Here is a 143,288-nt window from a genome sequence, read left to right on the forward strand (position 1 = left end):
AACAAAAACAAAAAACCCACAAAAACCCATGATGGCCACGTAAAAAAAGCATGGAAGCATTTTATGTGCGTCATCCCGTGCCCCAGACTGGCACATCTCAGTGCCGAAAGGACTCCCCCTCAGAGTGAGTTCCTCCACACAGAAAAGGAAGAGCAGGAAGACCCTGAGGGCCTCCAGCCCTTGTCACTGCCAAAGACCCCACAGTCTTGACTAACATAGACTCCCATTGCCAGGACCCACACCATGTGCCCCCTCAGAGCTGGACCCCTGCTCATCCCCCAGAGATGCTACCATTGTGCCCTTCCGCAGACCCAGGGCTGCCACCATGCACATGCCCAGCCATCTTGCTGTCTTGCTGCTGTGCACCTGCCTTGGACCTTGCACCCCCATCTGCCTGCTAGACCCAGGAGTCCTGCATGCCCACCAGACCTGGCACACCTCCCCCCCCAGTCCCAGTGCTGCTGTGCACCTGCCCCAGCAAATGGCCTCACTGAAGCCAGTCTGTCAAGTTTGGAAGAAGTGATTTTTTCTTCAAGTGTGCAGACACCCACACCAACAAGGCTACAAGGTACACAAAAATTCAGGAAGACATGTTACCACCAAAGGAACACAATACATTTCCATTAACTGAGCCCAAAGAAATGGAGATCTATGAATTACATGACAAAGAATTCAAAATAATAGTATTTTTAAAAAATTTTATTTATTTATTTGATGGGGTGGGGAGAACATGAGTGGGGGGGGCAGAGAGAGAGGGAGATGCAGACTCCCTGCTAAGCAGGGAGTCCGATGCAGGGCTCAATCCCAGGACCTGGAGATCATGACCTGAGCTGAAGGCAAATGCTTAACTGACTGAGCCACCCAGGCATCCTGAGATAGAAATCATTAAAACAAACAAACAACCCCAAAACTTTGGAGCTGAAGAAGACAACGACTGAAGAATTCACCAGAGAGCTCCCACAGCAGATCTGATCAAGCAGAAGAAAGAATCGGTGAAGTCTAAGACAAGCCATTTGAAATGATCTAGTCAGAGCTGCAAAGACAAAACAGAATGAAGAAGAGTGAAGAAAGCCTATGGGATTTATGGAGCACCATCAAAGTCACCAGGACACTAGTGTCCTCCTCATCCACGGTTTCAGTTACCTGTGGCCAACAGTCTGGAAGCAGATGATCCTTCTTCTGAAGTGTCATCAGCAAGTCAATAGTAGCCTCACGCTAGGTCACAGGGCCTGTGTCATTCACCTCACTTTATCTCACCACGTAGGCATTTTATCATCTCACGTCATTACAAGAAGAGACGTGAATATCGATGATAAGATTTTGAGAGAAAGAACCCATTCACATAACTTTTATTGCAGTATATTGTAATAATTGTTCTATTTATTAGCTCTTGTTATCAATCTGTTATTGTGCTTAATCTAGAAATTAAACTTTATCGTAGGTACGTATATATAGGAAAAAACATAGCATATGTGGGATTTGGTACTATCTGTGGTTCAGGAATCCACTGAGAGTCTTGTAATGGATCCCCTGTGGATAAGGGGAGACTACTATATATGCATTATGAGAGTCTGAGAAGGAGGAGAGAAAGGAGTGGAAAGCTTATTTAAAGAAATAATGGTCCCTTGTTCCCAAATCTGGGGAATAAAATAGACAACTAGACATCCAGATTCATGAAGCCCAAAGGATGCCAAATAGGTTGAAGACAAAGAGGTCTACACCAAGACACATTATTATTAAATTGTCAAAAGTCGAAGATAAGGAATTTTGAGAGCAGTAAGAGAAAAATGACATGTTGCGTATAAGGAACCCCTCAGAAGACTATAGGCAAATTTCTCAGCAGAAACCTCACAGGCCAGGATGATATATATAAAAGGAGTAGGATGATATATATAAAAGTATGGAAAGGAAACATCTGCCACACAAGAATACTATATCTCACAAAACTATTCTTTAACAATGAAGGGCAGACAAAGTCTTTGCCAGAGAAGCAAAAAATTGAGGGATTTCGTCACCATGAGATCTGCTTTACAAAACATGCTTCAAGAGGTTACTCAAACTGAAATGAAAACACTCTAAACAGCACAACACGAAAGCACAGCGAAGCATAACTCTCACTGGCAAAGGTAAGTATGCAGACAAGTACAGAATACTGGAACGCTGTAATGGTGGTGTGTGAATTATTTTCAACCCAAATATAAAAGTTAAGAGACAAAATATTAAGAATAGCTGTAGCCACAGCAGTCTGATTTGCTCCTGGCTCACTATGATGGCCGGCCTGGGTGCTGCTGGCTGCATCAGAACCTGCCCCACCTTCTCAGCCGCCTCTTCCAGCAACACCTGCATAGCTGAAGCAAATTCCCCTCCTTCCCCGGATCTCGTTTAGTCCCTGGGTGTTTTCCAGAAGCAGATCTTAATTTGCTTCCTCTTCAGGTGTTTGGGGGAGGATTGGTCACAATCAGCCAGCCCATCATCACTGGAAGCAGAACCCTTGTCCTGTCTCTGTGTTTTTAGTGTATGTTCCTGGAGATTTCCTCAAACACAGCCCGTAGGTTAGACACTTGAGTCCATTCTGTGACGCAGTTGGTCCCTGAGTTTTATAATTTATTTCTTTTAAAAATTGTATTTTAAATTCCTTACAACTCTTACGTGTCCTGGCATTCCTACTGGCAGTCTATTCTTGCTTGATGGATGCAATATTGTCCTGCATGTTTCTGAAGGATCTATTAGGTTCACTTTTTTTTTCAGGTTTTGCCAATTTCTGCATTAGCAGCTTTCTACCTGGGGCTGATTATTCTAGTCCTGCCATCGGCACTTGCGCCTTACACGTGAGGTGCTCGGAGGCCAGAGGGACAGTACAGTGAGGTCTCTCTCTTTGTGGCTGACGTGGGATTTCTCTGCAGCCCAGTGGCTGCTGACTCTGCCGTCTTCCTTCTTCTCCCTGCGGTCTACAGGGTAGTCTGAGCTTCAGCTCTGAGGGTCACTGTCTCTTGGTCCTGCAGAGCAACTTCGGGCAGAGACCAAACTCTGCACAGATGAAAAAAGCCCACAGATAAAATGAGCGTTCAATGTGTTAATGAGGAGAGTGTTTCTGTATCATGACTGCGTCCGTGTTTATGTTTTAATTCTGTATTACTTCTCTCTCCGGGCTAAATCTTTCTCCCTTCAGGTGGGATTCTAGGAACACAGTCCTGGCGAGCAGATGCAATAAGTCAGTGACGTTTCACACAGCCGGCTGCAGGTGCGCAGTCCCCTGGATGCATGTGCGTCCTGGACCGAGGGGCGCGTGCGAACTGAACACATGGCAGAGGAAAGACAGAAGGGCATCCCAGCACAGCTAACTCCAGAGCTCCATGCGCGGCCGTCTGCCTACAGCCCCCAGAGCCCTGCAAGCAAACACCCATCTTCTCCTCGGGCATTTTCCACCGAGAGCAGAAGATGAGCGCATCTGCTCAGTGTATCGTGAATGCTACGGTTACTATTATGCCATAATTAAGTGAGGAAGGGAGACCTGGAGTAGTTGTCACAAAATCTAAGGTCGCAACATTTCGGCACTCAGTGAGTCACTGTCCTCCGCGAATAAACCACCCAAGGCAGAAGACTGCATGGGGGTTTCACCAGAACTATTTCCCGCGGTGTTGAACGCAGGCTTCTAGAAACAGAAAGGACCTAGGTTATTGTCTGAGGTTTTCTACTTCTGACCGCAGTGTTTCCTGACACACTGCTTGGGGGTTCCATTCCCAGCGGACTCACCAAATACAACTGAGGGCCAATCCTAGGTCTTTCAAAGCATCTTTGCATGCGTAAGGCACACGGAAGAGCTCACAAATGGTAATGAGGAATTCTGGCTGTTGAATACAGTAACAGTGGCGTATGTGGGGTGCCTGAGGTGGATGTTAGAATCCCCATTTTGCAGATGGGCACCCTGGGGTTGGGAAAGTGCAAGTGACTCCGTCACATTCACAGTCGCAGCGAATAGCCAGGGCAGGGCAGTGTGGCCCAAGCCAGGCCGTCAGTCATCACGCCAGCCTGCACGGCTGCATGTAGGATTCTGCCGCTGTTCTGGCCCGAAGCTGGGTCCTGCGGGCGGGTGCTCAGGGAGGAGGGGGCCGTGGAGGGACGTTCCCTGGCCTCCCTCATGCAGAGCTGGGTGCCGTACAGAGTGCTGACCCTGACCCTCCTTTTGTGCACATCTTCCTCTCATGTGACACATTGCCCAAGACCCCCTCCACACTGCCACGCGTGTCCCCCCCCAAAGGGCTCTCTCTCCCTCTCAACAACTGCCTCCCTCCCCCAGCACCTACTGTCTCGACAGGAGTGGACTGAACCTCCCCAGAAGGGTGGCCACATGCTCACAGGGCATCTGCCCGCAGGTGCACCCCGCTGAACCACAGCAGGTGTGGACAGCGGGATGTGGGGAAGCAGAGGCCCTGGAGGTGCTCTGCATGTGCTCCACTCTGGAACTACAGCTTCTCTCACAGTCCACATCTGCCCGCCACGGCGGCCTGGTCCAAGGCACCGTAGGCCCCTTCCTCTAAGTCGGCTCGTGAGCCGGGCCAACCAGGCCACCCTGGAAGAGACATGGGCTCCTTGCATAGTCTGCTGAGATGTTTGGGAATAGAGACCCTCGTCTGCGGATCAGGTTGTACTACGTTGTTCTGGAGAGCATTCTAGTTAGAAGTAAATGTCCCCACTTCCTACTGAGGATGCCTCTGCCCTTCTTTGCAGCATGGCCCGGTTCCCTCCCTGTGTGGCAGGGGCTCCTCATGAGAATCTGTGCTTGTCTCTTCCGAGGCTGTCTGTCTTTCAGTCGCTAAATCGTGCCGTATGGGAGCCGCTTGCCCGTGTGACCATGAAACCCTGTACTTGTGAGTCATAAATAAATTCCCATCACAAACCTTCAAGTCTATCTAAGGTCACACGGCTATTCCTTCTCTAGTCACACCAGTGAACCCATCCGATCAGTGCCGGAAATCCAGGAATGCTTGCTCACGTGTGGGGCGCTGTCTGTGCCGCCTAGAGGTTCAAGTCTGGTGAGGGAAACAAGGTGTTTTGGGGTAACTACTACAGGAAGGGACAGAGTGGGGCCGCGTTCATGATGTTCACGGCAGCTTAGAGGAATGGCTCTGCTCTGTGCAAACCCCTGTTGGCTCCATTTCTGCACCTGCGGGGGCCAGAATCACAGGCCCTGGGGAGCTGAGGACGAGGAGGAGACCAGGGCCTGGGAGGAGGGGGTCGGCCCCAGCGTCCAGTGTGCAGTGTTCAGAGCTGACCGAGGCGGAAACTTGCTCCCCAGAAGAGCCCAGCGAGAACATGGGTCATGGCAGCAAAACCAAACAGCGGTGGTGCTCAGAGGGGCAGGGAGGCACCTGCGTGGTTCCAGTTCCGGGAATGGAGGAAGGGACAGGGAGGACGGGGATGGTGAGCAAGACTGGCAAAGGGAGTCACGGCTGTAGCCAAATAGGCCAGGTTTCTGGGCAAAACTGATTCCAGAAGGAAGTGAAGACAGAGGCTGGGGCCGAGGCTGCAGCCAAGCCGGACTCAGATGCCCGAGCATCCCCTCACCCCACTGGCCGCGGTGCCAGGTCTGGGCCCGGCCCCAGGACTGCTTGTACAAATGCTTTCATTTGTGCTGCTTGGATTGAGAAGGAATCATGTACATAAGGCAAAGTAAATGGCCTATAACAGACACAGGGGAATGCGGGAGGGGCCGCGGGGCCACTGACCTCCTCAGAAGGGAGTTCTGCAGTACATTTGAAGGTGTTCGCACAAAGTGGTGGGAGGGAATCCATCAAGCCCCTCCAGCCCCAACCCCAGCTCACCTTCCACCCTCCCTCCCTGCTGCTGGTGCCAGTCATGGCTCAGTAGGGCCCATCCTTGCTCCCTGACATCGCTCTGCCCTTGTTAGGAACCAGTTCTGAGACTGAACATGAAGTCATAGGCCACTGACAGGGGCTGCGGAAGGCCGCCGGGCATGGCCTGGGCGTCAAGGAAGGCCCCAACATGCAGCGGGGCCTGAGCCGAGCTCCTAGGGCGAGGTTGGTGGGACTGAGGAGGACTTTCTAGGCAGAGGTAAGACCTGGGTTAGGAATGGACGGGGCTTGGCCAGGGCCTGGCAAGTGGGCCACTTGGCCCGACACTGACCTGTGCACCTCCTGCTTCCATGCACCGGGCCGGAACGTGCAGAAACTCGTGAAGGGTCAGATCCCAGAAGCCCAGAGCTTACCCTCTATGCAGAGTCACAACCCACGCAACCACGTAAAGCAGCATGCAGAAACTCTAATGCTGGCGCTTGGCCACACTTCGAAGGATGGGTGAGATTGGGAAACTGAGTGTGTGTGTGGTGCAGGGCAAGGGGGGTAAGCTGGCACTTCCCGGCTTTTCCTCCCATTTTGTTAAGTGTCGCTAGAACTACTGACTACTTGCTCCTCTTCTGAACCATCCCATGATCTCAGACACCCGGGCGAGGGCGGGCTGTGTGTGGAGGACGGAACGTTCTCTTCCTACCCGCCTCCAGAGACCCTCTCTGCTTAGTAGACAAGGTGAGACGCCACAGTTTCGGGTGGAGTTAACCTTCGTCCTGGGGGATGCTTCCTGGGGACTAGACGGGGCCAGACCTCTTGTCTCATAAAAGCCATATGTGAACAACAGGTTAAGACCACAGTACAAACCTGTGTCCCTAGGGTTTTTGGGCTTCTGGGTTCAAACATCCCCCAGCACGCCTGTCCCAACAGGTAGAAACAACAAGCCCTCTGTGGACTAACACACTTCCTCTCCCAGGAGAGCTTAGTGTTTAACTCCAGTCTAACTCAAACTCACACCACCTACCACGAAACAAAATGCCTTTGCTCCTTCTACCTTATTAAGTGAGCATGGATGAGTCAGTCAACCTTGGAGCCTGTGTCTTGAACTGAAATACAATTAAAAGGTGAGGATAATCCCGCCCTTTTGATTTCACAACATTGATATGATGACCCAATGAAGTGTGTGTGCATGAACACTACCTCACCGTGGGAAATGCAGAGAATAACGAAATCTTCAGCAAGTTCATCTGTCCCAACTTCAGATGACCCATTTTGTGAGTGTCTGTCACTGCCCCCCCCATCAGGCCATACACAGAAAGCAAGCACTGTGCCCCAAACATTAACATCTCCGGCCCAGACATTTTCACTGCCGCATTCTACTGAACATTTAATGAATTAAATCCAATTCTGCATAATCTCTGCCAGGACACAGGAAAGGAGGGAACACCTCTCAATTCATGTCATGAAAGTAGTATTTCACGGGCTGGTATCATCCTGATACCAAAATCAGACAAAGACAGTACAAACAAAACAAAAAACGAAACCCCCCCAAAGCCCTGTAGACCTCATAAATGCAAATGCAAAAATTCATAACAAAATAGCACATAGAATTCAGCTTCTATAAAAAGAATTCTATAGCAGGACCAGGTTTTTTTCCTGACCCTCTTTCTACCCCTTGGTATTTATACCACTTATTTTTGACACATTTTCTCTTCTGATTATTTATCATTTTGTTACATATTGTCTTGTTCGTGTCTCATCTCCCCGCAAATACTGCAGTATCTTTGAGAACACAGCCCATATCATATGTAGTATTTCCTTTGTATACGTACCAAAAAAAAAAATAAGCATTTGGTTTTATACCCCTTAACAAATAACATCATGCTCAAGATCAAAATAGGGACTTTACCGGTGTTCAATGAACGGTCTTGTTTCTTGGGGGGAAGAAGGGGGAGAATATCAAGAAGAGCCACATTCACCTGCATGTAAGCAAACACACTAGGATACGGGGATCTCAGGACTGAAAGAATCCTAATTTCAAACAGATCTAAAATAACCTGCATCTTCTTTCAGTAAAGGTTATATAACCAGAGCTGGACCCCCAGGACATGCTAACGTCTTCCGGGAGAAGTGATGTTATTCTTCTCTGAGCAAAGTTGTCTCAGTCCAACTGAATTTTATCAGAGAGCAACATGTTAAGTCTGGTTAGTTCTTTATGTGGAAAGCTACTTGTCTTCCACTTTGCCATGTGAAACAAGGTATAGCAAACACATTCCCAGTGAGTGAAATGTGACATCCCCATAATGGGATTTCCTCTCTGCTGACAGCACACGGAACACAGCACGGGGTCGTGGAAAATGCACAGATGCTGGACTTCTAGCCCGCATCTAGAAAGAATGATGCTACTCACTAGCACCAGCACCTTGGGCAGATTACTTTGCATCTCTGGGGTACACGTTCCTTATCAGTAAAATAGAAGGGTGGTAGTTCACATTCCAATGTTATTGTAGGGAGAGGAGATTCTGTAATTCGAAGTAGTAAAGAAACGCTATTTATAATTTATAAACTTCTATTTATAAATCTATAATTTAATAATTATTATAATATAAATTAATATAATATAAATTAATAATTATTATAATAAAAATATTATTACATGAAAGCACTTTGGATGGCTGGAGGGTCCTGTGTAATAGGACAGATGACAGCCTGAGAACAGGGTCGCCCGGTTTGCACACGCCCCTGCTTGTGTTTCCTCTCTCGCTGTGTCTCTCTCGGTCAAATAAATAAATAAATAAAATATTTAAAATAATAATAATAAAAATTATTCTGTACACAGCCACAGCACCCCCACACTCCCAGACTGCACGCTCAGTCTTTCCCGTCTGAGAAAGCTCTCCCCTCTCCCTACCCTCACTCCGTGGTCCTGCCATTTCTTTTCCTGTGGTGGCCTTCACAGCCAAACTTCTTGAAACGACTCTTTGTAGTGGAGACCTTCAGCTCTGGCCATGGACGCAGCAGTTGGGTGCTTGTCTCTACGGAGTAGAGCCCATCCACGCAGTTCACACACTTATGGTAACTGTCTGCATGAAAGATAAAACCAGTGACCGAAAGAATCACATACTTAGAAATTTCAAATAGAGGAAGGAAAGATGTGCACATTAAGATATAATTTACAGGCATACAATTAGGCCATATTTTGAAAATTTCTTTTTTTAATTTTTATTATTATTATTTTAAATATTTTATGTATTTATTTGACAGAGAGAGACACAGCGAGAGAGGGAACACAAGCAGGGGGAGTGGGAGAGGGAGAAGCAGGCTTCCCACCAAGCAAGGAGCCCCATGCGGGGCTCCATCCCAGAACCCTGGGATCATGACCTGAGCCGAAGGCTGACGCTTAACGACTGAGCCACCCAGGCGCCCCTAAGCCATATTTTCTAAATATGTTCCAAACTGAGCCTTTAAACAGTGAATTCTATGTGCATATATATGGAATTATTAGCTTGTTTTACTCTTTTTTATCACGTTGCTTTGAATGCTTTGGAAAAGCAAAGGACCCCAAGAACTGTGTGAAAATCAAGGAATAAGCTGCTGTTGTTGCGCCCTCACTCAGCTCAAAAATTCACCAGTGAAAAGAGGTTACGACCATGGTGAGTCATAGATTTAAATGTTGCACCTAGAATGAGCAAAAATAAACCAGGATAGAGGACGTCAGAGAAAACTGCACAGAGTAGGGGAAATATTATTTCACAAAACTTTAAAAAATTGTGGCAGGATATACATAACATAAAATCTACCTTTTTAACCATTTTGAAGTGGCATTAAGCACATTGACAATGTTGTGCTACCATCACGAATATTTCACGAAACTCCCGCCATGCACGCGCACACGCACACACATGTGTGTGTGCGTGTGTGCGTGTGTGGTGGGCTCTAATATAAAATGTATTTCTTACTTCGGGTCATGGTTTTTTCAAAAAGTATGAAAACCCTGCATTAGCTCTCTCTTCACATATGCAAAATGATAGAAATTTCACTAACTCTGAGACTCCAGTGGAGCCTGCGGCATAGAGAAATCCTCTAAAGATGAGGAGATGATTCTGAAGAAGAGGATAAATTCAGATATTTGACATAATGAAAAATTTGAAATGCATATTTGTCTTTGTGGGTGTTCCGCATTTGTTCATACAACAAATGCATGGGGACCGTACTCAGAGAGTGAGACCCCCAGAGTCGGGGGGAGGTCGGGAAGTGTTGTCCTGTGTCACTGAGGGTGGGAACGATGGGCAGAAAGTGGCTGAATTGCCTTCCGCGGTGGCAGCTGCAGCTGTGGTGCCCGTCTTTGTGTCACCAGGAGACTCCAGTGTTTCACAGAGTGGATTAAGGAAACAGTGTGTCCTACGTCTAATCAGAGTGACTAAAATATATCCAGAGGAAAACACCCTTGTGATAATGCCAATGTATGGAAAATTATAATTCCCTCAAGTCTGGTATGTGGTATCTAAGGTTATAAAGTTGTCAAAACAAACAAAGCAACGGAAATAGCCATCCCCATGGAATGGGGGGGGGGGGAGTACAAATGATAAGAACTCCAAATCAACTGGATTCACTGTAGTGAACAGTGTTAAAAATAAAGGCAGCTCGTAAGAATTGACAGAAGCCTATAGGAGGCTGGTGGGTGAGTTAGCAGAGTTGGGATGACTTCGGTTCAGCACACATTCACTAATACCAGTCACTGTGGAAAATGATGAGGATACAAATTGTAAGATCTAGTTCCTGCCTTTGCAAAGTTTATAATGAGCAGAAGGGAAAGAACACCACATAACCGGGGTTTCTATGCCTTGCAGTAGGAGCTGGTGTTACGGGTGCACCCTGCATGGGGCTGGAGCTTGAAGGGCGACTCGATCTAGCCGGCAACAATGGGTTGGAGGTGGGTATTCAGGGAAGGCTTCCCGGAGGAGGTCTGAGCCTCCGCGTTCCGTGTTGGAAAGAACAGATGACTACTTGCTGGAAGAGGGGAGAGATGTCTAGAAGGGGAAACACACAGAGGTTCGGGCAGCTTGGTGTGCTCAGGGAGACTGGCTGGTTTGTAATCAGGGAGGGGAGATTTCAAGCCCCATCAGGTGGTTGTGGTTAACATTTAAAGATGGAGCCTGGGTTATTTGGGTTCTCCCTTCTTTGCAAGCTCTTCGCTGCCGATGAGCGGCAGGAGGTACACATCCTTGATGACTGGGTGGGGGTGTCCATTTCACAAAATAATGAGGCAGAGAGTCTTCATTAGGGAAGTTGTGGGGGGAGGAGCCCGCATCTCAGGAGACTTGTGGGAGCGCAGCCCAGGGCAGCCGGCACTGCTCCTGCTCAGTCTTGGGGGGGGGGCCTGGAGCAGGGGGTTGTGGAAGCAGGGAGGGACTGCCTGGGAGAAACAGGAGGGAAGCTGGTGGTTGCCATGCACACTCCAGGCTCAGGACACAGGCAGCGCTGTCTAGACAGTGGCTTTCTCACCCCTGGGAGGGATGCCTCTCATTTCTTACGAAGTTGAGTGTCCACAGATGTTGGGTTAAAAAGAAATGTCCAGTGTGCCAGGTCTCTCAAGTTAATTTAAAAAGGTGCTTATTAAGTCCAGTCCTCTGCCTGAAACATCCAAGTTGGGAAATGGCACCAAAATGTCTGTCTCATCAATTCACCCTTCTTTCTATGAGGGCTGCAGTCCGGCAATGGGGATGCAATCTCTTCCCAGGCCTAGAGGCAGCTAGGCACTGTGGAGGTCAGCCATCCCGCAAGAGAGCTGCTAGAAATCGTGTGAAGTTAGCTGCAGTTCCGGGCGGTATCCTCCACCCTGACGGAGTTCCTTTCAAAGGGAACACAGATCCAACCACAGAAGCCTTGAAGGACCAGCCTGGGTCTTCACTGTGGGTTTTCACAAAGGAGCTAGCCTGAGGGCATAACAAAGCACACCGCACAGAAGTTTCTCAGAAACTTTCTGGAGATAGGCAACAGGGGTCCTGGGCGAGACCCTTGCAGGCCCTCAGGCATGTGACTGTCTGCTTGTGCTCTCTCTCTCTCTGTCAGATAAATAAATAATATATTTTAAAAAAATAAAAAATAATTTTTTAATTGATCTTATCTTTCTAAGCAGAGATGCCGTAAAAATATGTTTTATGTAATAATCTCGTTCCAGAATTCCGAACTGCCGTAAGCCCTGCACCTCCCTTGCAGGCCCTCAGGCACGTGACTCTCCCCCTCCTACTCCCTGCCCTGAGGCCTCTGACCCTGGGCCAGCGGCTGCCAGCATCCCACCCACTCGCCCAGCCTGGGGGGGGGGGGTCTCGCCCAGGACCCCTGTTCCTCTAGCCAGAAGGCTGTGGCACAGCCTAGAAGCAGTCCTCTCTCACTGCTTTTGAGCAGAACATGCTCGTGGGATATGGAAGAGGACTTCAAACCCTCCATCTCATCACTACATTTTTATTATCTTGGGGGGATTTAAAACACATCCAGAAGTGGGGAGGAGTTTTAGGAGCCCCCATGCAAGGTGTCCATCCTGCAGCTCTCCACTCACTAGCCTGTCCCGTTATTGTTTACATATTCCTGCTGGCCACCGCCCTTTTCGATGATTTGGAAGGAAATCCTAGACATACTATCATGTCATTCATCAATACTTCAGTATGTATCTCTAAAAATAGATCTCCATTTTCAAGAGTTCCAAATTCACAGACAAGTTGCAACCACTTACATATTCTACACCTAGACTTACCAAGTAAGATTTTGTCATATTCTCATTCTGTGTGCGTGTGCGTGCACGACTTTCACTAAACCATCTGAGAGAAACTTGCAGATATCTTCACCTGTCACCCCTAAATACTTCAGTTTATAGCTCCTGTGACCAGAGAGATTCTCTCTCTCTCTTTTTTCTTTTTTTAGAGAGAGGGTGCACACAAGCATGTGAGAGTGGGGGGTGTGCAGAGGGAGAGAATCCCAAGCAGGCTCCATTGCTCAGTGCGGAGCCCCAACACAGGGCTTGATCTCACGACCCTAAGATCATGACCTGAACCAAAATCAAGAGTGGGGTGCTTACTGAATGAGCCACCCAGGTGCCCCCAAAGAGATTCTCTTACACAGCCATAAAACAAGTTTATGAATAAATCCAGTTCAGGAAACAACGTTGATTATAAGACTGGGATAGGGTCCATACTAGAGTTCTGACCATGTCCATCATAGCAAATGTCACTCTGATCGAGCACCTGGCATAGGGTCACACACCACACTCACTTGTCATATCTCCTCTGTTGCCTTTAACTTGGAAAAAATTTCCTCAACCTTTCACTGTCGTTTATGACCTTGATATTTTTGAGGATTATGGGCCCGCTGTTTTGTCTATGTCTTCACTTTACATTTGTGATTGTTCCCTCTTGTTAGTTCGTGCACTTTGGGCAGGAACGCCACATAGCTGAGGTCATGTCACCTGATGTCAGTAGGCCACCATTATTGGGGATGCCAATGTTCAACACTTGATTCAGATGGGGTCCTTATAAGTATCCACCGTAAAAACACCCTGTCCCCCCTTGAAATCACTTAAGCATAAGCAATTAATGAGCTGTGAAAGGATAACACAACCTGTTCCTCAATAACCTTCCCCCGATGCCTTTAGCCTTCATGGATGACTCCTGCCCGGATCCCATGACCTCTGCCACGTGGTGATGTGTTAAATAATTCCTTTTCAATTTGTTAGTCAGCATTCTGTAAAGAAAAGCTTTCCCCTTTCCTTCCTCATCTCTAGTATTTTTTTACTTACCCATTTATTTGCATTTCTTAGTATGAACTCATGCATTCTTTTTTACCCCCCAACGTATTCTGATGTATTACTGTCATTATTCCTTTCGATACTCCCACCTAATTTGACTAAGCTCATTCCTTATTGTATTTCTATTTGGGTGGCTTTTTTGGGGACAGAGATCCACCAGAGCTTAACACCTTTTTTGAGTCCCCTCTTGCCTCATAATAAAATCTCCACTCACTGTCAAATCCAAATATCCTAAGTGGCTCACAAGACCCCTGGGGTTCTTCCTTGCTTGCCCCTCTAGGCTCCTGTGCCCTCCACCCACCTCACCGACTTGTCTTTTTGCTTTGTCACGCTCCAATACTTCTGTTTTGACGTGTACTGGCTTCCCCCTCCCTGCCAGGATCCTTTTTTTTTTTTTTTAATTTAACAGAGAGGGACACAATGAGAGTGAACACAAGCAGGGGGAGTGGGAGAGGGACAGGCAGGCTTCCCGCTGAGCAGGGAGCCCGACGTGGGGCTCAATCCCAGGACCCTGGAATCATGACCTGAGCCGAAGGCAGACGTTCAACGACTGAGCCACCCAGGCACCACCCCTGCCAGGATCCTTATCAGCAGCCTCTCCACTCTTGTCTCCTCAGCCTTGGCTTATGTATCACTTTCTCAGATTCTCCCTGCAAGCTGGCTCTGGCCCCTCCTGGATTTGTTACCACCACCACCACCCCTCCCCCGCCCCGGCAGGTCTGTGCACACACCCTAGGAAACTCATCCCTCGCTATCCCCTACTGTCTGTCCACTTGTCTCTGGAGCTGTGTTCCCCTGTGCTGTCTCCCCAGCACTTAGCACAGCCCCGGAGAGGGGAGCAGGTACCCGGTGAGGACCTGTTTAATGAATAAGTGAATAGTTCTAAACCGTTAGGAATAAAGCTTGAGCAGTGTGGTTAAGCCACAAAAGAGCTTGCTAACATAGAGGTAATTTTCAGTGATGATCTACACAATGGAGAAAAAGTGTTCATTTTTTACAGAAAATGCTGGGAGAATAAAAGAAAATGTTCTCAGATACTAGCTGAAATTTAGGCCTTTACTAAGAGAAAAATATGTTCGTTTTTTTCATTGGGTAATTCAACTGACATTAAGGAGGTACTATGCACAGCACTCCCCCCCCACACACACACCCAGCCACATACCACAGACCATTTCTGCCCTGTGCAACTGACCACTGTCGGGGCTGACCGGCACGTCCATGGCAAATTCGAGCAGCGTCCATTGAGCTATGAATAGAGCACTATGACGACCCAGAAAGGAAACCAACCATCGAATAGGAAAAGATTTAAATGGTAGACTTTGAGCGGAACCTTGAAAATGAAGCCTGATTTTACCAGAAGTGGAAGAGAGAAAGGACAGTCCAGGCAGAGGGCAGAGAACAGATGGAGGGCACGAAAGAACCCAAGTGCTCAGAAGTGAAAAGAGGCTCCAGGCTCAACTTTGCAAGCAGCAGACTTCTGGGAGCCCATGCTCCTCCTTCTGCTCTGTTCTTTAAAAGGACTGTCGGGGGCGCCTGGGTGGCTCCGTCGGCTGAGGTCATGATCCCGGGGTCCTGGGATTGAGTCCACAGGGAGCCCCCCCCATTGAGCTCCTTGCTCAGCAGGGAGCCTGCTTCTCCCTCTGTCTGCCGCTCCCTCTGCTTGTGCTAGCTCTCTGACAGATAAATAAGTAAAATCTTTTTAAAAGGGCTGTCACTCAGTGGTACCATCCTACAGTGTAAAGCCCGTACTTTATTCATGACTACACCCAGTGATTCCCCAGGTGTCTTAAGAAATGTTTGTCAAGTGGATGTGATGAAGGTCAGGTGTCTAAACCTAGGGCAGGAAAAGAGATGTAAGGAAGGAGCTGCATCGAGGACCAATTTGTGAAGGGCCTTCTGGTCCATAAAACACAACCTCACCCTCCAGGGCCAACAATCAGAGGGACATGGTGAGGAGGCCTTTTAAGGAAATGTGTGCTGGCACAATGAGTGGTGGGGTGAACAGATGTGGAACAGACCAGCCACCATGCTATAATCAGGAGAGAGGAAACAGCAAGCAAAACCATCCTAAGGGGGAGGAACAAACGATTTTTTGGGTAGAATAGGTAGAACTTGTAACTGCATGACATGGGACTTGAGGGGGACGTGGATTGGAGAAATTTATACTAAAATTTTTTTTAGGGGCGCCCGGGTGGCTCAGTTGGTTAAGTGTCTGCCTTCAGCTCAGGTCATGCTCTCTGGGTCCTGGGATTGAGTCCCACATCAGGCTCCCTGTTCAGTGGGGAGTCTGCTTCTCCCTCTGCCTGCTACTCCCCCTGCTTGTGCTCTCTCTCAAATAAATAAATAAAATATTTTAAAAAAATAAAATGTTTTTTTAAAATTGATCTTATCTTTCTAAGCAGAGATACCATAAAAATGTGTTTTATGTAATAACCTCACATTCCAAGGTGAAAATGGATTATTTCTTTTGAAACACAGGTAAACACACACACACACACAAAGGGGAACAAAAAAAAAGTTTTTCTTTTATTTTGTAAATTTTATTTTATTCGTATTTTAATTCCAGCATAGGTAACATACAGTGTAATATTAGTTTCAGGTGTACAATGTAGTGATTCAACACTTTCATCCATCACCCAGTGCTCATCACAAGTGCTCTCCTTCATCCCCATCACCCATTTCCCCCATCCCCCACCACCTCCCTGCTGGTGACCAGCAGTGTGTTTTCTAGAGTGAAGAGTCCATTTCTTGGTTTGTCTTTTTTCTCTTTGCTTTGTTTCTTAAATTCCATATATAAGTGAAATCATATGGTATTTGTCTTTCTCTGACTTATTTCACTTGGCATAGTATCCTTTAGCTCCATCCCTGTTGTTGCAAATGGCAAGATTTCAATCTTTTTGATGGCTGAGTAATATTCCATTGTATATACACCACATCTTTATCTATCCGTCAGTAGACACTTAGGCTCACTCCATAGTTTGGTTATTGTGGACATTGCTGCTATAAACATTGGGGTGCCAGTGTCCCTTCAGATCACTATGTTTGTATCCTTTGGGATAAATACCTAGTAGTGCAATTGCTGGGTCGTATGGTAGCTCTATTTTTAACTTTTTGAGGAACCTCCATACTGTTTTCCAGAGTGGATGTACGAACTTGCATTCCCACCAACAGTGCATGAGGGTTCCCCTTTCTCCACAACCTCGCCAACACCTGTTGTTTTTTGTGTTGCTGATTTTAGCCATTCTGACAGGTGTGAGTGATACCTACAAAGAGCCAGTTTTGATTGAGGAAGGATTACACAATGTGAGTACAAAACAGGAGATGTCATTTCAGTATAAAGTATTCCCATATCGCTTAGGTTACTGGCCTTTTCTGTAATTTAGGAACTTATCTGTGTATCAAAATGTCTGCCTGAGTGTAGATATAGGCAAAAACGAAGAAAGTCTAACCACCAACTTTGGTGGTCTTTCCAAGGTGGTCCATCTCACTGGGCTAGGAGTGATTTCAGCAGTGGAGAGGAGGGGACTGGGTCCAGATTACAAGTGCAGGGACCCATACTGGCTGAACCTGACAAGAGCTTCCCACATGGCCCACCAGTCCTCTCTGGAAGTGAGCTTTAAATGCTAGAAGTCCGTGCTTTCCATACTACAGGAAATTTCACTCTTAGGTGTCTCTTATTTTTAAAGTCATTGCTATGAATATCATTATTTAACCTGTAAGCTTCTTAGAGCTAGGATGTGACATCGTATCACAATGCAAGAGGCACCCAACACGGACGGCAATCAATACACGGAAGTGGAAAACGCAGACTTGCCAGCATTTGACCCCGTCAGTAGGACCCAGGAGAGCCACAGGTGCAGGGATGGGTCTGGGCACAGCGACCCAAAAAAGACTTTCTAAAGGGTGTTAACGCCTACCACTGGGACCAATTCAAATGTATGTCTATATAATCAATACTCAGTAGGAGCAGACGTACAGGAAACCAGGCAGCAAGCTTCAAGGAGGTGGACAGATCTTCGGCGTCCCCTGAGACCACGGCGACCACGGAGAAGAGAGCTGACCCCAAAGCCGCCTGCCCTGGGCGCGCCCGGGGGCCTCTCCTGGGCCTGACCTCTGCCGTGGCCCAGGGCCGCTCGGGGACGGGGGTGTCTCTGCCCCGGTGGAAGGGGTCCCGAGGACGGAGAGCAAGGGTCTGGAGTGTGTGTCGCTGTCCAGGGGTGAAGAAAGCGTGCGCGGGACGGGGCGGGGTTGCGTGCGCGCCCGCGCCAATCACGGGGTGAGGGGAGGGCTGGGGTCGCGGTCCAGAGGAGGGGGGAGGGCAGGGGTCTGGGGAGTGTGTCGCGGTCCCAGGGTTGGGGGGGCTGGGGTCGCGGTCCCGGGGGTGGAAGGCAGGGGTCTGGGGAGTGTGTCTCTGTCCCAGGGTGAGGGGGGCGGGGATCGCGGTCCCAGGGGTGGGGGGCAGGGGTCTGGGGAGTGTGTGTCGCGGTCCCAGGGTGAGGGGGGAGGGATCGCGGTCCCAGGGGTGGAGGGCAGGGGTCTGGGGAGTGTGTCGCGGTCCCAGAGTTGGGGGGGCTGGGGTCGCGGTCCCGGGGATGGAAGGCAGGGGTCTGGGGAGTGTGTCTCTGTCCCAGGGTGAAGGGGGGCTGGGGTCTTGGTCCCAGGGGTGGGGGGCAGGGGTCTGGGGAGTGTGTGTCGCGGTCCTAGGGTAAGGGGGGCGGGATCGCGGTCCTGGGGGTGGGGGGCAGGGGTCTGGGGAGTGTGTCGCGGTCCCAGGGTGAAGGGGGCTGGGGTCGCAGTCCCGGGAGTGGAAGGCAGGAGTCTGGGGAGTGTGTGTCGCGGTCCCAGGGTGAGGGGGGCGGGGATCGCGGTCCCAGAGGTGGGGGGCAGGGGTGTGTGTATCGCTGTCCCGAGGTGAAGGAGGCGGAGGATACGGTCCCTGGGGCCGGGGAGAGGGGGGCGGGGTGCGGCGGCGGCTGGCAGGCGGCAATCTGGAGGCCGGGAAGGGGTGGCCCTACGCTGGGGCCGGGCCGCCTGCTCAGGTCGCAGCGGGGGCGGTGGGGACTACGGGGCAGGGCCGGAAAGCGTGCGCGGGACGGGGCGGGGTTGCGTGCGCGTCCGCGCCAATCACAAGCGCCGCCGGGAGGGGCGCGCGCACGTAAAGGCCGGGAAGCAGAGGGGCGGGCCGGGCTTCGCGCGCAGCCAATCGGGGCGCCACGCCGCCATGACGTGAGGCTCTCCCGGGCTCAGAGCGCCAGTCGGCAGGCCGGGCCGGTGAGTACGCGGGCGCGCGGGCGCGCGGGCGCGCCAGGCGGGACTTCCGCCGAGCCCCGGAAGCGGGAGCTGTGTGTTCTCATGCGAACGGGAAGGAGCGTTGGGGCGCCGGAGTCGCGAGGTTGAGACATTTTCGGGCCCGAAACGGGAAGGAGCCGCCGCCGCCCGCCGCCAGCCCGTGCCGCGCCGCCCCCGCCGCTCGTCCGGGCCGGCCGCGCCCTCCCCGCCCCTCCCTCTCGGCCCGTCCGCGTGTGGCGCGGTCGCCGGGCACCGGGGCTGCGGCGGCCGGCGGCCGGGCGGCGGCGGCGCTGCTGACAGGTGAGCGCCGCGGGCGACGGGCGGGCCCCTCGGTCCCCTCCGCTCCCTGCTCCGTGCTGGGCCGCCGCCTCGGACCCGCGCCGCGCCCGCCTGTCACGGGCCGCCATCTTCCCGGAGGACGCGGCGGGCGGAGTGCGGGCCGGACCGGGCCGGGCGGTGGGAAGGGCCGCGGTGGCGGGGCCGCGCCGGGCTGTAGGGCCCGAGTGAGTGGCAGGGCCCGAGTGCGGGGCGGGCCGGGCGGCACCGGGGGGCCGGGCGGGGGCAGGGCCGGGGTCTGGGGCCGGGCCGCGCCGCCGTCCGGCCCGCACTGCGGAGGCCTCGCCCTGCCCTCCGCCCCGGGCCCGGGCCCGCCGGCCGGCGGAGCGGGGAGGGGACGGGGTCATTGGACCAGGAAGTGGGGATCCTGTTGCTACGGGTGTGTCTGGGGAGCTCCCGTTCTCCTCTCGGTAGGCTGGAGCAGAGGCGGGTTCTGAAGGAATTAGAAAAAAAAATCAAATCTAAGGATGCCTTGTGTTCGAAATAGGACCAGGATCCACGGTGGTGAAAAGGACAGGTCAGCAGTCTCCTACCACCTGCGTCTCAGTCGTGTCCAATCAGAACGTAAACTTAGATTTCAGCGCAGTTTTGTACTGCATCTTGATTTCTCCTTGTTTTTTATGTGAGATGGCCTTTAATTTTGGATGAGATGCAACGAGAAAATGATACGTAGGGTGGTTCTTAAGCGTTCGAGACCCTCTTCCTGGCTGCAGTGTAATTTGTCCTAATCTTAAGTGGAAGTTTGAAGTTTTGGATGACTGAGGAAACAGAAGGATTTTCCTGCAGGGAAGTTAGTTGGTAAGTGTGAAGGTTTTTTAAAAGGATAATGCCAGCTTGAGGACGAATATTGTAAGTATACAAGTTATTTTTCCTTTTGAAAGTTTTTTTTCCTCTTGTAATATTTAGCTGGTCTCTTGAGTGTGTTAAGAATTTGAAACGCACTTGAAATAGGTGCTAAGTTGTCGTTTGCCAAAGGGGGGAGGGGAAGAGTGATGTTCCCTTCTCTGTGGTGCACTGCCTGTGCAATGTGCAATTTCCATACTTCCCCCACCTGCGTGGCTCCCTCTAATTTACAGTCGGGGTAATTTACAGAAGTTGAAATGGTTGCGGCTTTTCAACTTTCCTCTGTATTTAGTGTACGGAGAGGCAGTTTTATACTCAAGCTGTGAGTGATCTCTTGACTCAAGTTTGCTTGTGCTGCTAAAGGCATCAGATTATAGCAAGTTTATTATTCAACCATAAAGTTGATTTGTGTACTTCCCTTTGAAACTTGCCTTTGGTTAGAAATAAATTTCATTCTGTATTTTGACCCGTTAATGTGAGTTGATTTGTTTACATGAAAGAATGGTGTGGCTTCTTCCTGATCAGAAAGGACTTACCCTCCTGGTGCTTCACTTTCTTCATCTCTAAGAGGGGTTAGTAATGTCAGCCTCATAGGGCTGTCCTAACCAAGTCGATGCTGGCTGTTTTTACTGTTTATTTTTATTACTGAATTTCTTATTAAAACTTGAAAATGGTGTTTACCTCATTACTGTTTTCAGTATTCTTTCTGTGATTGTCAATTTTAATTTGATAGACAGTTTTTATTTTGGGGGGTTTTGTTTTTGCTTGATTGCATGTATTTGGGCAGAGGAAGCAGGTTCCGAGGACAAAATGTGTATTTTGAGAGAGGAATTATACTATATTTGAGTGGGAGCCAGAGAGAAAATGGATGATAACGTGAGTGTTAGCATTCATTTAACAGGTTTTGTAGAAGAGTAGCTGAAATTAAATGGCAGCACATTGAGGGAGGTATTTGATTTTATTTAGGGTTCCTAGAGATTGTGTTTAAAAAAAAAAGTTGGGAGTTGGAGACTTTATCGAACTTAATATGATTTCCACAAGGAGGCACAAATTTTGACAAATACGTATTTAAACTGTAGAAACATTCTAGTCACTTGTTTTTATGAAGCAGTCTTCACATATCATAAAACATAATTCTGAAATGTGAAGTGCATGTTGGGAGCACCAGGTCGTTAACAGTAATACAATAAGCAGTGCCTTCAAGGAGCCCCACAACTGTAAAGTGGATTTGCAACAGTATTTACAAGTTTTTGTAGTGGGAGACCTGAGGTCCATGTTATCAAGTGGGAAGTGGCTGACAGACTTCTTCCACTGTTATTTCCATGTCATGCTGGAGTTCATACTTTCCATAGTGATAAGTAGGATTATTATTTAGGTCTTCTAATTTTAGTAACATGTGCTATCTTTATGATGGTCCCTAGAGATTGTTAAACTGTATAGATATATGTTCCTTTAAATTCCATTTGTTGGGACACCTGGGTGGCTCAGTCGTTAAGCGGTCTGCCTTCGGCTCAGGTCATGATCCCAGGGTCCTGGGATGGAGCCCCGCATCGGGCTCCCTGCTCGGCCGGAAGCCTGCTTCTCCCTCTCCAACTCCCCCTGCTTGTGTTCCCTCTCTCGCTGTGTCTCTGTCTGTCAAATAAATAAATAAAATCTTAAAAAAAAAAATTCCGTTTGTTAGTGTCCTCATGTTAAAGGCACAAGTTTTAAATATGCTTTCATAACCCATGGTTGTACTCTTGCAGAGTTCTCTCATACTTAAGGATTTTTTCAGATAGGTAAAGGCAAGAAAATCAGTATATTGTAATTCCTCCTATAAAGTCATTGACTCAACCTTTTTCTAATGGACAGAAGAAAACAAACACTGAAGTTGTTTTTATGGAAAATACATTGTTAAAAACAGACACTGTTCCTGGGCATTGTTGCTTATGCTGTGTTGTAAAACTTTATTCCTGTAAAGAGTTCTCTTTTCTGTAAGAGCTAATTTTAGAGCAGTAAATGAGGCACTGCCTTTTGAGAGCGCTCAACTCACCAGATCTGATTTTAGTTTAGTTTAGTTCAGCTCAGACTTTTGCTGCTAATTGTTGCACTTGTTGATCTCCCTGGAGCGACTCGACTCCTGGAGTTCTCTGGATTCAAAAATGAATTTCTTTATAGGAATATGGAATTGTAGGGGTGACTGGGTGGCTCAGTCATTAAGCATCTGCCTTCGGCTCAGGTCATGATCCTGGGGTCCTGGGATGGAGCCCTGGCTCCCTGCTCAGCAGGGAACCTGCTTCTCCCTCTCCCTGCCCCACTCCCCCTGCTTGTGCTCTCACTCTCAAATAAAATCTTAAAAAAAAAAGGAATATGGAATTGTAAAGTGGAAAGCCATTAGGTTCTCTTATTAGAAGGAAGATAACTCCAATGTGGAAATGTTTTTTTCCCTAACATTCCAGCACTTTATTTTCCCTGCATTTAAATGTTTCATCTCAGGAACAGTGAAGATGAGTATTAAGTCGGCTCATGTTTCCTTTCCTTCTTCTCTTCTCCCACCCTAAAGCCCCTTTTGTCCCTTTAATACTTTCATAAACTGTCTTTTCACCATTTTTCTGTTAAGCTCTCATGGCTCAGTTAATAAGGGCTGCAGGTGAGTGATGCCACCACTTTTGCGTCTGTCACGATTCGTTTTTTTCTTCAGTGTGCTCCCTACTTCCCTGATAGTGAGACCTAGGTCACGGAGTGCATTGTGTTAACACTAAGGACATTTCATATTTAACTAAAATTTGAAGTCATCCTACTTGATTTTTAGAGAGAGTTTAGTAATCATTGAGCTGAGACTTCACTGAAAGTGTTCTTTATGAAATCTGATATGCAAACGTATGGGCTTGAAAACTTACAAATTAGGGTAGTATTTATTTGTGTGATAAAAATAAAATGTCTCTTCTATTTACAACACACCATTTTAGTCACACTACACCAGAGGTTGCTTTACAGGCATATCCTGATTGTTAGGCCCTTTTAAAAAACTCCTCCGTGACTATCCCCTGTCTAAATGAGAAACGCCCAGGGGCCTGGCTCCAGGGGCCTTGGCATTTCTGCTGCCTCCTTGCTGGCTGGGCCGCCTTCCCTTGGCCTAAACTGACCACTCACTGCCTCTCTCCCTCAGAACCATGGAGTTGCAAATGGTGTTGCCTTTGCTCCCTGTAGTTCTTTGCCTGAAATTGAATGTCTTTGCTCTTTAATCCATCTTTGTAAAGATATTTCTAGGAGTTCTTCAGGAATCCTTGCCTTAATTTCTAAGGTCGTACTTAGTGCTTCTCTGTTTCTGTAGCACCTCAGGCATAACACCTAATGAATTACCGGAAGCTCCTTGTGGATGTGAAACCTCCTTGCCCAGCTCAGTTCCAGGTGCCCTGTACAGATCTTCCTTGACTTGTGATGGGGTTATGCCCCGGTATACCTGCTGTAGGTTGAAAATATTGTTAAGTTGAAAGTGGGTTTCGTACACCTAACCTTGAACATCACAGCTTAGCCTTGTTTACTTTAAACATGCTCAGAACACTTACATTAGCCTGCAGTTAGGGCAAAATCATCTAACACAAAGCCTATTTGTTTATGAAGTGTTGAGTATCCCATGTAATTCATTGAATACTGTACTGAAAGTGACAGACAAAATGGCTGAATGGGTGCAGGACAGTTGTCAGTGTATCAGTTGTTACTCCCGTGATTGCGGGGCTGACTGGGAGGGAGCTTGCTAGCTGGGGCAAGATCGAAATTCAAAATTTGAGGTAATGGTTTCCACTGAATGTGTATCGCTTTTGCACTACTGGGAAGTTGAAAAATTGTAAGTCGAACCATCGTAAATTGGGGACCATCTCTAGATGTTTAGTAAACTTTGTTCAACTAGATGGAAAAAGGCATGTCTAAAGACACCTCTCATTTTGGTTGTAGGGAAATGATTTGCAGATTGTACAGTTGCATGCCTTCGTAAACAAACATAAAAATCTTCACTTGAAATGAGTGCAATAGAAAATGCACGGTTATACTTACAAAATGTTAGTGATTTGATAGCAATAACCTAGTGTGTGTCGTGTTTTGGATGGCATCATTTGATCATGTGACCTGGATTGTACTCTTTCTCAGTCTTTAAAAACTTGCTCCCTTTTAATAACAAACGTTTCTTTGGCTTTAAAATTAAAACATTATATTAACCTAAAACAAATCAATTACAATAGTGAAAATGTATTTTTAAACTTCAGTGGATTTTTCCAGTTTTCATTCCCTGTGAGAGTCCTTGCTACAGGGTCTGGTAGGGACGAAAGCCACTGAAAGGAAAGACAAGGGTTCATGCCTTCCTTGAGCAGGTGTTTTTGATCAGTAAGACACTAGCAATGCAAAGACGAATGATGCCAGAACTTTTCTCTAAGGCTTGTGGTCTAGAAGGGATTAGGAAAGTGCATTGTTTTATTTAAAGTAAAGCAGACAGGCATTTGGATTCTTGAAGCTTCCATCCACAAAACTTGTTGATGGCTCTCAGCACCACACTCCCTCGAGTGGTTTCGCTCTTAGAGTTGTATTACTATAGCACATCCTGTGGCAGGCCCTCTCATCTCCCTTCCCTGCCTTATTTTTCTTTGTGGCTCTTATTACATTATAACATACCATGTAATTTCCATATCTTATGTACGGTCTGTCTTCTGGGGCTTGAATTAACTCTGTGAGGTTGAGGATTTCTATTTTGTTCATTGACAGGAACCCAGACCTTTCAGTGGTACAGAGTATTCACTAAATAATTCATGAATAAATCCTAGGGTTATAATGGTGAACAAAAGGGATGGATTGCCCTCCTTTTTGGAGCTCATGGTCCACAGAGGCAGGAGGATGACCAAATAACCACATATGAGAGCCATACATTGTGCTGGCCTTGTAGGCCTTAAGGGGCCAGGAGGCTCGCTCCCTAAGGAAGAGTGTGGTGGGGTGGAGTCAGCCTGGTAGGCAAACAGGATGAGTGTCAACGATTCTGAGCACAGGGATTTGGAGGAATAATCTGAATGAGGCTCAGTAAAGAAGGGCCAGTCAAGGTAGCAGCTGGATCATACAGGGTGTGAAACATCTCAGTATAGGTGAGAATTTTGCTCTGTATCCTAAGAACAGTTGAAAGCACTTGGAGGGTTTTCAGCAGGAGAATTAGATGACCTTTTTAAGTGATTATTCTGCTTTATGGAGAGTGGCATGGAGAGGAAGGAAAGGGCACACATGGACAGGTGTTACTCGACCTGAGATGGAGGGCCCTGGTGTTTATGCTTGTGTTCATCACAGGGGAAAAGGCCAAGCCTTGGCCTAAATGAAGAATAGTTTGCTTAGAAACTCTTTCATTTGTATTATACAGAAGGTTTAAAACAATAGTTTAAAAATATGCCTTAAATTTGCTAGTATTTATCAGTTGTAATGTTTGTTATTCCAGTTTTTATTAAGGTAGACTAATTGACAGATTCCTTTTTTAGAAACATCGCTGAAAAATGAGAACATCCTGTTTTCAGATTTCAAAAAGCTTTGTTTTATTGTCAAAGCTCAAAATATAAGGATAAAAACATAGTGATTAATGTGATACAGATTTACAAGTTGCCTTTTAGCTCTCTGAACATATTAAACATCCCCTTTTCAAATATTTTTTTTCCTGAAAGTATCATGTCCTTTAAAACCTGTTCTTTAAAGACTACTTTCTGAACATTTCTCTTTGTTGATTACGTTATCTCTATCTCGTTCTTAAATCTTACCATCTGTGTAATTTCTGCCTTACTGTGTGTGTGTATCTGTCTCTCTATATATATCCCCACAGAATGTACAGTACTGTAATCCATTGCTGCCTGGCTTTTCCCAACTCTGCAGTCATAGAATAGCAGGAACCTTTGAAAGTAGACTTGAAGTCCCTGTGGAAGGTTACCTTTTAGAAATCTAGGCATTTAGAATGCAAAACCATTTCTCTTGTGTCTTTAGGAGGTAAAAACATTCAAATAATTGATAGTATGTTGGTTGTCATTTGGTGCAGAAGTTTAGTGTGAAAACCTTTTTGGAAGAAACTTTCCTTGGGATTATTGGAAGTCCCATGTTCCTTTTTGATGAATATCCGTATCTCCAGTCTAATGCTGTTTCCGGTTTCCCTTCAACGGGTCACTTGAGTACAGACCATTGTACAAATGAGTAACTGATGAATCAGCAGTATTTCCTTCTTCATACCTTAAATACGGGGGTGGGGACCATCAGTGAAGACCAAAGGTGAAATGACTATAGTAGTTCACAGTAGTTGCTGTTTGTGCATGCAGCTCTTCACACTTCTTTGTATATGTTGATGTGTTTCCATTTCTTCTGCTGAAATGATTACCTTTCAGGCCTCTGTGCAGGAGAGTTAACCCTAAGGGTGAATGGACTGAGGGAAGAAAATACATTTGCCGGCACCTGGGTGGCTCAGTTGGTTAAGCGTCTGCCTTCCGCTCAGGTCATGAGCCTGGGGTCCTGGGATTGAGCCCCGTGTTGGGCTCCCTGCTCAGCGGGGAGTCTGCTTCTCCTTCTCCCTCTGCCTGCCGCTTTGCCTACTTGTGCTCTCTCTGTCAAGTAATTTAAAAAAAAAAAGAAAAGAAAATACATTCACCACACAAAACTGCAGAAGCAGCCAGGCATGCGGAATTTAAGTCTTTGTGACCTGGTGAAACTCCACTTCAGAGTGAAGTGTCTTCCTGCACAAGAATGCCTTGAGGTCCTAAATGACCATAAGTTTTAGTAGTTTGAGTCAGGCCCAGGGACATTCTTGGCACTTTGCCTTTGAAGTTCAGAATATTGAGGGGCACCTGGGTGGCTCAGTCGTTAAGCGCCTGCCTTCAGCTCAGGTCATGATCCCACGTCCTGGGATCGTCCTGGGATCGAGCCCCACATCTGCTTCTCCCTCTCCCCGTTTGTGTTTCTGCTCTCGCTAACTCTTTCTGTCAAATAAATAAATAAATAAAATCTTTAAAAAAAAAAAAAGTTAACATTGAGAGTGTGCTTGTCACTGTGGAGGTTTTTGATCTGTTAACTCACTGTAAGTTTTTCATGAAAATGCAAGATTACAGCTCAAGGTAAAAAGTCATAGGTCAGATGTTTTCTGGGGGTCGTTTATGGCCACAAATTGTATTACTAGGTGATTTTATGAGCAGAGCAAATAAAAGTGGATCATTAACTTCCAATTTACATTTTGGTGTGTAGGTGCGGTTAGGTAAGTTTATTGAAAACTGGTAAACAATGTATTTACCAAGTGTTTAATAATAATTATAGTACATTTAATCAGCCCTAATCCAGTTGCAGGGAGAATTTTGTTTTCATCAGCACCATTGTTCACTGTGGAGTTAGAAGACTGAGAGGGAAAGCTTTCCTTCTTTTACACTATTCCTACAATGTTCTGTGTGAGTGTAGTAACAGTTTGGAGTAGGACATTGTCTGAGACTGAGTTTTTATTTTATTTATTTATTTTTTTTTTTTAAAGATTTTATCTATTTGACAGAGAGAGACACAGCGAGAGAGGGAACACAAGCAGGGGGAGTGGGAGAGGGAGAAGCAGGCTTCCTGCCGAGCAGGGAGCCTGATGCGGGGCTCGATCCCAGGACCCTGGGATCATGACCAGCCAAAGGCAGACGCTTAACGACTGAGCCACCCAGGCGCCCCGATCTACTTTATTTTATTAACTGAGATTTGTTAACTTGTTTCTGAAATAACTACCAGGAAATAGGATTTTCGAGCTTTGAGGACTCATACTGAAGCCCACAGTAGTGTAAAGTTAATGCAGACTACAGCTAGTTAGCAGGTGGCAGAAGCCTTGTGCCTTTGGTGTCCTCTCTGAGCTCAGTCCTGCATTGCACTCTTAATTACAGAACTCAACGTAAGATGCTTAACACTGGGATTTCAAAAGAAAAACTGAAATTGGTGAAAGCGTTAACTTTATGTATGCTACAGAATTTTTTTTAAAAAGATTTTATTTATTTATTTATTTGAGAGAGAGAATGAGAGACAGCACGAGAGGGAAGAGGGTCAGAGAGAGAAGCAGACCCCCCGCTGAGCAGGGAGTCCGATGAGGGACTTGATCCAGGGACTCCAGGATCATGACCTGAGCCGAAGGTAGTCGCTTAACCAACTGAGCCACCCAGGTGCCCGCTACAGAATTTTAAGTTGGCATTTTATGTTTTTAAAGCAGCATCTTAAAGCTGCTATTAAACTGTTTTTAAAAACATTGAAATAACATTTATTTTAAGAAAAGTAAGAATATTTGTCATTTTAGATAATTTAACTTACTGGCTTTAATCAACTTGGGAAGGCACTAATAGGTCTTCCAATTTGCATCATATATTAAAGATTGCAGTTTACATATTGTCTTTGAGAAATAGTTTGAGGAAATTCCTATAAATTCGGTGGTTTCCTTCCTAAACTGCACAGACGGTTTTAAACCTTGATATCCACGCTACTGTGCAGGGCTTCATGTTTAGGCTCTGGAAGTGTCAGCCCCTGTATTCATACTCCTCACCTTTTTGTGAAGAGGAGCTCAGACCTGAGAGAGGGTTACTTAGGTGAGCACTGTACCACCTCTCCTGGCTTTTAGTTTACTATCCTCAACAACTGTTTTTGCTTGCTTCCTGCTGTGTGCAATGACTTCAGATTTTAACAGCCTTTCGCTTGCCTACAAAATGTGAGAAATGAATGCAGATTGCCACAGTTCTCACCCTCAGCAATGTATTTGGCTTGGAATTCAGAGGACCCAAAATCCTTGCTTGTTTTTGTTTTTCAGAACACCTGTTGTGCTGTTTGGAAAACTGAGGCCTGGAGACAGTTTGCTTTACATGACATGATGAAGAGCAGAAAATGGGGTCTATATAGTTTCTTCTAAGTCCATTGCAAACAGGAGCCAACTCTTGGACAGTTTAGGTGTCCTACCTATGCGTTAGGTCCAAGTAACCTGATATATCTGTGGCTAATGCCACACAGCCCAGCTAAGCTTCAGAAATGCTGGTTTTAACCAGAAAGTTTTAATAGTACTTTTTATAGTGAGTGTCATTGGGGTCAGGGGCTCCCCACATCCCAAGACTGAGAGAAGTCATTTGCCTTGCTGAGCAATCATTCAGAATTACTGGAGCTGATGCTGACGCTGCTAGGTTGCTTGGAACTTTTATGGTGTTATTATGTTCATCTGTTGAGCTATACTCCCGAGGAGTCGTGATCCAGTTATTTCTAAAATGGAGATGGTATTATGCCTAGGAAACACATCCTTTGTATATCATACTGAAAGATGATCTAAAGTAGTATTTTTGAACCCATAACTATGGAACTTAAATTCTTTTTTTAAGAGTAGTGTCACTTTTATAAGGAGCACTTCATGTTAGGTGGTATTCATTGTATTTCAGTATTATCTGATTAGCATGGTCATGTTGGGAAATGTGAAAGCATGTTCAGTTGTCATACCTGGCATTTGAGCCCTGGTCTTGGGCTCTGGCTGCTACTTTGTGAGTCACTGTGGTGCTTCGTGGCTCCCTGGGTCGGGCCTCTGGCTGCCTAGTAATTAGTAATGACTGCATTGGTTTAATCATGCTCTGTGCTGTACCTGCCCTAAACATGCTCACAGCAGGTAAGATGGGTGTGCCCAGCATCACTACCTGGTTAGTGCGAGAGTCCGGGTGCTGGGTGTGCCTCAAGCCCCTGCTTTTGACCTCCTCCTCAGATGCCCAGCTTGTTGTTCATAAGGTGGATTGGGGGATCCTTGAACTTCTGAGTCTGTGTGTAACATTTCTGGTACATGTCTCTTTTTCCAGTGGAAGGACTCAGCTTTTAGCAGATTTTCAAAAAGATCTTTAATAATCTCTTCCTTCAATACAAGTAATAGTTTTAGTGTGTTTGCCACGTGGGAACTTCAAGGATTTGCTGTTATTTTGGTAATTAAATGTAATTTTTTATTGTCAACATCACTTTGTATTTAACTCTTCTATATGGTTAGATTCCAAGAACACACATATGCACACATACATACAGCACCTAGAGAGTACCTGAAATGAAATGAAAATGAACCCACAGTAATTTTACCCCAACCTAAAAATACTGCCTTTTCCCACGTTAACATATTATTTGTAGTATGCAGCAACAGAGGCTTTTACTTGGAATCATCATTTTAAATACCAAGAATTTATTCCCACGTGTTTATTGCGTGAAAGACACAGTGGCTAAAAAACACATATTTGCTGAGGTTTTATTCCCTTAGGTGCTGTGTCAGGAATACAGTGGCCAAGAAGGTAGACATTCCTGCCCCCCCCCCCCCAACATTGGAGAGAGACTGTGCATTTGACACACTCTGTCACTGGGTGTCAAGGGTTTGTACCCCAGGCAGTGGGGAAGATGGGGAGTCCCAAGTGCAGGCCTTCGGGGATGTCAGCTACAGGGTGGAAGACAGTCTCCCGTTTAAGAAAGGTCATCTGTGAAGAATTGGTGGGGTTGGAGATAAATAAGAAGTTGGGGTAGTGATCTGGTTCAGAGACGATGGTTATCTGAGCAATTTATCAGTAATAGAGATCGAGAGATAGATAAAGGCTTATTTGAGAGGAAGAGGTTAAAAATGTATGTGTAGGTTTCTGGTTTTGGGCAGCTGGATAGATGATATGCTCTCTTTCCTTGAGATGGAGGGATTGTCAGTTTTTGTTTATTTGTCTTAAATGAGGAGGGTGGTGGGAATGGATTTTTTTAACAACTGATTTTGAGGAGTCTATAGGTCAAAAAATGGTCAGCAGATATTTGCTTAGTTGCACTGATACTCAGCCTGTGGTGTTCACTGAAGCCAATGAACACGGAGTGCAGGGGAGCATGGCTTAGGCCCAGTGAGGTGGGGCGCTGTCTGCTCCCGCCGCCCTCTTTCCCTCCCTGCCAGTTAGGTTGTCGGCTTACAAAAGCCAGTTCAATGCGTTCCCAAACTCGTTCAGGGCAGTTGTACTCCTTACTGCAGTTACATGATTTAACTAATATAAATTGATAAAAATAGTGCAAAAACATTCATAGGAAAACTAACTTGAAAACTTTGGAGTGTCTCAGTAAAAACAAATCACTAAGAAAACTATTAACTTAGGTCTATGGGTAAGACAGTTATAAAAAATTGGAGAATAATTATTTTAGAAGGACTGTACCACTCACATTTTTAAAATAAGTTGTACTTTAAAGAGATAAAGTGAAAGTTTTAGGTGATGCATTATGGTTTATGTGAGAAGAAGGCTTTGATAGACTGGCTCAGCCTAAGAAAAAAAAACCCAAGTGAAGGAGCATATACAAGTTAAAGTGGTTAAGAGTTCATGTATGGGCTTTTAGAATTACCTACTTTAATTTACAGTTACTTCCAATCACATAGGGCAAAAGAGCTTTTACTGCACTTAGTGCGGAGGAAGAGCCTCCATGGCGGATGAGAAGCCAGGGGAGGGGGTGGGGGTGGGAGCAGGCATGTGTGAGTTTAAGTGTTGCCCAAGGCTGAGGAAGAAGAGTGTGCAGAGGCCATGGGGTATGTCTTTAGTAGCAAGCAGGTAGTTGGCCATCCTGGCAGAACGGCGTCCTCGGAGAGGCTGCATCCTGCCTGGGAGACCCCCAGCCCCTCGCTTTTGTCCTTCCCTGTCCCTGCCTCTCTGACTCATCATCTCCCTTGTGTGTTCTGTCTTCAGAGACAGCCTAGGCAAGGCATGTTTGAACAGTGATGGGAGGAAGAAGTGAAGATACAGGAAAAGAGGAGGAAATGGGATCCAGACCACAGATAGACAACCAGTGCTCCTTCAGTTAATATGTTGTTTTTTCTCCAAACTTTTTTTTTTTTTAAGATTTATTTATTTGAGAGAGACAGAGCAAGAGTGTGAGTGAGAGCATGAGTGGGAGAGAGAGCATGAGCCAGGGGAGGGGCAGAGGCAGAGGGAGAGGGAGAAGCCGACTCCTGATGTGGTGCTCCATCCCAGGACCCTGAGATTATGACCTGAGCCAAAAGCAGACGATTAACTGACTAAGCCACTCAGGCGCCCACTCCAAACCTTTGATGTAGAAACTACTGAGAAAAACTTAGTTATTTTCATGAAGTTTTTTCAAGTTGTCCTATGTTCAGGTTGTATTTGGGTCCCTAGCGTTGATTTAGGAGGTCTGATTTTCAAGAGCTATGTGGGATTATAATTGTTACAGAGTATTTCCCTCTCTTTCACCAAAGTGCTAAGAAATATACGTTTGTTAGGAATACTAAATTCAAGAAAGGAGGGATGTATATTAATGTAGGTCTTGAAATAAGGCATATTTTATCACCACTTAGAAAGCTGTTAAATGGCTTTTAATTTTTTTTTTTAAAGACTTGTTTATTTGAGAGAGAAAAAGACAGCAAGACAGCTTGAGCAGTGGAGGGGCAGAGGGAGAAGGAGAGAGAATCTTCAGACTCCCCGCTGAGGTCAGAGTCTGATGTGGGGTTCCATCCCAGGACCCTGAGATCATGACCTGAGCCAAAATACAGAGTCGGGCGCTTAACCACCAGAGCCACCCAGGCACCCCATGGCTTTTAATTTTTAAGGAAGATGATTTGCCTATTCACATAACAGGATTTTAGGGAATGTCTGTAGGTCTGTAGTGAGGACTTGGGGAAGGTAAGCTGTCATCCTTTTTTTTTTTTTTTAAGATTTTATTTGAGGGGCGCCTGGGTGGCTCAGTCGTTGGGCGTCTGCCTTCGTCTCAGGTCATGATCCCGGGGTCCTGGGATCGAGCCCCGCATCGGGCTCCCTGCTCGGCGGGAATCCTGCTCTCCCTCTCCCGCTCCCCTTGCTTGTGTTCCTGCTCTAGCTCTCTCTCTGTCAAGTAAATAAATAAAAAAATCTTTAAAAAAAAAAAAAAAAGATTTTATTTGACAGAGTGAGAGAGAGCAACAAGCAGGGGGAGCAGCAGAGGGAGATGGAGAAGCAGACTCCCTGCTGAGCAGGGAGCCCGATGCAGGGCTCTATCCCAGGACCCTGAGATCATGACCTGAGCCAAAGGCAGACACTTGACTGACTGAGCCACCCAGGTGCTCCTGTTGTCATCTTTATCACTACCATCTGTTGGCTCAAACAGCTCTTGACTTAGAGCCCTGCACATGCTTGGGAATGTTTTCACGACTCACTGAATTTCATTGTCCTTCATTTGGAGAAACACTACACATTTAGGATGTTCTTGCTTTGTTTTGATTAATTGGTTATTGATTAACATAGGTCAGAAGTACCTTTTCCCAAAGTAAAGCTTTTTTTAAAATTTAACATCCTTGGGCGCCTGGGTGGCTCAGATGGTTAAGCATCTGCCTTTATTGAGATATAATTGACGTATAAAATTATATTTATTTTTTAAAAGATTTTATTTATTTATTTGATAGAGACACAGCGAGAGAGGGAACACAAGCAGGGGGAGTGGGGGAGGCAGAAGCAGGCTTCCCGCGGAGCAGGGAGCCTGATGTGGGGCTTGATCCCAGGACCCTGAGATTCATGACCTGAGCCGAAGGCAGACGCTTAACGACTGAGCCCCCCAGGCGCCCCACTGTGTTGGTTTTTCTTAAATTTAATTTTTTTTTTAAAGTAAACCACTTTCTGTATAGTTCCGGACTTGAGACAATTTTATCACATCTAGTTCTGACTCTTTGGCGCCCTCCTGGGCGTAATCAGCATGCGTAGTCAGATCAGCACAGGGTTAAGTGCGCTCTGAGCCGCTGTCCAGCTCGGACCTTGGCCAGCATGCTCACTTCTAAGGTTGCTCACCACCACCCTGTCATCCACTTTCAGTTGAAAAGTTGTAGTGACAGTAGATTGGAAAGGGTGATAAAATGTGATCGGCAGTCCTCAGAGAAATGAAAGATGGGCGAGAACGCTGAGGTGAATGGAGACTTTTCTTTTGAAAAGGGTTGAAGCAACGTCCTAGCCAGAGTTTTTTTTTTTTTCTGAAGAGGATTTCTAGGTCTCTTCAAAGACTTTTTTGTGGTGTTGATTCTGACCTTTCCTTGGGGCAGGTATACATTGATACTACTTTTGGCTGGCAGCATTTTTGTGTTCAAATGTAAATGAGAGAAAGTGAGGATTCTTAGGAAGAGTGTGGATCATCTCAGGAGAATGATCCCATGTTCAAAATGAAGTTAACAAAAACAAGGGAGAGCTACACATATGCAGTTCCCCAGGGAATAAATTCTGCAACAGATTGAATGAGGCAGTTCTGCTCTTTGTCCGTGAGGTGATAATGCAGATGAAATGCCAACAGTAAGCTGTTTTTTTCTCCTCTGGACTCTAGACACACTTGGCCTGCTATCAGGAGGTTGTGTGTGGTAAAGAGATGGCAGAAGAGGAGCACATCGACCCGAAAGAGCCTGTGCAGCTGACGAGCCGACTGATCCCGGGACTGAGGGTGCCTGAATAAGGCCAGAGCGGTTCAGTGGGCTGTCAGCCTGGCCCGCTCCTATGGCAGCCCAGGCTTACGGTTTGCAACATGGGAAGTGGTTCTTAATGGGGAAATGTGGGTAGACAGATGGAGGTCAGAATACATTCTAAACAGGCTGGACTCAGGACAGTTAGCTTTTCATCTATGGAATTGGACATCTTTGTGAAAAATTGTTCTTCTATTTTACTCCTTCCATTTTAGGTTACATGAAGTAGACAGGCTGCATTTTGTCCTGTGGAGGCCGCAGGTTTGGTGTAGCACTTCCGGTGGTGTTTAGGCAGGTGTGTGGATTAGCTGAACTTGCGCCCTCTATAGATAGGCCTAACGTGGTTACCCTTTCCATCTGCTTCCCTTGGGGGAAAAGGTGTGTATCTGTTTTAGGAGATGGTCTTCTACTGGAAAGGAATGACTCATGGTCAGAGGAAGAAATGCTACTTTGAGGGCAGAAAGGCCCTATCTCTAAGGATATGATAGCCCACCTCAGGTTTGTGCCCTCTTTTACAAAATAACCATCACAGTCACATGCAAAGTAAGAGATAGGATTTTTTATCTTCATATTGTTTCCCTTGTTCCAAATAATATTTTATTTAGGCTTCTTTATAACCAGGTATTGGACTGGTAGTTTGGACTTTGTCAAAAATGCTTGTAACCAGAGAGTTAATGAGATGACCTAAACTCTCTCTGTTTTGTATTGTATTTTAAAAGAATTCCAGCTAAAATGATCTTTTCAAATAATTGACCTCTCCAGGGTGAGGTAACATGTCATGAACCAATTTTTTTTTTTTTTTGACGTAGTAGGGGGAGGGGCAGAGGGAGAGGGAGAGAAAGAATCTTAAGCAGACTCCATGCCCAGCGGGGAGCCCAGTGTAGGGTTCCATCTCAGAATCCTGAGATCATGATCTGAGCTGAAATCAAGTGTCGGCGCTTCACCGGCTGACCTACCCAGGCGTCCTGCCACGAACCAGTTTATTCATAAAGCTGGAAGGGACCTTTCTGATTGTGTGTGGAATTTCTAAATAAATTTTAAAAAGCAGTTAGTGGGAAAATTTTTAAATGTAACTTTTGGGGTTTACTTCTCATGTAGGTACTTCTCCAGTCCTGTTTGTCTTAGAAATAAGTGTGTCTTGTGCCTGATTTTATGCCTTCTCTAGGAGCAGAATCAGATGGAACTGTAAAAAATAAGTTACCTTTTCCCACTGCCGTCTCTTTCAGTAGAAGTACAGGTGTACACATGTAAAAGGACATTTAAAAAATTAATCTGGAAGCTTACTGGCAGCATCTGGTTAGGACTATTTCCCTACCGGGTGCCAGTTTAAATGTGTAATTGAACAACCACTCTACCAAGGTTGGATTCTTTCTTTCATTCGTCTGTGTCTTTGAGTGCCACAGTTAGTGGGAGAAAGCTCTGGAAAGAAATGGGCTGTCATGGAGATACTGAATCTGAGAAAACAAAGAGCCAGAGTAACTGCTCTCCTGGAAACAGCTGTTGCTCTATAAATGTCCTCACTCTTCAAGCCTGCAGATGCCGTGAATATGTGATCTTTGTAAGGTGCTGTGGAAGGTACACAGACTAATCTCCCTGAAGACAGGAATATGCATTTTAAATATTACAGAGCGATACAGGCAGCCGCTCAGCTGCGAGATAAACGATATAATGCAACCTGCAGCATAGAGCGAGTGAATGAGGAGCTGTAATTCCTATCATGTTATTTTATTTTCTTACACTTACATTTAGAGGTGTTTATATTGAGTTCCTAAAAGAAAGTTACTAACAAATGCCCTTCCAAATCCGCAAATGCTGTGATCGTGCTTTAATGATTTGATTTAGCTTCTTTGCCCATTTCTGTTTTTTCCAATGAGTTTCAGTTTCAGAGGTCTGGTAGGTAAACTGTCTTTCTACTAAGTATGTTTAGACATTGCAAGTAACAGATTTTGGCTTTTCTAATTGATTCTGAAAGGGGTTTCTAATTGATTCTCAAACCCATATAGTACTTAATTAGGGCAGTCTCTAAAGTTCTTAACCAACTGCTCGGCTAGCTCAGTCGGTAGAGCATGAGACTCTTAAAGTTCTTAACTGCCCATTTTCCATATTTGGATAAAACTGTTGACTTATCTAGTTGAATATTCATTTACTGTTTTTTGTAAAACAGTCCTAGCTGTTAATGTGGGAGTTCTTAGAAGGCATGTCTCTGTGGTAGCATCTTGTACTGTCCAGCTCCTTTGCTCAGGCTCTGTCCCTGAACTCCTTGCTCTCAACTGCAGACTAGTGGAATTAGAAGATACCTTAGCAAACTTGACTTTTCCCTCATTTTGTGGATGCAAATACAGAAGCAGAGTGTTTAGACAACACTGCAGCTAAACCACCTGTATATGAGTGTTATTGACAAAAGGACTCTCTTGGGGGTAAATTGTAACATATCATTGGTGGGATACATATTTCTGTTGTATCCTAATAGGTAAGGAGATGAAACACATGGATTCCTTAAAGAGACCGAGGATAGTAGAGGAGAAGCACAGATGTGGTCAGTGCCCTGAAGAACAGAGAAGGCTGTGAGTACATGGAGAAGGAGTGAGAGAGGAATGTTGAATGCCTTCAAGGAGGGAGGAATGTTCCAGACAAGGAGAAGAGAATGTGCAGAGAGACAGGGAAGTATTGAATATAGAGAATGGAGGGTGGTCTGTAGAAGTGGAGACTTCTTGACTTCAGAAGAATGTTTTTAGACTGAGAAAAGGGATCTTTTATTTGGCCCCCATATGGTAGAATTTCATCTCATATGAAATGTTTACATTTCAAGGTCAACTGCTAAAGCAAAAAATGATCTATACACTTCAAAATTCCCCAGTAAGGTGCAACAAATCATATCTAAACACAGCGAGTTTTTTCTTTTGGCATTGAATCAGGTCACTGTTGTATAAAAAGATGAAGTATTTGGCTTATATTTATGCACCATGTTGTTTTTTTAAAAAGTGCTTATTTTAAATGCTAAAATCATAATCTGTGCACTGGTACAATATGAATTATCCCCATAGAAGGGAAGAAGGAATGAAGATCAGCTAAGGAAACTGCAGGTACTTTGAGGTCGTGTCATGGCGGGCATGCCCATTGGTGTGGATTGATAGGGTGAGCTGCCTGCACTGCCGAATTCCTTTGTGGGCACAGAGAGTTGAAGAGCAGAAATTATATGTGTGTATATGGATTAGCTCACTGGACTTAAGCACCTCTGTGAACTTGACTGAGTCATCTCGGAACTCATTTTCCCAGTCTGCTAAGTGGGCAGGAGACCTCACTAAGAGAATTGAAGTTGACTCAGTAATCTGTAAAGCACTTAGAGTAATCATTGCATAACAGAGATCCAAATGCTAATACTTTCCCTTTTTGGATTTCTGATACACAAACAAATCCCCTATGTTTACACACCACACTCTTGTAAGCAGGAAAAAAAATTCATATTCAGAATGATATCTTTGATTGTTTTAGAAATTACCAAATTCTCAAACTATGATTCTGTCGTTGTTATTCGCAGATCCACTGAAGTAAGCCAAGCACATGTATGAAAATAAGGACCTTAACCTCTAATAGTTTACTGTTTGAGTTATTTCCTCTTCTTGGCTATTATGTTGCTGTGAATATTCACTTACAAGTTTTGGTGATGATATGTGCTTTCTGTCCTCTTGGGTATGTACCTAGGTGTGGGATTGCTGGGTCATATGATAACTTTGTGTTCAACATCTGCAACTGTTTACCAGAGTGGCTGTGCCATCTTAATTCCCACCAGCACTGTATTAAGAGCCCAGTTCTTTAGTCCTTGCCAACACTTGTTATTTGTGTGTTTGATTATATCCATTCCAATGAGTTTGAAGTGGTATTTCATGTTTTGATTTGCATTTCCCTAATGACTAATGATGTTGAGAATCTTTTCATGTACTTATTGGCCATTTGTATGTTTTTGGGAAAATGTCAGTTCAGACTCTTTGCCAGTTTTTTACTTATTTTCTCTTATAATTGAGTTTTAAGAACACACTCTTCTCTTTCTCTGTATATATACACATATCCTTTATGCAGTATGTAATTTGCAAATATTTTTTTCCTTTCTCTGGGTTATCTTTTCACTTTGTTGGTGGTGTGCTTTAAAGCCCAAAAGTTTTTTATTTTGATAAAGGCCAGCTTTTTTTTTTTTTTTCTGTTGTTTGTGGTTTTGGTGTCCTGTCTAAGAAGATATTGCCTGATCCAGGCTTACGATTTACTCCTATGTTTTCTTCTGAGCTTTGTAGTTCTAGCTCTTATATTTAGGTGGGGGTTTTTGTTTTTTGTTTTTTGGGTGTTTTTTTTGAGTTTATTTTACTCTTTAGTAATCTCTATACCCAGCGTGGGGCTCAAACTCACAACCCTGCGATCAAGAGTTACACGCTCCACCCACTGAACCAGGCAGGTGCCCCATATTTAGGTGTTTGATCCATTTTGAATTAATTTTTATAAATAGAGTGATATAGAGGTCCACCTTCATTCTTTTGCATGTAGATATCCAGTTTTTCTAGCACCATTTGTTGAAAAGAGTTTTCGTTCCCCATCAAATGGTCTTGGTACCAATTTGAAAATTAACTGACCATAAATGTGAGGGTTTATTTCTGGGCTCTCAGTTCTGTCTGTTGATCTGTATGTCTCTCCTTATGCCAGTACCCACTATCTTAATTGCTATAGTTTTGTAGTAAGTTTTGAAATTAGGAAGTGTGAGTCTTCCAACTTTGTCCTTTGCAACATTATTTGGCTATTCTGGGTCCCTTGCATTTCCATAGGAATTTTAGAATCAGCTCATCAATTTCTGCAGAAAAGGCAGGGGAGATTTTGATAGGGATTGCATTGACTCCGTAGACGTGGGGAGTGTTGTCGTCAGAATACCATGTCTTCCCGTCCGTGAACATAGGGTGTCTCCTCTCCATGAACACCAGGCATCTGTACATCAGGACTGGTTTTGTCTCCTATTGGTGGTTCTCAAACATTGTGGTCTTGGGGCCTCTTTGCACTTTGAAACATTATTGAGGATCTTTAAGAACTTTATAGGACTTACCTGGGTATTTGTATTAAAAATTAAGACTCAAATTTAAAAAGTTTTTCTTTGGCAATAATAACAAAGCCATCACATGTAATATAAATAACATTGGTTATGAAAAGGTAACAATCTTTTCCAAAACAAATAATTTAATGAGGAGAATGGCATTGTTTTATATTTTTATAAATCTCTTCAATGTCTAATAGACTTTCAGGTGGATTCTCTGTTTCTGCATTTGATCTGTTAGTGATACGTTATTTTGGTTGAAGGATGAGAAGGAAATCTGACCTTACACAAATACATAGTTTGAAAAGTGAGGAGTGTTTAAATAGTCTTTTCATATAACCTTGGCCATTCTTCTCTGTAACTGCACCAGTCCTAGTCAGATTTTTCTTTTTACTTTTTATTGTGGGAGTTTTTAACCACAGAAGTAGAGAGGGTGGGTGGTGGAGCAGCCCTCTGTGTGCCCATCATCTGGCTTCAGCTGCCAGCCACTTGCTGCATTCTTGTGTTTTTGTTTCTTCTCTTAAATTTACCCCAAAAAAAAAAATTGTTAGCATATTTTAAAGCAAATTCTGGGTATGTAATGTCATCTGTCTTTTAGTTTATATGTCTCCCAGATAAGACCTTTAAACAGATGCAGCACCTGGATTGCGCCCAATGGAATTAATAATCATTCTATAATATCCTTTATTACCTAGGCAACAGTCAATTTTTCCTGTCAAAAATGTCATTCTGAAGTTAATTTATTTCAATCCAGATACAGTTCTCACATAAGGTTATTTTGGTTAAAACTTCTGTATTTTGTGGCAATAAAAATCTCTCCCATTTTCCCATGTCTTAAGTTTGCTGCAGAAATGAGGTCATCTGTCTATCTGGAATGTCCCACATTCTGGGTTTAGCTAATGGCTTTGTGTTGGTGTGATTTAACATGTATTGCCCCAGAATTTCCTTTAAATTGGGAGCCCAGTCTAGAGGTTTGATTAACTACAGATTCTTTTTTTGGCAAGAATACTTGATAAACAGTGCTCTTTCCTCACATCAAGAAGAATATAACACCTAGTTCCACTTTTTTGATGGGGATTGAAAAGTCGCTTTAGTGTCCATCTGATCCAACCATTCTGAAGTTCTCCATCAGCTCTCCACCAGGCTTTAGCAGACATCAGTGGTTATTGCTTTGTTATTTCATTAGATGTTGCAGATAGTTTGATTTTCTAATTTGGTCTTTCACTGTTTATTAATTGTGGCTCCTGTATAGAGAGCAGCTTGCCCTGACCAGCTACTTGGTTGTGCAGCAGTAGTCATCCAGGAAAGGCACACTAATGACTGTTTGCCTTTAGAAATCTTTGGAAAAGTGAGTTGGTGTCCTGAGAACCCCCAGAGGTGACCAGTGTGGTGTGTGGATCCTAACGAGTTTGTTACCCGTTGGTTCTTTATAAGCTCTGCGCGTTGCTTATCTGTGGCCGCGAGATCCCTTCCTTTCCTTTTCTGTTGCTTCTGTGCTGCCACCACAGGCGAGCTCACTGATGCCCTCGCTTTCATGGTGAGGTGGCCCGGGTTTGTGTGACAGAAGCAGTAACCAGCACTCTTGGAAGTGCCCAGAAAAGAGGAGCAAAGACTGAGGACTTGTCACAGCTTGAAGAAGTGACTGCTGAATGCCATGGGAGGTCGTAGATGGGACCTCCGAGACCTTAATGAATGTTTCATTATGAAACAGACATTTCTGGTATATGGGGAAAGGATTCTGTAGGAACAGCTCTGAGAGAACCATGCTCTCCCAAGTGTTTAATAAGATTGATTAAACTTTTAGGTGTAGCTTTGTCCAGCTAGCATAGAGACCACAGGACAAGAGGGAGGGCCCTTTGACTTCATCTCTTTGCCTTTTCACATTGAGAGATGAAATCAAACCAGGGAAATAAGCCCTTTTGTTCAGCTCAGGAAGGCTTTGTGAAGGCTGCCTCTGAACACTATCAGGTTTTCAAACTCCTAGGTCTTACGCTGGCAAATGCTTTGTTTTGCTGATAAATTCCTCTCATCCCTCCCCCCACCCCTTGCATATTTCTCTTTAAAACCTAGAGACCTGCTCTTTGGCTGTTCCTGGAAGCAGTAGTTTAAATGGTGTAAGTCTCAGGGTGGTTTTGGTCTCTCGAATGAGTAATGAAAAGGTGGTTTTGTTATTTATTGAACTGTTGTCAGTGTTGCATCATCGTACTCTGTCCTTATTTTAGATTCAGACATTTGATAAAGTCTGATTTTAATGCTCTGTACCTTTTGTGCTGCTTAAACGAGGTGGAGATCAGTAAGCCCTCTTTCCAGGTGTAGGACTTTTGAAAAACAGTGCATGTTAGGTCAGTCATGAAGAGGTCGTGTGGTGTGACGTCAGGATTACTTGTTTGTGCATAGGAGGCCTGGGACAGACCAGGCCTGCTGTGTCTGTTGTACTAGGACACTGCCATGCTGCCTTTTTTAACCTTTTGTCATGGAACGTTTCAAGCATGCATGAGTAGACTGGATCGAATCCTGAACCCCCAAACATACCCCTCTTCCAAGGGGAACAAATACAAACTCTTACGTCTCTACCCCATATACTATTTTGAGGAAAATTCCAGATGTCGTCTTATTGCCCCTGTAAATATTTCAATATGCAATTCTATAAGGCCTCCTTTTTTCAATAATTAAATATAACCACAGCATCATTCTCACATCTTAGAAAATACAGTAATTCTTTGGTACCATCAGTAATCCCATCGGTACTGCTTCCCTGATTGTTGTTTGTTTGAATCGAATAAAGCCATACAAACCAAGTAAAGCCGTGGTTTGGCCAGTATGTGCATCTTGTGTCCTGTGGTGTCAAGGAAGCCAGGCTGCTTGTCCAGATATTCCGCACCCCTGTGATCCGCAGTGCTCCTGTTTGCTCTAAGTTTGTAATAAGACCACATCCTGGGTGCGTGGATATTGTTTGTTTGTTTGTTTTGCAAGACCACTTCCTGGCCTTGCTGCTGGTTCTATCAGGAGGCACAGAATCACTGACTGAAAAAAATATAGGTAGTAGTTGTAATAAAGGATTCTTACAGTTGAATTTTTCCCCCTTTTGGCTATCTTACCTTGTTTTTGACCAAACATTGTTTTTCTTTGAGAATCTTACAAATCTAGAAGTTCATAGTGGTAAAAGTGTCTGTAACACCTTCTGTGACTTGTCGGTTTAATTAGCATCCCATGACTTCATTTTCTGGATTTGGTGTTTGGGGAGAGTCTATGTCCATTTGTTTGTTTCTGTCTCTCCCCCCCCCTTCCTTTCTTTGTTTTATTTATTTATTTGAGAGAGAGAGAGAGAACCAAGTGGGGGGGGGGAGTGGAGGGGGAGGGAGAAGCAGGGAACCCGGGATCATGACCTGAGCTGAAGGCAGACATTTCAGCGACTGAGCCACTCAGGTGCCCCTCGATGTCTGTTTCTGTGATAGTTTCACATATTGCAAACTTGTACAGTTTAACACCTGATACTCATCCTGTGTTTTGGAAGACATTGACCTCTGTGAAACTGATTTTGTTTTCAAGGGTTTCTTCTAGCAGTTTATATTGCCAAACCTGTCAAATAGCACGGAAGTGATTTTGTGCTTTTGTGGCTGATGATAGAGTTGACTGTTGGATGAGATTACCTTTGATCATCAGATTATTTCATTAACAAGGGTTTTGGGAATTTATCCTAAGCAGGTTACTGAGAGTAGGGAGCACATCGTAGAAACTAAAAACCTGCCTGGTTACCTTGTGAGACAGAAATAGCTAGCTTTTAAATCTCTGTATCTGGCATGTGGATGCTGTGTTTTCAGAAGAGCCTGAGAGGTACCTGGATTAAAGCCAGTCCTAGTGGTGCTGTGAGGCAGCTCGGCTTGCTGCAGAAAGAGGGAAACGCCAGAGGTCAGCCCTGGATGTCTGGGAACCCTGGTTCTCATGCTGATCATACGAAATCATGAATATTGTTGTCTCTCATGAACAAGAGTTATTATTTACGCTGTTTGGGAAAATGAAATGAGATCTCTTGTTTGAAGTTCAGTCTCTTAACTGTTGAGCTGAGCCAATGCTTTGGAAAGCCTGCTTTGCAGCACTGGTCCTGCTGTCTTGAGGTGGTTTTCAGTTTGTGTGGGTCAGGATTTTGAAGGGATTCCTTTTTAACTAATTACTGTTTATTTCTCTTTAAAACTATTGTCTTGGAACAAAATGAAATTAATGGGTCCAGTCAAAACGATATATATAAATTTGAGGTTCATCAAATCACAGACTCGAGTTCTATTAATTTTATAATCTTCTGTTTTCTGGGCATGAGTGGGTCTGTATGTGTTAGCACATGATTTCTAGTCTTAGTATATTCTTGGGTTAGTACAAAGGTGTAAATTATGGGCAGATTCCTTTTTTTTTTTAAGATTTTATTTATTAAGACAGAGAGAACGAGCAGTGGGGAGAGGGAGAAGCAGGCTCCCCGCTGAGCAGGGACCACCTACGTGGGGCTCGATCCCAGTACCCTGATATCATGACCTGAGCAGATGCTTAACCGACTGAGCCACCCAGGCGCCCCTATGGGTAGATTTCTTTAAACTACTTAGACTGCAGGGGCGCCTGGGTGGCTCAGTCAGTTGGGCAGCTGGCTTTTGATGTCTCCTGGGCTCTTGATCTCAGGTTCATGAGTTCAAGCCCTGTGTTGGGCTCCATGCTGGGAGTGGAGCCCAAATTAAAAATAAATAAGTAAATAAATAAATAAGCTATTTAGACTCCAGAGGGATAAACACATGTCCTGGAAAACCTGAGAATTTTAAGACTTCCTAGTAACTTAATTTTAAGAATCCATTGTATTTTGTACTTCAGGTTATTGATGTATTGTCTTTTGTTGTTTTACAGCATTCTACGGTTGCCATTCAGCTTCTCCCAGTGCAGCCACAAAGTAAACAGCTCATGACTTCTGATCAGGACACTAAGGTCGTGGCTGAACCGCAGGGCCAGCGAGTCCAGGAAGGGAAAGACAGCGCTCATCTGGTGAGTGTGGGTCGAGGCCAGAATTGGCCTGGTGCCTCACTCTCTTCTTCTGATCACAGATGCTGTGTTGGATTTATTAAGTAAATCAAAGTAGTAACTCTGGCATATCTTACAACCTAAATATAAGGTGTTACATTCTGAGTAAGTTTATGGGTAGCTTACTAGTAAGAGGAAGCTGTCAGTAGTAGGAGAGAGAAAACACACATATCTCTAGACACTTAAAAGCTTTTGGAGTTTCGATCACCAAGAAAAATGCGGTGATTTATAAATACTGTAATAACATTACACCTTGTTGTACTGGTATGTAAAGAATTAACTAGGATTGTAAAATTTTTTGACTGCTTTTACCCTATCAAGCAAAGCAGATTTTTATTAATTTTCCCCATTGAAACTACAAGGAATTTTGCTTATGGTGGTCAGAATTTTATAATATTTTAGGTTTCAAGGCTCCTACATCGTTCTGAATATTGTTTGTCATGTAAAAATGTGTTTTTCTCAGTGGGTTTTGTTTTTGGTAGATTACTGTGGTTTGAAAATGCTACTTTAAATTGTAATGATGGTGTGTTTGATGTTTTCAATTTTACAGATGAATGGTCCCATATCTCAAACCACTTCTCAGACAAGCTCCATCCCAGCTTTGAGTCAGGTAATTCACTTGCAGATCCGCCACAGCTGAGGCTCACACTGCCTTACAACAAATATTTATTGTAACAAAATTAGAAAATGTTGATGTTTCCAACTAAGGGGGGTGATGGAGGGGGGAGAGCCCCACGTGGGGTGTAAGTGTTCAGTACTGTGTGTCCTCTGACCTCTGTATGCTGCATGTATGGTTCTACAGACGGGGTGTGCCACGTGTTCATTCAGTGTCAAATACTCACACAGTGTTCTTAATGGTCCACTGGTAATCTGTTGACTGTGTATGATTAGCTCTACATTTTGAAAGCCTGTGCTTTAAAGTATACAAGTCATAGTGAGCTTTTACTAAGAAAATTGGTTTCACATTTTGGCTGTGGTTAATGAAAGAAAAAGGAAATGGAGATGCATTGATTTTTAACTCTGTCTTTGGCTTATGTGCATGTGCATTTGGAGCCAGTCCACACTTAGCTTGGCATCTTCTTTTTTTTTTTTTTTTTTTTAAAGATTTTATTTATTTGACAGAGAGAGCACAAGCAGAGGGAGAGAGGGAGAAGCAGGCTCCCTGCTGAGCAAGGAGCCCGATGCGGGACTCGATCCCAGGACCCTGGGATCATGACCTGGGCTGAAGGCAGCCGCTTAACCAACTGAGCCACCCAGGCGTCCCTAGCTTGGCATCTTCTAAGCGATCTTACAAACCTGGCACAATTTAAAAAATAAAAGGAAAGCTCCTAAAGTAATCTTAACAAAATGTATAGTAAATTTCCCCTAAATTGCAAGTAGCTCATATAGAAATTGAAGGAGGGATTAGATTGCTGCTCCTCTTTTAATAAGGTAGAATTTTTAAAAATGAAAGATTCCCTCCAAACTATTGTTATTTCATTGTTGTTTATATATATGGACGGTTTTTTGCATATTTTACATTGATTTTTAAAATGAATTTTATAATATTTTAAGTAATTTAAGATCCAAATATAAGACCTTCAGTAATCTAAGAGGGAAATTATACAGAAATCATTAAAAAAAATTTTTTTTAGGACCAATCTTCTTCCTCCCCATGGTTGATTTACAGTCCAACATAATATTCAGACATCTTTTTAAAACTTATTGCAGGGAGGGGCACCTGGGTGGCTCAGTCGTTAAGCGTCTGCCTTCGGCTCAGGTCATGATCCTGGGGTCCTGGGATCGAGCCCCACGTCGGGCTCCCTGCTTGGCGGAAAGCCTGCTTCTCCCTCTCCCACTCTCCCTGCTTGTGTTCCTGCTCTTACTATCTCTCTCTGTCAAATAAATAAAATCTTCAAAAAAAAAAAAACTTATTGCAGGGATAGAAACTAGATTTTGGATTCTTTGTTTTTTGTGTTTTTTTTATTTTTTTTGGCCTGTATTACTTTATTTCTAAGTATTGAGGTAAGACCTATCTAGAAAAGAATTGAAACACTCGAGCCAGAATTCAGGACTTCTATACAGAAATAATTTGCAACTAGTACTGCCTAGACATGCTTTGTCACTTTTAAGAGTTAATGTCCTATAATAGACCCTGTGTGGCAAGTTTTTGGTTCGGCCTTGATCTTTAGCACCCCTGGTGTCCCTCAGGCACATCCCATCTCTGATGTGAGGTTTTGTAAAATGTGGCTCTACTATTTGCCAGTGTTAACAGGCTGTTGACCACTTAGGTTTTCATAAGATCATTACATACTAGAGCTGGAAGGTGCCCTGAGAGACATCTGGGCTTATAGTGTGTGTGTGTTCTTTAACAAAGCTTTATTTACAACAAACTTGAGCATCTTTACAGAAAATGAAAGAATACACACATTTTTATGTAGTTGTAATCAACATACATATATTTCACCTCATCTTGTCCCATGCAGCATGATTTCATCTATGTATCTCCTTGTCCTTGCCATTGTGGTATTTTCTTTATGTTGCAGTGCTGTCGTTCTTTAGTCACTTGGTTTGGGGGCATGTATATTGTTATTTCTTTCCTGCTACTATAAATGGCATTGCTCTGAATATCTTTCTAGCTGGCATCATTCATGGTGCACCTGAGCGTAAGGGTGTGGTCGTTGGTTTAGTGGCTGCGCGTGTTTCGATGGCTGAGTGAGCCTGTCTAGCAGGCTGATTCAGGAAGCAGTCTCTCAAAGGTTCAGTCTTTCCCCCTGAGCTGGATATGGTGTGAGTAGAATTACCATAGTGATGCCCAAATAAATGTCTGAATAATTCAGGAGCAGCCTTGCATTTATCCAGTGGTAATATTAATCAAATTTATTATACAGCTCCCTCCGCCCCTACCCCCCCCCCAAAAAAAAACCCTACTGACTAGTAACTCTTTACAACCTAGCCAATCAGTGAGCATCAAAAAATTGATCTTTAGCTAGAGGAGGCTAAGACCCAGAGAGGCTTAAGTAATTTCCCCAAGGTTACTTAACTACAGAGTGGCAGAACCATGATTTGGACCCAGGCAACCTGGCTTCCGAGTCCAAACTCAAGATGAGATACCTCCTCTTTGGTATCTGTTATTTCATTTAAAAAAAGAAACAAGTAGAAAATAATACCCCAAAGAAAAACCTTTCAAATGAATGAAATTCATTTGGGATAAAGCTGGAGGATTTTAGGTGGGGAATAGCATGACTTACATTTTAGGAAGATTATTTTGGCCTCAGTATGTTTTTATACATAATAGATTGTAGTGAGCAAGGAAAGCAAATAGAATACTATTAAGGAATGAAGGTTAGAAGTGATGATGGTGAATCAGAGTAGGAATGAATGGATTTCAAATTATTTTGGAGGTGGGTTTAACCACACCAAGTTGTGGATTGAATATAGAGGTTGGGGTGAGGGAAAGATAAATCAGGGATAGTTGAACAACTTGATGGGTAGTGGTTTCTTTTATTATGAGATGGAAAAAATTGGAGAGGTAAAGGTTTGTGGAGGGGAAATCCACCTGGTAGAAATTCAGGCAAGCAGTGAAGTGGGCAGGTGGGGCCAGTTGGACCTTAGTGGAGGGGTTGGAGCCTGAGATGTTTGAAGTTTGAAGTAAGCAAATAGATGTTTTATTACTTATTATTATATAAATTTATTATATGGAAAAGACCATTAAAACTATTGTACATATGGATTAGGGGTATATAATTGAAAAGTAGTGGCGCCTGGGTGGCTCAGTTGGTTAAGCGACTGCCTTCGGCTCAGGTCATGATCCTGGAGTCCCGGGATCGAGTCCCGCATCGGGCTCCCTGCTCGGCAGGGAGTCTGTTTCTCCCTCTGACCCTCCCCCCTCTCCTGCTCTCTCTCTCTCTCATTCTCTTTCTCAAATAAATAAAATCTTTAAAAAAAAAAAATTGAAAAGTAATTGAGTTATTACTTGGAATAAAATCAACTATAATCCTTTTTTTTCCTCTATAATTTTTTGCTTATCTTGGACAGATTTTATGTCCTGCAAGAGCGTTCTTTTTTTTTTTTTTAAAGATTTTATTTATTTATTTGAGAGAGAGAATGAGATAGAGCATGAGAGGGGGGAGGGTCAGAGGGAGAAGCAGACTCCCTGCTGAGCAGGGAGCCCGATGCGGGACTCGATCCCGGGACTCCAGGATCATGACCTGAGCCGAAGGCAGTTGCTTAATCAACTGAGCCACCCAGGCGCCCCTGCAAGGGCATTCTTGGCTATAACTTTTCTCTTCATTGATTCATCCTTTTCTAATCACCTATATTACTTCTTAGATATTTGATTAAAATTTATTTAAGAAATTATGTTCTATATTATTTATTAAAAATGTTTCAAATGTCTTAGTTTTCCCTCAGGAGTTTTAAGACCCGTAAGGGCAGGAAACCGTGTAATGTACTTCATTGATACTTCTTTGCAAGGCATACTTTACCTAAATTGAAAATTTTCATTATCAGCATGGCATAATTGATAGTTTAGTTAGTTGTTTATTCTAAAAACTTATCTTTATCTAATCGTATATCTGGTTACCATAGGAATTACATATAACATCCAAAAGTTGTAACTGCCTAATTTAAATTGATCCTACTTAACCTTAATAGCACACAAAAACTGTACTTCCTGTAAAATTCTCCCCCTCCTTTGTGTTACTGGAGTCACAAATTTACATCTTTATTACTATATGCCCAATAACATAGATTTATAATTATTTTTAGGCATTTGCCTTTTAAATTTGTAGAAAATAAAAAGTGGAGCAGTAAATCAAAGCAGCAATAATAGTTTTTGTAATTGTCCATGTATTCACCTTTATCAGAGAGCTTTATGTCTTCATACAGCTTTGAATTACTGTGTCATGTTTTTTCATTTCAGCCTGAAGGACTCCTTTAGCCTTTCTTTCAGGGCAGACCTGGTGTTAACAAACTATTTCAACTTTTTGTTTATTTGGGAATGTTTTAATTTCTTCTTCAGTTTTGAAGGACAGTTTTGCTGGATAAGGAATTCTCATTGGACGGTTTTTTCTTTCTTTCTTTCTTTTTTTTTTTTTTAAAGATTTTATTTATTTTTTTGACAGAGAGAGACATAGCGAGAGCAGCAAGCAGGGGGAGTGGGAGAGGGAGAAGCAGGCTTCCCGCAGAGCAGGGAGCCCGATGTGGGACTTGATCCCAGGACCCTGGGATCATGACCTGAGCCAAAGGCAGACGCTTAACGACTGAGCCACCCAGGCGCCCTGGACGGTTTTTTCTTTCAGTGCTTTAAATATATCAGCCCCTGCCTTCTTAGCCTGTAATGTTTCTAATGATAAACTGGCTGATATTCTTATTGAAGAGCTCTTGTACCTGACAAGTAGCTTTTTTCTTGCTGCTTTCAAGATTGTTTTTTAGCAGTTTGATTGTAATGTGTCTTGGTATGGGTCTCTTTGTGTTTATCCTATGTGAAGTTTATTGAGATTGTGGATTTGTAAATTTATGTATTTATCATGATTGGGAAGTTTTGGCCACTATTTCTTCAAATATTCTCTCTTGCCCTTCCCCTGCTGGGACTCCCACGATGGTCCATATGGGACATAGATGGTGTCCACTCACTTTAGGCTCCACTCACTTTTCTGTTTATTTTTTTTACTCCTCTAGATAATTTCATTTGTCCCCTGTTCAAATTTGCTGATTCTTCTGCCTATCCAAGTCTGCTGTTGAACTCCTCTAGTGAATTTTTCAATTCAGTAACTGTACTGTTGTTCAGCTCCAGAATATTTCGTTTTGGTTCTTTTTATAAATACTTATCTCTTTGTTGGTATTCTCATTTTGTTCATATATCGTTTTACTGATTAACGTTAGTTCCTTGTCCATGTTTTTCCTTTGCTCTTTGAGCATATTTAAAAATGTTGTTTTAAAGTCCTTGTGGAGTAAGTCCCATGTCTGCGCTTTCTTGGGGATAGTGAATTTTGTTCCTTTGAATGAGTCATGTTTTCCTGTTTTCTTTGTATGCCTTGTGATTTTTGTTGTTGTTGTTGTTGTTGTTGAGAACTGGGCATTTGATTTTATTTATAATGTGTATAATGTCTTACTGTTTTGAGACTTTGCTAAGTTATTTTTGTAAAGACTGTTCCTTGTCGTATGTGTTCATTGAAGCCTCTGTTCCTTTAGCTTGTGTTCAGCTAATATTTTGACAGAGATTTCTGTTAATGCCATGAACTGAAACAGACAGTCCAGACCCCCTCCTCCCCGAAGAAAACAGAGAGAATACAGCTACCCTTCCCAGTCTTCATAGACTGGCTCTGTTTTGAGAGTCCCTCCCTGATTACCTCAGCTTGCTTAGAGACTAGGGGATCACCCCAGGGTGAAAGCCTAAGGCCTTCTCAGGACTGTTTTGAGCATCTGTCTTGCCTGGATGTGGCTTTCGGAATTTCCCATATACATGGCTGCTTTTGATTGCCCTGATTTCCCAAAGAGTTTCACCCTAGCTTTTGTGGGCTTCAGATGGTTCTTTTTTTATTTTAAACTTCTAATTTTTTTTTATTTTTAAAGATTTTATTTATGTGAGAGAGAGAGAGAGAGCGTGCGAGTGAGAGTGCAAGGATGAGCAGGGGGAGAGGTGGAGGGAGAGAGAGAAGCAGACTCCCTGCTGAGCAGGGAGCCCGACTCAATTCAGGACCCTGGGATCATGACCTGAGCTGAAGGCAGACACTTAACCGACTGAGCCACCCTGGCATCCCTTTTGATTGTTTTCTTGATATTTCTGAGGGGAATGAAAGGTTAGAGCTGCTTATTAGTTCATGATTTTGCTCGACCTTTTGTAACCTTTTAAATGAGAACTTTTTCTAAGTTGTTATTAAATTGTTTTTCTAATAATAGAGAACTACTGATAAACTCTTCATGCATGTAATTTTTACACAAATGTAAAACTTCATTGCCTAAACCAGTAAAATGCAAATTAATGACATTCATTTAGTCTGGCAGGTGATGTTTTGCTGGAACTAAAGCTACGTTGCCAGGTACTTGTGGTACTAGTTACCCACGGTTTCTTTGAATTTACCACAGCCTGAGCTCCTCAACACCATGTGAACAACTTGCCCACGACTTTTGCCTGTTTGTTTGTTTGTTTTTAAGACTATTTATTTATTTGACAGAGACACAGTAGAGAGGGAACACAAGCAGGGGGAGTGGGAGAGGGAGAAGCAGGCTTCCCGCTGAGCAGGGAGCCCAATGCGGCGCTGGATCCTAGGACCCTGGGATCATGACCTGAGCCGAAGGCAGACACCTAATGACTAAGCCACCCAGGCGCCCCTGCCGGTTTGTTTCTATGGCATACCTGGTGTCGCTTGGCCCTCATCACGCATGAGTGAATTTGGGACATTATAAATCCAACTCTTTTCTCAGTAGAGCAGGTCACTTTAAGTATTGTCGCACGGTGCTGCTGTGCTCCTAAACTTAGGTGCAAACATGGGCTTATCTTTAAGATTTTGTGTTTGCATCTTTTTAAATTAAATTTATTTATTTGAAAGAGAGAGAGTATGCACAAGTGCGGGGAGGAGCAGAGGGAGAGGGACAAGCAGAGACCACACTGAGCGTGGAGCCTGACACAGGGCTTGATCCCATGACCTTGAGATTATGAGCTGAAATCAAAAGTTGGATGCTTAACCGACTGAGCCACTCAGATGTCCCTGTGTTTGCATCTTTTAATCCTTTTAGAGCACCTGCAGATTCTAAGGCCACTACAGACTCCGGTTTGAGGTAGTTGATGGTACAGGCACTAAGACTTGCTGCTAGCATCTTTTCCTAGAGGCATAAAGAGTGACCAGTGGGGATGGGAGATGGTCATCTTACACAGTTGGGAGGGATGGCCTTACAAAGGATGGTGAGATTGGGAAAGCATGGCTAGGAGACATGACAGATGAGCATGCTGGGGTTGTTTGGTTGGGTTCTTTGGATGAAGTAGAGAAGGTAAGGAGGGTGGCATTATAGAGTAAGAGGTGATGCTAGAGGTGGGCTGGGGCCAGAGTGTGAGGACTTCGGATGGGTATTAAGGTTCTGATCTGAATATTTTACTTAATGTCTTCATGACAACTCTTTAAAATAGCTGTTGTTGGGCGCCTGGGTGGCTCAGTTGGTTAAGCGACTGCCTTCGGCTCAGGTCATGATCCTGGAGTCCCAGGATCGAGTCCCGCATCGGGCTCCCTGCTCGGCAGGGAGTCTGTTTCTCCCTCTGACCCTCCCCCCTCTCCTGCTCTCTTTCTCTCATTCTCTCTCTCAAATAAATAAATAAAATCTTTAAAAAAAAAAAAAATAAAATAGCTGTTGTTGGCCCCATTATACAAATGAGAATACTGATACAGAAATTAGATGATTTGCCAAAGCTTATGCATGTAGAACTGAGCCTCATACCTGAACAGATAACCTGGACCAGGAGGGGTTTTGGGAACTTTCGAGGGACTTACTGCTATTGGCCTGGTGGGTGTTAGATTTTCTTTTTATCTCTCTTGCTCTTTCCTTTGTCTTAGTGAGAATTTGTAGACATCTGTGCAAATTAGAATAATAAAGTAAACCCTGTGTGCCCGTAGTGACCTTGAAGAGTTACCCCTCTCATTTTGCTACTTTTATTTTCTCTCTTCCTTCCCTCTACACACACACTTTAAAAAAAAAAAAAAAGATATGTATGTATTTACTTCTTGACTCGCTGGGGTGTTTTAAAGCAAATCCCAGGCGATGTGCCATTCACCATAAATACTCCAATGTGCATACCTCATGGACACCATTCCAGCGTCGTGCCTCGTAGTTATTCCTCCATACCCCTGCGGACTTCGTTCTCAAAGCAGAAAATGAGCTGCAGCTGTAACTGCCTATACGTTCTTAAGAACACATCTTTATTGTTGTTTCTCCTTGGGGAATATACATGCTAACCTCTTGGGTTGCCCGCATCCCATGATATGTAACTCAGAGAATGCTGAAACAGTGTGGAAAACACAGGAGTCTGAAATGTCTTGTTCTGGCTGGGATAACAATTGTGGGGACTTCTTTTTTTGAGTTTATGAGAATAGGAAAAATACTATGAAAATTATGTATTGTTCTTCTGAATCTTTGGATTCCACGTGCTTTTGGTTTTAGTGCGTGGAGGAGGATGGCTGTTCGGCAGGGCCTGTTGTAGTTTGGATTTTGGATTTGAGTGGCAGGGACATGTGACTGCTGTGCAAGGGGTTATTTTTGGTATCTGGGTGTTGGCTTCTCGTCAGAAATTATAGCAAGTTAGCGTGAGATGCACTTATGGAGGCTCAGAAAACACCAGGCATGGTTCTCTGAGCTTTTTGAACTTTCGAACATGGGTTGTTGCTTCAGTAAAGAATTAAGTAGTGACAGTGACAATGAAAAAGCTGGCCTGTTGCCGGAATCTGTGGAGGAGGCGGAGTCAGAGAACAAGATAAGTAAAGCTTTGTCTTCATTATTTGATACCCTTGAAGGTGAGGAGCTTCACAGTGTTGGACATGGAGGCAGCAGGGCAGTCGCCGGAACTAATCTGTGGACGAGGGCTTTTGTGAGGCCAGGGCACCTGCAGGGTCTGGGGCTGAGGCAGTCATCAGACTCTGTTTCCTCTCCAGTGTCTCAGTTCCTAACTAGGTATGAAAGTTCAGATGAGAGTGATAAGAATTCAGAAATGGTTGCTCTTGAGCAGGGTTGTGACAGTGTCTCAGTCACTCGTTGTGTGAGCCCTGTCATTAAACGGGGTTTCTCTGAAGATGTTTGTTCCAGAGGTGACGAGTCTCTTTCATGCGTCCTGGTGCCTTCTGGCCAGGGCGTGCGGGGAGGAGCCCTTGTACAGAGCCATCTTGGCCATTTCCCAGCCACTTGTATAAAGTCCGTCACAGAGAAAGAAGTGGCCGCAGGTGTTCAAATCAGTAGTGGTAATAACTCTTCAGGTAGGTCTGGTAGGGAGATGAATGCTGAGCACAAAGCACAAAGGGCTTGGAGAGAGAGCGAGTTTTACAGTATTTGTGTTGTAGATCCTGACTGCCTGGACGTGGCCGAGGAGCTGTGTGCCCCCGTGTGCGGGGCAGCTGCCGTGGCAGAAAGTCGGTCAGCTGTCATCTCTGAGGGAGTTCGCAGAGGGGCCTCGCTGCTGGGGAAGGCTGCACAAGGCCCAGGACAGTCAGCCGCCTCGCAGGAAGAGCTGTCCCCACGGGGCATGCCCGGTCCAAATGAAATGAAGGAAGTTTTTAAGGAAAATACTAAACCTGGTTTTGAACTAACGACTGTGTCTTTAAGGGCTCACACTTACACCGGGTTCCCTAAAGATTACACAGAAGGCAGTGCATTACCTAATGTGGGCGTACTCCCTGAATTTAACAGTAACGTAGACACTGGCTCCCTGGAACGTGTGTGCGCTGTCCCTGAAGAAAGTGAGAACTGTAGTCTAGAACAGGTAGGTCCGATGGGTGATTCACTTGTTGATTTACTTACCAACCCTTCCGAAGTTGAAAGAAATGGTGAATCTGGGGCTGTAGCAGCTAGTGTAGGTCAGAGTTTAAACTCTGAAAAGGAAAGAGAAGATAATTCTGTCAGACCGCTGAAAAACAATGGTTATTTCAGCTTCGATGTTAGCAGACCAGAAAGTAGTCTCCTTCCCCGGAGTCTAGATAGGATTCATTTAAGTTTGGAAAGGTGTGTCACTTCCCTGAGCTTTAGAAATGAGCGTCTTCCCATTCATGCCAGTTTCCAAGAAGTAGCCCCCAAGGGACCTGGGGATCCTGGACTGGACCGCCTTCTAGGGGCAGCGATGGCCGAGGGGCAGCAGCAGGGTGTCCGCAGCCTGAAACCTGGAAGCATCCAGCCTGCAAACAAAGCACAGTTGTCTTTGCAATCTGAGAATAGTTCATCTTATCAAGATAAGGATAAAATGAGCATTTTTGAAGAAGAGAGTCATGGACAGAGGGCTTTTGAATGGAGATCTTCACATCAGGTAGACCTGTGTGCAGATACTGGGACCGGGAGGGCCCAGGCACAGATCTGTGATTTAACTGGTACGCTGTGCAAGACAGACACGGAGGGAGTGTTCCAAAGAACGGGCACCCCGGAACTCAGAAGCTCCCAGGAAGTGCCCCCAGATGGCAAGTCTCTTGATGGCTTTAGTTGTTTTCAGGGTAACTTTATCTCCTCCGCATTTGCTTTCACCTGGCCTGAAGAAGAAAGTGAAATTGGCCTGAATTTTAAAACAGAAGATGAAATGTGTGTGAAGAATGCAGAGAGTGACCAGCGAAGATTAGAAAGTGCCGGAAAAGAGTCACTGAAAGCCAGTCACAGAGAGACCAGTGAGAATGACAGAGGAGATGTGAAGTCTGACGCTGAAACCACCTTTAACGGGGAAACAAGCACAGCACCCCGCAGGGCAGTGCCTAGTCGGGATGTACAGGCTTGCAGTAGGTCAGACAGCACAGAACAGCCCAGTTGCAGAACCAGTCACATAGAAGAGAATGATGAAACTTGTGCAGTGAGTGACTACAGACATAAGGATCTTGATCTTGCACCACCTCTAAACCAACGTCCGAATCCAGGTGAGCAGAGGTCACAAGTAGAGGAGAAAGACTCTGTTAACAACGGTGAAAATGCAGGACTGGAGCAGGTTTTCTCAGAGTCAGCTGAGGAGAGTTCTGATGCCTTAGGGGGTGGCACGTCGGGGGCAAGCAAGCCAGCACCAACAGGTAAGGGAGGGGAGAGAGACAACATCGACGTGCGTGGAATGAGCACACATGCACACCATGTCAGGCAAAGACATGCCAAACCCGCACTGAATGGACCTGCATTAAACAGTGGAGTGGATTCTGTGGGAAGTCCACAGGTGACTTTTAGAGAAATGGAATTAGGTGAGACTCTTGAGGGATATTCCTGTGTGGCCCAAGTGGACAGATACACAGACCCTCCTCACAAGGTGCTGCAGGTCGTTCCTGTCATCCCAGGGGACAGTGCAGAAATAGCAGTACCACATTGTGGGGACCGTATCTTCTCACTCACAGAAGATGCTGTAAATATACCTGAAAATCCGGCAAGAGGGGGTTTGCAGAGCTTCCCAGAGGAATTGTACTCTCAGTTTTTTAATGAACTTGCCTGTTACCCAGTGGGCGGGTTTGCAAGTCAGACGTTTTCTGAAGGACTGGCCGATGGCTGCGGTGGGTTTCAAGAGGGCTGTCTGTGGGCTCATACAGTTGGGAAAGATGCCTTAGAAGAGGAGCAGGTACCTAATGAGTGTCTGCACAGGAAGCCACCAGACCTAGAGGTCGCTCTATTCTGGATGGAGAAGCCCCCTTATCAGCTACCAGTGGCAGAAGATGCTGTTATTTGGGGATGGCAAAATAGAGGTGGACAGTTAGTAAGTATGTTTTACCAGTTTTTATTATTGTGCTGTGAAATGCTAGTGTTTCACTTTGATTGCTTTTAACTTCCACGAAGCTTTGTTCTAAATAATGGGCAGTCATTTGAATGTTTATGTCAGGCTGTGAGTTACTGTAGCATCAGCTTAACCATTTCCAACCTGTGAGTGTGACTCAATTTACTGTTTGGTATATTTAGGCCAGAGTTTGCGTGCCAGGTCTTGTTAGCACTAAACCCAGCACTGCTGGCCCTCAGACACAGCTTGGTGCAGACCTCTTCTGTGTGTGGACGTTGTGTGTTCCTGAGGGCTGCCCTGTCCAGCCAGGGTCCTTCCTCACGACCCCCTTGTTGGAGCAGAGCAGGCATTTGTCCATTGAATTTTAAAGTCCTTTCACAAAGGCCACAATTGGACAGTAGACTCAAAATCTGTGCTTTCTGCCACAAATTTGCTGCTTTTAACTGGCTCTGAAGTCTGTCTCCTGTCAGCCAGAAGCACCTGCAGAGCTTGCCAACCATGGTGCTCAGGCCCTGCTCATTTGGAGAAAGCTTCACAGATGCTGCCGCAGCAGGCAGCTAACTGGACCATCTTTCTAGATAGTCTGTGATGAGCACAAACATTCAACAAACATGAAGTTAGTCTTGCCCTTAAAGTAGTCCTTTTGGACATGTATAATTGAAAGGCATACTTCTAACAGCAGAATCTCATTGACTCAACCAGTAGTTTGTTTATAAATTCAGTTTATTTTAACTAAAAACGGGCGCATGGGTGGCTCAGTTGGTGAAGCGTCTGCCTTTGGCTCAGGTCATGATCCCAGGACCAGTCCTGGGATCGAGTCCCACATTGGGCTACTTGCTCAGCAGGGAGTCTGCTTCACCCTCTGCCTGCATCTCCCCCTGCTTCTCTCTCTCTCTCTAACAAATAAATAAAAAATCTTTAAAAAAAACACACCACAAAAAATGAAAAACAAAAACACATTTTCCCAACCCCCACCCCCACCTCTGGCAGCCACCAATTTGTTCTGTCTGTGAGCTTGGTTTATTTGTTTGTTTTTAAATTCTACATATAAGTGAGATCATAGGGGTTTGTCTGACTTATTTCACTTAGCAAAATACGCTTTAGTTCCATCCACGTTATTGGAAATGGCAAGATTTCATTCTTTTTTAATGACTGAGTAATATTCCATTGCATATATCCCACATCTTCTTTATCCATCAGCAGACAACTTAGGTTGTTTCCATATCTTGGCTCTTGTAGATAATGCTGCAGTGTACATGGGGTGCAGATATTTTTTTTCAAATTAGTATTTTTTGTTTTCTTCAGGTAAATATCCAGAAGTAGGAATGCTGGATCACCTTTCGGTTTTTTGAGGACCCTCCATGCTGTTTTCTAGAGTGGCTGCACCATTTTACATTCCCGCCAACAATGTACTACGTTCCTTGTTAGCATCCTCACCAACACTTACTGTTTCATATCTTTTTGATAATAGTTTTTTAAATTTTTTCTTAAAGATTTTATTTGAGAGAAGAGAGAGAGAGTGTGCGCACATGCACACACAAGTGGAGGGGGGCAGAGGCAGGGAAAGACAGACAAGCAGACTACCCCCTGAGCAGGGAGCCTGACACGGGGCTGAATCCCAGGACCCTGGGATCATGATGCGAGGTGAAGGCAGCTGCTTAATCGACTGAGCCACCCAGGTGCCCCAGGATAGTTTATTATTAGTGATTTTTGTTGCATTAAGCAAGAAAAATGATTGATGGTAGTAAGGAGATAGACGTGATTCAAATGTTAATGCCAATTATATGAACATAAGTATAAATGTAACCCTGTAACTTAGGGAATTACTGATTAACCTCCTTTCCATTTCCACATTTGGGACTTTTGCCAAAAGGAGTTACATTCAAGTTAATTGCTTTTGTTTCTTAAGTAGTTGTGGAAGCAAAACACTACAAAATTAGGCCTTTAAGTAATACGCACATAATTGTTTACATAAGTGGGTGTGATTACCAGTCAGCTGTCCGTGTCTACGCTTGGTTCATCCATGTAGTGCGCACACGGGCCCTGGTGCTGCCATTTACGTGAGATATGCGTGTCCTTTTCGATTGTGACATATGCCTGGGCAGTGTTCTGATTTGAGTACCTTTAATGCAGGTGCTTTCTTTTCACAACTTCATTTCTCAAAGTACTTGTCCGGACCTTTTTTTCATACCAGTCTTAGGTAGTGGCTGTTACTCCATTTTGCAGATAAAGAGCCAGTGGACTGCTCTGAATGATTAATCTTCTTTGGTGGCAACTCTAGGAATAGTCCATGTTAACTTGAAATAAAAAGTTTGAAAGTTTCTTTCCCTCAGTGTCTCACCTACTTTATTCCCCAGCTCCCTTGTCCTCTTCTCTGATACTGGTTACTCTGATTCCTACTTAGTAACTTGTCAGTGGGACCATTCTTTCTCATGTCCAGAAAACACAGATTTATGAATTGTTAGGTTTGGGATTTTTTTTTAAATGGAGCCTAGTGTTGGGGGGTAGAGTTTCTTAGGAGCGTCAGAATTTATGGATGCTGTACTTCGAAAGAGTGGTGGTGGTCATTTATATAAAATTGCTCTAGGGCATGGCTGTTAAGGTCAGCTCACTTTTGGTTTTAATAACCACTGCTTAGCCATGAATTTTCAGTGGAAAAATAAGACATGTAGTCAAGCAGGTGAAACTTGAGTTGTTGATGGACGCTTAGAGTTCCACATGACTGCAAGAGAAGACCCACACCTTAAAGAAATACAACCAAGACAGGTTATTTTTCATGTGAATTACAAAAGGTAATGAACTCTTGGTAATGTTTTGTTTTTGCTGATGTTAGAACAGTTTTCTAATTACTGTCTTTGTGGGCATGTTACTGAACCTCTCTCTGCCTTGGTTTTCTTCTCTATGAAACCCTCATAGGGTTGTCTTGATTAAGCTCAAGAAGGTACATGGAATGTGCCTGGTACCTTGTGGACTCGAGGTAGTTGTTGTATCATCAGCTCCTAAGTATGTGTCTCCATTCTTTCATCCCTTGTCACTTAAGAGTATCACTTGAATACTGGTTAACTGCTTAAAATTGTGTGAAGTCCCAAATATTTGACTTGGATTTGAGTATTTACCACTTAAGAAGTAGTAGATTACATAAGGATAGGTTTTCTTTTTTTTTGATTTCTCAAAGATACTATTTATTTGACAGAGAGAGAGACAGCGAGAGAGGGAACACAAGCAGGGGGAGTGGGAGAGGGAGAAGCAGGCTCCCCATGGAACAGGGAGCCCGTTGCAGGGCTTGATCCCAGAACCCTGGGACCACGACCTGAGCTGAAGGCAGATGCTTAAAGACTGAGCCACCCAGGCGCCCCCATAAGGACAGGTTTCTATTCAGTTGTGGCATAAAACTTTTGCACCATTTGTCCAATAGTGGAAAATACAGTTTTTTTATGTTGTTGCTTTATTAAACATTCATTCCTTGAGCATATTTCTCAGGCATGACTGTACTGAGGTCAGAGCTGCTAGGTATTAGCGATACAGTGGCGAACAAAAGGGCCATGCAAGAGTTGATGGACTAGTGGGAAGGACAGATGTGCTGTAGCAGGGCTAGTCCTGCGGTGGCTCTGAGGAGGTTGCTTTCGGGCACTGTGCTCCTGGTATGACGTGCAGTCCGTGTTGGGAATGCTCCAGTGCAGGTAGCTGCAGAAGGTGCTCACAGTGGGAAGGACCTGTGTTAGTGGGTGGTAGGAACTTAGAGGATGTGTAGTGTGTACCTGCGGTCAGGGGGCCATGGCAGTGGGTTGAATACCGTAGTGTGGGAAAGCTCGATGTGTGTTGTTGCATGGTGGAGAGTCCAGTCAGAAAAAGGCCTTGATAGCAGCATTGGACTAAGAAAGAGGAAGGGGCATGAGTTCAGAACAAAACAAAATAAGAAACAAAAACAGATGGAAGTCGTGTAGATGCTGAGGGAGGGTAGTGATGTCTTTGAAATATGGAGTGTCTCCTGTATCGTTCTCTTTGCTCAGGAGGGCAGGGGTTGTGTCTGCTTCACCATTTTATCCTGACTGCTGAGCACTGGGACTGGCGCTTAGTGAGCATGTAGGGAGTATTGACTGGACAGATGCGGGGAGGAGAGAGACCAAAAGTGCACTGGAAACAAACTGGCAGTTTCGATGTCCTATAAGAAGGGAGACTGAAGAGCCGTGCTTCTGGAGTGTGATGCTCCCAAAGAAGGGGAACCCTGCTTCATAAAGAGAATCCCACAGAGGCCTCACCTAGGCATCTGGGTCTGTGCCTTTGCGCTGTTCGGCTCCCTCACCTCTTAGGTGTGAACAGAGTGCATGCTTCGTTTAACCACATGGGCCTCTCCTGTCAGTGTCAGAGTTTTGTTTCTCACTGCAAAGCCTTAATCACCCCAGCCAGAATGAATTTATTCTGTCTTGTAAAGATGATGAATCCACACATGTCCTTGATGGCTCATCATATTTCCTGACCCTCTTCACACCTGGAGTATTGGGTAACATCTGCACTTAGGGGTCATGCAGGGAGGCTCCTCCCAGTTCAGGGCTCCTGCCTGGCGTTCCCTGAGAGCTCCTGGGACCAGGACCCTTGTCCCTCTCCTAGGAAGCTCTGACCTCTGCATGGTGGTATCAAGGCAAAGGAAAATTATTTGGCTAGGTTTGCTGACAAAATTGTGACAATGAACTGGAGTTAGTTGGGGGAGCAGCTGTCCCAGAGACGTTGATTTTTCTTTAGACTCAGGGATCCACTTGAGGTTTGTGAGCAAGAGAAGAAAAATTGGGGTAGTTAGGTACACCAGAAAAGAGCTCACCTATCCCCAAAGGAAATGAAGGTGTGAGTGTGTGGACAGTGGGAGGGTGTTGTGGACACTGTGGGCGGGTGTTGTGGACAAACAGCATTTGGAGCAAAAGTGCCAAGCATGTTGGAGCAGAAAGGAGGCCAGGATCCTTGGACATGAGCAGGGTCAAAGCAGAGGCAGCACCAAGCCCCTGCCTGACAAACCCGTTAGAAGACCTTTGTTCTTCCAAGGGTCTTGTGTTGTCTATAGCTTTTGCTTATATGAGTGTTTGAGATTTAAGAATTTTATCCATCTACATTCTATTCAGATTTGTAAATCTGTGAATTGTGTCTAGAACAGAGATGACAGTTAGATCCTCAGTTACTTACTGAATGTCCATGAAGGCAGGGAGCTCATCTTTCACGTGCAGTTTCTGGAGAGCCTTCCACTTAGTAGGAACTAAGGAGCCTGATGGTGAATGAAGCTGAGCTTGGTGTACCAACTTTTGTTACTTTGCACCACATTTTATCCCCAGCGTACACGTAAATAAAACTCCACCTTTCTGGCCTAATTCTGTCACACAGATGCGTTTCATGTATGAATTAATAAGTAAAATTGTGTTTGATTGGAGTTGGGATACAAATGTTTGTCACATTTTCCCCTAGGTACCGACAGCCAAGGTTTCGGAGCTAAACCCTAATGCTAAAGTGTGGGGGACTCCTGTGCTGCATTTGGAAGAGGGTAGTGCAGCGGATGGTGGTGTGAGTGCAGACTGGGAGGAGCCGTCGGGCCCTTGCACAGACTGCGGCCAGGAGGGTGAGTTATGAGCATGATTGTGATGAGGAGCGCCTTTGCTCTCAAGGCTTTGTCTTTGTTCCCATTTAACCCATTTTTAAGAAATTGCTAATTGGGGCACCTGGCTGGTTCAGTTAGTAGAGCATGCAACTCTTGATTTCAGGGTTGTGAGCTCAAGGCCCGCCATGGGCATGGAGTCTACTTAAAAAAAAAAAAGAATTAAAAAAAGAAATTACTAATTAAAATTTGTGTCATGGTTTGTTGCAGTATTGAAGAGCCAAGGAGGTCTGTCACAGTCAAGTTAAAAAATTGAAGTAACTGCAACTGTAAGCTTTTATTTTGTTTTGTTTTAAGAGAAAGTTATTCTTCTAATTCTGCCTTTTGGGATAAAATTCCTAATTACAGGATTGGATGCCAATGACGATGATGACAAAAGTCATGAGAATGTGGCACTATCAGATTTGCAGGAGTCAAACCAAACCGCTGGGAGCACTTTGGCTCTGGATCGCTCAGAACATGAATCTTCACCTGAAAATAGTGAGACTGGTAAAGCTATTTTATGAATTCATTTTTGTGTAGAGTGTGAGCTTTTTCATGTTGCTTTTTAAAATTTAGCTTGTCTTTCTCTAAACACTGTGCCTTTGATTGCTTCCTTTGATTCTACTTGAAATTCCCTCTTAAGTGGACATGGAGATGAGGAGTTCTGGTCGGGAAGGTGCCACAGGGAGTGGAAGATCCAAGCGGTTCCTGAAAGGCGGGTCTGGGTTAATTGGGAGAAGTGGAAGGTGGACTGGAGGGCGAGTTGTCTCTGAAAGTGCAGAGAGGGAACATTAGTGTTGAAGTCCTTCTTCATAAAAAGGGAGGGAGTAGTTAAGGCTGTTTTCAGAAGAAAAAAAAGAGCAGGGGGAAGACAACAGTTCTCTTTGGGGCCAGGCTCTGGGCCGATGTAGAAGTACCTCGGAGTGATGGGTGCGGATGATTTACCTCGAGTTTGGTTCCCCTGCATCTAAACGACCAGCCACAGTGTAAAGCCCCAGCAGACTGTGGGGTGGGCTACACTCGCATCATTAACGACTGGATGGGGCAGCTTGAGTGGGAGAAATAACTGTCCGAAGTTGGCTAATCAAGCAGACCAGATGCACGTGGAGTGTGTTTGGTCTCCCAGGTGATGGTCTGGAGCTACACTTGAGTTAGGGAAGGCCCACCTTCCCGCTGCATTGCTGTGCTGGTCTTACCAGGAGACGGTCTGTTAACACATGTTCTCGCACCTATCGCCCACAGACTTCCATAGGACAGCAGCGTGTCCATGTTGGTTTTTCCCTGAAAGGACGAGCCCCATGATGACCTTGCCTTCACGGTTCCTGCTGGCCCTCGTCCCTCCCGCCCTCCTTCCCGCCTCTGCCTTTGTCACCCAGAGCCTCTTCTCAGTTACTTCCTTCCATCAGTTCTCCGCCTCCCATGTGCCTGCCTGTTCCTGAACGGATCGACGGTGGCTGAACAAAATACGTAGTGTGTGGAACGCTGTCGTTTTGAGTTTGGGATTACAAACTCCCAGCTGGCCCCTGGCACAGCCCCACAGTGCTGCCATGGGGCCCGGTGCGGCCGAGCTCCTGGGTAGCCATATGGCGCCTTCTGTTTTCTCTCAGACCCTAGCACTCTCCTCCTCTTCATTTTTGAGGGTATAGAGCAGTACATTGACGTACAATAATCATCACGTATTGGAAGTGCATCCCAGCTTTTCTGTAAGTTTTATTTTCCCTGGTTTGGAGCACAGCGTTGAGTGCATGATAGAGTTGACTTGCTCACTCCTCCACTCCCACACTCATTCCTCTACCAGATTTGGTGATGTGTATATACCTGTAACACCATCAAGATCAGGAACATACCTGTCACCACTAAAGGCTTCCCGTGCCCTCTCCTTGCCCCAGGCAACCACTGATGTGCTTTCTGTCACTCCAGGTTAGTTTGCATTTTCTGGACTTTTACATAAATGGATTTTTATGGCATGTGCTCTTTCTGTCAGGCTGCTTTTACGTAGCTTACTAATTTTGAGATTCACTGATGTCATAACATTCATAGGTCATTTCTCTGTTTCTGAGCAGTATTCCATCCCATCCTATGGCACAGTTTGTATTTCCATTCACCTGGTGAGGAATATCTGGGTGTTTCCAGTTTGGGGCTATTACCAATAAAGCTTCTGTGAACATTTATAAGGCAAGACTTTGTATAGAAGTACGTTTTCATTTCTCTTGGGGAAATACATAAGAATGGAATAGATGGATCATCCGGTCGGTTTATCTTCTTAAGAAACAGTAGAGCTGGGGCGCCTGGGTGGCTCAGTCGTTAAGCGTCTGCCTTCGGCTCAGGTCATGATCCCAGGGTCTTGGGATCCAGCCCCGCATTGGGCTCCCTGCTCCGCGGGAAGCCTGCTTCTCCCTTTCCCATTCCCCCTGCTTGTGTTCCCTCTCTCGCTCTGTCTCTGTCAAATAAATAAAATCTTTAAAAAAAAAAAAAGAAAGAAAGAAACAGTAGAGCTATGGTCCATCATGGCGCCCTCTGTAAGCGCGTCACTGGGGATTGAAGCCCCAGTGGCTCCATGTCCTCATCAACACTTGATGTGATCGGTCCTTTAATTTAGCCATTCAAAAGGTAGGTAGTTGAATCTTATTGTAGTTTTAATTTGTATTTCCTAATGACTAATAGTGTCAAACATCTTACCATATACATTTGCCATTTTGGTGAAGGGTCTGTTCAGGTGTTCTGCCCATTTTTGTATTGGGTTGTTTCATTACTGAGTTTTGGGAGTTCTTTATATGTTTTGTACACAAGTCCTTATCAGATTTATAATCGCAAATACATTCTCTCAGTCTGTGGCTTGTCTTTTGTTGTTCTAACAGTATCTTTTGAAAAGTAGTAGTTTTAAATTTTGTAGATAGTCTAGTTTATCAGGTTTTTTTTCTTTTATGGATCTTGCTCTTGGTTTTGTACCTAAGAAATCTGTGCTTAATCCAGAGTCACAAAGGTGTTCTCCCAGAGGTTGTATTATTTAAAATTTTACGTTTTTAAGGTCTGTGGCTCATTTTAAATTAATTGTTGTATATAGTGTGAGGTACAGCCACAGAGTTTTTTGTTTTTTTTTTTTTTTTACTTGTGTAGGTATGCAACTGTTGTATCACCGTTTGCTAGAAAGACTCCCCCTTTTCCACTGAGCTGTCTTTGTGTTGTCATCTGGATCATTTGTCCCGACATGTGTCAGTTTATCTCTGGGACTGTGTCTTTCTTTTCCACCCATCTGTTAAATCTGTGTTCACACAGTGCCATACTTGTGATTACTGTAAGTAATTCTTATAATTTTTTTTTTTAAGATTTTTTATTTGAGAGAGAATGAGAGAGAGAGCGCACATGAGAGGGGGGAGGGTCAGAGGGAGAAGCAGACCCCCTGCCGAGCAAGGAGCCCGATATGGGACTCGATCCCGGGACTCCAGGATCATGACCTGAGCCGAAGGCAGTCGCTTAACCAACTGAGCCACCCAGGCGCCCTACTGTAAGTAATTCTTAAAAGCAGGTGGTGTGGGGCATCTGGGTGGCTCAGTCGTTAAGCATCTGCCTTCGGCTCAGGTCATGATCCCAGGGTCCTGGGATCGAGCCCCGCATCGGGCTCCCTGCTCCGCGGGAAGCCTGCTTCTCCCTCTCCCACTACCCCGCTTGTGTTCCCTCTCTCACTATATCTAGCTGTCAAATAAATAAAATCTTAAAAAAAAAAACCAAAACAAAACCCAGGTGGTGTTAGCTTTCCAATTTTGTTCTTTATCAGAATTATTTTGGCTATTCTAGTTCCTTTTCATTTCCATACAAGTTACAATGACCTAGTCAGTATCTCCAAAATGGTGAGATTTTTATTGGGATTGCATTGAATCTATAGAGTCATTGGAGAAAAACGACATTTTAATGTGGTGAGCAAGAGCTGTTGTATTGTCTCCACTTGGTTAGGTCTTCCTTAATTTCTCTTGGCTGTATTTTTTACTTTTCAGTGTACTGGTCTTCCACATCTTTTGTACTTAAGTATTTTATATTTTTTTGGTGCTGTTGTGATTTTTAAAAAAATTTGATTTGGAATTATAGTATATAGAAATATAATTTTTGTAAATTGATACTCTCTGGAAGCATGTTAAGCTCACTAGTTGTAGGAACTTTTTGTGGAATCCATTGTATCTTCTACATAGACAGTCATGTTACATTCAGCTTTATTGTAAATACATTCAGCTTTATTTCCTATCCAATCTGGTACCTCTTTCTTTCTGTCTTTCTGTCTTTCTGTCTTTCTGTCTTTCTGTCTGTCTTTGCCTCTTTTTTGTCTTGCCTGATTGCCCTGGATAGAGCCATCATTACAAAGGTGAACAGAGGGGTACCTGGCTGGCTCAGTCAGTGGAGTGTGTGGCTCTTGGTACGGGGTTGTGAGTTCAAGCCCCATGATGAGTGTAGGGATTACTTAAAAATAAAATCTTGAAAAAAAATTTTAAAAACAAAGGTGAACAGATCATGAGAGCAGACATCTGACTGATCATAGGGGAAAAACATTCCATTTTACCAGTAAGTATAATGTTAGTTTTGGTTTTATGTACTTGACCTTTATCAGGTTCATGAGGTGCCCTTCTCTTACGTTTGCCGAGAGTTTTTATAAGGAGTGGTTGTTGGAATTTGTCATGGTTTTGTCTCCATCTGTGGCAATGATCATACTTTTTTTCTTTTAGTGTTAGGATGATTTTTCATGAATTCAGTACACCTTACATTCCCGGGATAAGCTTCACTGGGTCATGATGTAACACACTTTTGATTAGTTGTTGGATTTAAGTTGGCCAGAATTTTGCATAAAATTTTCATACCTGTGTTCATGAGGGATGTTGGTCTGTAGTTTTCAATGTATTCTCTCCTATGCGATTTTTTTGGAAGAGGTTATCATTTCTCTTTTAAATGAAGAGGTGGAGCAATCTGGGCCTAGGGTTTTGTGTGAGGGAAAGTTTTCAGCTACAGTTTTTGTTTGTTTGTAAGTAGGCTCCACACCAGCACGGAGCCCAGTGCGAGGCTGGAACCTACAACCATGACACCAAGACCTGAGCCGAAGCTGGAAGCTGGACACTCAACCGTCTGAGCCACCCAGGTGGCTCTACAGTTGTTTTTTTTTATGTAGGGCTACTCAGGTTGTTTGTTTCTTCCTGAGGCAGTTTGTTACTTGGGTCTTAACAAAGATTCAGTCCACTTCATCTAAAGTGTCAACTTGGTTGCTTCGAATTGCTCATAATACTGTGTTTATTCACCCGCTGTAGGATCTGTAGCTATGTCACATAATTCATTATTATTATTGGTAATTCATGTCCACTCCCCCTCCCCCGTAATGAATCTGTGTAGAGGTTTGTCAGTTTTGTTGATGTCTGAAAGAACCAGTAGTTGGTTTCATTGTTTTTCTCCTTCCTGTTTCCTTGGTTTTCTTCTGATCTGTATAATCTACTTTCTCTTCATTACTTGGGGTTTAATTTTTTTTTCGTAGTGTCTTGCAGTGGAAACCGAACTCATTGATGGGAAGCATTTCTTCTTTTCTGAGGCAGCTATTTACTTCCATAAATCTCCAAAGTACTCTTTTAGCACAGTCTCACAAATTCTGATATATTGTGGGTGTGGTTTAAAAAAAAATTCAGTTCATAATTGTCTCTGATTCCTTTTTTATTTATTTTTTCTTTGATCCATGGATAATTTAGAAGTCTGGTATTTAGTTTCCAAATATTTGGGGATTTTCCAGGGAACTTTCTTTTATTGGTTTCTATTTTAATCTCCTTACAGTCATGAGACATAATTCGTATGACTTGAATCCCTTTAAATTTATTAAGATTTGTACTGTGGCCCAGAATCTGGGCCATCTTAGTACATGTTCCCTTTGCCCTTGAGAAGAATGTGTATTTCGCTCTTGTTAGGGGGATGCTCTGTAGTTACCACTTCTGGTGGTCTTCATTCGTTTGTGTAAATCCAGACTTCCTTCTGGTATCCTTTTGCTTCCACCTAAAGGACCTGAATGTTTCTTGTAGTGCAGATCTGCTGTGATGGATTGTTTCAGCTTTTGTGTATCCAAGACCATCTTTATTTTACATTCATTTTTGCTTCGTATAGAATTCTCTGTTGTCAGATTTTTTTTGTCAAGCCCTTTTTCTTTATCAGTGGTTTTGGGCATTTTGATTATGATGCAACTTAAAAGCAGTCTTTATGTTTCTGTGGTAGGTGTTCATTGAGCTTCTTCAATCTGAGATTTATAAATGTTTTCACCAGACTTGGAAAAATTGGGGCATAATTTCTTCAAATGTTGCTCCAGCCCCAGTGCCCCCCTGGCCATTTCTTTTCTTTCTTAATTTCTGGTTATTCCTCTACTAACACCCTTGAAGTTATCCCAGAGCTCCCTGATCCTCTCTCTCTCCTCTCTCCTTATCTCTCTCCCTTTTTAAAAAATATATATATTTTAAAGATTTTATTTATTTGACAGAGAGCGATAGCATAAGGCGGGGTGGGGAGGGACAGAGGGAGAGGGAGAAGCAGACTCCCCACAGAACAGGGAGCCTGATGTGGGGCTCGATCCCAGGACCCTGAGATCATGACCTGAGCCGAAGGCAGACGCTTAACCTACCGAGCCACCCAGGTACCCCATCCTCTGTCCTTTTTAAAAATTCTTATTTCTTGGTATCATTTTGGAAAGTTTCTGGGATATCTTCAAATTCATTAGTCTTCTACAATGTCTAATCTGTTGTTAATTCCATCAAGTATATTTTTAATATCAGACATTGTAGTTTTGATCTGTAGAAATCCCATTTGGGTCTTTTAAATATTTTTCATGTTTCTACCTAACTTTTGAAGCATGTGGACAGTTGCCATTATAATGTCTCAGTTAGTGTTAACACCTGTGTCGACTGTTCTGGGTCGGTCGCTGTTAGTTAATGGGTCAGTTTTCCTGCTTGACATTCATAGTCATTTTTGGTTGGGTGCGTAATGTTTTTGTATTTCTTTCTTTAAATAGTTTGAGTATTGTTCCAGGATGCATCTAACTGACTTGGAAACAGTTTGATCCTTTTACATCTTGTTTTAAGAGTTGTTAGGCAGGAGTGGAATGGTGCTTAGTCAGGGGCCGGTTACTTCCCACCCCCAAGGCAAGACCCCATACTCTGTGCACCTGTGGTGTTCTGGTCCAGCTGGTGGGAACAGGCGTTCCTTCCAGCCCTATGTGAGGGAGGGATGCATGCTGTTTCTCATCCTTCCAGGCAGTTCTTCCCCACTTCAGGGATTGCGTCACACCGAGGTGGTGACATTTGTGCCTGCTTGAGAGGCCATCTGCAGCTCTCTGTCGACCCCCTCCCGGTGCATCCTATCCTGGCACCCTCTCCTGTGCCTCTTAGTCCAGCATGCCCACCGACTTCTTCCTGGCTTCCCGTCCCACTTTCTGAGCCCGGGCTTGGGAAAGTTGTATGGGACTGATGTTCCTATATCTGGAAAACTTGTTTCATTTATTCTGTTTTGTTTTTCCATTCAAAAGCTATTTATTCAGAACGCACCATGTGCCCCATTTACTTGGGATAGATCAGTGAGCATAACTGATGAGAGCCCCTGCTTTACGAGAGCTTACATCTGTTTGGCAGACAGACAGTTATTAATACACATAATAAATAAGTTTGTGATAGATAAGGTAAGAGGATGGTAACTACAATAGAAAAGACAAAAGCGTAAGGAAGATGGGGTAAGGTTACAATTTTTTCTAGCTTTATTGAGGTGTAATTGACAAGTAAAAATTGAATATATTTAAGGTATCCAACGTTGATCATTTGATATTACATAGTCACTGTGAAATGATTACTATAATCAAGCTAATTAACACATCCATTACCTCACAGAGTGTTTTTGTTTTTCTGGTCTTGGTATGCTGAGAACACTTATGATGTACTCTCTTAGCAAGTTTCAAGTATACAATACAGTATTGTTAACTATAGTCACCATGCTGTACCTGAGATCCCCAGAACTTCATTCATCTGATAATTGAAAGTTTGTATCCTGTGACCAACATCTCCCTATTGTCCCTACTCTCCAGCCATGGGTCTACCCTCTGGTTGTATGATTTTGACTTTTTAGATTCCACATACAGGTAAGATCATGTAGTTTTTCTCTTTGTCTGTCTGACTTATGTCAGCATAGTGCCTCAGTGCTCACGTTGTCTCAAATGGCAGGATTTATGGCTAATACCCCAGTGTGTGTACACATGACATCTTCTTTATCCATTTGTCTGTGGACAGCCGCTTAGGTGGCTCCTTTGTCTTGGCTGCTGTGAGTAGTGCTGCAGTGAACACGGGAGCGCAGATAGCTCTTCAAGATACTGATTATTGCCTTGGGATATATGCCCAAGAGTGGGATTGCTGGGTCGTAGGGTAGCTCTGTTTTTAACTTTATGAGGAACTTCCTTCCATACTGGTTTCCACAGTGGCTGCCCCAGTTTGCATTCCCACCAGCAGTTCCTTTTTCTTCACATCCTTGCCAACACTTGTTATCTTTGTTTTTTGATGATAACCATCCCAACAGGTATGAGGTGATATCTCACTGTGGTTTTGATTTGCATTTCCCTAATGGTTAGTGATGATGATGTTGGGGACAGGACCAAGCCAAACAGGGCTGTAGCTGAGTCCTTAGGGGGCAGAGCGTTTCTGGGTCTGTAGCTGGGGCCTCTGGCAAGCCAGCTGCCTGGATGCAGGGCCTGGCTTAGCCTTGGACTGCACCCAGGTTTCAGTCTCCTCCCTGGATGCCAGAGCTCCCATTGGGCATTTTTGTCTGAGGATGGATGCCAGATTGTTGCTGAGGGGCACATGAGTGGGGACCTCCTGTTCCACCATCTTGCTGGTGGCACTCCCTCTCCGTTTCCAGCTGTTTTGCTGGTTGTTCTCTGTCTTGCCTAGAAGCAGATAACCTCATGTCTCTGTCTTAATTGTGAGGACTGGAGCTGTCAGAAGAGTACACCCTGACACCTGGACGTCTCACATCCTCTGTCTGTGACCCCAGAGACTCCTGTGTTCATAAGGGACCCTTCCTCAGCTGTGTGAGGAGTCTTCCACATAGCTCTGTCCTCTCTTATGTTACATGAGACTGCCTTGGACCTCCTGTCTTCCTCCACCAGAACTCTCCAGAAGCAGCGTCTGGACCAGCTGCCTCTTTGTGCTCACCTCCCCTGCGACTTCAAGCCCCGTCCAGGTGGACTGCTGCCCCAGCCTCATCACCAGCACTGCCTTTATCCAGGCCTCCAGTGATGTGGTGCCGCCAGACCGAGCGGGGAACCCATGTCTTCCCTCACCTGACCTTGCCGTGTCCTCTCTTTCCTGCTGACTCGATGTCCTGTCTTCCTCTCCTTGTCCTCTCAGTTTTCCTTAGGAAATTGGCACGCCCAGGGGTCAGTCCTCCTAGACCTCGGCTCTATTCTTGGCTCAAGTCTCACCCTTCACCTAGAATGTCGCAAATACTAGTTTATCCTAATTGTTTGCATTGGCATTGTTGCATTGGCATCCTAACTAGGCTCTTTGCCTCCCTCTTGTGCCTTCACTGTCTGTCTTCAGCACAGAGCAGAGCAATCGTTCCAAGATGTAATTTGGCTTCCTGTCACATTTAGGTTAGAATTCTCATGTCCTCATTGTAGCTGGCCTGCTGGATGTGACAGCCACCCTCCCTGCCAGTGTGGCCTCATTCTGCGTGTGTTCCCCTGTGCACTGCACCCCCTGCTAGACAGTGTGCTCCCCCAGATCCCTGCCAGGCCTGCTGTCTCCTCCATCGGGCTCTGCTCCGTGCCTCCTCTGGAGCAGCACCCCTCTGGCTGGCATGTCTGGAGCAGCTCTGGCATGTTCTCCCCATGCCTTGTGGTATTTTCCTTTGTGTCTGATTCTACCTGACTTTATGTTAAATGTTTATTTATTCAACTGTGGATTGCCTCTCTCACTATGAGCAGAGAGTTTGCCTTCTTTAGGCTGAGTAAACAGTGTTGCGAGAGTGCCTGGCATGCAGGACACAGGACATGTCTGAAATCTGTGGTGGAATGTGAATTTAAATGAGTGCTCAGGAGAGGCCTTTCTGGATAAAGGAATGACACTAGATTGTGTTTCAAGGGCCATTTGTAATTTCCAGCCTCATCAAGTCCATTGGTTTTGTTTTGTTGTTTTGGGTTGGTTGGGGGCTTTTTTGCTTTGTTTTATTGTTTGCTTGCTTTTGCTGGTTGGGGGTGGATTTTGTTAAAGCTCTATATAAAACAGGCACAAGCTCTCTGTCCTTATTTGTTAATAAATGCCCTACTTTGTCCTTACTTTTTGATGGTCTATGACTTTTAAAATTTAAGTGTTTCTTCTCAGAAAATTCCACATATAGGATTATGCACATCTATGTAGAAGTGTATGGAAAACTGTTAGTTCTTCGTGTTTCGGTGCCTTTGATAGCCTGGCCGCCTAAAAATAGGGTCCTCACCTCTTGTGCAGAGTCCAGGGGGAGGAGCAGGGGCCTCACCCCAAACTCCAGTATGAAAATCCTGCTCTCACGGTGTGTGGGTGCTGGGGGTGCCAGGGCCTTACCCTGAGCTCCAGCTCACTGTCTGGTCTGTGACCAGTGCCTCGTGGGACACACGCTCAGATGTCACCCACTGTGCTCTCTGGCATCTTAGGAGACGTTTCTGCTAGAAGCTGGTGCCAGCCTCGGTCTGCTTACTTGGTATTCTCCTGTAGGGTCTCTGAAGCACAGCACTTCCCACCTGTAGCTTTGACTGCCTGGACATTTAAAAGCAAGTTCATAAGGCTCTAGTGTAGAGACTGCGTAGTCCTTATGGCCTGTGTGCTCAGAATCCCCAGCCTTTGTCTTTCTGGCCTTTATTTATCTTTTTCCTTATTTAGTATTCTGTGTTCTTGTAGGCTACCTGAAAGTCCTTTTTGAATTGAGACAAGGTATTACATAAACTTAACTTTTTTTCTGGGAGGGAAAGAAGGACCTCTAAACGTTGGTAATAAATCTTACTCCTCAGATTATTTTTGTAACTATTGTTTTTGTTTAAGGGAGAGGGGATTTTAAGTTTTTTGCCTCTGATTTCCTTTTCTTAGTAGGTAAAATAGTGATTTTTTTACTGTCTGTGCACAGTGTAGATGAATTAATATGTATATTGAAAACATGAGAATCACCATGCTGAGTCATCTGCTTCGTAAATTTTAAGCCATTTTTCCTGAGTTGATCATTTCTTTTATGTAGGAGGTAATGAGTCTCAGCCGGAAAGCCAGGAGGACCCCCGAGAAATACTTAAAAAGACATTGGAATTCTGCTTATCTAGGTAAGGATGCCAATGGGTTTTCTGGTACCTGCTGTCTCAGGTTTTCTGCACCAGCTATTATGTACAGATGTGATACTATAGAGAAGGGGTAGAGATCTGTTGATATCTTCATAGGACATGGAGAATATGGAGTAGCAGTAGTCTTTTTGACATGGTGGAGAACCAAACCGAATCAGCTAAGCCAGTGTTCCCCACAGTTCTCCACAGATTCATCATTATGATCATTACCTGGGTTGCTTTTTGAAATTCAGAGTCCTGGCCGCCACCCCCCACCCCCAATACCACGGAATCAGACGCTGAGGGTGAGGCCTCAGGTCATCAGTCTGACAGAGACTTTTTTTTTTTTAAGATTTTATTTATTTTGAGAGAGAGAGTGAGCGAGAGAGAGAACGAGCACAAGACGGGGAGAGGCAGAGGGAGAAGCAGGCTCCCCGCTGAGCAAGGAGCCTGCTGCGGGGCTCGATCCCATGACCCATGAGACCATGACCTGAGCTGAAACCAAGACTCGGACGCTTTAACTGACTGAGCCACACAGGTCCCCCCACATTTTTTATTTTATTTCATTTTTTAAAAAGATGTTATTTATTTATTTGTCAGAGAGAGCAAGCGCACAAGCAGGGGGAACGGCAGGCAGAGGGAGAAGCAGACTCCCCACTGAGCAGGGAGCCCGATGTGGGACTCGATCCCAGGACCCTGGGATCATGACCTGAGCCGAAGGCAGACACTTCACTGAGTGAGCCACCCAGGCGTCCCTTGCAGAGACATTCTTGAGTACAGTGAAGTTTGAGAACACATTTCCTATCCTAGTTCTCCCAGTATGCCAAACCCTACAGTAGCAAATTGTTCTGTGTATGTACCGCTCGTATGTTTAGTTGTTCCTTTATCCTGAGTAGTACCTTTTCTCTTGACAAATGGAATAGAACCTTTAGTTCAAAATGGCAGAACGATACATACAGGAAGATGGGATTGGGTTAAATGTAATTTTCTTTGAGTGCGATGATAACTGATGGGCCATGTGGAAGATTTTCTCTCAGCGATGGAGATTTTTCAACTGTTTCTTTGGGCCTGCCTTCAGGCTTTCACAGAGTGTCTGAGGAGGGCCGCTCTAGAGACTGTGGGGCTACATGGAGGGGAGGGGTGGGGAGGGGCGGGTACCGCAGCTTGCCTTCCTGGCCCACACCTCCCCAGTTAGGGCACCAGGCCTCAGGGCATGCTCTGAAAGGGAGAGCTTCTGCCCTGAGGCTGTGAGGTGGAAGAGGGGGGTCTGCACCTCTCACAAGCTCCACTCTGTCCCTCTTGCGCTACCTGACAGGTGGTGGGGACAGAGCAGCATTGCCCTCTGCGGATCTTGGAGACTGTCCTCGGCCTTCCCTGGGACCATCGTGTCTGTGTTGAGATGTTCCGAGCACATTGTCCTGTTTATGGAGGCTTCATATTAGGAGCATCGCCATAGGCCAAAACCCCAGCAAGTGGCTCACCTTCCCCCGAGCTGCTGGTGCCTGCAGCTTACCTGCCGTGACCCCACACCTGTGTTACTGGTCACGTGTCCTTCTCTGTAATTCTGGCTGCACGTGTTCCAGACGGCATGTGGCACCAGCCTTTCCTGGCCTTTCCATAGCTTTCTTAGCTTTGTGTTCTTTCAGCTGGATTGTCTGAACCTAAAAAACTGTGTTTGTATTTTTAACAAGCTACTCAAACACTTTTTAGAACAAAGATAAGCTATAAATACATTTTTAAGGGATTACCCACTCATTCACTGTGACTGTAAAAGGTGCACTATATTTTTGCTCTCCCAAAACTTCCCCTAAGGTCAGAGAGCTGACAAGAAACAGATGGGGTTGGAAGTCTGATGTAACTCTGAAGCAGTGCCATGCCTTGCTCGCCCTCTTTGGAAGCGTCCTTTTAAAGAAGGAGTCACTAAAAGTTCTTGTCTTCTTTCTGCAGGGAGAACCTTGCTAGTGACATGTACCTTATATCGCAGATGGACAGTGATCAGTATGTGCCAATCACCACGGTAGCTAACCTGGAGCACGTCAAGAAGCTCAGTACTGACATGAACTTGATCGTGGAAGTGCTGAGGTGTAAGTAAACGGCAGTCTGGGCAGGCGCGTACGTGGTCTCGCAGCGGTGTGGCCCTTCAGGTCCATAGCCAGTCATTTAGGTACTTGAAGGCAAGTGGGGTCTTCTTTCACCTTCCTACCTCTCTGACTGGCCCCTGTGTGTGGTGAGGGGCGTCGATGGGCTCCGTAACTCAGACCCCGCATATGCCACGTCTCAGGGAGTGGGCCTAAGAAAGGCTGCCGCAGAGAGGGACAACTGCTGGGATGTTGGTGAAATATACAGGAGATGACCGCCTTTGATGGAAAGTACAATGCATTTTCATTAGCATTCCAGCAACAAAAAGGGCTTCTTTAAATTTCAACTTCCTGCTAAAGTTTGAAAGGTGAAATAGGACTGGTTTTCTTTAAAAGGGTATTGTGAGCGAAGTTGTTTCTTGAACATTTGGCAGCATCAGAGGAAGATTTAAACATTACATCAGACCTGTAGGGGTTTGGGGACTGTGGGCCTTTAAGGGTGAAGCGCCTGCAACCTAACCACTTTGTCGTATGTTTTTGAAGACACCATTTGACCGAGGTTATAACTGACGTCCAGGGAGCTGCGTGGCATGTGTGTGCAGTGCATGGCTGGGTCAGTGTGGACCTCGGTGTACATCTGCAAAACCATCACTGCCCACAGTTTTCTGAGGGCCTTTGTACTGCTTCCAGTTCTCCCTGCCACCCGGGATGGCTTCCCTGGGGATGAGTTTGAAATTCAGTGTACAATATATTGGATATATTTTTAAATGGGGTTGTTTTTAATTATAAAGAGTCACTTTCTGTAATAGGACTGCAAGTACCAGATGGATTATTTCTGTAGTCTCCCTTCTCAGGGCTACTCTGAGTCCTTCACAAAGAACACAGCATACATTGTGTCCCCCCACCCCAAATATTTCTGAGTGAGGGGACATCCATCTTGCCAGAATTAAAACCCCATTTCCCCATGTCAGCACTGGGACTTTCCGTCACTGACACTTAGGCAGCAGTGCTTCTGTACTCTCCCTGGCATGGCTGACAGGTAGTGATGATTTTTTCTTGTGTGCATTCGACTTCATAGAAGAATAGGTGAACGTCTCATCTTAAAACTTAGTTGGATTTCTATTCGCAAATAAAAGTTCTCCACTTTCTGTTCCTAGGCAGATTTTGTAAGGTCATTAAATTATTGGAGCAGATGGTGAAGAAATGAGCAGACATAATCTATGAAGTTTGAATTCTGAAAATTATAACCACTGTCCCAAGATAAGATAGCTTTATGCTTTCCAGCATTGCTTTGTTTTTGACACTCCAGAACAGAAATCTGTTTGTTGGATCGGTTGAGTTTGGTTCTGTGTGACCCACTTATAAAGGCCAGTGCTTTCCTAACCTAAAAAACACTTTACCCAGTTAACATTCTTTGGTTATTGTTAGGAATCCCAGATGTAGTTATTTCTTTTAGGCATTCCTTGGAAACTTGGCTGCCCCGTGGATGATTTCTCGGCTGACGCTTGCTGGCTAGGAGTCTTCATGCAGAGCACGAGGATGTTGAATTGCCCTGTGCCCTGTGTGGTTGCTGCAGGGAGCTGCTTCTCCCCGTGGACCCACAGCCCTGCCACCCTCCCCACCCTTCTTCTGCCTTCCCTGCCAGTACCATCTCGGTGGGGGGGGTCTGCAGTTGTAGTGGTACCTCCTGTCCATCTGCCTTCAGCTCTTGAGTGTCTGATTGCTTCTTTTCACTCCAGTTGTAGACAATATATGTGCATATGTAATAACCTAATGAACAAAGTGTAGTTAGCGTATTAGTTGTAGTTCTGGGCAGGGTGACATAAATAAGCCTCTGTGAGCAGAGATCTCTGTTTAAATCTTATCCCCATCCCCCCAAAAATGCCTCACATAGAACATTAGATACACAGTAGACACTTGATAACATTTTATTTTAATTTGAATATTCCCTAGTACAACACCAAAACTCTAGTGTTGATTGAATTGCGTAAATTATGTTTTTGTGTCATAATACACGTGGTACGTAGTGCATGGTACAGAATGTCTGATTCAAATGCTTTGTTTTTACACTTTAAATATAGTTGAAATTGCTAATTTAAAAATAGACTCAGATATAAATACATTGTGATAGAGCCTCACAGTGAATACTAGAACAAATAAAACGAACTAGGCTACATTTTCAACAAGAATCCATTTTAAAATCGTAATGCTGAATACAAAAGCCTATTTTACGTAGGTACAAAATGATAACATCTGTACAGAGTTTAGATATGAGTAAAATAGATAGATGGAACTCTGCTTTTCATGGGTTCAGAGGTCCAGGGGTAAGAGTATAAAGACCTGAGTGGGACTGACTCTCCTGACTAAAGGTGAACGTTTATGGGGAGCACACAAACTGGGGACAAAACTGGGGGATGAGAGGCACGGGGAGTTTCGCCAGTCCCTGTTTGTTGTTTTGTTTTTACAGCTTTCTTGAGGTAGAATTTACACACCTTAAATTACACGTGGTTTACATGTATATTTGTTAAATTATGACATCTTTATACACACGTGGAACTACTGTAATGAAGATAATGAACATACTGTCGCCCCTGAGAGTTTCCTCCTGCTTCAGGCAACCACTCGTCTGCTTTTTGTCGCTGTACCTTAGTCTACATTTTCTGAAAACTTTATGTAAATGGAATCAATCATGCAATAGCCTTTTTGGGAGGGGGGAGGATCTGGTTTCTTATAATTATTGTTGAGTCTGTCAATAGCTTATAGCTTTTTATGGCTGAGTCCTGTTCCATTCAGTAGATAGACCACATTTGGTTTATTCACCCCGCAGTTGATAGACTTGGTTATTGCCAGGTTTTTACTACAAATAAGGTGCCATGAGCATTGGTGTGAAAGTCTCAGTGTGCACAGAGGCTTCCGTTTCTCTCGGGGTCAGTAGTTGGGATGGTATGGTAGGTGTATTTTAACTTGTGAAATTGCCTGCCGGTCTCCCAGAGTGGGCTGATGCGGCCTCCATTGCTCCACACCCTTGCAAGCACTCGCTGTGCACGGGCATTTTACTTGCAGATTTTCTAGTTTTATCTCATTGCTGTTTTAATTTCTGTTTGCCTAATGCCTGGTGACACCAAACAATCTTTTCATGTGCTTGTTTGCTCTCCTTTTATCTTTGATGAAATGTCTGTTCGTGTGCCCTCCACCCCACCTTTTTATTAGTTTCCTTACAATTGAGGTTTGAGGGGGTGTGTGTGTGGTTTGAAATACTGTATTATCTATGTCCTGGATATAAGCTGTTAATCAGGTATATGATTTGCATTCTCCTGGTCTCTAGCTTCTCTTTTTTTATTCTGCTAGTAACAGTATTTTTTGAACAACACAGTTCTGAATTTTTGTATAGTCCAATTCATTAATTTTTTTCTTTTATGGATCTTGCTTTTGGTGTTGTATCTAAGAAATCTGTTCTTAATCCAAAGTCATGGAGGTTTTCTCCCAGAAGTTTTATAGTTTTAGGGTTTACATATTTAGGTCTGTGGTCCATTTTAAGCTAATCTTTGTACGTGGTTTGAGGTATGAATCTAAGTTCTCTGCCCCCTCACATGTGGGTATGCAACTGTTCCAGCACCGTTAGCTGGAAAGACTTTCCCTTCTCCACTGAGTTGGACTTGGTGCTGTTGTCGGGATCATCTGTCCCCACACTGCGGGTTTATCTCTGGGCTTTGTGTCCTTGATCTGCTTCTCTGTTTTGACACCTGCACTTCAGTGTCTTGATTACTACTCTGGCTTTGTAAGAAGTCTTCAAGTAGGTGCAGAGTCTCTCAACTTGTTTTGGCTCTTCTAAGTGCTTTGCGTTTCCATATGAATTTTAGAATCAACGTGTCAGTTTTTCAAAAACATTTTTATTGGGATTGCATTGAATCTGTAAATCAATTTGGAGAGAATTGACATCATAACAGTAGTGAACACAGTATCTCTCCATTTATTTACATCTTTTATAATTTTCTCTTGGTAATGTTCTGCAGTTTTCAATGTACAGGTCGTCCGTATCTTAACAGATTTATAACTATTTCCTGTTTTTGACACAATTTTAAATAATGTTTTTATTTCAATTTTCATCAGTGCTAGTATGTAAAAATACAATTCTCTTTTGTATGTTGATCTTGTGTACTAAAACTTTGTTAAACTCTTCAATTCTAGTTTTTTGGGAAATTTTTTCAGATTTTCTACATAGAAATAAGCTTATTGCCTATGAATGGAAAGTTTTACCTCTTTATACCCAGTCTGGGTGCGTTCAGTTTCTGTTTCTTGCATTATTGCCCTGGCTTAAACCTCCAGTACAGTGTTGACTGGAAGTGGAGAGAGTCGGTGTTTTTTGCTTTGTCCTGTCTTCAGTAAGTGTGATGCTAGATGCTGACTTTTCCTAAGTAAGGAGGTTTCCCTTCCATTCCTAATTTGAGAATTTTTTTCAGGAATGTTGGATTTTGCCAAATACTTTGTCTGCATCTGTGAGGTAATGGTATTTTTTTGTTTTTTAGTCCATTAATGTGAATTACATTGCTGAATTTTCGATTGGTAAACCAACCTTTCATTACTGAGATAAACCCCACTTGTCATGATTTATTACTATTTTTATATATTGTGAGATTTGATTTGGCAAAATTTGGTAAGAATTTTTGATCTGTGTTCACGGGGATATTGGTCTATAGTTTTCTTGCTTTGTGTTGTTTTTGTTTAGTTTGGATATCAGAGAGCTTCTGGCTTCATAGGTGGAATTGGAGTGTATTCTCTTAAGCGTTTGGTAGGATTCTCTGAGGACACCGTGTGTGCCTTGAGTTTTCTTTTCTCTCCCAGATCTGGGTCTGTGTTGGTGACCGTCATCTTAGAGCGAGCTTTGGTAGCGTATGTCTTTAAGGATGTTTCCGTTTCGTGTAAGTTGTCTAACTTAATGTTTATTAGCAGGAACTTTTTCATGATACTCCCTTAGGTCCTTTCAATACTAGTAGAACCTGTAGTGAAGTCAGTCTTCATTCCTGATGTTGGTAACATGTCTTTGTGGGGGTGGACAGCTCTGAGCCCTGATTGTGGTCATGGTTGTGTTGTGACTGCAATCTATACATGATACGGTTTCATAGACCTGACACCAGAACAGAACATCACAAAAAGGAATGTATGTAAAAACTTGTGAGGTCTGAATCCAGCCTGTCCCTGTGTTAGCACTGTTGTCCCAGGACCACCCTCCTTATATAGACCGTGGGCTGTGGTTGTGGAGGATGTCACCGCTGGGAAGGGCTGTGTGGGGCGCACATGGCACCTTGTTGTGAGTTCAAAATAAGTCGTAATAGGACGGAAAACTATTTTACGTTAGGCACTCATAGAAAAGAACAAGCCAATAGCTCTTGAGTTGTGATCTACATGTCGGTTGGGCTGTTGAGAATCCTTGTTTCATGGTGTTAAATTTATTCTAGCTCTTAAAGGACTTTTTAAAATTCCTGTGCTCCTTAGTTTTGAGAAATTTAACCTGAGGGATGGGTGTAAAACCTTCTGATGGTTTGTGTTATGGTATCCCACTGTATACAGGTGTCTTCATTGTGTTAAGTAAATACAATAGAGCACATCACACTGGAGTGTTTATATTATGTCATAACTAGAATGCAAATGATTTGTTTTAATGTTTGTATTTTACCCTTCATTTTTCTTCTCTTTGTAGCTTTACCTTTAGTCCAAGTGGATGAGAAGGGAGAAAAAGTAAGGCCAAATCAGAGTCGTTGCATTGTGATCCTGCGTGAAATACCTGAGTCCACTCCTGTAGAAGTAAGTCTCTTCAGAAGGGTGGTTGGACGTGTTTTGTGGGTTTTTGTTTATTTCTGTTTACTTCTTTGTTTTTTAGAGGGTGTATTGTAAAGAATACTCATAGTAACACTTTCTTCCCAGGATTTACACACTGTTAGTTGCAGTGTGATTCATTTGTAAGAGTGGTACTCAAATGTTTTGGTCTCAGAACTCCATTATATACTTCACATTAAAAAATACTGAAGAGGCAGGGAAGCCTGGATGGCTCAGTCAGTGAAGCGTCTGCCTTTGGCTCAGGTCATGATCTCAGGGTCCTGGGATCGAGCCCCAGATCGGACTCCCTGCTCAGGGGGGAAAGTCTGCTTCTCCCTCTCCCTCTGCCCACTTGTGCTTGCTCTCTCTCACTCTATCTCAAATAAATAAAATAAAAAAGAAAAGTACCAACTTAGGCAGTAATCTTAGGAAACCACAGTATTTGATAGTGTCAGAGTCCTGAAAAGTCCTCTACAGTTCCTGCTTTGCTGTACAATGTTACCTGTCCAGACACTTAAACTGAGGTGCGTTGTGTATTGAAAACCTGGTGGTTGCACAAGAGCCTTTGTGTGAGGCTCCGATAGAGTCAGCCCTTGACCTGTATAGAGCGTGGCAGTTCACTGCTGCGGGGACTCTTCTTCGAGACCCCATGAAGTTTGCTTTGTCAGTCACGCGTCTTCCGTGAGGTGTAGGCCCGAGGGACTCGGGCCGCGGACATTCTCAGAGCCGTCTCTGCAGAGGAAATCGGTTAGTGTGTGTGCGGGTGTATGAAGGACACTTCTTGGTGTAGTGTACCAAAGGTGAGGGTTCTAACAAGCCTAGGATAAGAAATTACACCATTCTTGAGTATGGCATTGTTCTAGCAAGTTTTACTTTCTGTTCAGCTGAGGCTGTTTTTACTAGTTCTATATTATATGTGAAGAAAAAGAAATAAGGAATGAATTTTTTTGTCCCCTTTTTTTTTTAAGGTTCTAAATATGAAGTATCTTATTTCTTTCTACCAATCTGGATGTCTTTATTAACTCACCATAATATTTAACACGTAGGTCCTTTGAAATATTTGTAAGGACTAACCAAGAAGAATTTTCTACTTTTAGCTGCAGACATTGATCTTGGTATATTTATATTATTCCAAACGGCACACCCTATGTCTGTTGTAAAACTTGAACCATGGAAGTTTTTTTAAAAAGGTTTTTAGTAAACTAAGAGTTGAAACAGAAAGGGGTGGGGGAAGCGGCGCAAGCTGAATGAGAGGACAGGAAGCCTGCGGAGCACTGAGCACACAGAGCCCCTCTGCTCAGGCTGGCGCCCCCTGCCCCGGGGGCTTCAGAACACTCTTCCTGTTTCAGTGCAGCCCTGTGCTTGTCAGTGGTTGGAAAATTCTTTAAATTGTAGTTCATTTGGTTGCTTAATAATCTTTCATAAAATGGCCCCAATCCCCTGGTGACATTTTGCTTTGAATCGACTGGTGTCAGGGGCGCCACCCCAGGGTTTTGAGTGGACTTCTTGTGGGCTGCCTAGAGTTGGGTCCTGCTTTTCTGAGCCAGTCTGAAGTTCTCTGCCTCTGAGTGGGAAGTTTGGACCGGTCACATGTAAGTGATCAGTAATGTGATTAGGTTTAAATTTGCCACCTTGCTGCTTGTTTTCTCTTTGTCCTGTTCCTCATTTTCCTTTCTTTCCATGCCTCCCTTTCTACTTAGGTTAAATTCATTATTTTTGTTTCCTTTTTTGGCTTATTAGATATAACTCTTTGTTTTAGTGGCTGCTTTTAGGGTTTGTAGTGACATGTTCAGCTGGTCCGTGTCTGCCTGTAGTTAATAGTGCCCCACTGCTCCCCCTTCCGAGGCTTGCTCCACTTCCTGAGCCCGGCGGGTACGCCGGGTATTCCTAAACCACACAGGACTTGGTTATGTTTGTCTCCAACAAGTTAGTTTTCTTTTCAAGAGATTAAAAGTAAGAAAAATGTGTTTCCTATTTATCCAGTATTTACCATTTACAGTGCTTTTCATGCCTGTGTTCAGGTCTACACTTCCTCTGGCCTCCTTTCTGCCTGTTTCATCCTTTATTTCTTGTGGTGCGGCTCTCCTGGCAGGGAGGTTTTTCAGCTTTTGTGTGTTTGAGAAATTTTTTTCTTTTTTCTTTTATTTATTCATTCTTTTTGAGAAAATCTTTATTTTGCCTTCATTTATGGAAGCTGTTTTCTCCGGGTGTAGAACTCAGGATTACAGGCTTGTGTTCCCTTCCTGTATCTAAAGATGCTGTTCGCCTGTGTTCTGGTTCGCGTTGTTTCTGGGGCTGGTCTGTCATTCTGGTCTTTGTTCCTCTGCATGTCGGCACGGCTCCCTTTTTCTCAGTGCTTTGAAGATTTTAAGCACATTGGTGGTGATACCCCTTGATGTAGCTTGTGAGTTTCTGGAACTGAAGTTTCCTAAGGTGTTACTCTTTTTCTCTTCTCCCTTCTCTTCTTTTCAAAGTTCCTAACTAACTGCTAATGCAACGTAGTGCATTTTTCATTCCAGAGTTCTTTTTGGGTCTTTGTTTCTTTCCTCTTCTGTGTTTCTATTTAACATGCTCAGTCTTACCTTTTTGAATATAGGATACATATCTAAGAACCATTTTAATATTTTTGCCTTTTTATTCTATCATTTGTATCATTTCTGGGCCTAATTTGATTGGTTTTTTTCTCCTTCAGGTCTTATTTTTCTGTTTCTTTGTGCGCCCGGTAAATTTTGAATGGATGCCACGGATTTTGGATTTTACCTTATTGAGTACTAAATGTTTTTATATTATTTCCTGGAGCTGATGTTGAGCTTTATTTGAGGTTCAGTTTGACCCTTTAGGAGTGTTGTCAGGCAGATGTAGGGCCACATGACTGCAGGGCCTGTTCTTGCCCACGCCAGAGCAGTGCCTTTCTGCACACTGTGCCTGAGCCCCTGTGCATTGGGAGTGTTTTCTCCTCAGCCTGGTGGGGGCAGACACACCTCCTGTCCCTGTGAGTGCTGCAGCTGTTCCCTCTAATCATTGCAGGGGCCGTTTATGCATGCTGTGCCGTGGGAGACCCCGTGAGAGCCCTGCACATGTGCGGCCGGGTCATGCTACCCTCCCTGGCACTGGGGGGCTGTGGGGCCCCCATGGGCACCCCAGGCTCACATGCCCTACATGGCCTGAGCTCTGCTGTCTAAAACTGTTCTTTCATATAATTGTTTCAGTGGGAAGATAAATCTGGTCCATCTTGGCCAGAAACAAAAGTTCAGCTAATGTTTAAATTTCTCACACCACCACCTCGTTCCCCAATTGTGTAAGTTATCAGCTTTCTGATAGAGTGATATGATATTTTCACATTAATTTAGCTTCATGGTACCTTGGTGTACAAAGAAAAGCTATCAATAAGTTGTGGACTTATTTTCTGTGCCAGTCAGCTCCTCAGCTCTTCTGAAAGAGGCTTACTAGCTGTCCGTACGTCGGACTCTTTGTCTAAGGATCTGTCCTTGAGTGTATGCGTCATTTCTACTTGGTAAGGACAAATGTGGTGTAGTCGAGAATTAATTTCTACATCTCTATTTCCTGTAGGAAGTAGAAGCATTGTTTAAAGGAGACAATTTACCGAAATTTATAAACTGTGAATTTGCCTATAATGATAATTGGTTTATTACATTTGAAACCGAAGCTGATGCACAGCAGGTAAGCTGTTCCCAACCCCATGGAGCTCAGCGTTACCCATACTTCACAAGTAGTATGTGGAGGGCACTAAATTGGGGCTTGGAGATTACTACTGCATGGTGGTCCTAAGTTTGATTATAAAATGCAGAGGCAATCAGGTTATAGAAACTGAAATAGGTGTTTGTGAAGACAGTTTTTGTAGCAATAAAGCATATGACATTATTTTCTAAGGACATGTAAGACAAGCAGCCCATGAAAATGAATTCTGTTGTTTCATCTGGGTAGAGAAAGTTTTAATATTTGGAAAGTGTTCTGGGAAATTTGAATGTAATTTTAAGTTTCACAAGGCATCATTGTGTGTGTCAGATAGTTGAAAAGGCCCTGGGGAAGCTCTGTGAGGAGAAGCAAGGAGTGAAGATGGTCTCCCTGACCTAAAGGTGGAATCTTATTTGGGGGAAACATTAACGTGCTTCCAGGAATGCCAGTACAGTTGGCCCCTGAGCAGCAGGGGAGTTGGGGATGCTGACCCCATGCAGGGAGGAATCCACGTAGAACTATGGACTCCCCACATCTGAACTACTAATGGTCTACCGCTCACCTACCTGAAGCCTTACTGGTAACAGCAACAGTCAACACGTTTTGTATGTTATTTTTATTATATACTGTGTTCTTACAATAAAGTAAGCTAGAGAAAAGAAAATACTGTGAAGAAAATCAGGAGAAAATACGTTCATAGTACTGTCCTGTGTTTATCGAAAGAAGTCCACATATAAGTGGACCCTTGCAGTTCAAACCCGTGTTGTTCAAGGGTCAGCTGTACAGTGTTAAGTGGTAGGTGATGTGGATGCTGGGAAGTTGAGACGAGAGAAACAGCCATGTGAAGGATGGAGTTTGAGTGGGATGGAGGGGAAGGGCACAGGAGGGCTGGGCGGTGGGGGACGAGCAGAGTCTTGTCAGTGGGGCGGTGCCAGCACTCCTCACCAGGACGGGGGGCGGTAGGCCAAGGTCAGGGCAGGTGGCGCAGAGCCTTCCCAGTTAGGGAGGGCACTTTGGAGAAGAATAAGGAGCTGCAGAAATACTGCAATCTGAATGTTTCCCTCTCTTGAACTGTGCAATTCCATTTTCAAGCTGGGGTTTAGTGTTAGGGGCATGGTGTCCATTATTTTCCCCAGGTCAGGATCCTTAGCCTGTGGTTGTGGGAGGCTTTTGTGGTATCTGTTAATACTAAAAGAATTGTATGCAAATGTTGTTCATGAGATTTTTTGCTAGAGGCTCCTTAGCTCCTAGAGGTTCTTTTAAGGAATCTGTGACCCAAAGTAGGTTCTAGGTCTTGTCCCTCATATTTTAACTATACCATTCCTTATTCAAGGTCCTGAGTTAACTGTCAGTTCATCTTATTTATAAGATTAACCACTGGTATTTTGGGTGATTTTTGCCCTCAGGCTTACAAGTATCTGCGAGAAGAAGTGAAAACTTTTCAAGGAAAACCAATTAAGGTAAGCAAGACCATGGGTTATACTTTCTTTACTTGCCAGTCAGTTCTTGAGTATTCTGATAGAAATTTCTGTATTCCCAAACAGGCACGGATAAAAGCTAAGGCAATAGCTATAAACACATTTTTGCCAAAGAACGGATTTAGACCTCTGGACATGAGCCTTTATGCGCAGCAGCGCTACACAGCCTCCTTTTACTTACCTCCCGTCTACAGCCCCCAGCAGCAGCTCCCCCTATACAGCCTGATCGCCCCCCAGACGTGGTCGGCAACACACAGCTATCTTGATCCGCCCCTGGTGAGTCCTGTCCTTACGTGGAGCTCGTGCGGCAGGACGTTGTGGACACTGCACGAGGTGCTTGGAAGGATAGAGATGTTGTTGTGGTGGGGGAACCAGGTACACAGACAGTTTGCCATGGTAAAACAGACCTTCAGGTTCTTTTGTGGATTTAAACTTAATTGGGAGATCAATACGCAGCTGTGTACATTTAAAAAAAAAACCTTCATAGGCTGTCATATTGATCCTTGGCCCAGTCCCCCTGCCCTCCTGTATAGCAGTACCTTCCTAAGCTGTGTAATCCCCAGTAAAACAAAAAATGTGATCCTAAGTCTGGGATCCCTGGGTTATGCCTGAGCATGGGGGCTTTGCAAGGAGAGATGCTTTTAAGGAGACAGAGGTGTTTTAATAGACTTGAACAGTTGAGGATAAGTAGAAGACCTGCAAGCTTTTTTTCTCACACCAGCCCAAGTTGGCTGGCCTGTGTAGTGGATCCAGTTGTTCTGTTTTCTCCAGTTGTGCTGCTGGAGGGGTTAGAGAGGTCAGGTGCACCCTGCCTGGGCACTGGCATGAGCTCGGTGGAGTGTGGGATGTGAGAGTCAGGACTGGTCTGATCAGCCCCGGTCTGCTGGCCTCTCACCTGAGACAGTGGGGAAGGACTGATGGACAGGTGCACCCGAGGTTGCAGGGCAGCTTTCGTTGGAACCAGAGAGCGGGAAGGTGGAGGGTGTGGAAGGTCGTGGTCAGAAAGCAGGAGTTGAGTTAATGACTTTGAGGATACGGCTGTGGACCGAGTCAGGGCCAGTTGTGTGGTGCTCAGGTCAGGTGGGGGATGTGGGGATGTTACCTGGGGCTCTCGTTACCACTCATGGTAGAAAGAGGATGTTGACTGAAGGGGGTAAGCTGGGGAGAAGAGCATCGCCTCAGCTGGGATGGTTGGTGCCTGTTTCATACCGACACGTAAAGACATGTCCATGAAAGAATGTGGCCTGGAAGACAAACGATGTCTGTCAAACAGGCAATAATTGACGAAATGGGACTGAATACTATGGAACTTATAATTAGGGGGTTATCAGGTGTTATGTCCTCTTCTGTTGAGCTTATCAGAAGGGGTGGGAGGGAGAGGGGCTACAGGAGAGTGGGCAACATGTGCCGAGGCACTGGGGGGGGGTTGGCATCGTGGGTATCTCTGAGCTGACCCAGAGGCTGAGGCGGGGAACTGGGAGACAGAGCTGTACAGCTTCTTAACTGGGCCCTGGGGCGTGTGGTTTTGGCCCATAGCTTATGGGATGTGAGAAGGGCAGATGGGGAAGGGTGAGGAGAGGTCCTCGGGCGCTGGCAGAGCCCGAGGTCTAGCACCACCGCAGTGGGGGCAGGGGGCAGTTAGCAGACAGGTGCTGTCATTCAGAGTTGCTTCTCTCTTCAGAGGAAATCCTGATAATGCACTACTTTTTTGAAATCTTTGCTGTTTTCTGTGAGTGTGCCAACAGCCATGTAGCCTGATATATGATGAGAGAACCTTGAAGGGAGATAGAGTCCTTAAACTCTTGTGTTAAAGAATTTCTCCCCAAGGAGGCTAGCCGCCACGCTTGTGCTGTTTAGTTCCTCTTGAGTCGCTTCTCTCATTTCTCTAATCGGCCCCATATCCGTCCTGGAGCAGGGGCCGTTGGCACCTGAGGTCAGTTGTCTGGCCATTGAGGAGGGTTCCTTTGATCCTAGTTTGGGGGTGGGCACGTGAAGCTTTTTGCTTGCTTTAAAGCATACCGTGTCATTTTGAGCAGATGTGAAGATACAGTGCCTGTGAATTCTCAGCAAGTCGTGTTAAATTATTGGGTTAAGAACTGATTTTTTTTTTTTTCCATTTGAGAGAGAGAGAATGAGAGAGAGCAAGCACATGAGAGGGGGGAGGGTCAGAGGGAGAAGCAGACTCCCTGCCGAGCAGGGAGCCCGATGCGGGACTCGATCCCGGGACTCCAGGATCATGACCTGAGCTGAAGGCAGTCGCTTAACCAACTGAGCCACCCAGGCGCCCAGAACTGATTTATTTTTTAAACTCTTGAGCACAATTATGCAAATACCAGAGTTGTGTATGTAAAAGGAAATGATTTGTCACGAGTGATTTTAGCATGGTTAACAATCTTCAGAATCTGGTTCTGGTTGATCCATATTTAAACAGTCTGACTCTGGGAGCTGTTCTCAAACATATGTTGAGGATTCTCACGAAGTCCCAAGGGTATCTTTCTGCCCCAAAGTTTCCCCTCTGTTGCTTTTTTTTTTAAAACAGCAATTTTTGGTCCTACGTTGTCCCTAACATCCGTTTCCTGTCACAGCTTGTTCTCAGGTGTAGCCTCCGCACAGGTGTCAGTTGGCTTCCTCGGCGGGCTGCTGTGGGAAGATCACCCGAGTCGGCCCAGAAAAAGGTCTTAGCCCCCAGCCTGGCTCAGGAAATACTGGTCATTGGCAATGATCTAACACCATGTTCTTTTCAGCCTGGGAATATTTTCGGTATAAAATGGAATACAATGTCGAGAAACAACCCAGGCAACCACAAGGTGCGTACAGTGTTAGCCAATTCCAGGTCTGTTTATGGCTTGTTGACGTGTTTGTTTTTAATGAATCTAGGTAACTCCGTTTCCAAATACTGGATTTATAAATGGGTTTACGTCTCCAACCTTCAAACCTGCAGCATCTCCTCTGACTTCGCTCAGACAGTACCCTCCAAGAAGCAGGCAAGTTCCATGAGCAGTTGAAATGCTGCGGTTGTGTGGGGTTTGTGGTAACGGGTCACTGCCATGGTGTGTTCTCGAACAGCAAAGCAGGACAGATGGTGTTAAACCTGGCAATCCTCACCACACGCACGAGTCACTTCTACTAAGTGAAGAAGCTGCTTCTGATGATCTGTTGGGATTTGTTGGACCAGTGCAGATCAAACTGCTCGAGGCATAGAATGACATTCTGTGAGAGGAACCCCTGAAATGTGTGTCGGAGTGCCTACAGATTCTCTGCAGCTTGTATCTGCGTGTGTCTGCCTTTAATGTGGGCTCGCACTGCCGCTAAGCAGGACATTGATACTTCATAGATTTGCACTCTCAGACACAGTGTGCAATGTTTTTAATATTTTTCTAAATAGCACATTTTAGCTGAGACATTCATATATTAGTCTCATTTTAGGATGCCATGATCGCATTATAACTGAATGTATGCAAACCTTTTGTTTACAGGAATCCTAGTAAATCTCATCTACGCCACACCATTCCCAGTGCAGAGAGAGGAGCTGGGCTATTAGAAAGCCCTTCAATATTTAACTTCACTGCAGACCGGCTAATTAATGGTGTTCGAAGCCCACAAACACGGCAGACAGGTCAGCCTAGAACACGGATACAGAATCCTCCAACCTACACCAAGAGGGAGGTTGGGTCTGGTCGAGTGGAGCAGAGCAGTGCGGAGTCGCCTCCTGGCTTAGGGAGAGGGAGGTGAGTCCTTCAGAGCTGCTGTCAGACAGCTCCGACCTACCTGTCCTAATAAGTGATGAGTGTTTTCAAATTCCATCAGTTTAGGCATGTTTTATAATTGTTATTTTCAAATACATCACAGTCGAGGGCCCTAAGCTCTAAGCTCGTTAGGCCATCTTGGGCAAGACTGCTTATAGGTTTTCTGTAAAGGAATCAGTCAAGATTACTTCTTTGAACTCCTTTCCAGCTTACACAGTACCAGTGTATTCAGTTGAAATAACAAAGGGATAAGTAAATTAAAACAAATATTATGGAATAGAATTAGCTTGTGGGCTGTTAGGCCACGGAAGCCTGTCCGGGGCATGCCTGTCTGAGGCATATGGCCTCAGGGCCTGCTGGGCCTTGGCCGCTCTGTTGATGTTCCTTGCTTCAGTGCCGGGCATGGTGCTGGCCCCCAGAAATCTAGAGCCCTGTGCACGCAGCCAGAAGCTGGTATCGCTGGTTCTCGGGGCTTGGAAACCCTGCTGCCAGCCAGGGGGTAGCGGGAGTGGGCTGGCGAAGTCATGTCAGGGCTGAGGGAGGGTGTGAGAGCACACCAGCCTGCTTCTGGGTCTTTCCACGTCGATGATTAACCTGATGTATTTTCATTAGCCATGTTTAACAGTTCACCTGTTAGCGCATTGTCTGATTTTATATATCTCATCACTGCAACTGAATGGACATTCAGGTGTTTCTGTAACAAAAATTCTAAATGACCACTAGGAAAATTCTGTCAGTAAATGTTTTTCTTTTTTTTTAAATCTAGACATTACGTTTAATCTTTTACTATAAAATTTTTGTTTTGCTTATACTTCCTAAGGTTGGGATTTTGCAGTCAAAAGTCAGCTGTAACGGATTACAAAGTAAGAAAGACTGTGTGCACATACATGTGCTCAATGAAAAACCTTCCAAGTGGGAAAAAATTCACAGTCTTTTGCTTTCCTCTTGTCTAGGAAGAATTCCTTTGGCTACCGGAAGAAACGGGAGGAGAAGCTGACAGTGAGTACATTCAGCCCTTGATACTATTATAAGACTTTTAAACCTAATTTGTTAACTAAACAAATGTGAGATTTAACTACATGAATGAAGGTTAAGACGTGTGGAACTTTTCAGAAGAGGTTTTCTCTTAATGTGATGAGCATCAGGTGGTAACCGACGTGGCAGCCTGAAGAGGAGAAGCTAGAGGCGATTCTGTAGAAGTGCTGGTTGCTGACGAGTCTCTGGGAGTGTCGACACCTGGTGTCTCCATGTGCACGCGCTGTGCGGTGGGCATGGCCGAGAACCTAGTGTGCACACAGTGGTCTACACACACTTTGAGATGAGTTCTCTCTATGTGGGTAACTGTGTAGTACTAGTGAAATTAACTGAACAGTAGGAATTAATTCATTGGTATTTTTTATTCAGAATGTTTAACTTGTATCCCCTATGTAGAAAGCATTACTGCCGGGGCGCCTGGGTCACTCAGATGGTTAAGCGTCTGCCTTCGGCTCAGGTCATGATCTCCAGGTCCTGGGATCGAGCCCCATGTCGGGCTCCCAGCTCAGCAGAAGTCTCCTTCTCCCTCTCCCTCTGCCTTTCCCCCTGCTTGTGCTCTCTGTCTCTCTTAAAAAAAAAAAAAAAAGGTTGGAACAAACCCAAGAATAAGGAGTGGGCTCAGGTGAGTGCTAAGTACCTGAGGCATGGCCACATTTGCTGGGGTAACGTAAAAGTTCCTCCTATGGATAATGCTTCTGCCGAGCTCTGGTGTGGGGATGGATCCGGTATGTTTCCACACGAAGTATGCCCAGTTAGTAGCGTGTGTGGACATGTGGGAGGAAGGATGTAGACATTGACACTTGGAGGACTGGAAAGACCTTGAGTAAATTCTTGGTCCAGCCCCCTGAGCCAGTGGGTATGTGCTCTCCCATTACAAAAGATCTGTTTTCTCTGTCTTGAAAGTACGAATTATTAGTTACTAAAATACCCATAGTTCTACCTTGTTGGTCAGTTTAGTCTGGTTTTTGGCAAACCCTTTGGTAAGGTCATTTATATTGGTTGATTACAGTTGGAATTAATGAATTCCTGTAACATTTGGGCTAACAAGAGAGGTTGTCACTTAACTAGTTATCTTAAATGAATTATTCTCCTTGGTTACTTAAATTACCTGTAGAGGTGACATTTCTTCCCATTGCCATCTCTGTTACATTTTGTGTTCCTGACTCACGTGGTCTTACCTGTGGCCACTTGGAAGGCCAGGCACGTGATGCAGGTAAATTTCTTAAGGGGAGTGCATCTTTGGCTGCCTTGGGACATTCTGGTGACTTCTGGAACTTGGAGACGGATAATAGCGTGTGCTCACTTGGCCCAGCCCAAGCTCACTGGGACCAGGGCCAGTTCGTACCTCACCTCAAGCTATGCAAATCCTAAAAAATGTTAAACACTGCATTCAAGATCAGACCTCATATGTAGGCGCTGCCGTTCTGTAACTCCTGCATCTAGGCAGTTGCCTGCCTCTCTCATTCCTAAAAAAAGATTTAGTAAATTTTTGTGAAGTTTGAATGCCTGGAAATATGGTCTTCTGAAAACCTGGGTTCATCTCAGAAAAATGCGGATGTTTAAAGCCCCTGAGAACGACTTTGAGACGATAGGTCTGTGCATAACTTAGAGCCTTGCTGAGTTACCGAAGCATGGAGGGGCTGAGTGGAGTAAATGGGAGCTTACTTCTGAGGGCACGTCACTCCCGAAACTGAGCTGAACTTCAGGTACCTGCACCATGATAAAGATGAGAAACAGGCAGGGGTGCCAGAAAGACACAGCGGGATTGATATTTTTAACTTCCTATTGAGTTTTATTTATTTTTAAAAGTTTTCAATTCCAGTTAGTCAACACAGTGTAACATTAGTGTACAGTGTAGTGATTTCAGCGCTTCCGTATGTCACCAGTGCTCATCACAGCAAGTGCGCTCCTTCATACTGATCACCTGTTCACCCGCCCCCCAGCCCCCTCCCCTCTGGTGACCAGCAGTGTGTTCTCTAGAGTGAAGAGTCTATTTCTTGGTTTCTCTCTCTCTCTCTCTTTTCCCCTTGCCCATCTGTTTTGTTTCTTCAGTTCTACATATGAGTGAAATCGTATGGTATTTGTCTTTCTCTGACTTATTTCACTTAGCGTAATACTCTCTAGCTCCATCCATGTCATTACAAATGGCAAGATTTCATTCTTTTTTTTTTTTTTTTTTTTTTTTTAAGATTTTTTATTTATTTATTTGAGGCAGAGAGAATGAGAGACAGCATGAGAGGGAGGAGGGTCAGAGGGAGAAGCAGACTCCCTGCTGAGCAGGGAGCCCGATGCGGGACTCGATCCTGGGACTCCAGGATCATGACCTGAGCCGAAGGCAGTCGCTTAACCAACTGAGCCACCCAGGCGCCCAAGATTTCATTCTTTTTGATGGCTGAGTAAAATATTCCATTGTACATATATACCGTATCTTCTTTATCTGTTTATCAGTTGATGGACAGTTGGGCTGCTTTCATAGTTTGGCTATTGTAAATAAACATTGGGGTGCATGTATCCCTTTGAATTAGTGTTCTTGTATGCTTTGGGTAAATACCCAGTAGTTTGATTGCTGGATCACAGGGTACTTCTATTTTTAACTTCTTGAGGAACCTCCATACTGTTTTCCAGAGTGGCTGCACCAGTTTGCATTCCCACCAACAGTGCATGAGGGTTCCCCTTTCTCCAGATCCTCTCTCCTTTGTTGTTTCCTGTCTTGTTAATTTTAGTCATTCTGACAGGTGTGACGTTTTATCTCATTGTGGTTTTAATTTGCATTTCCTTGATGATGGGTGATGTTGAGCATCTTTTCATGTGTCTGTTTGCTCTCCAGATATCTTTGGAGAAATGTCTGTTCACATTTTCTGCCTATTTTTTAATAGGACTATTCATTTGTGGGGTGTTGAGTTTTATAAGTTCTTTATATATTTTGAATACTAACCCTTTATTAGATACATCATTTGCATATATCTTCTCCCGTTCCAAAAGTTGCCTTTTAGTTTTGTTGATTGTTTCCTTTGCTGTGCAGAACCTTTTTGTCTTGATGAAGTCCCAGTAGTTCATTTTTGCTCTTGTTTCCCTTGCTTCTGAAGACATACCAAGAAAGAAGTTGCTACTGCCACTGTCAGAGAAATTACTGCCTGTGTTCTCTTTAGGATTTTTATGGTTTCAGGTGTCACATTTAGGTCTCTGATCCATTTTGAATTTATTTTTGTATATGGTGTAAGAAAGTGGTCTAGTTTCATTCTTATGCATGTGGCTGTCCAGTTTTCCCAACACCATTTGTTGAAGAGACTATCTTTTTTCCATTGGATATTCTTTTCCTGCTTTGTCGAAGATGAGTTGACCATAGAGTTGAAGGTCCATTTCTGGGTTCTCTACTCTGTTCCACTGATCTATGTGTCTGTTTCTGTGCCAGTACCATACTATTTTGATTACAGCTTCGTAATGGAGCTTGAAGTCTGGAATTGTTATGCTTCCAGCTTTTTTTTCTTTCTCAAGACTGCTCTGCCTATTCAGGGTCTTTTGTGGTTCCATACAAATTTTAGGATTGTTTGTTCTAGCTCTGTGAAAAATTCTGTGGGTATTTTGATAGGGATTGCATTAAATGTGTATATTGCTTTGGGTCGTATAGACATTTTCACAATCATGAACATGGAATGCCTTTTCATTTCTTTGTGTCATCTTCAGTTTCTTTCATCAGTGTTTTATAGTTTTCAGAGTGTACAGGTCTTTCACCTGTTTGGTCAGGCTTATTCCTAGGGATCTTAAATGTTTTTGGTGCAGTTATAAATGGGATTGATTCCTTAATTTCTCTTTCTGCCGCTTCATTATTGGTGTATAGATATGCAACAGATTTTTCTATACATTGATTTGTAACCTGTGACTTTACTGAATTCGTCTATCAGTTCTAGCAGTTTTTTGGTAGAATCTTTCCAGTTTTCCATATAGGCTATCATGTCGTCTGCAAATAGTGGAAGTGTTGACTTTTTCCTTGCCGATTTGGATGACATTTATTTCTTTCTGTTGTCTCATTGCTGAGGCCAGGACTTCCAGTGCTATGTTAAGTAACAGTGGTGAGAGCAGACATCCCTGTCGTGTTCCTGACCATACAGGAAAAGCTCTCATTTTTTCCCCATTGAAGATGCTGTGGGTTTTTCATAGATGGCCTTTATTATATATTGAGGTATGTTCCCTCTATACCTGCTTTGTTGAGGGTTTTTATCATGAATGGGTATTGTGCTTTGTCTGCATCTACTGAAATGGTCATACGGTTTTTATCCTTTCTTTTATTAATGTGGTAAATCATACGTTGATTGATTTGTGAATATTGAACCACACTTGCAGTCCAGGAATAAATCCCACTTGATTGTAGTGAATGATTTTTTTTTTAATGTATTACTGGATTTGGTTTGCTAGTATTTTATTGAGAATTTTTGCATCCGTGTTCATCAGGGCTATTGGCCTGAAGTTCTCTTTTTTAAGTGGAGTCTTTATCTGATTTTGGAATTAGGATAATGCTGGTAGAATTCCCCTGGGAAGCCATTAGGCCCTGGACTTTTGTTTGTTGGGAGTTTTTGATTACTGATTCAATTTCTTTGCTGGTTATCGGTCTGTTCAAATTTTCTATTTCTCTCTATTTCAGTTTCGGTGGATTATATGTTTCTAGGAATTTATCTATTTCTTCCAGGTTGTCCATTTTTTTGGCATATAGTTTTTTATGATATCCTCTTATTGTTTGTATTTCTGTGGTGTTATTTCTCCTCTCTCATTTGTGATTTGATTTATTTAGGGTCCTTTCTCTTTTCTTTTTGATAGGTCTGGCTAGGGGTTTATCAATTTTATTAGTTTTTTCAAAGAACCAGCTCCTGGTTTCATTGATCTCTTGTTTTCTTTAGTTTCTATATCACTTATTTCTGCTCTGTCTTAATTATTTCCTTCCTTCTGCTGGCTTTAGGCTTTGTTTTTCTTTTTCTAGCTCTTTTAGGTATAAGGTTAGGTTGTTTATTTGAGATTTTTCTTGCTTCTTGAGGTAGGCCTGTATTGCTCTATACTTCGTTCTTAAAACAGCTTGTGCTGCATCCCAGAGGTTTTGGAGTATTGTGTTTTCATCTTCATTTGTTTCAATGTGTTTATTTCTTATTTGATTTCCTGATTGACCCATTCATTCATTGTTTAGTAACATGTTGTTTAACCTCCATGTATTTGTGGTCTTTCCAGATTTTTTCTTGTGGTTGACTTTAAATTTCATAGCCTTGTGGTCTGAAAATATGCATGGTATGATTTCAGTCTTTTTGTACTTGTTGAGGCCTGCTTTGTGACCTAATATGTGATCTATTCTGGAGAATATCCCATGTGTACTTGAAAAGAATGTGTATTCTGCTGTGTTAGAAATGTTCTGAATATATCTGTTAAGTCCTTCTGCTCCATTGTATCATTCAAAGCCATTGTTTCCTTGTTGATTTGCTGATTAGATGATCTTTCCATTGCTGTGAGTGGGGTGTGAAAGTCCCCTACTATTATTATGTGTTATCACCAGTATGTTTATGTTTGTTATTAATTGGTTTATATATTTGGGTGCTCCCATGTTGGGTGCATAAATACAATTTTTAGATCTTGTTGGATTGTCCCTTTTACTATGATATAGTGCCCTTCTTGATCTCTTGTTAGAGTCTTTGGTTTAAAATCTAGATTGTCTGTTATAAGGATTGCTACTCTGGCTTTCTTTGATATCCATTTGCTTGATAAATGGTTCTCCACCCCCTCACTTTCAATCTGGAGGTGTCTTTGGGTCTAAAATGAGTCTCTCATAGGCAGCACATATATGGATCTTGCTTTTTTTAAATCTGTTTTTATGCCCCTTGTCTTCTGATTGGAGCATTTAATCCATTTACGTTGAGACTGATTGTTGATAGATACATATTTAGTGCCATTTTATTACTTGTTTTGTTGTTTCTGGAGATTTTCTCTGATCCTTTCCTTGTCTTTGTCATTTTTGGTCCATCTCTTTTCCCCTCAAAGAGTCCCCTTAATATTTCTTGCAGGGCTGGTATAGTGGTCATGAACTTCTTTAGGTTTTGTTGGTCTGGGAAACCCTTTGTCTCTCCTATCCTGAATGATAGATAGCCTTGCTGGATATAGTGTTCTTAGATGCAGATTTTTCCCATGCAGCACATTGAATATGTCATTCCACTCTCTTCTGCCTTGCCAGGTTTCTGTTGAGAAATCTCCAGCTAAAATCTTATGGGTCTTCCTTTGTAAGTTAATGACTTCTTTTGTCTTGGTGCTTTTAAGACTTTTCTTTATCACTGTATTTTGCAGATTTAATTACAGTATGTCTTGGTGTTGTCCTGCTTTTGTTGATTTTGATGGGAGTTCTTTTTGCCTCCTGGATCCCAGATTAGGGAAGTTTTCGGTTGTCACTTCCTCAAATAAACTTTCTGCCCCCTTTTCTCTCTTCTTCTGTGACTTGTGTGATAAGAATGTTGTTACATTTGATAGAGTCACTGAGTTCCCTGAGTCTGTTCTTGTTCCATAATTCTTTCTTTTGTTCAGCTTCATTACTTTCCATTAGTTCATCTTCTAGGTCACTAATTTGTTTCTCTGTTTCTTCCAGCCTGAGGTTCATTGCATCAAGCCTGTTTCCAATTTTGTTTATTGTGCTCATCATCTCTGATCGATTGTTTTTGTTTTTGCTCTTTTATCTCTGTGGTAAGGGTCTCTCTGATGTCTTCTTTTCTCAAGCTCAGTGAGTATCCTTATCATTTTAAGTTCTCTATCAAGCATATTATATCTGTTTCGCTTAGATCTCTGGCTGTGGTCTTACCTTGTTCTGTGGTTTGGGATGAATTCCTCCAAGAGACAAGTGGGATTTTTGTCAGCGTGGTCCCTTTTCACTCTTTAACCTGCTGTCTCTTGAGTTCTAACAGATTTTCTCCAGATTCTACCTCTGTAGGGAATCATCTTCCTGTTGGTATAAGTTGCTGGGCAATGTTGGTCCTTTGCAGCTACGTGAGCCCCATGAAAGCATTGTTTCCAGTCAGAGTAGCCTACCTTCCACCCAGATAACTATCCCCTTTCTGTTCCTTATCTTCTCCAAGGAACTGGATATTCACAATATGACTCTAGCTTGTTAAAGCAAGTTGCTCTGTTAATTTTTTAATCAAAATACATCATTGCCTTTCTTCTGGGATCTTGGGTTTATAAATTACTCTTGGATATTATTATGAAGAAAACAAACTCAAGGAACCTGATAAAAATCTGTCAAGAAATAACCATGTTTTTACATAGTGATTTTAAAATATAAAGTGGATAAATTAGGTTTCAGATAACTGAAGTCCCTTCCCCCTTCTTAAACTATTTTTTAATGGAAATCTTTGTAAAATTTCTTACATAAGTTTCAGGGAGTTCAGAGTGACATTTTTTTATTTCACTATCTCCTTTATAAGTTGGATGGCAGGCTCTCTGTTAATAACACAATTCTTGTCTGGAGAGGAGTACGGTCAGCGGCTATACTCAGGCTGTTGTGATGTTCGACCGGTGGGGTTGAGTTTGCCTCCCTCGCTTGTCCATCCGATGCCTCTGTGCTGTGCTCAGCCGCATGCCTGTGTACCCCTTGGTTTGTGTTGGCCGACTGTGGACTGGGAACCGGACGGTCTTGGCGTCCCAGAGAGGTAGCTCCGTACAGCTGGTGGCAGCCTCAAGAGGGTTCGGCTTTATAACTGTGCTCCTGATGGTTACAGTTGCCTAATAAATGACCTTTGCTTAAATGACGAAGTGTTGCGGTCATTGGGAGACCTCTCTGTATTCAGACAGAGACGGAGAGCAGAAGCTGGAAAGGATTGTTTGCCTTACTCTTCTGCTCTGTGTCTTCGTATCGGACGGTCTATGCTTCTGCAACATGACAGTGTTGTTCTCTTTCAGAGGAGTCAAACTCAGTCTCCAACACCACCAAAGCCCCCGTCCCCGAGCTTCGAATTAGGACTGTCCAACTTCCCTCCGTTGCCTGGGGCAGCAGGCCACCTGAAGACAGAGGACCTCTTTGAAAACAGGCTGTCTAGCTTGTTAATAGGGTCCTCAAAAGAAAGGGTAAGACGCATACCGTGAATGTTTGCCTAGTGCCAAGTTTGCACCAGGCTCTCTGCCACACTCTTCATACAGGCAGTCTTCTTATGTGGAAGAGTTTCAGAGAGGGTGAGTGATGCAGAGGCCACGTGGATTTGGAGTGGTAGGGTCAGACTTGAACCTGGGACTAGACCTTCTCTGTTAATTCCCTTACTGTCTGCCAAGGTCAGGGGTGGAGACTGGCATCGTGTGCCATACAGATGCTCTCTGTCACCCCGAGGCTCAGATGGCACTTTTATTGTTGTTATTCAGGACCTGCCTTTATTTTACAAGTCTGCAAAATAAAACAGAAATCTGAGTTACAACAGAAGTGATGAGAATTTTTAGTGATCTATGCCACAACAAGGAGCCCGGAAACACCTAATGTAATACAGGGCTCAGGGAGGGATTTACAAAGCCCCACGTCCAGTCCTCGTCCTGCTGCTGCATGCTCCCTGCTCCTGTTGTTAACCTTTGCGCTGGGGTAGACTGCAGGACCGTACCTTACAGTAGCAATCACATACTACGTACATTTGGCAAGTCTTGTGCATTATTTTAAGTCTTAAACTTTCAGACAGTAGTCTCTGGGCTACAGCTGCCTCTCTCCAGTGATGTTAGAGTCAGTGCGGTTGAGGGGCCTTGACTTCCAGTGACCCCCTGGCCTTACTCCCCTTGGTGTCAGGCACAGGGGGCGAACAGGCTAGCCTCCACCCCGCTCCAAAAGCAGCAACTACTATTTTTTACATTTCGAGTCTCCATGGATGCCTACTTAACAAGTCTGAGCTGGATTCCACAGCCCGGGGAGTCACAGCTTCTCAGTGGGGCCCCTGCAACAGCTTTTTCTATTGCCTTGGCGCTTGAGTGTGGGAGCTGCTGGCGGGGGGGTGCTTGGCAGCTCGTCCCCAGAAGGGAGCTGGGTCACGCTGGCTGCTGTCTGCACTCCGGCACAGCAAGACAAGACCATACCCTGGAGTAAATGAACCTTTACAGAAAGGAGGCATTTTCCACTCGCACCTTCCCACCAGCCTGGCTTCCTTCAGCTGAGCATGGATTTGTGAAGAGTCTGGTTCTGTGGCAGGGCCACAGCGCCAGGGGCAGAGGGCATAGACGGTGCTGTCTCGCCCGCTTTGCTCCCTCTGGATGTTCTCAGTTCAGTCTGCAGCTGAACCTTTGACCTGCTCTGAAAGTAGAATTGTAAGAAAGCGTTCTTTGTGCCCATGCTGACTTCCAGTGACGTGCTCGTCACCCGGCACGAGGAAGACTGCCCTGGTGAACTGCTGCTGTGTGGGGGGCGCTGTTTGGAGTAAGAGCAGCTGGTGGTACTCACGTCTTTGTCCCATGACCGAGGACAGATTTAATGTCCATGTTCCAAGCTTCCATCTCCTCGGCTGTTAAACTGGGAATAATTACACCTGCTTCCAGGGCTGGGAACTGCCAACACCTGCCACCCACCTTGAAGCACCCACATTTATGTCTGTGTGGAAGTGTCGATCTTTTTGATTTTAGTTACAAGAAGGAGCCACACGGAATTAGACTGGGAACTCCACATTTAACAGAAATTTGAGGGTTCATCATATGCCAGGCTGTGTTAGGCATTGGGGTGTCAGGAATAAGATGCCTTTGATATTTATTCTGTGGAGAAAACAAGCTTGTAGACAGCGAAAGTGGAGGCCCAGAGGGGGGCCTGAGTCACACAAGGGGCGAGGTGTTTGCGGGCAGTGGGGGAGCGTCCTGGAGGACAGGCAGGGCTCTGTTTCCTCTCACTGCTAGTTGCTTCCCTTGGTAGAGGCCATGCTTCCAGCCCCAGCAGAGTGACCCCGGTGCCCCCAGGAGGAAGGCGGGAAGCCTCTTTGTCGTTCAGACTGGGACCTTTGTTGGTGTGTCTGAGGTCATTAGGACAGAAATCTGAGGGCTGTGTCTCTCCCCGCATTGAACTGTCCTTCCCCTGGTTTTCAGAGCCTAAACACGGATGCAAGCACGAACACGCTCCCCGCGGTGAGCCCCAGAGAGCCCTTGGTGCCAGCTCCCAGTGCTGTGTCCACAGCCTTTGGGCGCTCTCCCTCCCCGGCCTGTCTGCCCGAGTAAGTACCGCCTTCTGCCGAACCTCCGTGTTGTCGGACTGCCCTTGCCTGTCGTGAGTGGGAGATTCAGACCTTGGGTGGCATTTTTACAGGGATCCCAAGGTGGTGGAGAAGCAGAGAGAAGCCTCGAGTGTGGACAGACTTCCTTCTGCCCTAACTACAACGGCGAGTAAATCAGTGCAGGTGAACGGCGCTGCCACGGTACGTGTCCTGGCCACCCTTCCCGCCCCAGGGAGGAGGGGCGTGGTTTCTTTTCTGTGTCAGCTTATTTTCAGTGAAGTCTGGTTTGCTGGGTTTTTTACGTGTGTAGGTGCTGTGCTTCCCTCACCGAGTACCTTGAGTATTGGCTGCTGACTTCCCACTGAGTGTCCTGGTTATTTCTCATTGCCGCCACCCTGGGGGCTTCTTATTTCACTGTTGGTTGAGCCAGGTTGTCTTTTGAAGTCTCAAGACTACAGCCCCGTGTTCTGCATGGAGTCCGATCACTTGTCCCAATGGACGTCGGGAAGAAGCCACGCCACCCCTCCCCACCTGCTCCCACCTGGGCGGCTCCGTCCTGGCTGCAGGCCCCCCTCCACCTCCTCTGCCTGCCTCCTTCCCCCTTGGTGCAGCCAACCTGGTTTATTCTGATTCAGTGAACTTTTGTCGTTTAGATTTGGGAATTAAATCCTATCTATAAGGTTGCATCTTTAAAGGAAACGTTTTTTTATAGATTACAGTTACTTTTAAGTTAGTAATGGCTTATGGAGGTGAAATAGTTTTAAGTTCTCTTCTGTTATTTAGCCTTCAAGCTTCCACTTACCTGAAAAATTAACTTTTTAAAAAAAGTTTTTAACTCTGTCTTCACCTTTCCTGAATCTACACCACCAGCCTCTGGTGGTTTGAAATGGGCACAAACATTATTTGAAGCTCCTTGGTAAGTGATGGACTGCATGGTTCGGGTGTTCCAGGAAGCCCATGCTGTGTGACGTGAGGGTGTTTGCAAGGACGTGTGGGCGGAGGAGGTAGATGCTGCTTCTGGCTCTTTGCAGGGGCACCTTTTCTCACACCTTTTTTTTAGGGCTTCCATGTGACTCTAGAGTGCAGAGGCTGGCACTGCATATCTCAGGACCTTTTCTGGTTTTATCCATTTTTATAAGATGTTCCTAGAGTGTCTTGGAGGGAGCCTTGTGCTGCAGGGGAAACTAAACTTGTTGAAATTTATGAACTTTTACAAGTGACAGCACTTTTGAGTGTGGAATTGAGCACCCACTGAAAACATTGTTCACTTTTACCTGAAGTGAACTCATTTTCACACATTTGGAGATGTCCTTTTGTGCACGTAATCCCAGCATTGTGTCTGTTTCCCAGGAATTGCGAAAACCCAGCTATGCGGAGATTTGTCAGAGGACGAGTAGAGAGCCTCCGTCTTCCCCGTTGCAGCCCCCAAAAGAACAAAAGCCCAACGCCGTTGGTTGTGGGAAGGAAGAAAAGAAGCTCACCGAGAGAGAGCCCCCTGCCCCCAAGTCGAACCCGGGACCACCCAAAGACCAGAGGAGGCCGCCAGGCCGCCGACCCTCACCCCCGGCCACCGGGAAGCGTCCACACAGAGAACAGAGCACCCCTCCCAAGTCCCCTCAGTGAGCGCCGAGGTCTGGGAGGGCTGTGAGGAGCTGGGGTCGCCACAACTAAGCACTGTCCCACTCGGGGCCAAGAATGAGCCGCTGGTTAGGGGCTTGCAGCGTAGACAAGGCCGGTGAGGTGCCTGCAAGTGGTTTTTCTTCCATGAGTCGGATTTTCCCCCCTCTTGAAAAAAAATCTATTTTTCAGGATTTAATTAATATAAACCTTATTTTAGGTTGGTGCTTAACTGGAGGTGATGCATAAGTCTGATTTTTTTCAGGATAGAAAATGCATTTATCCTAACAAATTGATATTTTTATTAAGCCTCCATGTGGCTATGAATGCAAGCTATATATAGTGAGTTTTTCTAAATTAAGCGGAACTATGCTACTTCATTTTTTAAAATAACTGGTTAGCAAGTGCATTCCTTTGAGATGTCCAGACCGATGGGTGGGCTGAAGACCGCTGGGATCGAGGTTGGAGGCGACTCGGTCAGTGTGGCCTGGAGAAGAGAGGGGTCAGGTCACACCCTCACTGGCTTGGGAGTTGTACTTCATTCAGAATCTTAGCAAGTGACGCTAGTGGTTTTGTTCTTGTTTTTGTTTTTTAAAAAAATACAGCCCGTTTTTGACCTACTGGGCGAGATGCACCCCAGAGCCCTGAAACCTTGAGTTTTGATGTGCTGCAAGCAAGTAACCAGCCTCTCACTCCTGTCTCAAGTGGTTGTTGTGTAAGACAGAGTCAAAGCACATTGTGAATAGAACTTAAATGAAAACATAAACCTGGTTGCCCACTCACGTGTCCCCACAAAAATGTACCCTGATGTTGTCTTGCTCCCGAGAGCTGGCGGGAGGGCGTGGGAGCCCCTGTGGCCCCCGTGGCTCCCCCGCGTTAGCCGCTGCGTGGGCGCCTTCCCGTGGCTCCGCATCGGCCCGCAGTGGAAGCATTGCTTAAGTCGTGAGGGAGTGGAGTCTGCGGGGGGCTCGGTGGTGAGGCTGACAGTCCCTCCCAGACGAGGGTCTCACTGATCCCCTCCGGAAGTGCTGCACTCCGAAGAACGCGCATGCACTAACGCTAGCGGTCCATAATAAAGTCAAATATAAATTATTTTGTTTTAAAATGCCTAAATTTTTTCTTGAAGTATTCTAAGCAGCAGACATTAAAACATTTCCTGCTAAATGTAACCATACAGTTTATTCCACAAAAGGTTATTTAACAAGACTGAGGGTTCTTTTTAAAAACATTATTTCCATCCAATATTTAAAGACTTGAATTTTATTTAAACTTGAAAATGACTTTGCCTTAACTTTTGTATAAGACAGCTTAGAGTTGGTGGAGACTGGCCCCTGGGTTGGCACGAGGGGTACGGAGCTGCTCAGTCTGGTGGGGCTGCCGCCGCAGGTGTCCCCAAGCGAGCGTTCTGTAACACAGGACCTGGCAGTGGTGTCTGCAATACACCCTGAAGATCTTCAACAGTTGACCTTCTTCAGATTGTTCAGAAATCCTGTAAATGCAAATAGTCGATACTGTATTAAATATGTGCACTTGGGAGTGTGTGCTTTGCTTGTACAGTTGTAAATAATCAGAACATATTAAAAAGGTACCCTAAAGAGAAAAATCTGATAAAAATTATTGATATATTATAAATGTTGCTATTGAGCTGGATGTAGATAAACTAAATGTTGTGGTTTGAATATTATTTTAATTTGTTGAGGTGTTTTTCTTTTTCTCTGATGCTGGTGTGTTGGGCTGATTCTGCCTCTTTGCTGCTGCAGAAGGGAAATGGAAAGTCCTAGCAAAGCCTTCCGACGTTTTCATGCTCTTCTCACAAGTCTGTAAATATGTACTAATCGTAGCTAATGTGAAAGCATAATGTAGGAAGCAGAAACTGGCAGGAGCTTCAGGAGAAAGCAAAAGATAATCTACTTAGAATCCTAACTGCCAGAGGAGAGCCGGCCCTGGTGCGCTTGACCGTCTCCTTCAGAGAAGCCGCCAGGACTCACTATCCATGAGTACACAGTGCTAGTGTAAAAGGAACAGGGGGATTTCTTTTTTTGTAGGTGAGGGATTGCGGACTTAAAAAATCAGGAATTAGTTGACCTCTGACGCCCCATCTCATGAGTACTGTAAGAAGAGCTGGAAAGGCAAGCCCCAGGAAGTGCTTACTGTGGCAATCTTTGCTGGAGGAGGGAGCGGACGCGGTCAGCCTTGGTCACCCGCGCACCCCCCTCCCCCCGGGCCGCAAACTCTGTGTGGAGCTGACACACTGGTTTTCAGGAATGACAGATCCTTGCCCTGGTGGCAGGCTGTGTGCTAGAGCTAGCCGTAGCCGTCCACGGCCGGCAGGACGAAGGGGGTCACTCGTGACAGCAACGGGGCACAGCCGGGAGCGGGGGCGGCTGGTGCGGAGAGGGGCGTGGCCTGGCGGTCCTGCAGCCTCCGTGCCCGCTCGCCGCACTGCGGCCCCTGTCCCTGCAGCCCACATCAGTTGCAGCCAGAGTTGCAACCTCGCTCTGGTGGGATTTTTATAGCACCCTTTTTAATTAAGCAACGATGATACGCCAAATAGCTATATAATATCCCAAACCCCACCTTTCTGAGATCACTGTGAGATTTTCCCCTCACAGAAGAGAAGGGAGCCTGGGACGTGGCACGGAGACGGTGACTCTGGCACGAGCAGCCACAGCTGGTGGGGGCTTTTGTCCAGTTTTAGAAACGGAAGTCTTTCCTTCCCCCAGCAGTAGCTCAGGTGTAGAATCAGAGATACAGCAATCACAAATGACATTTTAACTTGTAAAATTGTGTGAGGATACTTATAATTTGGAAATAGCGGGATGAGAATCTGGCCCCATTTCACCAGACATGAATTTCCAGTAGAGTAGTTGTTTTTTAAGAGTTGGTGTCCTAATGTTCCTGGCCCGGCCCGCCTGTCCCAGCATCACTGATTGTCACTGGCGGTGGCAGAAGGCGCTTCCGGCGGCTCTGTTAGCCAGGATCATGCAGTTTACATTTCAAAGCCAGTTCAGTTTGTTACAGGGGCAGCGGGTGAGGAAGGCGCGTGTCTGTGCCTGCCACCAGCGAGCTGCGTTTGGGGGCTCGTGTGCTTTGTGGCCTGTCACCCTGGGTGCCGCAGACAATCCAAGTCAGAAGCAGAGCCAGCAGCCGCCAGTCCGCCGAGCGGGACGTGCTACAGAAGCTTTCTTGAGGGCCTTTGTTTTTGTTCTACTTCTTTTCATTAAGACTGGAATCAAGCTTATGTGTAAACTATTGATAATTTAAGTTTCCTTTTGTGTCATTCAGTGTAAAACTGTCTAATTTGAAAAAAATGTAGGTTATGAAAAATAAAGATTTAGGCACTGTTGCAATTTTTCTTTTGATTTTTTTTTAATTAATTCCTTCAAGAATACATCTTTTTAAAAAATAATTCTTGTCTCTTCCCATCAGTGTACATGAGAATGGAATGTGGTTGCCTCCAACTGGTGTTTGGATTATCGAGGCTCTGAGCGTCTGCAGCGTGAGGGGCCCCCAGTTGGCATAGTGGTCTCAGGCATTCGGGGGAGCAGTGCATTGAATCCAGGATTTACCACAGAGCTAAATTCCCCGATGTCGGGATCTTCCATTGCTTGTGTTAAATGGCCTGTCTCTTGTGTGATGTTCCCATAGAGTCACTTGATGATGGGTCCTTGTGGTTTTCAGATCAGACGTGAGCCTCAGAAACAAAGTAATTGACTCACCCCTAAATACTGGTGATGCCAGCGCCACTCAAGGCTGCAGGTGGATGAACCGCTTAGTAGATTATTGATTTGGGGCACGGATGGTCTGCTTTGATGTCAATTGACTGATGTTCCTCGTCTGTGAACTGCCTGTTCATTTCCTTTCCCCTTTTTTTCTACGGGGTTATCTTTTTCATACTGATGTGGTGTTCCTGATCTGTTTGGGCTACTAACTCTTTGTCTGTTATGTATGTTACAAATACTTCCCTTCAATCCCTACCAGTGTCTTAACTTTTTTAGAGTATGTTTTATCCTACAGTTTTTGATGATCATGTAGTAAAATTTATCCTTCTTCTCCTTTGTGGTTCTAGTGTCTTGGTCTTGTTTCTGAAGTATTTCCCTACTCTGTAGGCGTAAAAATAATCTGTGTGTGTGCGTGCGCGTATGTGCGTGCGCCTGCGTGCGTGTGTGCGTGCAGTCCATCTGGAATTGTTGGCCTGGATGTGCGTGTGTGGTCTGGGTCACGGCCTAATTCTACTCTCGCCATACGGAGGGTCTCTGGTTTGTTATTTCTCCATGGTGGGTGATGCCACACTTGTTACTTGCGGAGTCCCCACAGATGCATGCATGTTGTCTAGGTGCTCCCTTCATTACTGTCTGTAGTTCTGTTTCTTTGCTGACCTCGTAGGCTTTCATCCAGCCATCATTCTGCGTTGCTAGGAACTTCTTAAATGGAACTCCTCACAGTTGTAATTCAGTGTGCTCTATGAAGGCAGGAAGTGAGCCCATCCCAATCGCCTTTGTATCCCCTATTTTTAGGACACTGTCTGCAACATGGCAGATGCTCAATAAATGTTTGTTAAATTGATGAAATATTTATTGAGTATGCTTTGTAGCACAGTACTGGCCTAGAAAATTTGGAAGAACTAGGGTCATGCTCTGCTGTTTCCGTGTAACCATCCAAAACTCACTGGCTTGACGTGACAGTCACATCAGGATTGGCTGATGAAGGCTTGGAGTGGCTGTTCTGCTGGCCCTCGGCCCCACTTGCTCACAGATGCACGTGTTCTGGGTGGGGGGACACAGACCTCGCCACCGCGTGCTGCTCGTCTGGGCTTGTTTTTTGATGGCCGTGGGAGGGTGCAAGAGCTGAACCCTGGCGTTTAAGCCTCCCTTCCCCCAAGAAGTTGCAATCATTGTGTTCCACCCCTTGGTATACCTACCTGTTCCGCTAACATTAAAATCCTGTGTTTTTCTGAGTCATGGACTAAAAGCAGTGGTTGAAGAAGCACCACCAGCAGGTGGCCTCATATTGCCGGGTGTGATGAGCAGTGAGCCCCATCTGAGCCCAGGGAACTGACAGTCCTCTTAGACGGGCGCGTCTGGGATTCCCTGGGACACACTGTTCCTGGCCTGCCATGCGGAGGCGGGCCGGAGGTAGGGCGGGAAATCAGAACAACAGGTGACTTTCACCAGCACTCCCCACTGGGGTTCTGCGTGTGTGTGGAACCAGAAACACCGTGGAGCACCGCTAGCACGGGTGCCCGCCAGACGCCTGGGGCGTGTGCTCCCGTGCCGGGAGGCTGGGTGGTCGGGTGGCCCTGCTCTGAGCTGAAGTGGGCAAGTGAGCCGCCAGGCGAGGCGGGCCGGCTGCACCACTAGCGATGGCGTGTCCACAAGATGTAGCTGCAGCCATCGGTGGTGTCCCCGGCGTGGCAGGGGCCCCCGCTGCCTGGGTTCACCCTCGCCCGGATTTTCCTTTGAGCCACGGTGGCCCCTTGCCTCCCTGAAAGTCACGATTTGTTCATGAACGGTCGTGCGCCCGTGTGCTCTGTCCGTAGGCGCGTGGTGCCCGAGGGCCGCCAGAACTGAGAAGCAAGGCGGGTGGCTGTGGGGGCGGCTGGCCGTCCCGCAGAGCACCTCCTCGCCCGGCCGCAGCACAGAGGACGCGTGTGCAGGACGCACACGGGGCCCATACCAGCAGGCCCTTCTGACCCGGTCCAGCGGTGAGGCCCTGACGACCATGATCACACAGTTTGGGAGGAGGAGCGGGCCGTGCCTGTCCTGGCCTCCCGTGGCCTGCGGAGCATCTGACACAGAAAGGCTGAGTGGCCATGTCTGAGCGTGGGAAGGGACGGGAGAGGCAGGACTAGGCAGGCGCCCACGTGTCAAGGCAGCAGTCCCTGGTCCACACACAGCCCTAGAATCAGCCCTTTTGTTTGAGTGACCGGGAATGAATCCTTGCAGCCCCAACGGGCAGGAATGTGGGATGTTAGAGCTGGCCCCGGGCCTGCCCCCAGGGGAGCGCCCGCCCCGGGCCTCAAAGCAGGCGGCCAGCTCAGCTCCCCGCTGCGTCTGGCTCCCAGGGACCCTGGGCAGCCTCGAGGCAAAGGCCGTGTCCCAGCACGTCCGAGCACGTAGCCGTTGGAACTGGGAACAAGGCTACCTCTGAAAACCACACCAGGAGACCCTTCATCTTGGGACAAGTTTCCGAATGAGCTTGAGCCTAATTGGCAAAGTCAAACTGAGAAGATGTGCTGACTCTCCTGCCATGAACTTGGGGTTTGGGGTGGGGGGTGGGGTGCTGACCCCCGTTGCTGGTAAGGATACAGGAGGGTCACCTGGCACACCAGCCATTGTTGGGAACTAACGGTCAAGAGGTACTTTTGGTTAATAGGTCAAGTCCCGGGGAGAAAAGCCCCGCAGAAACCCCGGGACCAGCGCTGGCTCAGGTGGGCAAACCCGAGCTCACCAGTCCTTGAGATTGATTTGGGTTTATTTTGCTCTTTTCCTAGTTTCTCAGGAATTTAAGATGACTGATTTATGATCTTTCCTGAGGTAAGCGTTCCATGCTATCAATTTCCCTGTCAGCTGAATCCCAGTTCTTTGTATTTTTAAATTTTTTTTGAGATTTCTTCTTTGACCCATGGACTGTGTAGAAGGGTGTTGTTTTCCTTCCAGGTGTTGGGAGATTTTCCTGTTGTCCTCGTGTTACTGGTTTCTAGTGTGGCCCCATCGTGGTCAGAGAACAGGCCATATGATCCTGTCCTCTTAGGTGCGTCAGGGTGGGCTTCGTGACGCGGGTGGGCGCCCGCGGGTCGGGAGGCTGGAGACGGCGTGTGGCGTTCCAGGCCTGCGCTCTGCGCGGGGCTCGCTCCCGTGTCGCCGGCTGTCCCAGCGCACTTGCCGCGTCCAGGGGCCCCACTCCGGCCCCCAGCCCCATTGGCGTCTGGCGGGGTATTGGGGCGCTCTGCTGGTGGGTGCCTGCACCTGTAGGAGCTCCCTCTTGATCCCCTCACTCTGAGGTTTCACTTTATTGGACGTCATTAGACCCGTTCCCGCTCCTCGCTTCCCGTCGTGCCGGTGAGGTGCACCTTCTCCGACCCTTTGTCTCAGCTCGCGGCCGCCCCTCCCATCCTTGCCTTCCAGGGGAGGGGGGGCGGTCATCATTTGCCGCTTCCTTAAGGCCCAGGTCACGGGTGGTTTTAGAGACAAGTCAGCCACTATGTGTGACAGGCTTGGCGCCTGGTGCTCTGGCTGCACCCGTGTGACAGGCGCAGGCGAGCGAGGAACCGGGGACAGCGGCCTGGTGGGGTGGTTTCGGGACAGCATGTGAGGTGGAGCCAGCTGCCCGAGGGAGCCGTCCGGAAGATGGTACCCAAACACGGGCAGAGCCGGGAGAGCACCACACAGCCTGGCGACGTCAGGGACCCAGGCTGGCGTTCTCCCGTACGCCCGCACCCGGCTGTGGGGGCCGCGCACGTGTGCAGCAGGTGCAGGGAGTGCGTTAGACATGGGGGACAGCGCGGCCAGTGTGGACGAGCGACCGTCCGGCTGACTGGGGGGGGACACTGTGGACAAGCGACCGTCCGGCTGACCAGGGTGGCCAGTGTGGATGAGCGACTGTCCGGCTGACTGGGGGTGTGGATGAGTGACCGTCCGGCTGACTGGGGGCGGGCGGGGTGGACGAGTGACCGTCTGGCTGACCAGGGGCGGCCAGTGTGGATGAGCGACTGTCCGGCTGACCGGGGGCGGGCAGTGTGGACGAGCGACCATCTGGCTAACTGGGGGCGGGCAGTGTGGATGAGCGACCGTCCGGCTGACTGGGGGGGGACACTGTGGACAAGCGACCGTCCGGCTGACCAGGGGTGGCCAGTGTGGATGAGCGACTGTCCGGCTGACTGGGGGTGTGGATGAGTGACCGTCCGGCTGACTGGGGGCGGACAGTGTGGATGAGCGACCGTCTGGCTAACTGGGGGCGGGCAGTGTGGATGAGCGACCGTCCGGCTGACTGGGAATGTGGACGAACGACCGTCCGGCTGACCGGGGGCGGGCAGTGTGGATGAGCGACCGTCTGGCTGACTGGGGGCGGGCAGTGTGGACGAGCAACCATCCGGCTTACTTGCGGGGGAGACGGTGTGGACGAGGGACCAGCTGGGTGTCTGAGAGGGATTGAGGGTGACCTGAAACCCCCCAGAGGTGAGGGCAGCTGGTCGGTAAGGACCACCTGGGGTCCTTTCCTGGACATCCGTGGCCTGGTGTCCTCACCTGTCCTGGGAGCAGGGTCCAGCCACGCTGCGTGGGAGCCTCGGGAAGCGTCTCTGGGCAGCTCTCCCTGAGCCTCGGCTGCCCTCTGCCCTGAGGCTGCCCATGTGTAGGTGCCACCCAAAGCTGTTACAGCCCAAACCAGGGACATCTGGTGCTTTCACAGAGTTCAGGGGTCATGCAGTGAACGTGCAAGGGATGCCGGGTCAGGTCACTTCTCGGGGTTCACCGGCCACAGTGACCTCCGCATTCTGAGAGCTTCCACCTTTCAGTTCCGCGGTGTCCCTGCTTTCCCTGCCGGGCCTCACTGTGGGGCTTCCTCAGCGCTTGTCATCGATGCACAGAGACCTGCACACTGAAGCCGAGCCTGTCCTCGGGGCGGCAATGGAGGGATCCAGCTGGTCACTGCGCAGGTGGTCAGAGCTCAAGGTGTCCCCTCGACGTCCTGCCCTCCTCATGCAGGTCTGTGTCCTCCTCATGCGCCCGGGCGTTTAGCAGCGTCAGAGCCGTCGGGGAATGTCTCACCTCACTGGACGGACTTGGGAGCCATTTCAGTTCTTGAACAGTGACCCGCGGGTCCACCCCTGGGGCGGGGGGAGAGGGCCCACGAGGGGTGGCCCTGGACACAGAGGGACGCTCTTTGGGAGACGCCGCTGTTGACACCGTGTATCCCGACCCCTTGGACCCCACGTTCCCCGTCCCCTCTGTGGACACGTGCCGGGGCAGCCTGACCTCCCCAAGGTGTCACGGGCGCTCACGTCCTCCCAATCCTCTAGTGGCTGTCCGCTCCCGGCCCGCGTTCCCGGCCCACGGGGGATGTCTCGTCACCCCCACCCCCACCATCACTGATGTCCTTCTCCAGGACTCGGGCCTGCCTCCCCCGGATTCACACAGCAACCGCTGCTGACATGCCGGGTTCTCCTCTGCCTCTTCCTGCGTGGCCGCCAACCCTGCCCACGTTCCTGCCACCACCCGTGGGAGTCCCCTGTGGCCTCCGTGCTCTGCTGACGTGGAGGCCCCAGTGGCCAATCGACAGGCTGTGGCCACGTGTGCTGCTAGCTGTTGGCTGGCCTCCACTGGGGCACGGCTGATTTGGGGGTGTGTTTTGTTTCATGCCGTTTGCCTGGTGCCTGGAACTGTTGGGAAGGTGTTTGGTGGCGTGCTCTGCGAGATGCTCAGTGAAGAAGGCCGTCTGCCCCTCGTGAGAAAGGGGTGAAGAGGGGGCGTGGCCGCGGCGAGGCGGGAGAGCCTCCGGGCCAGCAAGGGAGGAAGACCGTGGCTTGAGCACTGGGGGTGCAGGTGGGGAGCCCCGGGCAGGCCCAGAGTTGCGCTTGCACACCTGAAGTTTGCAAGGCCGTGGCACTCAGAGTGCGGGAGCACCAGCGGAGGAAGAAGGGGTAGTGGGCTAAGGTGGGCCACCCCTCCCACGTAGACAGGGGAACCACACCGGTCCCCTCCTTCCGCCCTCGTGGACCCCTGCTCGACTACCGGCAGGCAGCCGTCACGCAGGGACTTCTGGGGGGCTTGCTGCCCCGCAGGGCGCCGCCCCCACGCTGGCCTGTCTTTCCGCTAACATCTCTGCCCCCCCCCCCCCCCATGCTGACCGTAGCTTCAGAGCTGACTGGAAGCCAGAAGCACCAGTCCTCCAGCGTGTCCTTCATTTGCAAGGTCATGTGGCTACTCTAGGATTTAGAGCCAGCTTGTTGGTTTTTACCAAAATGTCCTGCTGGGATTGTGATGGGAATCTCACTGGATCTGTAGACCCGTGTGGGGAGGATACAGAGCCCTCGACCCTTTCTGAGGTCCTCCTGATTTCCCTCCCATGAGTTTTGTACCTTAATGCGCAGTCCTGGGCATCTTTTGTTAAATTAAACTCTACATATTTTGTATTCTGGCACTGTTGTAAATGGCATCCCCCCACTTTCTTACCATCCGTTGCAGGCATGTGGGAACATGGCAAATAGGCTTTTGTGTAGGGGACTTGTGTGTCTCTGCTCATTCCTGCTGGTTCAGACCTCAGCCCCGCCACGAGTCCAGTCCCGCCGAGCCCTCGGGAATGTGTCTTTAAACCGAACATTTCACAGGATTAAATAAGCCCCGTGAAAAATGGAAGCGCGCTCTCTGGAGACCGGTGTATTAAACTGCCCACACAGACCCCCACGGACGCCTCCCTGCCCCGGCCGCCGCGGGCCCTCTCCTTTGAAGATTAACAATATTCAAAAACATGGTTGGAGGCCTGGGAACCCCAGATGGCATGGCTGTCCCCCGCCAGACTCTCAGGGACCGCCACGGAGCGCGGGGCCACGCCGGGGCAGCTGCAGGAAGGCCAGCCCAGGCCCCAGCGTCACGTCTCACCAGCAGGAAGGGCCCTGGGGAGTCAGCCAGTAAAAGAGAAAGTTCCGGAGGAAAGTGAAGGGAGCTGGCCTCCTATGGGAGCCTGCCGCGTGTAGGGTGGGGACAAGCTCTGTGCTGCTACGGACACCACGGTAAGCGGAGGCACCCGGACTCTGCCTCGGGAGCTCTTCACTGAGGCGCGGCCACGATGCCGGACGCGTGTCCCGGAGCCTTTGCGTTCCCTACGGTGGAGCTAAGTGACTCCGTTTTTAAATTGAGATATAAGTGACATCTAGCATTGCATTGGCTAAGGTGTGCAACGTAAAGATTTGAAATATGTATATACCATGAAATAATCACCCGCTGAGTCTAGTTACCGTCCACCACCGTGCACAGTTACAATTCCTGTTTGCGATCAGAACATCTACGGTCTACTCTGTTCTCAGCTTTAAAGGTACAACACGGTGTTCTCAGCTAGGGTTGCCATGACATCCCCAGGACTGCTTTATGTTATAACTGGAAGTTTTGTACCATTTGACCCCCTTCACCCATGTTGCCTAGCCCCCACCCCCTGCCTCTGGTAAACCACCGATCTGTTCTCGCTATCTATGAGTTTATTTCATTTTATTTTTTTTAGATTCCACAGATAAGTGAGATCGCGCAGTATCTGCCTTTCTCTGAGTTATTTCACTCAGCATAATGCCATCGAGGTCCCTCATTATTGTTGCAAATGGCAAGATCTTATTCTTTTTTATGGCTGAGTAATATTTGTATGTATACCACGTCTTCTCTATCTACTCATCCATCAATGGACACTTGGGTTGCTTCCATATCTTGGCTGTTGTAAATAATCCTGCAGTGAACAGGGGGTGCAGATATCTTTTTGAGTTAGCGTTTTTGTTTTCTTCAGATAAATACCCAGCAGTGCAGTTACTGGGTCATAGTATAGTTCTATATTTAACGTCTTGAGGAACCTCCATACTGTTTTCCAGAGCGGCTCCACCAGTTTGCATTCCCACCAACAGTGTAAGAGTTTCCAATTTCTCTACATCCCCACCAACATCTGTTTCTTGTGTTGTTGATTTCAACCACTCTGACCGGTGTGAGGTGGTGGCATCTCATTGTGGTTTTGATTTGTATTTATTTGTATTTCCCTGATGACAAGTGGTGTTGAGCATCTTTTCATGAGTCTGTTGACCATTTTCTTTGGAAAATGTCTATTTATTTCCTCTGCCCATTTTTTTAATCGAATTTTTTGTTTTCTTACTCTTAGGTTTTGTAAGTTCTTTTCATATTTTGGATGTCAATCCCTTATTGGACATGATTTGGAAGTACTTTCTCCCTTTCCATAGGTGGCCTTTTCAAAATTGTGCTGATGGTTTCCTTTGCTGGCAGAAGCTTTTGGTTTGATGTCGTCCCACTTGTTTGCTGTTTTTGTTGCCTTTGCTGTTGGTGTCAAATCCAGAAAATCCAGGAAAACAACATCAAGCAGTTTACTGCCTATGTTTTCTTTTCGGAGTTTTATGGTTTCAGGTCTTACTTTCAAGTCTTTGATCCATTTCGAGTGCATTACGATAGGGGTCCAGTTTCATTCTGCTGCATGTGGCCGTCCAGTTTCCCAGCACCATTTACTGAAGAGACTGTCCTTGTCCCATTGCATATTCTTGCCTCCTTTGTCGAGAATTAATTGACCATACACGTATGGGTTTGTTTTTGGGGTCTCTATTCCATTGACCTGTGTGTCTGTTTTTTGCCAATACCAAACTGCTTTCATTACTGTAGCTTGTAACATAGATCAAAATTGGCGAATGCGATGCCTGCTGCTGTCCTCTTCTTTCTCAAGTGACTTTGGCTATTTGGGGCCATTAGTGGTTCTGTACAAATTTTAGGATTGTTTGTTTTATTTCTGTGAAAGATGCCATTGGAATTTTGATAGGGACTGCATTAAATCTGTAGATTGCTTTGGATAATATGGACATTTTAACCATGTTAATTCTTCCAGTCCATGAACGTGGTATATCTTTCCATTTGTGTCTTCTTCAATTTCTTTCATCAGTGTTTTTTAGATTTTCATGTACAGATATCTCACCTCTGTGATTGAATTTATTCCTAAGTATTTTATTGTTTTTGATGCAGTTGTAAATGGCATTATTAATTTCTCTTCTGATCATTGGTTCTTAGTTTATGGAAACACAACAGATTTGTGGGTATTGATTTTATATCTTGCAATCAGTAATCAATACTGAATTCATCGATTAGATCTAATAGTTTTGGGGTGGAGTCTTCAGGGTTTTCTATATAAAGATGTCATCTGCAAAGAGTGACAGTTCTACTTCTTCCTTTCCAATTTGGATGCCTTGTGTTTTTTGTCTGGCCTGGTCGCTGTGGCTAGGATGTCCAGTACCGCATTGAAAAGGAGTGTTGAGAGCAGACATCCCGGTCCTGTTCCTGATCTTAGGGGAAGAGCTTTCAGCTTTTCACTGTTGAGGATGATATCAGCCATGGGCTTGTCATACATGGCCTTTATCATGTGGAGGTGTGTTCCCTATATTCTCACTTTGTTGGAAGGTTTTTTTTTTTTTTAATTTTATTTATTTATTTGAGACAGACAGAATGAGAGACAGAGAGCATGAGAGGGAGGAGGGTCAGAGGGAGAAGCAGACTCCCTGCCGAGCAGGGAGCCCGATGCGGGACTCGATCCAGGGACTCCAGGATCATGACCTGAGCCGAAGGCAGTCGCTTAACCAACTGAGCCACCCAGGCGCCCTGTTGGAAGTTTTTATCATGAATGGATGTTGGGTTTTGTCAAATGCTTTTTCTGCATCCATTTTTCTGCACCATCTATTGAGATGATGATGTGACTTTTATCTCTCATTTTGTTAATGTGCTGTACCACGTTGATTTGCAGATGTTGAACCATCCGTGCATCCCAGGGATAATCCCACTTGATCATGGTGTATGATCCTTTCACAGTATTGTTGGATTTGGTTTGCTAATAACTCATTGAGGATTTTTTTTATCTATGTTCATTAGAGATACTGGCCTGTAGTTCTCTTTTCTTGTAGTGTCCTTGTCTGGCTCTGGTATCAGGGTAATGCTGGCCTCATAAAATGAATTTTCAAGTGTTTCCCCCTCTTCTGTGTTTTGGAAGAGTTTGAGAAAGATTGCTGTTAATTTTTTCTCTAAATGTTCGGTAGAATTCCCCAGTGAGGCTGTCTGGATCTGGACTTGTTTGTTGGAAGTTTTCTATCACTGAGTCAATCTCTTTAGTAGTAATCAGGATTCGGATTGTCTATTTCTTCACACCTCAGTGTTTTAAGTGATTTTCTAAGTGCATGCACACAGACAGGCTTCTAAGGTTATCTGGATTCTGTAAAGCCAGGGGCTTGAACTGCTCCACAGTCTTCTAGGTCAGGTCCCTGCGGCTGTTAGGTCTGCAGCTGTTGGAAGGAGGATTGGAGGCGGATGGAGTGTCCTCCAGGGACTGAGCCGTCTGCTGGAGACGGTGAGATGGTGCGCCAGTGGGCCAGTGGGCCAGTGGGCCGGCAGCCCTGTTTGAGCATCTGCAAAGGGAAGGGGAGCGTCGGAGGGAGGGAAAGTTCCGTCAAGGAGGGCCAGTCAGGCTCACTGCCTGCACAGGGGCCTCAGCTCACATTCACCTCCAAGCACAGGCACTCATCAGGATTTGCTCCCGTGCCAGCCTGAATGCTGGGTGGCACCCACAGTCCTCCTCCCAGGGCTCCGTCCTGCGCGCCCCAACCCCACAGTACTCTCAGCACCTGCCAGGCCACACCGAGCCAGGTCAGTCTGCACAACCAACAAGGGAAGGTGTTTGGCCTCAAGTGGGCGCCTGTGCTCTGTCATCAGAGGGTGGTGGGACAACGCGAAGGCTGCAGGCTCCGTTCTCTTGGGGGCAAAATCAAGTCTCAGCTTGATTCCTGTGGGACCCTGGGCCTGGCCAGCCCCTCAGTGCTTTTGTGCCCAGGGCTGTAGCCTGCTTGGGCAGCTCTGTGCTTGTTTCAAAACCAGCTTCGGGGGTATGTGGATTCTGGCTGGGCCTGGGGAAGCTCCCCGGGGCCAGCCCCTGTAGGCAGCGCAGGCCTGGCCTGGGACACCCAGGAGGTGCTTGCACACACGGGGTCTGCCCCGAGTGCTGGAAACACGTGCTGTCCTCTGTCCCCATAAGCAGTAAGGGTCAGATGGCCACAGACCGGCAGTCCTCCCTGTCCCCTCGCCCCCATCCAAGGCTGCTGAGTGGCTTCCTGCTCAGACCCTGGGGCTCCATCTCCGGGGTCCCCAACCTTCTGGCACAGTGGGACCCAGGGAGCCGTGGGTGATGTTGTGGGCCTGCAGCCCGGGGAGGTAGATGGAGCCTCAGGTGGGAATGTCCCCCTTCTCAGGAAGAGCGGGAAGATGCCAAGGTCAGGGTCAGTGTTTTCTTGGAGGGGAGGCATGTTTGGGCTGGGTAGCCCGTTGTCTGGTGCCAGAGGGTCTGAGGATCTGGCAGCCTTCCCTGTGTCACCCTGTGTGTCCCCGTGGTTAGCCCTGTGTCTGCTCCGGGCCCCACGCAGGCGGCTGCTGAGCCCCACGGTGTCCTTCGGAACGATGGCCCAGCCACATCCTCAGCCTTCTCTCCCAAACATGTTTTCCCGCTGCTTCCAAATTCTTCCCAAATGTCCCACATCTTTAGGTTCTGGTTCCTTTTCCCTTAACAATTCCTGCAATTTGTTTCTCCCCCCGTCTTACTGTGAACAGTCAGGAGAAGCCTCCCGGGTGCACAGATCCAGCCTCATACCCGGCGTTCTCGAGCGCTCCAAGCGCCGGGCTCCTGCCGTCTGCACCACAGAGGCCTTGTTCCCACTAGACACTCTGTAAGGTGGGGGTTTCTCTCCTGCCCTCACCCAAACCCCTTGAACATCCGCGCTCCCGCCGATAGCAGTGTGGTTTTCCAGAAGCTTCTCAACGTGCCGGCCCCACCATCACCCAGCCCCCCCAGTACCCGAATGGTGCTCAGGACGGCGGCACCCCGCTCCTCGGCACCGGAATCTTGGTCTCTCGGGTGCTAGCAGAGCTGCAGCAGGGCTTTCTCACGGTCAGGGCGCTGGCCGGGCTGGTGCCTGCAGGTGAGGACTCTGTCTGGCCTGGGACGGCACCTGCGTGCTGTCCTCACGCGGCCTTCCCCCTCTCTTCTCATGTGGGCGCCGGCCCTGGGGGGTCAGGGCCCCCCCATGGCTCACCCCAACTTCCTTCTGCAGAGACCCCATCTGCAATGCAGCCACGCCAGGGTGGGGGCTCCAGCACCCGGACTGGGGGGACTGTAATCAACACAGATGGAACCAGGAGGGCACAGATGCTGTGGGCGTGAGACGCAGGAGGTCAGGTGGGATGGAGCATGCCTCGTGAGGTCGGGCTGGAGGAGGGAAGAAATTCGAGGAGAAACGGAGAGCCAAGAGCAGTGCAGGCTGGTGAGGCCGAATGAAGAAGGAGGGTCGTGACTCTGTCTTGTTTGGGGGGGGGGTGTCCAAGGGCAGCAGGGATGTTATTAGGTTCACACTTAGGAAGTTCATTGCAAGTTACGAATGGATGGACTGGGAAGGGAAGAGGTTGGGAGAAGAGGTGGCAGTCATGAAGACAGTGCAGGGGAAGGTTGGATCTTGGTGGGAATGGAGAGAAAGGGACAGGGGGGCCGCCCCAGGGAGGGGAGCCTTGTGTCCCCTGTCCTCCTGGTCGTGGGCCAGTCTCAGAGAGACGGAAGCTGACCCAAGAGCAGCCCAGCTGGGTGCAAGTGATGAGCTGGAGAGAAAAGTGTGGTGTGAACAAATCCTACATGGGACAAGACTCACTGAGCTCAATGGGAAAAAAGAAAGCCCCTCCCTGGGTGTCCACAGGGAGAGGTCCTAACGGGACCCTCTTACCGACCACGAAGCAGGGAGGAGGATTCAGCAGAAACTGACGCTGTGGTTGGGTTCAGGGAGGGACGGGAGGTGGGGGAGGGGCTGTGACCTGCATCTCACTGAGAATCCTGTCATGCTTTGGGGTCCTGGGTGCTGTGTGCGTTTCATGCCTATAAAAAGTAAAATTATTTGCATTCTGCTTCAATTTTAAAAAGGAAGAATCTGAGAAATGCTATCCAATAGCACGAACTGAGTTATTCCTCTGGTGGTGAGAGCCCGGTGTGCAGCCAAGGACGCCGGCCCCAAATCCTCGCTGCCTCCAGCCAGCCTCACCCACCAGATGTTACCAGGCACCCCCTACCCCCAGCTCTCCTCCCCACTCGCCCACCTTCGCCCACTCCTCTGGGGTCTCCATGCTGAAGGAGGCCCCGGGGTCAGATCTCGACGAGGCCCAGGGGCTCTCCCTACTTAAGAACCCGTTCGTGGGGCAGCATTTGTGTTTGCCAGAAACCTCGCCGCGGCTCCTTACCCACTCGGAGCTGATCTCCTCTGGTGTCGGAGCCCCCCACCCAGTCCGGCCCCTTCACCTCCCTGTGCTTCAGCCCTTAGACAGCAGGGGCTGCAGGCTGTCCTGCCCCCAGGCCCGGCAACCCAGCACTGCGGACGCTGCCACCCCCGCCCCACGGGTTCCCCGATGCCCGCCCCCCCCCCCCCCCCCCCGCCCCTTGAAGGGAGGCAGGCACGACAGAAGTGGCAGGTATCATCCGAGGGGAGCATCTGAGAGCCGGTTCTGGCTTCTCCGTGTCCTTCGTTCCCACCCGGATGTGCAGCTTCTCTGACACTGGAGGCCTGGTGAGGCCGGTGGAGGTGGGCTGCCCTGGGAGGGGCCGCCTGCAGGCAGCCTGTGTGAGCAGGCAGGAGAGGGGCCTCTGCGTTCACGGGCATGTGTTACCTAACCGGTTGTCCTGATGGCGTGCAGACGCTTTCTGCCCTGAGATGTCCCTGAGGCCTGGGCCCCTCCTGCCTCCTTACTCACAAGTGATGCTCCTGCAGGGAAGGAGAGAGCAGGGCTGGGAGATCCAGCACCCCTTCCTGTGCAGGAGATGGCTGCAGCAGGGATGCCACGGCTGGGGCCTGGAGAGCCTCGCTCCCGGGAGCCCTCCTGGAGGAGGAGCTGTGGGAATGCGAATTCCCCGGGGCCCCCAGTGCTCCCTGTGCTCAGGTGAGATTCCGGAAGCCTCGCCTGCGATCCTCGTCCCGCTTACGCGAGCAGACTCCTCCGTGCTACGCCGTGACTCGCTGGGTGCTCACAGCTAACAGCGGAGTAAATACGACAGAACGAGGAGAAAAGGATCAGGAGTGGAACGTGGAATAGAAACCTCTTTGGTGCTGCGATAATCGCGTCTAACCGTGGCGTTCTCTGTTTCAAGTATGCACATCAGCCCCGGGGGAAGAAAACATCCTAGTTCCGTAAGTCACACCATTAACTGCAGACCTGAAATGATTCAGGACTGATTTCCAAAAAGTTAAAGGGAACACACCGTATACAGCGCGTTCCGCGGTGAGTGGGGAGGCTGCGGGCGCCGTGAGCAAGGGAGGAAGCCCCGCGCACGCGAGTTCACGCCGGGCGGGAGGGTCGCGGACTCTGGCTGCTGTGCAGGGGCTCGGCTCCCTCCACAGCCGGAGACCCCTTTCCCTGCAACATGGCTGCAGGACGTGGCTCAGCCCCCTTCCTGCGGCGGGCCTGGGAGCCCGCCCTCGGTGATACACACCCCTGCAGGCGGGCTCTATCGGGGCGCAGGCGGCCTCCGGGCTGCGTGCAGAGGTGGGCGGGGCTCTGCCCCGAGGCAGGTGCTCCCCGCCTGCCGGTCACTGCTTCCGCACAAACGGGGGCGGGGCGCCCCACCCGGCATCTCCAAGCGCCTTCCCGCGTCAAGGGTGGATTCCGTGAGTTCCAAGACCTGGAACAGGGCTGCCCGGCTCCCCGTGAGGGGCGGGAACGTCTGCTGCCCACCGGGGGATTCTGCAGGGGTGGCCCCTGCCCGCCCCCTGCTTCCTGCAGATGCCCCCAAACTGGCCCGAAGCAAGTCCTCGGCCAGCACCACCCTCCTGCGGGATTCCCCAGTCTAGGGAGGGAGCAGGTCACGGCTCCCCAAAGTCTAGACCAGCGCTGCCAGTAGAAATATAATGCGAGGCACAGAAGCAATTTTAAATTTCCTAGTAGCCACGTTAAAAAAACACACAACGCAGACTAAGTTAATTTTAGTATTTTTAATTTACTCAACGCATATACTGCCAGTTCAATAGATAATGAATGTCAAAAATGATCAATGCCCCATGATGCTGCACACCCACCACGAGGCGCTCAGGGAGAGAGGGGCAGCTCCCAGCCAGAGCAGCCCGAGGCTTGGAGGGGCTCCCAGTCCACCCCTGAGTGGGCGTCCTGAGCCAAGTCTTTTTCCCCAGCGCAGGCACAGCAAAGCTCAAGGCCTGAGCAACACCAGCCCACCTCCTACAAGGGAGAGCCTTTGGACAGTGGCCGGCTCTGGGGCACAGGTGTCTTGTCCCAGCTCCACAAGGGCCGAGAGGATGCAAGTTCAAGTTCTGCTTTGCCATTTAACAGCTGTGTGAGTTTGGGCATGTCCCCTAACCTCTCTGGGCCTCAATTAACTCAGATGACAAATGGGGAAAGTAAAACCTACCTGTTGGGTCTTTTGAAATGAAGGAAATCATGCATGAAAATGCTAAGACCAGGACCTAGGAAGACCCCGTGTGGGGCGACAGTAAGGCTCCTTTGCCTCAGCTCGGGGAGCTCAGTAGGACGAGGGGCTGACCTGGCCCGCCAGGACCACCCAGCTTTAAGCCCAGCCACCCACCCCCTGCCCCATGGCCCATCAGCCTCAGCCTGTCCCCAAGGGTCTATCAAACCCCCAATCCTGAAGGTCCACCGAACACAGCCCCTCTTCTCTGAGAATTGTTTGTCCTTTCTACCTCTCAGGCTGTGCCCTAGAGGCTACCTCTGGTTATGTGTCACCTGAGGCAGAGAGAGAGAGAGAGGCAAGGAGACACAGTGGCAGAGAGGCTTGGGAAAGACTGGGCGAGGGGTCTGACCTGGGTTCTGGATGGTCTTCCTTGGTCTAGCCCCTTGGGAGACCTGGCGGTACCCCTGCCCTTGCATTGTTGAGACGCTCCTGCCATCATCTTACAGACCCCGCTGACCATGGTCTGGGGGCCAGCTCAGGGACCTGCCCTACAGCGGGGACCCACAATCTTGCTGCTGGTATGACAGGGAGCTGGGCCTCCCGTCTCCACCCAGCGCCTTGGGCCCCTGCCTGCCCCCCAGGGACTCCCGCTGGGACCAGCTACCCTGCCTGGTGGGAGCCAGAGCCTGGCTGCACTGAATCTGGTCAGCCTGTCTTCCCATCCAGGCTCCACACACCTGTCTGTCTGCAGCAGAAGGCTCAGGCAAGCCCCCCTCCGTTGGTGCTCCCCTGTGATGGGGCAGCCAGGACACTAACTGAGCCTCCCTCCCAGTCTGCCGAACGTCTGCCGAACAGGGGAAGTGAGGCCTCTTGGGATCCTGAGCGGCGTGCGTGGGGCCAGAGGGAAGTGGCAGGTGCTGTGGCCTCCAACCTGGTGTGTGGGCTGGACCTGGCGACTCTTCTGCATCCTGAGGAGAAACCAATGCAACAGATGAGCTGGGATATCATGTCCAAGATCAGGTCACACAGGGCCCACCCTGCCGTCCGGGGGAGGCCGGCTGCTGCCGGAGCTTCCCAGGCGCCAGAGGCAGTCAGAGCTCCTGGCTAAGCCCAGATTCCTGAGCAGACGCACAGACAGCAGAGACAACAGTGCTTTGGGGCCGGGACTCTGCCTGCTCAGCCCCAGCCACACCCCCGCAAAACAGCCAGGTGAAATGCTCAGGAATGGTCCCCAGGACAGGGGTGCGCCCCAGCTGTGGCGGCCTGGCACCCACGCGCTCGCCCGTGATGGGGGTCCTGGCAGTGACCGGTCAGTCTGAAAGTGGTCTAGGCCGTCTCCCTCTCTCTGCTTCTCCGAGCAACCCTGGGCATTAAACAGTCCTTGGGCACCGACCTGGCGCAAGCCGTGTCTGCAGCGTCCACGGTGATCACGCCAGTTAAACCGCCATCCGGGTTTCCCTATGTGGGGGGGGAGGTACGTGGGGGGGGCGTCTGCAGTCCCCCCAGCGATGGGGCTTGTCCCTGGGGGAGTTGTGCGTGCTTCTAGTACCCGCTGAGGGAGCCCCAGCTTTTCTCCCAGGACTGTCCTGGAGTCGGCACGCAACCACGCCAACTCGGGACGTGCTGGCTTGTTCATGGACCCATCCCACACCTGTCCTGAGGGGGGTTCCCATCCGAGACCCAGGCCACTGTTTGGGGGGAAACAGGGCCTTACATCATGGCACGACACACCTCTAAGCCAGGACATCACCGAGTCAGTGACGCAGTGCTGTCCAGCTGGCTGCCCAGGAGGCAGGGCCTGGTTCCCAGATGTGACCTGGCCTCAGGCCTGAATGGCTTCATTGTTGGGGGACAGCGTGCATCCCAACTGTGGGCACCCAGACGCAGCTCGAACCAGGCTCAGACTGTTTAGAGCTATGTCCCGTCCACCTGCAGACCCCCCCCATTATAGACCTGATACCCCATTGTAGGCCTGGCTCCTGTCCCCAGGCAGATCCCCCATTATAGACCCGGGTCCTGTCCCCTGTTAGACCCCCTCCCATTATAGACCCAGGTCCTGTTCCCTGTTAGACCCTCTCCCATTATAGACCTGGGTCCTGTCCCCTGTTAGACCCCCCCATTATAGACCTGGGTCCTATCCCCTGTTGGACTCCCCCCCATTATAGATCCAGGTCCTGTCCCCTGTTAGACTCCCCCATTATAGACCCGGGTCCTGTCCCCTGTTAGACCCCCCATTATAAACCCGGGTCCTGTCCCCTGTTAGACCCCCCCATTATAGACCCGGGTCCTGTCCCCTGTTAGACTCCCCCCCATTATAGACCCGGGTCCTGTCCCCTGTTAGACCCCCTCCCATTATAGACCCAGGTCCTGTCCCCTGTTAGACCCTCTCCCATTATAGACCTGGGTCCTGTCCCCTGTTAGACCCCCCCATTATAGACCCGGGTCCTGTCCCCTGTTAGACCCCCCCATTATAGACCTGGGTCCTATCCCCTGTTGGACTCCCCCCCATTATAGATCCAGGTCCTGTCCCCTGTTAGACACCCCGTTATAGACCCAGGTCCTGTCCCCTGTTAGACCCCCCATTATAAACCCGGGTCCTGTCCCCTGTTAGACCCTCTCCCATTATAGACCCGGGTCCTGTCCCCTGTTAGACCCCCCCATTATAGACCCAGGTCCTGTCCCCTGTTAGACCCCCCCATTATAGACCCGGGTCCTGTCCCCTGTTAGATTCCCCCCCATTATAGACCCGGGTCCTGTCCCCTGTTAGACCCCCCCATTATAGACCCGGTCCTGTCCCCTGTTGGACTCCCCCCATTATAGATCCAGGTCCTGTCCCCTGTTAGACCCCCCGTTATAGACCCGGGTCCTGTCCCCTGTTAGACCCCCCATTATAGACCCAGGTCCTGTCCCCTGTTAGACCCCCTCATTATAGACCCGGGTCCTGTCCCCTGTTAGACTCCCCCCCATTATAGACCCAGGTCCTGTCCCCTGTTAGACCCCCCCATTATAGACCCGGGTCCCATCCCCTGTTAGACTTCCCCCCATTATAGACCCAGGTCCTGTCCCCTGTTAGACCCCCCATTATAGACCCAGGTCCTGTCCCCTGTTAGACCCCCCATTATAGACCCAGGTCCTGTCCCCTGTTAGACCCCCCCATTATAGACCCAGGTCTTGACCCCTGTTAGACTCCCCCCATTATAGACCTGGGTCTGTCCCCTGTTAGACCCCCCATTATAGACCCAGGTCCATCCCCTGTTAGACCCCCCATTATAGACCCGGGTCCTGTCCCCTGTTAGACCCCCCATTATAGACCCAGGTCCGTCCCTTGTTAGACCCCCCATTATAGACCTGGGTCCTGTCCCCTGTTAGGCCCCCCCATTATAGACCCGGGTCCTGTCCCCTGTTAGACCCCCCCCATTATAGACGCCCTTTCCTCTGCTGGGCTCCAGGTGTGGGGCAGGACCTGATCCTCGGTCAGAGGGGCCTGGGGCTGGCAGGGTCCCTGTGGGCAGCCTCATCTCTTGGTGTGGGGGCACCTTCCCTTTTGGTTCTGCCCACTGGGAAGTAGCGCTCTGCAAATTCTATTTCAATAGTGGAATTTCTGATTCACTGGTACTGAGCCCTCAGTGAGGCTCTAAAAATGGCTTTTCTGAGCACTGACTCAGTGGTTAGGAGGCATTTGGTAGGTTCGTCCCTGCGGCAGAGGAAGGAATGACTCACCCTCCCACACAGAGCTGGAGAGGCCCTTGACCTAACTCGGGAGTTGGAGTCCAGGTCCAGGCCGGTCCTGAGCTGGGCAGCCCCGGGGAGAGGACGTGTCAGCCTGGCGTCCCTGCCTCCCAGGAGGGATGGACTCGCTGTACCTCCCCCAGTAAGACGTAAGGCACGTGGCACACCTGCCTGATCCTCCCTGCCCCCCCCCTGCACGGGGGCCCCTTGATCTGAGTCACAGAGAGGGCACCACCTTTGACCAGAGGTCAGGGACAAGTCCTGGGCACAGCATAAAACACGCTTCACTTTCTACGGTGCTGGTCCCCACTCTCCTTTATTCTGCTGCACTCTCCGGACAAGGCCCCCATGTCTCCCCAGAAAGGTTTAGTGCCCCTGGGCCTCAGCCCACATGCTGGTCAGCTGCACCTGTCCTCCTGCTGGTGGCCCGGCCCGCCGGCCAGGCCTGGGCATGCCGGGTAGCCAGGAAGGAACTGAAATTTCTCGCCTTTGTCAGGAGCTCATAAGAAGAGCTGAAGTTGGTATTTGTGGGCACAGGTCCTGGAAGAGCCGGCTGGAGAGCCAGGGAGGGGACAGCGGATGCCAGGAGCCTTGTCCAGTGTGGGACAGTCTGGGCAGATCCAGGGAATTACCCACGACCGGCACAGGAGGAAAGGCCCAGGCCAGGTCTTGGGTGATCAGAGGGAGATGGCGGCTGCCAGATGAGTCTCGGGCGTCCAGCCTATGCCCTTGGGCCACCCCCACAGCCCTCCGGTCAGACAGTCCTTCTTCCCCACGGGGCAACAAGAAGGTGCGTGCTGACCGTAGGTCCATGGCGCACACGGAGCCATGGCTTGAGCGACGCCGGGGGCCAACCCCTGAGAGTAAATAAAAGCAGCAATGAGCGAGAGGAAGAGTGTAGGAACGAAACCGCGCACACCCCAGGTCTGCAAGCGGAGGCCAGCTGGCCCAGCTCGGACGGGCACGGCGTGCGCGGCCTGATAGCCGCCTTCTCCAGTGAGAAAGGGTTTTCTGCTTCCAGCGTCCCCGGAGCTTTGGCCCGGTGGACGGACGGGCTCTGAGTGCACCTCTGGCTGCCCGCCAGGGCTGCGAGAACAACTGCTGACAGCTCAGATGGACCGAACTTATAAATAATCCAGGGCAGGGAGCCGGCTCTCCCCGGGCGGGCCTGGGCGAGCCGCACCCCGCGGAGCTGTGTGCTTTGATTTCTCAGAGAATAGGGCAGACCCTTCTGGCTTTGAGAGCACCCGGAGGATCTCCTGGCCCTGGGTTGAGAGCTGCTGCCTTGGAATGAAGGTGATGGCAGAATGCTGATGCCAGGCCAGGGGTTCTCGCTGATGCTCTGTTAGAATGCCCTGGAGACTCCCCGAAATGCAGGTTCTGGGCTGCTTCGGAAGGCCTGAGAAGCAAAGGACGAGCAACCCCCTCTGAAACAGACAAGCTACATCAGGAAGGAGCTGAAAATCAAAATCAGTCTTCACATTTAGAAGTTAGGGCTCCTGGGCAGAGCTGAAAAGCTGCCCCCTGTGCCCCAGGCCCTGCTCTTGGCGGGGGGGCGGGGGTGTCTCACCAGGTGGACTGGGGGTGGGGCCTCCGCTGGGCCTGCACCTGCAGCGCCGTCTCAGCTATCATAGGCCACCGGGCTGGGGATCATAGGTTCACCTCCCTGTGCCGGAGCCCCGGACGTCCCCGGGCCAGGCAGAGTCTCCGCTGTGGCTACCTACCCCCGTAAAGCCTGGACAGGGAGGCCTGGGGACCAGAAGGGTCTCACCAAGGCACGTGTGGGCAGAGCAGGTCAGCGGAGTGCCCGCGGCCAGCGTGGCCATGCTGACTGCTGGCTCCCGGCCATCCTGGCTCCTCCCCCGCTGCCACCCTTTCTGGGGCCCATGACTGGACTGACATTGACCCCGAGCTGCCCCCGAGCGAGGAAGGCACCTCTAGCCTCTTTTTCAGGCGCTGTCTCGTTGAACCGTCACGAGGGTTCTGTGAAACCGGTACTCAAACGTCCCCCCTTTCAGGAAGGCTTCCCTGACTGCTCTCACTAGGGGCACCTCTTCTGCTCCTCGCGTAATTGGCATGATCACCTTTTTACGTTTGCTTATGGACTAGTTGACTTTGCTTCCCTCCGCCGTGGGACTTGCTGCTGTTACCTCATAACATCCTCCTCCAAAACCCAGTAGCATGAACTAACAACTGCTTTACGGATTCTGTGGGCCAGAGTTCGGGCTCTGCAGAGCCGTCTCGGGTGGGGTGGCGGGGGCTCCGGGGCTGGCCTCCATCTTGAGCACACGGCCTCTGCGAGGGCGGGAACGTGCCGACAGCGTCTTGGTGCTGGGGTGGTCACCGCCCTCGCCACGGTGGGAGCCCTTGAGAGCAGAACGCTGTAGGGCCTCCCCTCCTTCTGGAAGCTTGTATTGTGTTCTGCGGCCGCAGGCACGCCCGGGTCCAAGGGGAGGGACCACACAGGGGCCTACGCAGCAGGTGGGGTCAACAGGGGGTGGCCCTGGAGACCGGGCAGCAGAGCCCCGAAAGCCAGGCTGAGAACAGAGGCCGCGTCTGCCACGTGGAAGGCGCTGGAGACACGGGCCAAGTGAAGGAGTAAACGCACGAGAACAGGAGGCTGAAGTCTGGGGGACTGTTCTTGGACAGCAAGGAAAACAGCCGTTTCCTGCTGGTGGCAACCCTACAGGCACGCTCTGCCCAGCTCGGAGGGTTCCCAGGGACCCGACTCTCGCTTTCTGAGTGGGCTTCCACTCCCCAGGCCTTCCCGGCCGAGTCTGGGGCAGCACCCAGGCCCCCGGGGCCATCACGATACCGAGGAAGTGAGTTTCGAGGAGGACAAACCAGAAATCAGGAATGCCCGCCATCTGATGGGCAGAGCGTGGTGGGGACCAGCCCTGAAAAGGGGACCTGGGATTGCAGAAGCCTCTAGAAACTCCAGAGCCTTGACCACACCCTTTCAACCCGCCCCCTGATGATCTGTCTTGACAGAACTTCTAGCTGTTTTTACTGAGATCCTTAAGTGCAAGTGGATTGGAGAGCGGGTTTGTACAGGTGTTTAAAAAGCCGGGCCCCTCGTGTGAAGACTGATGCTTTTGTGTAGACAGCAGAACTGCGTGGAAGGTGGAGACCCCACGCACAGCCAAGCTGGGGCCACGGTGGCTGTCCTGACCCGGGTCTCTGGTCTCTGATCCCAGGGCCTGACCCTGTGTCCCTTCGGGGTGACACTCATGACTGGGCTATCTTGATTCCTGCCCACAGATCTGGGTCTGTGACGGGGAGTCCCGCTCGAGGGCGAGAGGCTGAGCACCTCCTAGACATCCTCCCTCCGCACATGCTGGGCACGTGGCCGCCTCCCCCGCCACGGCTCCACGCCTGCCAGCCTCCGGGCCCAAGCCGACATTTCGTGGAGCTTTGGTCCCAGCACAGACCGAGAAAGCTTCAGATATCACCCCTGGAAAAGGGCTGTGGCCCCCACGTGTGCCGCCTGCACGCCAGGCTCCCAACCCTGGAAGTTGACTTTGCTTCCCTTTGCGGGCGCGGGTCACTCAGTCAGTGGGCAGCAGACATACTCAGTTACCGCAGGATTCCCAGCAACCTCCCCCCGGAGTAAGCAAGCTGGGTCTCCCTGCTGACCCTTCTGCGTCGGCGACAAACTCACCTGTGTCTGCAGCCGATCCCCGGGATCTGGTGTCTTCAGCTCAACGGGATCCTTTCAGAGATTTGTCACCTGGAGCAGTGTGACCTCCCCTCAGGCTCCGCCCGCACGTCTGGGGGGCGGGTGTTCTCTGTCCCTAGGCGCGTCACCACCACCCGAGCGCACCAGGCGCAGGCCCAGGGCCATCCGGGATGCACCACCAGCCTTCAGTCAACGGCCAGCCTGCCGGCCAGCCTGCTACACAATGCACAGTGCAGGCCCCTGCCGTCCTGTTAGATTTCCTAGTGGACACACCGAGGACTGAAAAGGGAGGTAAAATTAACTTGAAATATCTGGTTTACACACCATATCCTTAATATCATTTCAGCAGGGAATCAACACTGTGTGTGTTTTACACCAACAGCCCGTGTCCCTTCTGATCGCCGTATTTGTGCCCAACCGTGTGCGTGTCTGTCCAGCACACCTGCAGTCTTGGCCGCGCCTCCCCAGCCCTGACCCCCAGGCTCCCACCTGCCGGCCCTGCATAGCCAGGCCTGGGGCCTGCACCCAGGGCTTCGACCCAGCCGTCCGCACCGGAGCGGTTTTGTAGTGGGTCTCCCGGGCCCTCCCGTGTGTGCACAGGTGCCAGGTGAGGACCAGCAGAGCCCAGGGTGGGCGCCTCACACACTTCCCCTGTCCCGGAGAGGTGGGGTCCGCCGAGTGACAGCGGGCTCTGTCGGTCCTGCACAGCACAGCCGAGGGCTCTGGGTCACCTGGCAGCCGGCACGGCATGCCTGCCCAGTGTGGACGAGCTGCCAGGAGGCCGGCGTTGTCCCGGGTGCCCAGGGAGCTGTGGGAGGGGCAGGAGGCCCGCAGGGCCCGGGGCAGCCCCGCCTCACCTCTGCATCTTCCCTCCTTCCAGTGCCGTCCCCAGCGATGCCTGCAGCCATGTGACTGCTTAAAAAAGCACAAGCACCTTACAAATGATGCCTTCCACCCCGAAAACAAGTTTGGTTTCCAAATGTGGTTTCCACTCACGTTATCCTAAGAAATGCCAGCAGTGTGGATTTCCACCGATTGAGCTCACGGGCTCCAGTTTCCCCACACGCTGTGCAGCATGTAGGGGACAATGTGGTGTCATAGTCGCCTGAGTCCGGCGAGAGGGGAGATCCTGCCTTAGGTGTTCTCACCGCAACGCAGTTTAAAGAAAATGCTGAAAGAAGAAATACCCACGTGACAGGGAAGGCGAGGCAGGTACAAAAATGTCAGATTCCAACGTTTAACTTTTAAATGGTTGCAGAGGGGCCGGAAGTTTTTGGCCCCTTCTCTGCGCACTTTCTCACCACCAGCTTGGGAGTCCTTCCGTAGAGAGTCTTGACAAGGGATTTCATGTGGTCATCTCAGGGATAAATCCTGATGAGCAGAGCTCGTGTTTTCTGAAGCAAGTTTCACAATACAGTTCTTGGAAAAGATTTCATTTGAAAGTGACTGTGTTTATTCCCATGACTAGTAACTGTTTAAAAAATGCAGCCCCCCCCCCACCAGCTCCGTGTCATCCCACCAAAGTCCCCTGCCGGCACCACTGCCCCAGGTGCCCTAAGGGACCGCCACTGCCCAGCCGTGGAAATCGCCAGTCGGCCCTGCTTCTCCCCCCTCTTTACTCGGCCTTTTCATCCCATTCTGAAGTGAATATGCTTTTTAAACAATCGAATTTCCCACTCCCATCTCCTAAATTCCGTAGCAGAATGAGGCAGGTGACTTTAGAACAGAGGTCCGTGGGGCCCGGGGTCTGTAGAGAATATCCAGCCAGCGCTACCCCCATCCCCTCTCCGCCGTGTGACCCATGAGGTCCGGCTGCACTTGGCTCTGTGGGGGGAAGGGAGGTGACAGCCACCCACTTTCTGTGGGTGGCAAAGCAGTAAGAGATTTCTGTTTATTTGAGGTCAAAGCCCACCTATTGCTGCCCCGTGGTTGCCAAGAGGAGATGCTCTGCATCGCTGGGGACGGCGGCTGGGATCACTCAGGTCAGTGTTTCACTCAAGAGACTGACACAAAAGCCTTGTACAAGTGAGAAGTGGACACTGTAGCAGGAGCTGCGGGTGGGAAGATGGGCAGGCAGGGACCCATTAGCCTTCCCTGGGCTCCGGATCCTAGGCAGGGTGGCGAGGGCTGTGGGCGAGCCATCCCTGGAGGGAGAATCCTCCACAACGTGGCCGAGTCACTGTTGAGGAATACCTTACACAATTCCTGGTGTTTAAAGACACGCATTGCTTTAAACTGGGCTTCTCATCCCAGTTCCCAGAGGGCCTGGGAGAGACCTGACTCCAGCTTCCAGCTTCCCCCAAGGCCATGTGATAGCCCTTCCCTTTGGAAGCATGGGGAGGACTCTGATGTTACAGAGAACAGGAGGAGAGTGCAGCCTAGGTACCCCTGCCCTGGCCCCACAGTTTACCTTCATAAGAAACTGCCAGACTGATGTGAAAAGCGTCTCTGCCATTGGATTTCCCCACCAACAATAAGCGAGCTTCCCATTGCCCCACATCCCATCAGCACTCGATATTGTCAGCCTTCAAACTTCAGCCACCTAGTAGGTTCTTAGTAGAATCTCCTTGTGGTTTTGATTTACACCATGTTAAGCATAATTTCTTGTATTTACTGGACATTTGCATACTTTATTTTATAAACTGTCCAAATATTTTTTCCATTAAAAAAAAGTTGAGTTGTCTTCTTACTGAATTGTAAGAATTGTTCATACATTCTAAGTACAAGTTCATTGTCAGATAAGTGAGTTAGGTACTTTCTCCGAGCCTGAGACTTGCTTTCTCACTTCTTCATGGAGAACTTCTCATTCCCCCCGCCTTTTTTTTTTGACAGTTTTCTATAGATCTATCAAAAAATTTTTTAAGTAGGCTCTACACCCAACGTGGGGCTTAAACTCATGTCCCCAAGATCAAGAGTCGTGCACTCCACCAACTGAGCTGGCCAGGCGCATCCAGAAGTTTTCATCTTAAGTCCAATTTATGCTTTTTTTTCTTTTAATTGTGCTTTCTGTGTCAATTTTCTTTGGTTACTTTTAAGATTTTGTTTCTTATCTCTGGTTTTAAATACTTTCATTATGATATATCTTGTGGTTTTGTGTTTATACTTGTTGGGGTTTTGTTGAGTTTCTGGGATACAGGCTTATACACTTTACCAATTTGGAAAATTTCATCATTAATATTTTCTGTACCCCACCCACTTTCCAACTGGGCTGCCAACCACGCATATCGTAGACCACTGGATGTTGCCTGTTGCTGCGCTAGGCTTCTGCTCACTGTTTTTTGGTCTGTGCTTTATTCTGGATACCTTCTTTAGCTGTATCTTCAGTTCACTGAGCTTTCCTTCTTCATGTCTCATCTGGTGTTAATACCATCTAATACTACTTTTATTTCAGTTCTTGAGTTTTTCATCTCTAGAATTTTTATTTGGTTCTTTTTTAAATATCTTTCATTCCTTCTATTTCTTTCCTCATTAGGTTCATATGCTCCCTTATATTCTTGAGCAGAGTGGACCTTTTTATAACTTTTATGTTTGCGTGTGATAATTCCTCCATCACTATCATTTCTGGGTCTGTTTCTATCGGCTAAGTTTTCTTCTGAGCGTGTCTCACATTTTTTTAGTGCATACGTAGTAATGCTTCTATTGGATACCAGCCATTGTGAGTTTAGATTCTCAATTATAGATTTTGTTGCATTTCTTTAAAAAGTGTTGAAGCTGAATTCAGTTCTGCTGGATTCCTTCAAGGCTCATTTTGAAGCTAGTTTAAGGCAAGTCGAGGTTAGTTAGTCTTTTCTATAATAGGATTAGTTTAACCTCATTACTAAGCCAATCTACTGGTTGCCCACGTATTCAACAAAGTCTGTTCACTCTGACCACAGGGAATATGAACAATTCCCAGCCCTGTGTGAGCTCTTGAAATTGCTCTGCTGTGGCCTCTTAATACCCCTTCTTTCCCTGGGATTTGCTGTGTATGAAGGAGTTTTACCTTGATCACAAACAAGTGGTTTCCAACAGAAGACTCAGAGAACTCCACACAGATTTCTAAGCTCTTGGCCTCTGTGGCCTTCTCTTCTTCCACAGTATTGTGCCTCCCACATTTCAGCTGAGTCCCAATCTCTGCCTCCCCAACTCAATGCAACTCCAGCCCTGTTTTCCCTACCTGTGCCGAGATCATACCTTGCCTCCAGGGAGAAATCTAGGTTGTCTGAAGGGCTCATCTCCCTTGCTTCCTCTCTCGTAGGGATTACAGTGCTACATGATCTGTTGTTCAATATCTAAATCCAATGTTACATACTGTGGCTATTTGCAGATGATTTGTTTAACATAGTATATCTAATTTTTTAGCTGTTACAGAGGAAAGACAAGTCTGGACGTTGTTACTCCCTTATAACCAGAAGTGGAAAACTCACTTTTATTAAAAAAAATTTTTTTTATTAATTACGAAAATAACACATGTTCACTTTAGAAAGTTTAGAAATTACAAGTAGATACACAAAAATAAAATAAAAGTTACATGCACCACAAAAATTAGCCACTAACATTGTGGTATATATTTTTCTGATGGGGTCCCTATGAATATATGTATATGTGTATGACTATATCTATATATCTATATCTATATATTTTTTTTTTTACAAAAATAGGATGACATTGCACATACTGTTTTATAATCTGAATTTTTTCACTTAATGTTATATCATAAATAAGTTTCTAAGTCATTAAAGTCTTGAGACCATTTGCCCCACATCTTACAAATCTCCTCCATCTACCTTCCTTCCTGGCTTCTGCCCTTCTTCTTTCTCTAATTCTTCCTCAAAACTTCTCTGCAACATCTATCCATCCCTAATAGCACCTAGACATGGCAGCACACAGAAAGGGAACGGAGGTCATGGTCTCTGCCCGTCTGCAGCAAACCAGGAACGCAGAGTGTAGACAAGCTTCACACAGTGGAGTTGGATGTGTCAGTGTAAAGTGGATACAGAAACGGGAAAGACTGTTGAAAAAATAGAGTACCAGAGATCTCACAAAATTCCCCTCTGTAGAGAATTTATGATACTGCAGTGATGGAACCGGTATTGTGGGATTTCTAAAGCTTTGACTGATCTAAAGCTTTTGACTTTGGAAAGTTTTTCGCTCTTCAAAACCATAGAAAAGATGGTTTTGCCTTGCTGGGGCTCAAAATCTGCCATGATCCTGTTGCTAACGTCGTAAAAAAAATTCATAATCCTACTAATTTGTTCACTTAAAACGCAAGGCAGAAGACAGTGCAATATAGTATTTTGATAACACGGTTATTAGGACCCCTAAAAGTGTGAATGTGAGAATTTTACTTGTGGGATGTTAATCACAGGGGTAAGTTAACTATAATAAAAATCAACCTCTCAAGTATGTGGGAGGTAAAGTAAGGTGAAGGGCTAATATTTAGAAGGCTTTTCTTTCCTTGTGGTTTATTGTTTGCCATACTAATTAAATTAAATTTCTGTATTTTTAATGGCTTTGATAATTTCATATTTTTATCATGCTCATCAATAAGTTTTCATATTTTAAAATTACAAAAATTCAATTCACAAATATGTACAGGTCTATTTCTGAGCTCTCTTTTCTGTCTCACTGATCCATCCATGAACCAATACCAACACATTGGGTTATATCCTATAACTTGATAAGTCTTGATATTGGGCGCGTCTCTATTGGGCAGGTCTTCAGGAGTCTCCTAGCTGTTCTTGGCTCTTTGCCCTTCCATAGAAATTTTGGAATGAACTCCTCAAATTACACAAAAATCCCTCTTGGAATTTTGATTAAAGTCATATTGAATCTATAGAACAATTTGGGGGAAAAATAACATCTTTATGATCTTGAGTCTTCCTAGTTATAACTATATTTCTCTATCTAAAGGTATTCTGTAATGGTTTTCAAATAAGTTTCAAAATTTTCTCCATCATGGTCTTGCAAATAATTTTTATAGGTATATTTGGAATGACTAGACATGTATCAAACACATTTTTTGCCAAATAAAAATAGCCAAGTGTCGGAGCAGACCCTTGATAAAAGCCCATGGCTAAAGCTGAATATCAGAAAACTAAGTAAACATGTGAATAAATATAAAATTTTATCGGAAAACTTATTTTATGAAGAAATATTTCCATTTTTATTAAAATGTTCGTATCAGAATTTTAAGTGTGATGTTTTGATGTGGAACCGATGGTGGGTAGGTGTCTCCTGCAGGTGCTTGCTTGCTCTCACTCTCAACGAGGCGAAGGGAAAGACAAGCTATGTTGGAGGTGTCTCCCTTCTATAAAACTTTCATTTTTGTATTTTTATGTATTTATTGAATAGGTCTTTTCTAGAGAAATTTTGAAGTGGCAAGCAACAGTATGCTTTTAAAAATTGCAGTGAAATTTATCTTCATCAGATGCGGAGGAGTCCCAAACGATAATTTTTCTCAAAGATCTCATGGTTTAAAATAAAATTAAGTAATTGAAAATTAAGTACAAATTTTAAAGATTATCTTTTAATGTAATGAGTGCTAGTATGCCAAACAATTCTAGGACAGCTAGACTAATCACATAATCTAATTCTTAGTACTGTGCTTGTATAATTACATGAAGTTTTGTGAACATATCTTGGTTCAAAAATGACAACGTTCTTCCTAAATTTATCTAGCTAATGCCTTCTCCGAAAACTCACATTAATGTGTAGTATTTTCCCTTATTTATTTAGCTATTCGGAAGCTCTTCATCATTGTTTTTCTGCACAAAATTAATTGCTTTCACAACTACCATTAATTATTGCAGAACTTTATTTTACTCCAGCGATGATAAGCACACAGTTATACTACAACTAATGTCTCATTGTGGAGAGAAACTGAGATTTTTCCTTCAGCTTACATGTAGAATGTTTACCTGTGCTTGTAAATATCTACATATTAGCAATAAAATCTAATGCGTGCTTTGTTTGCATTGCTAACGGTAACCTGCACAATGCTATGATCACACACAGGTTCAGGGACACAAGACATGACGTTAAAAGCAATTTCAGACATTTCCACAGTCAAAGCCAAAGCCAAATAGCAGATTTGGGCCAGAAACAGAGGTGACAGGTGCTGGGTAACTTTCTCTTAATTGCTATTATAAATGGCATTTTTAATAAATCACATTTTCTATATATTGTTAGTGTATAGAAATTCAGGTGAGCTTTGCACATTGATTTTATATTTGTATCTAGCAAATTTGCTGAATTTTCTCCTTAGTTTTAATACTTTGTCTGTGTCTCTTGGGGGTCATTTTGAAGACCACCATACAGTAGCTATGAATAATGACAATCTGTCTTTTCTTTCTTTTTTTTTTAAAGATTTTATTTATTTATTTATTTATTTATTTATTTATTTATTTATTTATTTGCGAGAGAGAGAATGAGAGACAGAGAGCATGAGAGGGAGGAGGGTCAGAGGGAGAAGCAGACCCCCTGCTGAGCAGGGAGCCCGATGCGGGACTCGATCCCGGGACTCCAGGATCATGACCTGAGCCGAAGGCAGTTGCTTAACCAACTGAGCCACCCAGGCGCCCTGTCTTTTCTTTTATAACGGCATTCTTCGATTGCTTTTTCTTCAGTGCAAGGGCCTCACGGTGTTGAACACAAGCAGAGTTCACAGGCCTCCGTCTTGTTTCTGATGTTAAACAGAACACTGAACATTACTTCATTCGTTATGAAGCTTGCCGAGTTTTTCAGGGATACTATGGAAACAAAACTGCAACCCCATATTCTTTGATTCAACAAGTCACATCTTCAATGAGTCCCAAGTACTTAAATTAAAGCGTGACTCAAAGAATTCAATCATATGCCAGAAACTGGGGGACTCATTATAAACGTTTATTAGCAAGAACCTTGGGAAGATGAAGGCTATTGACTCACACAGGAGAAGAAATCAAGGACAAAGTCTGCAGATACTTGTAAGACACTTGAAGATGCCCAGAATCTGTTTTCTATTTTTTTTTTAAGATTTATCCATTTTAGAGAGAGAGGGAGAGCATGCAGGCAGGGGGAGGGGCAGAGACACTCTCAAGCAGACCCCCCTGAGCTGGGAAATAGACCCTGGGCTCTATCCCACAACCCTGAGATCATGACCTGAGCCAAGACCAAGAGTCAGACGCTTAACTGACTGAAACACCCAGGCACCCCTCTGTTTTCTATTTTTTAAAAATTGCAGTGAAATGCACATCATGTAAAAATTTACTGTCTTAACTATCTTTAACTACAGCTTATTGACATTAAATACATTCACATTGTCCATCACCACATTGTCCACCTCCAGAACCCTGGTCATTTTGCAAAGCTGAAACTGTCCCTGTTGAGCAATGAGTTTCCACTCTCCCCAGTCCTTGGACCCTGGCGCCCACTGTCTACTTCCTGTCTCTGTGAATTTGACTATTCTAGCTACCTCACTAAGTGGAACCATGAGATGTCTGTCCTTTCGTGACTGACTTATTTCACTCAGTCTAATATCCTCAAGGTCCATCCATGTTGCAGCACAGCTCAGAATTTCATTGCTTTTTAAGGCTGAATGATACTCCATTTTATATATAACACCACATTTTCTTTATCCACTCATCCATTCATGGACGCCAGGGTTGCTTTTGGCTGCTTTAAGTCATGCTGCTATCAACATGAGTGCACAGATACGGGTGTGAGTCCCTGCTTTCATTTCCACTGAGAAATGGAATTGCTGGATCAAACGCTAATTCTAAATTTTTTATTTTTGTGAGGATTGCCATACTGTTTTCCAAAGCAGCTGCACCATTTTACATTCCCATCAACCATGAACCAGGATTTTTGCCAATGCGTGCTATTCTCTGTTTTTATGTCAGTCGCCATCCTAGTGGGTGTGAGGTGGTATCTCGTTGTGGCTTTGATTTCCATTCACCTAATAATTAGTGATGCAGAGTATTTTCATGGGCTTAGTGGTCATTTGTATATCTTCTTTTGAGAAATGTCTATTCAAGTCTTTGCCTCTTTTTTAGTTGGGTTGTTTTTTGTTGTAGGGGTTCTTTATATATTCTGGATATTAACTCCTTATCAGATATATAATTTCCAAGTATTTTCTTCCATTGCATAGGTTGCCTTCTCACTCTGCTGACTGTGTATTTCGATACACAGAAGTCTTAAATTTTGATGCAACCCTGTTCATCTACTTTTAATTTTGCTGCCTGTGTTTTTGGTGTCATATCCCAGAAATCATTGCCAAAGCCAAAATCATGAACATTTCCCCTGTATTTTCTTCTAAGAGTTTTACAGCTTTAATTCTCGCATTTAGGTTTTTGATCTATTTTGGGTTGATTTTTGCATATGGCATATGTTAGGGTACAGCTTTCTTCTTTGGTTTGTAGAAAGCCCATTTTCCCAACACCTTTTGTTGAAAAGACAGTTCTTTCCCGATTTAGTGGTCTTGGCACTCTTGTTGACAATCACTTGACTATGAATGCGAGGATTTACTTCTGGGCTCTCCATTCTGCTGTTTTAGTCTGTCTGTCGGTTTGTTGGTGCCACACTGTTTTAATAACTGCAGCTTTGTAGTAAGTTTTGAGACCTGCAAGTTTGAGCCCTTCAGCTTTGTTCTTTTTCCAGATTGTTTTGGCTGCTTGGGGTCCCTTGACATTCCATATAAATTTTAGGATGGGTTTTTCTATTTCTGCAAAAAGTGTCATTGGGCTTTGATAATGCATTGAATCTGTAAGAGAATGTAAAACTTGACCCAAGTTGGGTCAAGGTCCTTTTCTTTTTTAAAAGATTTTATTTATTTATTTGAGAGAGAGAGAGTGAGCACAAGTGGTGGGGGGGAGCAGCAGAGGGAGAGGGAGAAGCAGACTCCCCGCTGAGCAGGGACCCCGACATGGGGCTTGATCCCAGGACCCTGGGATCATGACCTGAGCTGAAGGCAGACGCTTCACCAACTGAGCCATCCAGGCGCCCTGGGTCTAGGTGCTTTTATGTTGACATTTATAGCTGTTCTAGATCTTACACTAGTGACTTGGAGAAGTTTTATCTTAGAAACTCCTTTTTGTGTCATCTAGAATTCAGGTACTCACTTTCATATAATCTCCTGTGGAATATAACAATCTTGAGGCTACACATACCAATTGCTTATCTTGGGAAACTGCATTTTTTGTCACCTCATTGTCTATAAGGAGATTTGTAGACTTTCAATAACGAGAAATCTTCAAGACCTTTGTGTGGATTTCTCAGTTCAAGCTTCACTGCAGCAAACTGGTAACTCTGATTCGGTTCTTAAAAGCACATGTGACAAGTTTCTATTTATACTCCTTATCACATAAAGGAAGCTCCCACCCTTTCCAAGGTTGCTGAAAGACTTTATCATAAATGGGTGCTGAGTTTTATCAAATACTTTTTTTGGTATTTACTGAGAAAGTCATATGAGATTTCTCTCCTTTAACTTATAAAGGTGGTAAATTGCATTAATTGATTTTCTATGTAAAACCACGTTGCAAACTCAGGGTAAGTCTAACTTGTTCATGATACCTTACCTTTCTTTTATAATGCTGAGTTCTGTTGCTAAAGTTTTGTTTAGGATTTGGCCTCTGTGTTCATAAGTGATGAGGTGGCTAGTCTTCACAGATGACCCCATGTCTCCCGGAATTCATGCACTGTGTGGGCAGGCCCCTTCCCCTTCGAATCTGGACTGGTGCTGCAGCCCAGTTTAAACACTCTGAGTGCGGCAGACACAAGTCTTAGAAAGGCCGTGTAGGTTTGGCGATCTCACTGTTGAGAACCGTCAGATGCCATGCAACAAGCCTCGCTAATTTGTTGGAGAATCCACAGAGGGGGGCCACGTGGTCAAGTACAAGTTCTGAGACCATGTGGAGAGGGGGAGGTCCCATCATCGCTGCATGCTAGCTGAGCCCAACATTCCAGCATCCCCACCCCAGCAGCACACAGATGATAAAGCCATCTTGGACAGCCCAGTTGAGCCTGAGACCACTACAGCCCCAGGAACCTTATGTGCAGACAAGAGCCACCACGTGAGTCCTACCAGTGGAGACAGTAAATGTTTGCTTTATACACCACCAAATTTTGGAGTGGTTTGTTATACATCGATATACCGTCTAAACACTGTTTTTGTTTGGTTTTTGTATTAAAATTAAATCAGCTTCATAAAATAAGTTGGGAATATCCCCCCCTCTTTTTTTTCTTATTTCCTGGAAGAGTTTATGTAATGTTGGAATTAACTGTTCCCTGTAGGTTTAGTAGAACTTGACTATAAAACTTTCTGGCTCTGATACTTACTTTGTGGGAAGACTTTTTTAACCATTGGTTCTATTCGTTGGTTGATTAAATCTGTGGTTCTCAAGCCCAGGGCTTCCCAGTGTGCTGCCTGAAGTCACAGGGTGCAGATTTTTCAATTTTAGAGGGAAATACATCGTCATCTGACACCTGTTGGACACTGCACACACTGTAACTCAGGGTAGTTGATGGTTTCCACATCGGATCACACTATGTTCCTAATGATGACGTATCTTCATGGAACTGGTTTTCGGCCGTGGAGGTCAGTGCTCAATCTGATTCCACGGTCTGAGAAGCTGTGCAGGATCCAGGGGGCACCTGCTTCCCAATACTGAGCAGTTGTGGTTGAGAAATTACTTTTTTTTTTCAGTGTATGTGTATATGTGTACTTTTTCCCAAAAGGCAAATAAGTTGTAAGGACATAATATGTGCTTTCTCTCTGCTATCTTTGTCTACCTGCTAGAGGTTTATGAATTTTATTGATCTTTTCAAAGAATCAGCTCTTGATTTTTTTGACATTTTATGGTGACTTTCTATTTTCAATTTCTTTGATTTCTGCTCTTATGTCTATATTTTCTTCCTTCTACTTCCCTTGGGTTTAATTTTGCTCTTCTTTTTCTCATTTCTTAAGGTGTAAATGTTGATTATTCATTTGAGAAATTTTTTTTCTCTAATATAACCATTGAGTGCTTTCATTTTCCCCCAAAAGCACTGCTTCTGCTGCATCCTACAAATTTGATATATTGTATTTTCATTTAGTTCGAAATATTTTCTAGTTTCCTTTGAGACTTAATTCCATTATTGTCAGAGAGCACATTTTAAATGATTTCCCTTCCTCAAGATTGTTTTCCACGGTGGATGTGACATCTTCCTTTGCCGCCAACAGTGTGCAAGGGTTCTGTTTTCCCCACATCCTCACCAACACTTGTTTACTGTTTGTATTATAGTCGTCCTAGTCGGTGTGAAGCTGTGTCTCTCAGTGTTTTTGACTTGCATTTACCTAATGACTATGGTGGTTGAGCTTATTGGCCATTTGTACCTATTTTTTGGAGAAATGTTCATTATTGTCTTTTGCCCAAATTTCAATTGAGTTGTCTTGTTGGTGTTGAGTCATAGGAATTATTTATACATTCTGGATATTAAACCCTCATCAGATACATGATTTACAAACATTTCTCCCATTCTATAGGTTGTCTTTTTATTTTTTAATGTCCTCTGATATATAAAAAGTTTTTAATTTTGATGAAGTACAATGTGTCTCTCTGTTCTTTTGCTGATCATTCTTTTATTGCCATATCTGAGGATCCATCGTAAATTCAAGGCCATGACGATCTACCCCACTGTGTTTCTATTAGTTTTAGTTCCTATATTCAGGATCCATTTTGAGTTAATTTTTTTTTAAACATTTATTTATTTTGAGGAGAGAGAGAGAGACAATGAGAGAGGGAACACAAGCAGGGGGAGTGGGAGAGGGAGAAGCAGGCTCCCTGCTGAGCAAGGGGCCCGATACGGCGCTTGATCCCAGGACCCTGGGATCATGACCTGAGCCAAAGGCAGATGCTTAATGACTGAGCCACCCAGGCACCCTTTGAGTTAATATTTATATCTGGTGTGAGGTAGGGACCAAATTCATTCTGTTCAATGTGGAAATCCAGTTGTCCCAGCACCATCTGTTGAAGAAACTACTCTTTCCTCATTGAACAGACTTGGCTCACTTGCCAGAGATCAATGAGCTGTAGATGCATACATAGGTCTCTATCTGGACTCAATTCTGTTCCCTTAGTCCCCGTACTCCACTAGTCTTATGCA

General features: G+C 46.4%; 1 protein-coding gene across 14 annotated transcripts; it reads left to right on the top strand.

Annotated features, from left to right (window-relative positions):
* Nucleotides 1–18,924: 18,924 nt before the first annotated feature.
* On the top strand, nucleotides 18,925–106,952 carry LARP4B (La ribonucleoprotein 4B). Of its 14 annotated transcripts, none has more exons than XM_064592162.1 (19): nucleotides 18,925–19,194; nucleotides 44,454–44,588; nucleotides 45,175–45,234; nucleotides 62,473–62,623; nucleotides 63,008–63,148; nucleotides 73,889–73,967; nucleotides 75,912–76,048; nucleotides 81,741–81,844; nucleotides 85,427–85,537; nucleotides 86,959–87,012; nucleotides 87,097–87,363; nucleotides 89,616–89,837; nucleotides 89,908–90,014; nucleotides 90,507–90,758; nucleotides 91,730–91,775; nucleotides 99,729–99,893; nucleotides 101,865–101,989; nucleotides 102,082–102,190; nucleotides 103,340–106,952. In XM_064592162.1, exons 2-19 carry the CDS (start codon nucleotides 44,508–44,510, stop codon nucleotides 103,610–103,612), a joined length of 2,484 nt encoding a protein of 827 aa, XP_064448232.1. In that variant the 5' UTR covers nucleotides 18,925–19,194; nucleotides 44,454–44,507; the 3' UTR covers nucleotides 103,613–106,952. The 14 variants fall into 14 exon arrangements, with proteins under 14 accessions (XP_064448232.1, XP_064448233.1, XP_064448234.1 ...); XM_064592163.1 differs by lacking the exon at nucleotides 18,925–19,194 and adding an exon at nucleotides 19,869–20,028; XM_064592164.1 differs by lacking the exon at nucleotides 18,925–19,194 and adding an exon at nucleotides 36,990–37,065.
* The last annotated feature ends 36,336 nt before the right edge of the window (nucleotides 106,953–143,288 follow it).

This window comes from Mirounga angustirostris, unplaced genomic scaffold (assembly GCF_029215605.1).
Source record: "Mirounga angustirostris isolate CCGP_5_RB_7025 unplaced genomic scaffold, mMirAng1.0.hap1 SCAF_5, whole genome shotgun sequence".
Taxonomy (NCBI): domain Eukaryota; kingdom Metazoa; phylum Chordata; class Mammalia; order Carnivora; family Phocidae; genus Mirounga; species Mirounga angustirostris.

Excerpts from the sequence above, each read along its gene's own strand:
- LARP4B (XM_045874506.3), top strand. The coding sequence starts at position 53,905 with ATGCACTTATGGAGGCTCAGAAAACACCAGGCATGGTTCTCTGAGCTT. Across the intron at positions 76,049-81,740 it reads GATCGTGGAAGTGCTGAGGT|CTTTACCTTTAGTCCAAGTG; the intron begins GTAAGTAAACGG and ends TTCTCTTTGTAG. Across the intron at positions 85,538-86,958 it reads CCGAAGCTGATGCACAGCAG|GCTTACAAGTATCTGCGAGA; the intron begins GTAAGCTGTTCC and ends TTTTGCCCTCAG.